At 35.7% G+C, this 120,981-nt stretch overlaps 2 protein-coding genes across 3 annotated transcripts; both read left to right on the top strand.

Annotated features, from left to right (window-relative positions):
* The first annotated feature begins 2,734 nt into the window (after window positions 1–2,734).
* On the top strand, window positions 2,735–50,445 carry LOC145683493 (uncharacterized). 2 transcript variants are annotated; one of them, XM_081754831.1, is made up of 3 exons: window positions 2,735–2,966; window positions 8,206–8,569; window positions 50,131–50,445. In XM_081754831.1, the coding sequence occupies exons 2-3, from the start codon at window positions 8,214–8,216 to the stop codon at window positions 50,216–50,218; spliced, it is 444 nt and encodes a 147-aa protein (XP_081610957.1). In that variant the 5' UTR covers window positions 2,735–2,966; window positions 8,206–8,213; the 3' UTR covers window positions 50,219–50,445. The 2 variants fall into 2 exon arrangements, with proteins under 2 accessions (XP_081610957.1, XP_081610956.1); XM_081754830.1 differs by lacking the exon at window positions 2,735–2,966 and adding an exon at window positions 3,456–3,595 and having other exon boundaries at window positions 50,131–50,443.
* A 10,513-nt stretch (window positions 50,446–60,958) lies between these two features.
* Window positions 60,959–96,101, top strand: LOC145684028 (uncharacterized). Its single transcript, XM_081755845.1, has 3 exons — window positions 60,959–61,113; window positions 73,647–73,968; window positions 91,624–96,101. The coding sequence occupies exons 2-3, from the start codon at window positions 73,658–73,660 to the stop codon at window positions 91,709–91,711; spliced, it is 399 nt and encodes a 132-aa protein (XP_081611971.1). The 5' UTR covers window positions 60,959–61,113; window positions 73,647–73,657; the 3' UTR covers window positions 91,712–96,101.
* Window positions 96,102–120,981: the final 24,880 nt, after the last annotated feature.

Here is a 120,981-nt window from a genome sequence, read left to right as displayed (position 1 = left end):
AACGCGTTAAATACATTATTAGCAAACAAATATTGACATGATGGTTTGAACTTGCTACTGCTTGATCACTGGGATCCATTCGCCGACAAATTGGCCATTGCCGACAAGTTGAATGACGGATGGCAAAGATGTAATGATTGAGAATATACCAAAGAACTCCACACGATTTGTACAACCATTTGATGTGTTTGGATTCAGACCAATCAAAGATTATAGCAGGAGATTGGTACATAATATGAAACTTCTTCATCCGGACGTTATCGACCAACGAATCAAATACAGTTTGTATCCATGCTAATGAATATGTTACAATCACCACGATACATTGGATTCTTTCAGTTTGCGTTCCACAAGGCATGTTACTGAACAAATTACATACCTTTTGAATGATCTGTTGAGTTTGCTTTTCGCGTTGGTTATGAAAACTGTTCCCTTGACGGATGCAACGCAATTGCACACACAAAATGTTTATGGTACAAGGAAGTCTTTTGCCTGCGTCATTTCTTCATAGAAAGAAGAACAACAGTGATCAATTTTCATATCTGATCTATTATTATTGTGGACAGTATAATTACTATTTTAACTAACAAACCTGTTAGTTATTGCAAAACAGTTTTTTCTGTTATCTCCGATAGATTTCAATTCGTATGTCAATAGTGTTGTACTTAAGGCGTTTAAATGCACATATACTCATTTTTTCATATAAACTTCCAAGTTGAATCTCACGAACAGTTCTCAACCGTATAGGAATTTTATTAGTTTGTTGTAATCAGCATGAAATGTTCCTTCAAATGGCATGCTTAGTTTCTCTTTAGGCGAGTTTTTTTTTTTATCCCAAACTTCCCTTGCCAAGTCTACTTGCATCTCAAGGTACAAGCTATGAGTCTGAATTTAACAAGTTCTTGTAATTTCTGTTGAAAATTTGATCTACGTCGAAAATTTGATCAAGATCGGTCAGATTTTATTTACTTTTATATATGTTTCCTTTCCCCTTCCCCAACCATAAGTTCTACCGCCATACTGATATGATGAAAACCACCCCAAGTCCAAACCTCATCTATGTTGAAAATTTGATTAAGATCGGTCCGGTGGTTTAAGCGTGATGAAGTCACAAAGAGAGTCACTTTAATTTTTATTTTTTTAAACTTATATCTTAAACCTACCCCTCACCTACGTTGCTCCGTCAAAGTGAAACGACGAAAATATCCCAAGCCCGATCTTTATCTATGTTGAAAGTTTGATCGAGATTGGTCAGATGGTTCAAGAGTTATTAAGTTTTATTCATTTTCATATATTTCCCCTCCTCCCCTCCCCCAACCTCTAAGATCTACAGTCAAAGTGAAATGATAAAAAGTTTTCCAGGTTCGAACCTCATTTATGTTGAAAATTTTATTCAAATCGATCGGGTGGTTCAGGAGTTATTAGCCCACGAACATAGTCACTTTTATTTTCATTTATATTGATTTTTGTATATCTCCCCCTCCACTCCCTCCTCTACATTGCTCTGTCAAAATGAAATGGTTAAAAAAAAACACTCCGTTGCCAGAATCCCATCTGTGTTGGAAATTTGATCGAGATCGGTAGGGTAGTTCCAGAGATTAAGAGTCACAAACATAATCACTTTCAATTATATAATATAGATTTATTTATTGTAAGCTTATCTTGCTTGCTTGTGAACAAGCATATATAGACTGAATCACATATAACCGTACAGAGAAAGTTTATACACTATTTCAATTGTAAAGACACATCCTCGACGTCAATAATTTTGAACTTGATGAAGAAGTGAAATACGAAAGGGACAATTGAAACCTTCAGGGAGAGTAGAAGTGGTCAAAGAAATACTGTAACAACATCTGCAAATATCGAACGGGTAATGCAAGATGTTTACGTTGCCCTCGGAAATGCAGCTGGCATAAATCAGCATGCTTGAGGATCCCTGGGATCTCAATGATCATGATCCTGCATAAAGATTTAAACCTTTTTTCTTTCACAGAATTCAGGTTCTGCAGAAATTATCGTATCATAAGAATAAGCGGGGGGAATTTTGTGCAGAGCGGTCAAAAGAGAGAGAGCTCTCTACCATAATAATACATATATTTGAGCGGCTCGGACTATGAAATTAAGTTCGTAGATAGAATGGGTTGGGATCGAACCACAAGAAAGTGTATAGAAAGTTTAATTTCCGAAATGTACCTGAGCAGATACACTAAGAAAAAAATTGTATGTGGCGTACGTAAAATCGTATGTTACATTTTTAAATCCTGTAGTTTTTGGACTTAACGTACAGCAAACGTATAATTGAAAACGCATGTTTTATAATACTTTCTGTTACACAGAGAAAAAAAATGTAGGTGGCGTACTTAAAAAAGATAGGTTACATGCGTAATTCCTGTAGTTTTTGGACTTGACGTTCAGCAGACGTATAACTGAAACCATGACGTACAGCAGACGCATGTTTTATAATACTTTCTGTATAAGTGTTCCATCTATACGTATTTTCCGTATGAAACAATATAGGCAGTCAGGATCTCACTTACAAATGGGCGTATATAACATATAGCTGACGAAGGTAACATACATATATGTATGTAATATAAGGAAGACTGTTAGATATCAGACATTGTACAACGGCATGATGTAACACGTAAGGGCAGTACCTATGTAACATACGGATAACGTATGCTCCATACTGATTTCTGTAGTAAGCAAGAGAATTCCATATATTTGTATATACAATAAACCACTGTCTGGAGAACGGATTTTTCTCAGTGTGGTAGAGGAAGCTAGTTTCGTATGTGTCATTGCGTTGCATTGTGTGGAAATGTTCAAACTTCTTTTCTAGTTTACGTGAAAGTTAGAAAATGTTGCATACAATTGTCTTCCCCCAAGCTTCTCATTTTTGCCGGGGCAAAACACTTGATTTGTATTCCGGAGTTGTTTGCTAATTGGAGGTGTCCGTGAAGGTAGGTTTTACCGGTATGTTCTCATAAAATGCAATAAAGAAGAAGAAAATAATTTCTTCGTGGGATAAAATGAAATATTAAAACCACTGAATGTTATTGTATTTTAGAGAATCACATCTCAAATATTCTTAAAAAAAACTTTTTAGTCCTCAACGTTAGGAAGACCACCCAATTTTATCAATTTATCACATAAAAATATAACTTATTAATTTAAATTTATTTTCTAAAAGATTAAATTTTTTTACAGTAATAATTTTACTAAGAATACTATACATAAGAAATCAAGAAACGTTAAGACCCATTTTTTAGAAAGGTTTTTGAAGTAGGCTAAATAAGTAATTGTAGTGCCAAACTGTATAAAAAACACTCTCTTTTATATAAAATAATTTAACAAAATGTTAACTCATCTTCTCGTCACTCTTTTGCGCTGTGAAACTAATACCAACATTCCACGATTTAAAGTTCAAGGTTTCGCTGCAACGTATCCATTTTTAACACATCCCCTAACACGGAGCAGAGGGTTGCATTCCTTTCTTTTCAGTGAATAGTTAGTTTCGACCTTTCTCCCCTTGAGTTGTGTTCCACCAGTTTTTTCATCCACCAGAGGAATAACGTAATTCTCAACACAGGTAAGTATAGTTTTTCAGAAAAGTTAAGCAACTTCTAGTTCTGTACCAGGTCAGAATCTACGAAGATAATTCAGTGCATACGCAACATACAGTATGTATTTAAGTTCTTACAGCTAAACTTTAATTTAATTACACCTTTTTTTCTTTGGGTAAAAAATAAATGAAATTAAAGCTCTTTAGTGTGAAGGAAACGGGTGATTAATAAAAAAATAAACGTTTATGAAATATTTGGTGGGATGAGAATATGGGAGGAGACGAGAAAACATCTACAAAACCCACGGACACAATGCTGTCCATTTTGAACTTGTGTGATTCGGAATCGAACTAAGAACCCTCACAACAGAACTGAGGTAAGAACACATTCAACCACTCTTTAAGGAATTCGGTTCACTAAAACAAATTTCTTCATACATTTACTCTGTTCGTGTGTTCGTTCGGGGAGGAGACAAAAAATGTCAAGAGCTGTTAGATAGATTATGAAACTGTTTTCTGTAGAATGTAGAATGTCGAATGTTAGGAATCGAGTTTACTCATTGAGATGATCTATTTCCATTTTGCGCCGACGCCTTGTATTAAATTAGACGCCGTGGTGCAGGGTATAAAACCCACACAAATTATTAAAAAAAAAGTAAGTCATTATAATGGAATTTGGGTGAGTGCGTTAGAAACACAAAAACGTGGTGACGATAGAGATATCAAAATTTTAATGTAATTTTGCACAAGTATCACTAAATCAATTAGTACACTAAAACGTAGAATGATTTTATTCATAAATCACACTAGAATATAGAATATTGTAGTAACTCATACAGCAAATTCTGATTATATAATCCATCGATGAATCATGGTAATTGCTGTTAAATGTTCCCTTGAATCATTCGTAGCAATATCTTTTTCCACGTATTAAAAGTTCATTCAGATAATACTTTTGGAAAATTAGTAAAAATCTTCACTATCACTAGTATTATTACATAGTCAGTCAAAATAGGAATATAAATTGCAAACTTCACTCGTAGATATTATAACACAAAAAAAATGCTTCGTAAGAGTATTCAGATTAGACTCCTATTCAACTTCAACAGATTTTACTGGTCACTTTCAAGAAAATAGTATAAATACTTATCCAGATTATGTCGAATATATCACAATTCACCAAATTATAAAGACGTTGATGACAAAGTTCTGAACTTTCTATATAAATAGCACCATTTCGACGATTAACAAGAGCATGTGCTCCCCGTCTGTATTCAATTTTCCAATGACCACAAAGTGGTCAGTTAACTACGTCCAGAACAATGCTAGTTCATATTTTCACCACCCATTAGAAGTGGCGCTAGTTTTAAATGACCTTTTTTTTTTATAATCTTACATGCTACAATTTTCAACGCTGATCAATAGGGCCTATAAAGCAGAAATAGCAACAGACAACAAGAAGAGATTTCCTGGAATCAAATAAGTGTTCCAAGAATTCATTTCATCTTCAACCCTAATTCTCAAGTTTGTCTCTGGTTTGATCCCAAGTGGGTATTGTGGTGGACAAACACCATGTGCATTTGTTTTCTCGGGGTTCTCCCGTTTCCTTCCACTTTCTTCATTCCACCATTTCATATTCATTTTTCATCATCACCGTCTCCTTTAGCCTACACTGTATAACTATTGGACGTAAAAACTGAAAGACTTCATTTTTCTTAATTCTCCAGTAATCCCAGCAATAATGGGAATCTACTAAAACTTCTAATCTCAATATTGATATACGTAAGGTGTTAAAACGATAAGAGATAACGAGAACTAGTTTTATTCGTATCGCTTTAGCGTTCTAAAAAGATGTAAATTATTTTTTATTGACCCTTTGTTGAAACTCTAACTTGTAGAAATCATTCACTTCCAGCTTTAACGTTGATTTGGGTAGGGCACATACTGGTTTCTAAGTGAAATCTTTACACAACTACGTTAGGTCCCATAGTTTTGGAGCTATGGACCTCTAAATTTCATTTTTTTGATGTTTTCAGCAGCCTATAGCACCGAAGAGAAGCATTTGTGCAGCCATATAGGTCTATACTTTTTGTCTTATCTTGGTGTCAGGAATCACCTCCCAAACGTTGTCGGTGTTGTTTTGAAACACCCTGTATATATTTACATTATACTTTATTTTTGTTGTTGTTGTTGTGGTTGATCCGCATGTACGGGAATCTCGTTACACTCGTAGGCCAAACCGCCACTTTAGGTTGACACCTCTGAAGCTAGAAATTCAGTGGCTATGACTTTTATTGAAATTATACACTGTCGTTTGGTTAATTCATTGACTATAGGTTTTCATTGGAATTAAAGACTGGTATTTGACTAAATACATTGACTAAATTTTTCATTGGAATTGTACATTGTCTATTAAATAAATCCATTGACTACGGTTTCTCATTAGAATTAAACACTGCCATTTGAATACATTAATTGACTAAGCTTTCTTTTTTTAAAAAAAATAGAATTATACAGTGTCATTTCAACAGATTTATTGACATTAACTAACGACATTTCACTGTCATTGTATATATTGTCGGCAACTTATGAGTTAGCTGGAGTTTTCATGTGTATATTTTTCAGTTTCAAAGTAAACAAATGTTATACATAAATACATTGCTCTTCTTCTTCTTCTTCTTCTTTTTTTTTTTTTTTTTATAATTCACCATTTAGTACAATTGCTGGCATTCTTGATGCAAAACTTAATTTAAATGTAAAGTTATTAAGATAATTATTGTGATCATGATCATCATCATTATCCACTAACGAGTTCCTCCCAATTTTTGATTGGGTTGGCCACTGTACTAAGTTGAGGTTCCTGTAAGACTATAATTGCGTATACCAATTAAAAATCAGGTCGTGATTGAAAAGAAAGGGGAAAAACAGAAAGGAATGTTATTCACAAAGGGAAAACTGCTGTAAATGACTAAGGTATACGTAGATTTGATAAGTTGATTCCAGAATATTATATATATATATATATATATATATATATATATATATATATATATATATATATATATATATATATATATATATATATATATATATATGATGAGACATTTTCGAAATATTTATGATATTTATGGAGTTTACATGAATGGGAGTATGAGCAACTGAAGTTGGGTTTCTGAGATCTTTAGAGATGCCAACTTCTAGTTATTTAATGTAGTTAGTAGTCAGATCAGTGACTTGGAGAGACTCTCGACCCGGATAGATCCAGTGTTGACTCGAAGATATGAAGACATCGTCATTCAAAAACATGATTATTTCATCCCCTCTCTAAATTCTCACTAAATTAAAATTTTCTTTCTGTCTCATTCAGTGTCAATCAAAACATTACACTGAAAGATAATTACAAGATCTATTTGAGTTTAAATACCGTACGCAAGAGTCAAACAGGGAAGACTACATTATTTTCCAAGAGGAATCATCAAAATTTAGTTCAGTGAGCCTGTAACACTTGACGTGTAGAATATAAAAGATGCAGTTCAGCACAAAGTGCTTTGTTAAACCTTTTTGCATAGTCTGCCTTCAAAACCATTGCGTTATTTTTCAGTATGGGAAGACGAAAAAGGCATTAAATTATATTCTAAATAGAAAAGTCATAATATCTGGTTAAGAAATGCCACACCAGAAGTCAAACATGGTAATATTTTATCTCAATTTGGTTAATTCTTGTTTAGTTGAATTTTAGCGTCATTTTTCAGCACCGAGATTATATGAGACGTGAAACTACTATTTATGGTGGAATTTGAACCCCCACACAATGCGTCCTTATTGTAAGGCTTTTCCACCGGGATTTGAACCCGTGTTCCTATGCACCAAAGACATGCACGCCATAGCAACTAGACTAGTAATGCGCATCATTAATCCACTATAAAATTGGCATTAGTGGTGTAGAATCGATATTTTACCTGTTTCCCTGTCTCCAGAACTGTCTGTATATCATGTGATTGGTCAATTTTCCTGACTTTATCATTCTGGTTTAAACTTAATGATAGAACGTACAACCCTCTGTTCTGCTGGAAGGGTTTTTCGGAAGGACTTCTGTACACGAGCCGCCGTCCAGGACGGCGGCTGTCAGCAGGATGCATTTCCTCAATGGAAAGAACGTAAGTTTGTCCTTCCGGAAGGATGGAAGCCTTCCAGCAGAACGCTTTTTAAAATATACAATAAACAGTATAAGAGTAGGTTTTATGCTTCCCAGTTATCACCGAAAGTCGCGTCTACTCCACACATTAATGGTGTTTGATGGATCAGCACAGGGATCGTAAACGTACACACCATCACCTTTACAAAACATACCACCATTACTGAACTAACAGTCGTGCCAACATGATTCGTTTTTGCGCTAAAACTAGAGTTTATGCTCTTCCCACCAGGAGACCTTTCCATCCTGCTGGACGTATACGAAGTATTCTATTTTAACAAAGTACTATCGAAGTGTTCTAAATGATAGATAAACATGATAGAACTTTCAGGACTTTAAGTCCAGCCGGAAGGGCGTTGTACGTTCTCGCATTAACATCTTTATATGGTATTACTTGTAGAACGTACACTAACAACGTGCTTCTTTTGTTATTTCTTTCCAGATAAGAAAATGGAGCATACATTGCCTCTCTTGGTCGTCATTTTTCTGCTAGCAGTGGCGTCAGTGAGCACAGAAGACAAACAGCTAGTACGGAAAGAGATTGACCTTATCCCCTTAGCGTTTTACATACATGTAACGGCTGGTTTAGCAAGCATTATTTTACTGCTTGTAGACTTTATCGTGAAAAGTGGCTTCATATTCGTTCCTATTCTTGCCGGTGTGCTTGCAGCTTTTGTTGTACCTGCGTTTACTTCAAAAAGTTTTTATCAGTTCGACAGAAATGAGCAGCCTTTAATTACCTTTGATGGCACCAAAACTTTTAACCAAGGAGAACACTATTCGAACAGCACTGTTTACCACGAGAAGTAAGTAAATCTATTTGGAAGGATAATTTACTTATAATACAAAATCATCTTAGTCTGGGAGTAAAGCTAATTCCTAATTGTTAACAATTCCCGCTAACAAGCAACGTACAGAACAAGGCAGGATCAGATACGACTCAAACTTCGCCCAGAGGACACATAATAAAAAAGAAGAAGAAATGCCAAATTTTAGCTGCCCATATCCAGAAACACCGGAGATATGCTCCGCAATATAACGCACCACGCGACAATATGATATAAGGTAAACGTCGCAAGATACCTATTTATGTATAAAACGAAAAGGATGGGCAGCACCAAAATGATATTAAGATATTTGATATGCTATAACACTGACTAGGCAGCCATTTTGAATACCGCGATCTTGGATATAGCGTAAGGTATTGAAATGAGAAGCGGGATGTGTGATATATCAATGTAAGATAAAATGCAAAAGAAAAACCCATGATGTAACCGCGAAAAACATATGTATAGTGATGTGGACGGGATGATGTGTGGAAGACTCGGGTAAAACAAACGTGTATTCGAAGGACAGAATAATTTAGGGCAAGACCCCACGACATTGGTACGCGATAAGTAACTGCAACAGTGTCTGTGCGTGAAAGTGCATCCGCCTTGACAGATTATGCTTTCCGAGGATTGGGATTCGGTTTGGGATGGTGGAAACCACAGGCACAATTCGAGTCGTCTCATTGTGTGGTAAACTAGCCTTCTAGTGGGAGACTGCAACAACTCATGGAACTCATCGAGTCAATGCAGAACGCTGCCTTTCCCTGATATTGTGACTGTTTGGGACTGTCGTGAAACAGTGTAGCAAACCGCGCAAACAAAAAAGAAATATTCGTAAAGAAATGTAAGCTAGAACATGGCTGGGCTTTCTCATTCGTACACACTTTGCTTCAGGTAGTGTTGTTTAAACATATGTGGGCCGAAATGTTTAAACGAAACAGCAAGAAAATTGAACAAGAAACGAACAAAACGTTGTCTAGGAATGGGCTTCAATCACAGGTAGGTCGTGCTTTTGATCACCAATCCAAGATGATATCTTCTACACTTTGGAGCGAGCTGCCGAATTACTGTTCCATAAGAGATAATCCTTTGTAGTTTATGTTGTTTCCAAACGAGCGCTCGTATCGCGGGTTGTAACTGTGGATTTCACTGTCCCAAAATAAATCCTAATATCCTCGAAAAGCATAATCTGTCAAGGTGGATGCACTTTCATGCACAGACACTTGCAGTTACTTGTCGCGTACCATTTATCGTGGGGTCTTGCCCTATTATTCTGTCCTTCGAATACACGTTTGTTTTACCCGAGTCTTCCACACTTCGTCCCGTCCACACAATTACACATATGTTTTTCACGGTTACATCATTGGTTTTCCTTTTGCATTTTACCTTACATTGATATATCACACATCAAGTTTCTCATTTCAATACCTTACGCTATATCCAAGATCGCGGTATTCAAGATGGCTGCCAAGTCAGTGTTATAGCATATCAAATATCTTGATCCTTTCCGTTTTCGACATAAATAGGTATCTTGCGACGTTTACCTTATATCATATTGTCGCGTGGTGCGTTATATTGCGGAGCATATCTCCGGTGTTTGTGGATATGGGCAGCTAAAATTTGTCATTTGTTCTTCCTTTTTCTTATGTGTCCTCTGGGCGAAGTTTGAGTCGGATCTGATCCTGCCTCGTTCTATACCTTGCTTATAAGCTACGTTCAGTAAAAACTTCGGGGCCAGCTAGAACCTAGACTATGATAGGTATATCATGAGTTTACTATAAACTTTCAAAAGTATGTAAATAATAGCTTAAATTATTTTTCTCACTCAAAAAAAAATGGGAGGCCCCCCGGCTCCAGACTAAATCCGCCACTGGCTACGTTCGCTGCTTATCTTTATTTGAACATTGGTAATGATGATGATGATCATATACATGCTTTGCTCTTTATTATTAAGACAAAGATTTTATTAAAAATAAATAAGGTTGTAATTACTTGTATGAAATCCACAAATATTTATTGCATGTCAAGAACAATATAACTTAGTAATTAAACTTAGTAAACATAGTGTTTAAACCTCAGACAGTTGTTGCCGTTTACCTTCAGGACGGTACAATATTTAACGAGCTTTACGGCCAACCCACATTAAGGAATACTACATAAACAAGACGTAATCATATTTAAATTTCAACATTAATGTTTGTATATCAGTAAGTTAATTAGACGATGAACTTTTAATTCATCACAATTTTAACCTACAGCATACAGCTGACCGAAGGTTTGGGGGAAACAGCTAGTTATAATAACATCCAAAGTTATTTAAGCATTTATGGAAATCGAACTAATGCGTGGGACAAACTTCATGACGTGTGGTCTAATCGAATAAAACGGAGACTATGACTCAAAATTGCCATGAGTTAAACGGGTATATAACCTCCAGCGAACCGAAGGATTGGGAGAAGTAGCTAGTTATAATAACATCCGAAGTTATTTAAGCATTTATGGAAGTCGGACTAAAGCGTGGGGCAAACTTGATGACGTGTGGTCTAATCGAATAAAACGGAGACTATGACTCAAAATTGCCATGAGTTAAACGGATTTATAACCTCCAGCGAACCGAAGGATTGGGAGAAGTAGCTAGTTATAATAACATCCGAAGTTATTTAAGCATTTATGGAAATCGAACTAAAGCGTGGGACAAACTTGATGACGTGTGGTTTAAGCGAATGAAACGGAAACTGTGGTTACCATGTTTTAAAGAGGTGTAACTGAGCAGAGTCACTACAGCGCAAGAGAATAAGCAGGCAACAGATAGAGTTGAGTTGGTTTTGAGTTTAATGTTCCTTTCGGCAGCGAGGTTATATGAGACGGGACGTACTGATTAACGTGGGACCCGAACCACATGAGCTTTGAGGCAGCAGATAGACTGACGTAAATATAAATACTATCTGTAAGACGTACAGCAACATCGCAGCTCTCTCATTTGCTAACAGAATTTAAAGAAAATTCAAAGCTCCGCAATGTAACGGTGTCTTCCCACTTTGCCTAATTCCCATTTTGCCTAACACTTTATTAGCTGTCAATCCAGATAAAAATCACATCCGCATATTAGGTGAAATGTCAATTCCCATTTGGCACAATTCCCATTTGGCATAATTCCCATTTGGTATAATTCCCATTACGCCTAACGATCTTATCAGGAAGGAAATACTCCCTATATAGAAGATCTGACAGTGTTTCCATACTTATACTAGTAAACATCTATTTCATACCAAAAAAAACTTATTCATACATGAAATAAATTACTACAACCTCTAGAAGAAATTACTACGAAATTACTAGAACAACTTACTGGGGACACTAATTTATTTCATGAATTGTTCTTATTCCTTTCCTTCTTTTTTTTTTTAATTTTTGGCTTTGCGGCATACAAATAATGTAGTAATTATACTGAATAAATTAAAAATCCTTTGAATTTTTAATTTTTATCCCGTGGGCTTTTATCCGAGATTCGTTATGAGTAGATTCCGGATTGACCTAAGTTGCAAGGATCATGAAACATATCTTCGATTTTTACTTTCTTCAGCATTACAAGACTTCATTCACATCTACACTTATTAGTAGTTTGTGTCAAGCATATTAAATGCAAAAATGAGTACTTTAATTGTATACGTCCGCGGCCTTCTTGTGATATGTTAGGCTTTTTGCCTTATATTTTATATTCTAACCCAACTGGGTTATTTGTTTGGATTGCAGCCAATGAACAAACACTGAAATCAACATCAGTGAATAAATAATAAAAGAAAAAGAACTAAATAAGAGAATAACTGGGAAAGTCTATATTGTGTGTATTTTGTTGAAATAAATAAATTCAGAATTGACATATTATTCTGATGGCAATTGATTATCAGTAATAAGAACTGATCAGTCACTACCACTAACCAATCAATAGCCATAATTTGTTTAACTTCTGAAATGTGAACAAAAGAGAGTCCTTGATTATAGTTATTTGAAATAAATTTTGGTATTGTATGTAAGTTTGTCACTTATTTATATATGTAAGCATTGAAACACTGTCAGATCTTTTATATAAGGGATATTTTCTTCCTGATAAGATCGTTAGGCATAATGGGAATTAGACCAAATGGGAATTGACATTTCACCTAAAATGGCGGATTTGATTTTTATCTGTGATTGACTGCTGATAAAGAGTTAGGCAAAATGGGAATTAGGACAAACGACGAGTAAATCGTAAGTACATGTAATACCTTCATGCTTGTCTTAAGTTTTACAAGAAATTTAGATAAAACGACGAATTTTGTGACAAGAAAACCGAAGAAGCGGCAAGACTATACTTTATAAGAACAACGTGTTGATTTTGGAGAATTAGTAATATGAAAATTTTAATTTAACATCCTACACTTATGTTCTTTAGATTGAAGGGGACGGATAATTAATGAAAAATAAATGATTATGAAGAAACTATCGGAATAAGAATGTGGAAGTAGCACACAGAGAAACATCATGGAGATGATGGTCTACCAATCGAGCGACTAAACCCTAGAACAAAAGATGAACGTTCTTATAAAACCAAGCCACCGTACTACCTCTATTATATGAATTGAGTTTTACGTCCCACAGTTATGCCGGTTAGGCTAAAGGAGACGGTGATGATGAGGAATGAATGAAATGGTGGAATGAAGAAAGTGGGAGGAAACGGGAGAACCCCGAGAAAACCTACGCACATGGTGTTTGTCCACCACAAAGTTCACTTGGCGGGGGCTGGGACCCCAAGCACCAGAGATGAACGCTCTACCACTGAGCCACCGCGGCCCCCTGTATGAATTGGAGTTTAACGTTCCTTTTCAGAAGTGAGTCTATATGAGACGTGTGGACCTGAAGTTTAACATGGCGTCCGAATCACATGATCGTCCACCTGAAATTCAACAATAATATCCCGTGTTGAAATAGTGTATGCTATATGTATAGCCTCGAGGAAGCATAATCCTAATAACATAAATAGTTTAGATGATGTGAACTGTGTTAATAAACAATACTTAAATAATGAGGAAATGGCAGAAGTGGTACTAATTCGCGAACTTTTTCATATCGCAAATGTTATGGATTTCTATAATATTATTAGCGTTTAACTTTTTAAATAAATGCCCAAAGATGAGGCATAAACGAATCGATAAATTTTGCTACGCTGAACGAAATGTTATATGGCGCGTTCAGTGCACAAAGGAATCAAGTCCACTTTCTTTCAGTTACTTTGGATATAAATTATTTCCTTTTCATCAGAAAGATCTCTATCTGAAGCTCCTTTCTGAGCTTAAAGGATTAATGTCCAGATATTATAAATAACTTTTATAATGTTAAAAGAAAGCGATAACTTTTCCATTTACTTAAATGTATCATACGAATTTTATGACTTTTTCAGAACTTGTTGGTAAATTAGATTTGATTCCGTTTTTGTGATCTGAACGTTCCCATATGTCGGTACTAGGGATGGCCAATATTTTCCATAATCGGAAATTCCACTTTCCAGATTTTGAAAAAATCCGGAAATTAGAAAATTCCGAAATCGGAATTTTCTAAATTCCAGATTTTTTCCGACATTTCCAACATTTTTTTCGGAATTTTTCTGACATCGAAACTTTTCCGAAATCCGGAATTGTTCTTAAATCGGATTTCTTCCAAAATTCGGAATTTTTACGCTTATATTTTTCAGATTCCGGAAAGTAACAAATTCCGGAATTGGCCATCCCTAGTCGGTACAAAACCTTATCCGTACTTTTTGAGAGAAAATAAAAAGATGAGAGCCTTTAAAAAAAGGATGTAGCAAAACCATACTACTTATGGAAGTAAAACTGATACTGAAATACTTACATTAACTTTATGCCAATATCTGATGAGACTCATTAAACAGATAGATGATACCGAAATGGACAGAATGACATGCCTAAGCGTAAATTCTGATAAAAAGTTATAGACAAAAAATAATTTTTATAATGCCGAGATGTATGCCATTAATTGCAGTAATAACTAATAGGTTTTATTCTGTTGATATGATTGTTTATTTACTTACAGTAGATGTAAAAAAAAAGATACAATGCTAAATATCAACTTGTATACATTATTATTAGTCTTTTCCTAATGGAGATACATTCTTTGAACCTGTCACTGTACTATGTATTACATCCTATTTCAAAAACATTGACCACATTGGCTAGAATCGTTTAGAGCTAAAGGAATTTCTAAGTCCAACTTCGGGTGTCTTCGGAAACAATAAACCAAATATTCCAGGTTCAAGACGCCAAACCAACCTTCGCAATCGGAAAAAAAAATATTCAGATGCGTATTTCTACTTTTAAGTGTAATAAGATATGTTGAAATATTATTAAGTCTAGCAAAAAGTAACATTTATTGAAATATATAATAATATAGTACTTGGAAACTATGTATGCATGTGAGCACGCGCTGGTTTTGTCATTTACGTTTCCGTATGTAAAAGAACATTTCCAAAGAAAGAAAAGACAACGAACATAGTTCTCTCATCCATAGTTGAGTGAAAAAGACAAAGGAGAGAAAAATACATTAATGGATTTTAATATCGTTGTCTTCAAAATTCTGTTTTATATCTTCAGAAGGAGCCAGGCAGGAGTGTTCACGTTAGCTTTATGGTTAAGCACGAGTCTGCAAATCATAAAATTTAATACATTTTCAACGGATATAAGTATCATTATCATCGAACACAGGGAATTCAAATTCATCTTTCTTTAGAATGGGTATGTATGTGTGTTTATGTTAGCTCACTGGTGTAGAGCAGAATTCCCAATTGTTAGGTCTAGTGTTCAAATTCCACAGAGACTTTTCTTTATTACTAGGATTGGACAAAATATGATACAAACAGTGGTTGGTACGAGAAATATTTTCAGAAAAGTTCAGTAAAACAAAAAAGGAACGTTCACTAATATTATGTCCAAGACTCTTCACAATTTATTACACATTTCATTCTTCCGCGAATGGAATGTATTAGATCTCCTTCCCTTACCTCCAGCCAGCCATGTCTCGGAAACAAGACCCAACAGGTCACACCGAATTCTTTGTGAATCTGCCTCAGGTCAACTGTCTTTTAGAGTACACCACACATTTTCCATGGGTTTGAGATCTGCTCTAGTAGGCGCCCAATCAACTAAATCAATCTCAGGTTGCACTGCGAACCATACCTGAACCACACGAGAACTATGCATTGGGGACTGGTCTTGCTGGTATTGAATTAAACCATGAAGCTAAAGTACTCGTCTTGATGGCACTATGATGTTACGCATGTGTGTAAGTACTGAGCACAGTACAAATGCCCTTCAATTCTGTGAAGCTTTCCTGCACCATGACTGGAATTCCAATCTCAACATGAAATAGTTACATGAGCACTGCGATTACAAGCAGCCAAATCTAGGTTCAAATCGGGTGCCTGTCGGACGATACACAAAACGTCGCCCCTCATTCGATGTTCTGAATACAGATTCATCAGAAAAAATACATTTTCTCAGTTCGATCCACATTCGCGTGCAAATTCAAGATTGTAAATTTTGTGTTTGTCTGAGAGTTTTCCCTTCATGACAGCAATACGATCACGTAATCCAGTATGATGTTGCCTTCGGAACGCAGTTTACGTACTACCAGGAAAGTGGGAAGCTTCCATTAACTGTGTAGACGTCCTTCGTTGACGTTTGACTAAGGTTATCTTACTAGTCTAGCATCTTCTGCTTCGGCAGACACATGAGGATGACCAGGAGAACAAAAAAATACCAGTCTGAACTGTAGTACGATATTGATGAATCCATAACCTGGCTGTAACTGTAGGGACTGGAAACCACAGTCGCAGTATAGCCCTTCAACTTCCATAAGGTAATTACATCTGAATGTATGTCTATGATCAGCATATGATCTTGGTTGTGAGCAGCAAAGAAACAAACTGGCATGCGGTTGTTTACTTGTAGGGCACGTCCCTTATAGGGAACAATTTGGAGTAGAGATATGCGTGTATCGGACCTCATGTTAAACATATAGGATAAAAAAAAGGGGGGAGGGGTAATCAAAACAAAAGGAAGACAATATTCGCTATATAGACGAATGCAGAGTAGTGGGGGGAAGTGTGGAATAACATCCTGTGATATAAGGTAACAGGATGTGAAAAACAACCGCAGGTGTACTAGATTCAATTGAATTGAAGAGGAAATGTGGGAGGGGATGGTGTATTGAAAAATTGAGTGTAATATGAGAGGGAGAGAGTAGAGAGAGAGAGAGAGAGAGAGAGAGAGAGAGAAAGAGAACCCTTATACTCTGTATGATTGATAATTGCTGTTTAGTGAAGCATGTATGAGATGTTTTGGCTCTAAGAGAGTTCCAATTATATTCTTATATATTAACCTATAGAAACATGTAATGATGCATGAAAAGAGAGCTCCTGTTTACAAGACCCAAGAGAGTATATATATATATATATATATGTGTGTGTGTGTGTGTGTGTTGAAAAACCATGAGAAAAAAATAGACTACCCGTGTTTACGTGAATGAGAGGCAAAATGTGAATGAATGCATGCTATATATTTTTTCTACTTTTAGAAGAGACAATTCTTTTTTTTTTCTTTTATGCTTTGTTAATATGTTGTTGTTATTGTAAAAGTTTTGGTAACTTGACCATGGGAACGATTTGTAGCAGCTGGGGATTACACAATCCACAGGGCTTTAACTTGAAAAAAAAAAAAGTATGAGGGAAGACAGGTGATGGAACTTCCATGTTTAAAAACGCAATGTAGATTATATATGTATCTCATTATCTGATTAGGTGTGTGTGTGTTGCGTAGTTGGTGTTTGTTCTGTGATTAAAGTTATTTCTTGTACAATTAAAAGGTAAGAATTCTTATACGTTTTATTGATATGATTTGTGATCATAGCGTGGGGAGGCGTTTTCCCTTAATATGCTTTTTGTATTAGCGCGATTGGAATTTGATTGAGTGAGAGACACGGTTTGGATTTTAGGTGGGATGGTTTGGATTTCACGATAATGAGTAGGTCAGCAATGATTTAGCTTTAATGATTGTTAGAATAATAAACTTAACATGATTTGAGTTAAATTTTTAACAGCGGTGGAAATACTAGTAAATATAATGATCGTGTATGTAAATGTGAATGAAGTTTGAACGTGTAGCCCTTATACAAGTTATGTGAGAGAAGATGGGAGAACCCCGAGGAAGATCACGCACATGTTGATTGTGCAGCACAAAGGCCACACGGTGCGAACTGGGATCGAACCTGGGACCCCATCCAGTAGAGCTTTATGAAATATTTTAGTTTAACGTCCAACAATTATACGCTATAAGCTAAGGAAGACTGATGATTAAGACAAGTGGCTCTCTTATATTGCTTCGCTGTACACCGAAAGCTAAGAAAGTGGGAGAAAACGAAATCATAAGTTTTACGTCCCACAATTATGCTTCATAGGTTAAATGAGAGACGTTGTTCTCATGAAATGATGGAATAAAGAAAGTGGGAGGAAGCTCACATACATCTTGAATGGTGGGGGACCGGGATCAAACCCGGGACCTGAAACAGTAAAACTACAATGAAATCATAAGTTTTACGTCCCACAATTATGCTTCATAGGTTAAATGAGAGACGTTGTTTTCATGAAATGGTAGAATAAAGAAAGTGGGAGGAAGCTCACATACATCTTGAATGGTGGGGGACCGGGATCAAACCCGGGACCTGAAACAGTAAAACTACAATGAAATCATAAGTTTTACGTCCCACAATTATGCTTCATAGGTTAAATGAGAGACGTTGTTTTCATGAAATGGTAGAATAAAGAAAGTGGGAGGAAGCTCACATATATCTTGAATGGTGGGTGACCGGGATCAAACCCGGGACCTGAAACAGTAAAACTACAATGAAATCATAAGTTTTACGTCCCACAATTATGCTGGCTAGGGTAAAGGAGAAACGTTGCTCTCATAAAATAAAGAAAAGGGAAAACATTACAATGAGCAATAGAAATGAACGGTTTACCAGTGAGCATGCCTGCCTTATCAATAATTTATTGACGTTCCATGTGTATGTATGTATGTATATTTGTATGTGTGAGAGAGGGATGGGAAAAAAGCGTGAATATGCATACTTGCTATCCATGCTTGAACCGGTCTTTAATGAACGTTGAATGGGATGGAAGTTAAGACAATTCAAACGATTTGAGAACAGTGGCGTATACGAAATATGATTATACGGATGGATTATAGAGAATAAATTAAGATTGTAAGTGAATATGTAAATGCATTTGAGTGATTATTTTTTTTAACAATTTAGCATTATTTTAAAGATATGTGTACCATTTGAAACATTACAAATGGAATTAGCAGATATGTTTATGTAGAGCACATGCAAATTTAAAATGTTCATACATACCTAACATAAAATTGCCGTCTTCTTCTTCTTCTTCCATGTTTGAAGCACATACGAAAACTGTATACGAACAAGTAAAATATGGTGGGGAAATGATTTGTCGGTAAACGTATGAGGTATTGCCGTTTCTACAAATATCAGTAGACCGAAAAGTTTTTTGGTGTTGACCGCACAAAAACATGCATGGTACTGACAATTATAACTATATAGGTGACGCTAATGGTAAAAAAGTACGATTTTTGCCGTATAATAACTTTAAATATTCATAAATCGTTAACTAATCATTGTAGAACAAAACGGACTAGAAAAATGGATTTGTCAGGTCAAAATGTATATAGAAAGACACCCTACACGATAAAATTGAACAATTTTTATTTTTTTAGATTTTTTACAAGGGAAGGGAGCGGACTGGTATTACGTTTTACGGTAAACTATTGTTCGTACAAACAAAAGAAAAGTATTTTCTTGAAGGATAGGACCTAAGAAACACTACAATTTCAGTTAGAACAATGTAACTTGAAAATAATTTTAAATGGGCGTAGCTCCTAAACCATTGATTGTACGACAAAATGGACTACAGAAATCGATTTGTCAGGTCAAAATCTATATAGAAAGACACCCTACATGATAAACTTGAACAATTTTTTGGAAAGCTAACAGTGGCGGTTCATTATGTAGGGGGTGTCACATTACATTTTTGGCTTTTTAAGGCAAACTATTGGTCGTAGAAAGAAAAGAAAAGTATTTTCTTGATCGTTAGGACCTAAGGAACAGTACTATACAGCTTAGAACAATGTAACTTGAAAATAATTTTAAATGGGCGTAGCTCCTAAACCATTGATTGTACGACAAAATGGATTACAGAAATCGATTTGTCAGGTCAAAATCTATATAGAAAGACACCTTACACGATAAACTTGAACAATTTTTTGGAAGGCTAACAGTGGCGGATCGTTATGTAGGGGGTGTCCCATTACATTTTTGGCTTTTTACGCCAAACTATTGGTCGTAGAAAAAAAAGAAAAGTATTTTCTTGATTGTTAGGACCTAAGGAACACTACTATGCAGCTTAGAAAAATTTAATGAATTTGCATAAACAATATGGCGTCGATTTTTTTGAAACTTTGCAAATATGCTTATTACAGGTTATATTTTTATATTAATAGATAAAATGAATGATATTACTAAAATAAATACCATTTTCGCGCCTTTTTACCGCGACCGGTGCGCGCCGCGCGGTATTTGCGCCCGGAAAAAGGTTTCGCGACGCGGGACGCGTAAAATATTGCCGGCCGGAAACTGCGCGGGGTATTGCCGGTTATAAAAACAAACAACACTCGGTAACTTGGTATGGTACATGTACACACACGCACAGTCTTATACACACTAATGTGAATGTTATGTGTACAGATGGCATTGTTTAAAGAAACAAACATGGCGGATGGATTTTAATGTATTTTCTTTACATTAATGATATGCAGTATATGTAATAAGGTTTATAATATAATATTATTATCTTATTATAAAACAACAATAATTGAAAATTTGAACAAGTTAACACGAAGATTTCCGAAGTTTTACGAACATTACCGAACATAAGCATAAGCGTTTATACACAATGCCTATACATGTTGGTAATTGTACCACACGAATGGTTCCGAAAATTACCGAACCTAACCGAACTTCCCGAAGTTTTACAAAATTTACCAAAGTTTAATAACTTAACCGAACATAAGCATGAGAATGTATTAACTATTTTTGTACACGTTTGGTAAATGTAACTTTAAACATTAGTAAAGGTATACGCATAATTTGCATTAATTGTAATTTTATAACGAAATTAATTATATTATTTACACTAAGTATAACAATACTACCTGTATAGGATGTAACACGGTTTGTGGCGTGAAATATAATCTCGTACCCAAAGGCATTTAGTTTTGTAATCTCGTACCCAAAACCATTTAGTTTTGTAGTCTCGTACGCAGGTGCTTTTACATATTTTAAATTAGTAACAGTAATATTACATAACGTGTTGTAATTTGTAATTGTGGTATTATTTTTTATTAATTTGCTTCCGATGCAAACTCCTTATTTATTTATTTATGTAACCTTTCGTATCTTTTATTCTATCGTAATTAATTATTTATATTCTCCTAATAAATTACTCGTAAGAGCAAATTTCATTTGTGAACTTGTGTTACGGGTTTAAAAATTCCTTTCTTAGTAAGGCTAGGAATTTTTTTTTGTGCGTTGTGAGCAGTATAGTATATATAACGCATGAATGAAGAAACGTTATTAAATGTTTGCTGGTAACCATACCTTCAACACGATATTTACTTACTGAATAAATTTAATGAAACATATATTTAAAGAAATACTAAAATATTATATTTAGAAAAGAGTATTAATATTAACTATATTGTTGCAGTTGTACATATATAAAGAAGATTTAAGAATAGCAGAGAGCGCAAGAGACAGCATAAAAAACGCTAAAGGGAAAAAGAACTGTTGTGAGACTTTCACCAGAGTTAGCAGATTAAATTAGAAGAAAATCGTAAGTCCATTTTTATTATACATACTTGATTATTTAAGATTGAATTTGATGCTTTTGAAAGAAATATTAAATGTTAATGAAACTTATACTTAATAGGTTATATATATATATATGCGTGTATTTGAATAAAGCAATACAATTATTTAAACGTATTACATTTGTGTATAACGATTTTAGCGATCACATGTATTTATTATTTTTAGATCATATTTTTAAATATTTTTCGGTTTACACTCATTAAGTGTTTTATTAAAAATTTTAATATTTTCACAGTATAACAGTTTTGATGAAAATTCTATTGTATATGCTGTATGTATTTGTTTGTTTATAAAATACTGAAAATTATTTTACATGTATTTTCAGATGGAATTCCTCGGCACATCCTCGGTAAACGAGTTCAATGAAGTTGATGAAATTTACTTGGCGGGAGTGATTGAAGGACTCAATACAAAGGAACGCGTGTTGGAGACCTGGTGGAGAATTATGGATAAGCAGAGGCAGGGACTACGCGGCAGCGAAAGGTATGATACCTTGCTATCTGCTCTTTTTAATTTTTACCATGATAATCAAGCAGTTATATTACAATACACGATGTCTAGCGCTGACATCGTTGAATTGTTCGCACACGGATTTTTCCGTGAACAAATCATGTACCAGTGGGCACATGATAAATTCGTCCATTTTAATTATTTTAATTGCACCCAAGGTGATAGGATAAATGCCGTAGAGGTAGCCGAATTTTGTAATTATGGAACTCGTTTTATTTTGGTTAATAATAATGTGATGCCATCTGTTGAAAATTCCGTAACCTCGGTCCACCAAGAAAATGTAACCTTGGAAAATACACTTCAAGAAGAAGATTTCAATTTAATCGATGAGATTATTAATGATCATTTAGATAGTGAAGCAGATGGTACGCATATGATTCAAAATTCCGCAGTTATAGTTAATCGAGACGAATTTGGAACATCTGATTATATGGAGACCTTATTGAATGAACTATGTGAAAATGGTCAAAATCCTGTGGATGTTGTAACTGAAGAAGAAATACAATCATCAAGTGTACAATGTTCACGGGATATTCGGGGTTACGGGATGCGGTCTCCACAGCCTAGCACATCCGGCTACGTTCCTATGGTTGATCGTAGTGATCAAAGAAATGTTCATAATACAGGGGAAGGTAACTTCGAAGTTGCACAGGAAAGCAGAAAGAGTTTCACTAAGTTTAACTTAGTGGGACATGAAATTGCGGTAAGGCCAAGGGGAAATGAAGAAATCAGAAATCCTGCGGCCTATATTGAAAACTTAATGAACTTTGCATTAAATAATGTTCTTAATAATGCAAGACCTAATGATTTTGTTGGAATGTACATTGATTCCTCGAATAGTAAGGATAACAAAGCAGTGTATGTTCCATGGAGACGCCGCAAAGATATTTCTGCCAAGTCCATTTTATCTTCCATTACTAGAGTTTTAAATAGTAATGAAGACTTTCTTTTAGGTGATAATATCCTATTTCGTTTCCATATAGTAAATTCGATGTTTGGTGCTGGAAGAAGTCGAAGTAACAATTCCTCACTAAACAAATATTTACCCTTGAATGAATTTTTGGTACAACATTTGGTAGATCTTCCTGGAAGCGATACTGACAAACTTTGTTTACCTAAAAGTATCGCTTGGGGCATAGCAAAGCATACCGATACACTTCGAAATTTGAGTCATTTAACAGATCCAAACCGTCATGAATTAAAGAGTAGAGCTATTGCCCTCTGTACACGTGCAGGTGTTAGCTTTAAAGGAAAAAATGGAATGGATTTTAATGATGTTGAACTTTTTCAAAATCATTTGAGTCCAAATTATCAAATTATTATATATGAAAAAGTTCCCGAAACAAAGCGTGAATTTAGAGTACGTTACCCAGAAACAGGAGTACAACAACCAGATTTAAATGAAGCAAAACCAATTTATATCTATTATGATGAGAGGGGTAGTATTGGACATTTTCGTCCTATTAGAACGATTACTTCATTTCTAAGAAAGAGGAAGTATTGTTTAAATTGTTTAATGCCTTTTAATGGTCCAAATCGATCACATAAGTGTGAGTTAATGTGTTCATCTTGCGAACATGTGCATAAAGTGGACATTAACATGTATAAAATGAAATGTAATGCATGCAACAGATATTTTACTAGGGGTGAATGTTTTGACAATCACTTGAAAGGTAATAAAATTGGCAAGAGTGTGTGCGAATATGTTAAGGTCTGCACCAAGTGTAATGCAATCTATGATTTAAGAAGTCGGAAATCGGATCATGCATGTGGTGAATACTTTTGCAGTACTTGTCGTGAACATGTACAGGAAGGTCACTCATGTTATGTGAAGAAACTGAAAGCAACTCATATCAAGAGGTTTCTTTATATTGTTTATGATGTAGAGACCATGCTGAAACCTGAAAATGAACGTGGGGAACGGGAACATGTTGTATGCTTAGTGTGTCTTAGACACGTATGCCATGATTGTATAAACAAGGGCATTGATGAGCCATGCAGTACATGTGGCGATAAAAACGGTAACCGCTCGTTTTCTTTTAAAACCATAGACGAGTATATTTCACACATATTACTAGATAGACCCAAATTTAATAAGGTTTGTGTAATTGCACATAATGCTTCACGCTTTGACAGCATTTTCTGTTTGAGATCTCTCATTGAGTCTCAGCATATTATTCCAAAAACCTTAATTCAGGGTCAGAAGATTTTTAGTATTTCTGTTGATAAGAAAATCATTTTCAGGGATTCTTATCTTTTCCTCGGGGTCAAGTTGGCAAGACTCCCGAAGACATTAGGCCTTTCTGAAAATTTAAAGAAGGGAGATTTCCCATACCTGTTTAACACAGTAGAAAATCAAAATTATGTAGGACCCTATCCGAGAATAGAATACTATGACCCTGAATCGCGAAGTACTGAAGAAAGACAACGGTTGGAGGTATGGCACCAAGAACGTGTGCAACTGGGAGAGCAATTTAATTTGCAAAAGGATATGCTTGAGTACTGTGAAAACGATGTGAGAATTCTCACAGAAGGTGTTATCAAATTTAGTAATATTATAGAAGAGAAAACGGGTGGTTTACAATGTTTTCTTGTTTCGTCAACAATTGCAAGTTTAGCCATGCAAACATATCGAACATCATATCTTCCAGAAGAAAGTATCTCTATTATACCACCTTTGGGGTTCCATCATAAAACAAAAACAACTAAGAAAGCAATGAAATGGCTAAAATATATGGAGCACCAGATGGGTATAGAAATTCAGCATGCTGGACGAAATGGAGAACAATCTTTTGGCAGGTATAATGTTGATGGTTACCATGCAGAGCTCAATGCTGTCTTTGAATTTATGGGCTGTTACTGGCATGCTTGTAAGACCTGTTTCCCGAATAATCGTAACGCGATAATAGATAACGCGCATGGTCCGTACAACACATTTGAAAAAAGGTATGAACACACGGAAATTCGTCGGAAATATTTCACAGAAATTCTCAAAATGAATTTGTATGAAATATGGGAGTGCTCTTGGGATGACAAAGTACGCACAGATGTAGACTTGCAAAAGTTCCTTAAAGAACATTGCAGTACTACCGACGACTTTCTTATTCCTAAGAGTTGCTACAACGGCGGACGAACAGAAGTTTTCCGTTCATATGTGAATTGTGCGGACGATGAAGAAATAAAATATTTTGATATCACATCGTTATATCCATGGGTAATGGCAAGGAAACCTCTTCCGGTGGGACCGCCTATGATACATAAGGGGCCGGTTTTCCCAGATGTGGGAAAAATTCATGGTATTGTAAAATGTACCGTATTGGCTCCAAAACAACTCTTTTTTCCTGTTTTGCCGTACGTAGCGCAAGACCGTTTACTTTTCGGGCTTTGCACGCTATGTATGGACGAAGAACAAACTAATGACAATTGCACACATAGTGATTCTGAACGTGCATTAACTGGAACATTTTGTACACCAGAGCTTCACCGTGCTCTTGCAAACGGTTATAAGATCGTCAAAATTTATGAAATTTGGGAATTCGAACTAATGGGATCTGAAGATCGGAATTCACCTAGTTTATTCCGGGACTATGTGAATACGTTTCTTCAAATGAAGCAGGAAGCCTCAGGCTATCCTGCTTGGTGTAAAACTGAAGAAGACAAGCAAAAATACATTGACGATTATTATGCTCATGAAGGCATAAAATTAAATAAAGATAATATTAGGTCGAACCCTGGACTTAGACAATGCGCGAAGTTGTACCTCAATTCCTTATACGGAAAATGGGGGCAGCGCACAGATATGACGCAGTGTGTGATTGTTGATAGTGGGACAGAGTTTCATAGGTACCTTACAACACCGCGGTATGAGGTTCATAGTGTTATTCCAATTGGTGAAGATCATCTCATTCTCACATATAAAGACCTGGAAACTGAGAATGTACCTCTGGAATTTTCCAACGTCATACTTGCTGGTTTTATTACCTCATGGGCCAGGCTACAATTATTTGATTTACTTGTGACTGTAGGACCTAATGACGTAATTTATTGTGATACAGACAGTATTATGTTTACGTGTAAAAAAGATAGTGAACCTCCGTTGAAGCTTGGTAACTATTTGGGTGATCTGACTAATGAAATAGAACAAGGGTGGGAGTTTGTGACGTTTATAGGGTTAGGGCCAAAAAATTATAGTATGAGGCTTAAAAATGCCTCAGGGGAATTTCGTTATATTCACAAAATTCGGGGAATTTCACTAAATGATAGGACCTCTCAAAGAATAAACTTTGAGAGTTTCTATGGATTAGTAACAGGAGAAATTAATTCAACCATCATAGATAATCCAAATAGTATCGTGCGAAAACATGGTTTCAAAATCTTTTCACGTAATGAGACAAAAACACACCAAGAGGTAAACAAAACACGAAAACGAATTGACGATATACAAAATAACGGACCGATACCAAAAACTCGAAGTTTACCTCATGGTTTTGTAGAATAATTTTAGCTTGGCTTATAAGTGATTGATTTTATTTATTTTTAACAGAGCAATAGTAGACTATCACTATTTATTTATTTATTCCATCGTTTGCTGTGCAAACTCATAAATTCTAGACCAAAGTATACTCATAACAACAGCTAAGCTGTGATTCTAGTCATTTCAAGTTTTAATATTTATTTTTTCACTTATTCTTAATTTATTTTTAATTTATTTTGTTAATTGTATGAGTGAGTGTGTGAATGATTGTATATATAAAGTATGGTATCTGTTGTGTGCATTCATTTTAATACAAGATGTTAAAGTTTCAACATCCATCAACCATTTTAATTGCTGGTCCTTCACGTGCAGGTAAAACATGTTTTGTAAATCGTTTATTAAATGAACGCGATCAAATGTTTACTATGAAATTTAATGAAATTGTATGGTGTTACAGTGCAGTCATTCCAAATTTGGATGCAACTGCACAAATTCGTTACGTAGAGGGAATTCCAGACATGAATAATTTTGAAATACAAGAAAATTCATTATTAATATTAGATGACTTAATGTCTGAAACCAATGGTGATGTTGCAAACTTATTTACAAAATATGCACATCATAAATAATTAACAGTAATATTTATTGTTCAAAATTTATTTCCAAAAGGAAAACATGCTCGTGATATAAGTTTAAATGCACATTATATCATAGTATTTAAAAATCCTCGTGATAAATTACAAATACAATATTTAGCTAGACAAATTATGCCACGATATAGTAAACAAGTTGTAAATGTGTTCGAAGATGTAACACGTGAACCTCACACTTATTTGTTATTTGACTTAACTCAAAAAACAAATGATGCATTACGATTACGTACAAATATTTTTCCTAATGAAACATTGCATGTATATGCAAATGTAAAAGACAGTAATTCAGTCGTTTACGTTTAGTTTAGTTCAAGATGTTGAAGGTGAAACAACACATTGATACTCTCCGCGCTTTATGCAAATGCAAAAGCGCAAAGCGAAAACAAATTATACGACATGCATCCGGTGATTTAATACGTACTATTTCACAAGTTGCTAAAAACACAATAAAAGGAAATATTCCATTGAATTCGCGTCAGAAGCAGCGTTTACGTAGACATAAAAAGATCTTGCGAGCTTTATCTGCACAACGTACAGCAATTAATAAGAAAAGGAAAATTTTATTATAAAAAGGTGGGGCATTTTTACCATTAATTTTAGGACCATTACTTGGTGCAGTAGCAAGTAGTTTGTTTGGAAGATAACTATGTCTGAATTTCGTAAAATGATATTAGTTCCTGATAATGCAATGCATCAAATGCATGCAAATATAAAATCAATAGATTCACATCAATCACGTTTAGATGAAGAAATGAATAATATTTTACAACGTCGTAATCTTAGTATTGATGAAAAATGGAAATTGTATCAGCAAGCATTACAACAGTATTTAAATTATACTTCATCTGTTTCACAAAATCCTATCACATTACTTATTATTGAAAAAGATGTTGGTGAAACATCATCAGCTGAAGAAAAGAATAATTCTATTTTACCCTTTGTATCGGACATTTTACATTCAGTACCGAAAACACAACGAAGGAAAACAGATCTATTATTAAAACAGTTAACAAGTTCTGATAAAATTCATTGGGATCAAACGGGAACAGTACGTATTCAAGGAAAAATAATACCAGGATCTAATATTATCGATTTAGTAAATGATGTTGTTCGTACACGTAAATATTCTAGAAATCCAATAGGTATTCATGAATTTAAAAGTTTATTAGATGATATTAATGTACCACGGGAATTTATTTCCACACCTATAGTTAAATCACATAGCAAAGTTAAAAAATCAAAATGTCCAACAATCGTAGCAAATATATTTAAAAATTGGAAAGATTATAAAATGTAAAAATGGTAAAATTGTCAAAATTATATTATGATTATACGAATCCTGCTTCCTTATCAAGTATTAAAACACTACAAAGAAAAACAAATTTATCGAAAAAGAAAATTAAAGATTGGTTAGCATCTGAAGATGCGTATACATTACATGCACCAGCACGTAAAGTGTTTCAACGTAAACAATATTATGTTAGTGCACCAAATGAAACATTACAAATGGATTTAGCAGATATGCAAAATATTGCAAAGTATAACAAAAATTATAAGTATATATTATGTTGTATAGATATTTTTTCTCGGTACGCGTATTGTGTTCCCTTAAAAACAAAAACAGGTCCTGAAATGGCAAAAGCAATCAGAAAAATTTTTAAAAATTTTAAACTTCCTGTGTTTAATGTACAAACTGATTTAGGTACAGAATTTTATAATCGTTATGTAAAACGAATATTTAAAGAATATGAAATTAATCATTATAGTGTACATTCAGAAATTAAATGTGCATTAGCAGAACGATTTATAAGAACACTAAAAGAAAAATTGTATCGTTATTTTACTGCTAAGAATACATATCGTTATATAGATGTGTTAGAGCAAATTGTAAAAAATTATAATCATACGTATCATAGTAGTATTAAAATGGCACCTGCAGATGTAACTCATTCTAATGTTGATCAAGTTTGGAATACATTGTACGGTGATAAAATGAATAAAAAGAAAATAACATGTAAATTTCACCCGGGTGATTATGTACGTGTTAGTAAATATAAGCATAAGTTAGAAAAGGGATATTTACCAAAATGGTCTCAAGAAATATTTATCGTTGATAAATGTATTCCGACAAATCCTATTACATATAAATTAAAAGATTGGAATGATGAAGAAATTAAAGGTATATTTTATACACAAGAATTACAAAAAATAAATGTGAATTCAAACAAGACATATTTAATCGAAAAAGTATTAAAACGAAAGAAAGGTATGATGTATGTAAAATGGTTAGGATATCCGTCAAGTATGAATTCATGGATTAAAACAATTTCTGTTCAGTCTTCAAAATGAGTTCAATGATAAAACATGATTTCTATGTTATTCTTCCTTCAAATGCAAGTACTGAAATTTTTAGTAATAATACAACTTCTTCATTTATAGTAAAGCTAGCAGAACCTATTCACTTAAGTGAGGGAGAATGGTATGTTGCATTAACACAGCTTAATGTACCTTTTAGTTTTTATAATGTTCGTCAAAATGAAAAAATTGAAATAGAAGCCGTAATTAATGATGAAGTTCAAATTGCAACCATTAATATTACACCAGGATACTATACTTCTATTACATCCATTTTAGATATGATTCCTGAACACTTGCGCTTGTTAAAATATTATAAAAATAAAAATCAGGTTGGAATTAAACATTCTTTAAAATTAAAAGATTTTTTGTCATTCGAATGACACAGGGATTACAACATTTACTTGGATATATAAATGAAAATACAACTGCGTTTACAGATATTGTTTTTCTAAAACCTGCTAATGTAGAAGTACCACAAATAACACGTGCAAACTTTTTATGCAATTTAGATTACAATATACCAAACATTCTTAATGTTTGTGTTGATATTGTAAAGCAACAAGAAGATATTGGACCATTACTTCGTAAAGTTAGTGCATATAATATTGAGCATGGAAATGTAAAATGTTTTCTATTTCACACACCACAATACGCTAAAGTTGTAAAATCTTATTTTAACACAATTGAAGTAAACTTAAAAGATGAGCACGGTTTAAAATTGCCATTTGAATTTGGAACTTCAAACTTGACACTTCACTTTAAACGAAAATGATTTCTGAAAGTATAGATGATAGTTTTTACATTACACTTGCATCAAACGCTAGTACTGATGTATATCCTACAAATAGTCCATCACATTTCATAAATCAACTAAAAAATAATATTCAATTATCAGAAACCGATTGGTATGTAGGATTAAGTGAATTGCATGTTCCTTTAACATGCTATAATGTTAACGATGGGGAAAATGTGATATGGTATAAAATAAAAAATGAAGAAGCACAAAAAAGTAAAATTGTCAGTGGATATTACCACTCCGCACATCATATCGTTGATGAATTAAATAAAATAACAAAAGAGATAAAATTTTCTGTATCAAATATTGTACAAGTAGATTGTACTAATCGTGTTGAAGGAGCATTATTATCACCAACATTAGCATTACAATTAGGACTTCGTAAACATAAAGATCTTGTTTTCTATAGACGTGGAATTAAACAACCATATGTTGATATTGGTTACCCACATCAAATATTTATTTACACTGATATCATACAATATCAGTTTTTAGGTGATACAAAAGCCCCATTATTACGTATTGCAACAATATCAGATGTTAAATATGGTAAAGTGGAAACAATAACATTTCAAGATATTCATTATCTACCACTTGCAAAGTTTTCATTTAACAGTATTGAAATACTATTAAAAGATCATGCAGGACGAAATTTGCCATTTCGTTCTGGGACACTAAGTGTTACACTTCATTTTAAGCGCTCTCCTAATAAAAATTAATTAATTTTATTCAGAATGAAATTTAGAAGACATTACGGACATGGTATCCCATACTTTTCAGGACCTGTATATCAACGGGGACATGGTATAGGTAGTTTCTTCCAAGGATTATTTCGTTTTGCATTACCATTTCTTAAACAGGGTGCAAAAACTTTAGGTCGACAGGCATTACAAACGGGAATACAAGTAGCGGGTGATGTATTAGAAGATAAACCATTTAAACAATCTGTTCGTGCACGTGTAAAAGAAGCTGGTGAAACATTAAAGACAAAAGCTGTTAACAAAGTTGGTCAGTTATTAACTGGAAGTGGTAAGAGACGGCCACGCAGGCGTAAAGCTCCAGCAATCGTTCGTTTTGGGCCTCCAACTAAACGTAAGCGTACTAACAAAAGCAAAAGCAAAAGAAAAGTAAAAAGAAAAATAAGTCGTGTTACAGATATATTTTCATAATGGCACTACTTAATTCAAGCAGTGTGGAATGCTGTACCAACGATTTCGATTTATTTAGTACTCCAATGACGCAAACTGCAATTGAATCTTGCTTTAATGCTGAATATCGACCAATTTCAACATTAAGTTCTGATGGACCTATTGAATTTTTTATTCCCGGTGAAACAGGAGAATTTATTCATACTGCATATCTTTATCTTTACGTACGTTGTAAAATTACAAAACCTGATGGCACAGCATTAGCTGACACCGATGTTGTAGCACCAACAAATAATTTCCTACATTCATTATTTAGTCAAATTGACATTTCATTAAATGATAAATTAATTACTTCTTCATCAGGATTTTATCCTTATCGTGCATACCTTGAAACATTATTAAATTATTCCCGTGATGCTTCTGATACACATTTAAAATTAGGTATGTGGTATAAAGATACCGCTAAACAATTTGATACCATTGGTAATGCTAATGTAGGTTTTCAACAACGTGCTAATTATATTAAAAATAGTAAATCGTTTGAAATGTATGGGCGTCTGTATACAGATATTGCTGGATTACCAAGAGCACTTGTAAATAAAGTAGGTCTTCGTATAAAATTACATCGCAGTAAAGATGCTTTTTGTTTAATGTCACCTGTAAATACTTTTTATAAAGTTAAACTTGAAGATGTTACTCTACATATACGCCGCATTGATGTTGCACCTCATTTGGCAATGGAAATCAATACTAATATGAATCATGAAACAACAAAATATCCCCTTACAAGAGTTCAAACAAGATCGTATACTATTCCTGCAAACGTTAATTCATACAATCTTGATAATATTTTTCTGGGTAACGTACCTAAAGGTCTCGTTATCGGATTTGTTTCCAATTCGGCATTTAATGGAAAATCTGAACTAAATCCATTTCATTTTCAACACTTTAACGTTAACAAACTGCAACTACAGGTTGGATCGAAATCTTTTCCTCCCAGTCCCCTCACCCCCAATTTTGAAAACAATTTGTACCTTCTAAGTTACCATTCTCTGTTTTCCGGTACTGGTTTATATTATAAAGATAATGCACATACTATTACTCCTGAAGAATATCCACACGGCTATACTCTTTATGCATTTATTCTATCACCTACAGCAACATTAGATGATTGTACGTGGGACCTTGTGCGTGATGCACCTGTAAATGTTAAAATTTCCTTTTCTGAAAATTTAACTGAACCTATAACATGTATTGTATACGCCCAGTTCGATTCTTTAATTCAAATTGATAAAGATAGAAATATATATACTGATAATACTTTTTAAAAGTATCATTTTAATAAAAGAAGTATAGGAGGTCACTTCTAAGCATATGAATTACATGTGCCCTTCTGGTACAAACATTGTATATTGTAATATTTTTGCTTGATTATTCAAAGAGTTGCAAGGTATCATACTATGAAGTGTCTTAAAAGTATTTTTTATGCGTTAGCACCATTTATCGTTATTGGAAAAGTTATAAAAAAATCTGTCAATAATATTATGAGCATGCTATTTCGTTTTATGAGAATATTCCATATACCCCACTAGGTCTTCCAACATATACGCGTATAAAGTAATGTAAAGTGAAGTGAAGTGATGTGAATTTAAAAAACAAAAGTTATGTACACGGATGATTTAATAAAAGTGTTACTTCGTGATAAACTTACTGGTGCAAATGTGCATGGTATTTATTCTATTGATAGAATACCAAAAACTGTACAACCACCGGCTGGACTTATTATAAATTTAAGCAATTCATCTTCAGGTGGCACGCATTGGGTGTGCGTATTCATTGATGAAAATCAAAGAGGGTACTATTTCGATAGCCTAGCTTTACCATTTCCAAAAGAAATAAAAACTTTTTTAAATAAAAATTGTAAAATATATTTTACAAATAGTTCCGCATATCAAGATGATAATTCAATCTTGTGTGGGCAATTTGTGTTGTACTTTCTGCATCATATTGTACGAAAGAAAAGCTTTCAAGAATGTTTAAATTTATTCAGAAAAAATAATCTTAAACAAAACGATAAAATTGTATTCAATCATGTAACCAATATAATGAAAAAAGAAAAACAAGTAGAATAGTTTAATAAAATTTTTTATTTACAATTTAAAAATCTTGTATTTTTATTTACAAGAACATATCATTTCCTTTTTACAACTTTGCAAATGCATTAGTTAATGTTATAGTACGTTGAAACTTCAACCAATAACATAATTGTTGTGCATTACGAAATGCACATCCTGATTTTTTGTCAAGTTTAATATTTTGTTCATGAAAAGTACAATAATCATTAAATACGTTTGCATGCAATATGTTTAATGGTGGACACTGTTTACTTTCCAAATCAATAACATTAGCTAGTGCAAAAATATTTTTAATCCAAAGTGTTTTTTCTGCACCTTTACAATAAAAGGTTGCATCGTGTTTACAAAGTTGATATATAAGGTTACGTATGTGTGATACAGTATAACCGCATTTATCATTCCAAGTTAATCCGTGTAAGTTTAATGTTAACCATTCAATTTGTTTCTGACAACCTAACGGAAGTACATTGTATTCTACTGGCGATTTTATTAAACAATGTAAATTTACTGTATCATCACATGCAGTTAAACAAAATTCACGTATAATAAATTCATGATTTGAAATCTTAAAACCTTGTATGTCAATAATATATTCATTAACACATGGTGAAATTTTATGTTTACGTTCTAAGAAAAACGGTATAATTTGTCCAACAAATTCAGTGTTCTTTAAACAATCACGCGCTTTGCGTATAAAGTTTATACTTGAAATTTCACTATGGTGTTCTTCAAACACTTCAAATAAATCAATAAGAGTTATATCGTTGGATAAATATTCTACAGCAAAAGTTCCTACATCATGAAGAAATAAACATTCATGTTCAAGATGCAGCAAGCATTGTTCACAAAAAATATTGTTTAAACGTAAGTATAAACTTATAGTTTTTAAAACACAAACTTCACTAATATTTTCTTCACTACATAATACACATACACTAATATTGGAAAACATTTTGCACAGTATGTTTTCTTAACACATTTCACTATACGCATTCGATCTGTCTTTTTCAAGTAAAATACGCAAAAGATCTTCTCTTGCATTCACATCAATTGTTAGTTCCCCATATGTAATATTAAAATAGTCTCTTGTTAATGGTCCAATAGTGTGTGTTTCTCCATAAATGTTAAACAGTTCGTCCTGTACACGTGGACTCGTCAGCACATACCAAACACGTAATCGTAAAATATCGTCATCACAATAAAAACATTCATGAGTCCAATGAAAAGTATCATTCCAATAACATGCATAGCATATTAAATAATCATTTGGATTCCATTTCACAATACTGTCTCTAATACAGTTCACATCCACGTAGTTAACACAACATTCACACTTCCACCCTAATTCTGCTGAAGCAGGTGAAGGTGGCGGCGTACCCACATTTGTTACCAGGTCTTCCTCTGATTCCGCCTCAGAATCCACGTTATCCTCCGAAAACTCGTACACCTCGTCATCGGGTAAATCATTTGTCTCTTCACTATCAGATGATAAACATGGGTAAACTTCTACATTATCATTTTCATATCTTTCTAATTGTGTTTCGTTAAATGATGAATCGGGAGAATTTGGATAGTCCTCTATTTTTACTTTCTTTTTACAAAAAGTATCATTCTCATCGTCTAACTTACGCTACTCAACATTGTCTTCAACAAACTGATTGTTCTCCATCGCTAACAAAACTATACATATAATTTTTAAAAATCAATATTTAAATAAAAAAAATCGAATGACGTCACGCGCTCGCGCCCGCACACGCGGGTCTTTTCCGGTCGCGCACGCCTCCGCGCACCTTCCCGCGCCCGCCCCGCGCCGCGCCGCGTTTCCGCCATCGGCTGCTGGTTCTAACATTTTTCTTAAAATTATTATTATTTTTCATAAACATCCCAACTGTAAAACCGTCGTATACATATTATCTTACCACGCTATCATCATCTGGTACTATTCTTTCTTTCTTTCTTATTTACAATTCATCTTTCGCAACAAACCTCTTCCCACACCACCCTACAAAATCTTTTTAAATACATACAGCTGCATAGCCTTGTATATACAATTTCTCTTTTGTTTACTATTTAACATATGTACAACAAACCTTTTTTTTCCACACAACCCCTCCAAATCTTTTAAAAACATACAGCTGCATAGCGTTCTATGCTTCATTTCTCTTTTATCCTTCTCACCAATTATTCTTTTTAAAAACATACACCTGCATAGCGTTGTATATACAATTTCTCTTTTATCCTCTATTAACCTTTTGTTTTCTTTTGTATTTCTTTAAACATGTTGTATGCTTCATTTCTCTTTTATCCTTTTGTTTACATGCCGTCAAAGAATTCTATACACATTCTCATCACACCCCACCTCCAAACCATGTTTTTCTATCGTCTCATATTGTAGCCCCTCCCCCTACTACCACCATTCTCTTTTGTTCTCTTTTGTTTACGTTCTATTATGTTTACCTCCCCTTTTCTCCTATAAGTTTAACATGAGGTCCGATACACGCATATCTCTACTATTTGGTTAAAATTGGCGAAAGGAATCATAAAATTCTTTACACGTATAGATATACATCCTGAATTTAGGCCTAGAAAAATAATCCACAGGATTGTTCTGTTACGAAAACAACAGACAAAGATTAATATAATTCCTTACGCAAACAGCAAGTTTGTTTCATTATTACTAACCTAATGCAATCTAATCTTCCTTATCTAAAATCACTAATGTATTTTAACAAAATGGTCCACTTAGCGTGACTTCAAAAGAAAAATCTTGACCATATTTGTTTGGTTGTAAAAGAAGTTAATCGTTGAAACCATTATTTTTTTAAAAATAATAATACTACAGGCTTGAGTTCAGGTTCGGTTAAGTAGTTTTTCTTAGTCAATAAGACAATAGTAACTGCTCTTCAACAAATGACAGGAGTATAAAATCTGCAAGCAGTAACCAAGGTGCCTTACATATGTCTTCAAATCGAGCATGATGTTCGGAAAACTTCTAAAAGACATACAAACTAGTGAAGAATTGAAATCACTGAATAAGACCTACAGACACACTAGCATGAAGTTCCTTTTCTTTTATGCTGACGGGCACAATTATATTGCGATCTTCGCAATCCGTTAACTTGCTGAAGTTTGAATCTGTACATCGAGGGTCGATCTCAGCTAATCTACGATTCATTTTCTTTAAGTTATACTTGTATCAGAATAATAGCCTGGCTATGAAATGCAAGTTGTTGGACAATTAAGAGATTAATAAGTAGATGTGTTATCGTACCAGGGAAGCAAGAAAGTTCTTGCCCTTTTATACTATTTAAGAAAACTGTCAATTACAGGGTTTTAACGGTTTGTTTATTCGGCAAAATAGCCTCCATTTGCTTCTACAACCTTCTCCCAGCGCTCAACAAGCTTGTAAATGCCAGTTTTGTAGAATATTTGTTCCCGAGACTCGGAAAACTCAGCAACTGCTTTTTGACGTCTTGTTCAGTCTTGAACTGCCTGCCACGCATAAAGTTGTCTATGGCCAAGAATAAATGGCAATCCGAAGGGGCGACATCTTGGGAGTAGGGAGGATGAGATACAAGCTCCCAACCAAGTTCTGAGATTACTTCCAGCGCCTGTTTTGCGGTGTGAGGGCGCGCGTTGTCCTGGTTATAGAGCACACCTCTTTTGTTCACTAGTGCTGTCTGTTTCTGGGTCAGTTTGGTGGCTACCGTTCTCAGTTGTGATGAGTACACATCTTTGGTAATTGTCTTACCACGTTCCAAGAATTTGTAGTGCACGATACCGTTTGTAGTCCACCAAACACAGAGCAAAACCTAGTGTTGATGGATGTTCGGTTTTGCAGTCAAAGGCCTCGGATCATTCGGTGATAGCCAATGGTATGACCGTTTTTTATTGTCATACATGACCCACTTCTCGTCACAAGTTATTATACGGTCCAAAATTGGACAAATTTTGTGTCTCGTCAACAAAAATGAACAGATATTCAGTCTTAGAACTTGGCTCATAGCGGTCAGCTCGTGAGAGACCCACTGACCCAGTTTTCAGGTCTTCCCCAACTGATGCAGACTTACCCGAATAATTTTCCTGCTTACCTCGAATCGGTGAGCAAGTTCCTCACATGTTTGACTGGAATTATCTTCAATAGAGGCCTTCAGGTGGTCCATATCCACTGTTTTAGGCCTCCCAGAGCGAGGCTTATCTTGAAAGGTCTCGTCACCAGTTGAAAAGGTCTGGAACCATTTTTGTGCTGTACATTTACTTATTACACCCTCTCCGAGCGCAACACATATTTTTCTAGCTGCATCTGCACCATTTGTCCCCAATTTAAACTCGTAAAGCAAACAAGCTCTAAAAACTTCATTTGACACTGACATGATCACGAGCGATTTTTACACCCTACACTGACAAATGCGTAGTTATATTCACCGTGGCTGATGCGTCAATGAATAAGCTTTCCCAAACAGTCAAAACTTTCATGCTACGGGGACAGATGTCGCCTCAGCAGCCAAATGGAAGCGGGAGTGATTCAAAAGCGCACGAAATTTCTTGCTTCCCTGGTAATATATCAATGAAATTATTCCATAGTTAATCTACTGATTTTCACTTTCCTTCACACTCTAGCTTTCTTACATCTTCTCGTGATTATTTCTTCTTTTAATTGTCCTTCTCTCTGTTTTTATTCGCTTTGAGTTCAGGTTACTTAATAAAGCTGATTAGAGATCAGATCATTCATTAACAGCTCAGGATCAACCAGTTACAACTCAATGAAAGCAGTTAGAGAGAAACTATTTCAGATCTTGTTTCAATGATTCCACTTATTGGTAAGTTTCGTTCGAGATAAATAAAGGAATAACCTTGAAACAGTGGAGAGGGACTCTAGGTTACCCGAATTAAACAACTCTTGCACTATTTTACAGTGAGCGTGAACCCCAGTTCTGATCTCATAGAGGCCATAATTTTAACACAGTGGGTCGGAGACATTTAGAGGTATCAATTAATATTAACAGGTGTTTTCTAATGTGGCATTCATTAATCCGTGAACCTTACCCATTACACGGGGCCGCTAAGCGACAGCAGTAAGGTGTATACATAACTTATCTGCATCAGAATCTAATTCTAATATGGTTATTGGTGGATGCCCACAGGCAGGGTGAGAATTACCGGGGGGATGAGGGGGATTTTCCCCCTCAATCACATTTTGTTCCCCCCCAAAGAAGTCAGCTGAAGTATCCCCACCGGGGATGCTCGCTTTCCCCCTCAAACTATGCTTAGTATAACTCCAAATTTCACTGATTTTTGTTATTTCTTGTAAATTTAATCTTCTAGCTATATTTCGAAATGATCGATGTAAACTGTTTAGTTTTGGTCATTTCTACTTACAACCTAATTACCCACTATTTTCAACGTTGTTTAGTAGAACTATATTATTATGACTACGGTTGTTACTTGCAACTGTACCTTCGTACCCTTCAGTTTGTCATCGTTTGTGACTTTGAATGTACTAATTGCGTATAACAAAGCTACATATAGATTTATAAATGTTCTTAGCGGTTGGCCAAGAAGTAAACAAATAGCTTCTTCTACCATACTTGGCGAAGTTCGGATATGTCATATTCATCCTCTATATTTGTATCGATGATCATCTTATTTTAATTTTTGTTATAACATGTTATTTCATTTTCCAGTGTACTCTTTGTTAGCACATGGTCTTCATTCCCTAGTAGGTTGTGTGTATGCAACTCAAAAGTTGCATTTAATTTGTGATAATTAGCATAGTAATCACTGCTTTTACAGTTTACAGAAATGAACTTTTGAAACTGTACTCAAAATCTGAGATATAGGTATTCTCTCGTAAATATATGTTAACGTACACGCTGGGGGATACGCTCCTAGTGAGCAGACATATTAATGAAGGTGATTTTTAGGTGAATAAGCGAATAATTCAAGATTTGTTTCAGCATTTGTTAATATGACTGGTTCTCTGTGTCATTGTCCGTGTCTGTATAAGCATTTCAACTGGAGCGGGTTTTTTTTAAAGTTAACCCTTCATTTTTCCATCTTTTCGCTGTACAGTTTGCTGTCCACGCAATTAATGTTCTCTGAAAAACTTCAGTGTAATGTTTTACTTTATTTGAATAACGTAGCCCATAGTGAATCAACTCATCTTCAACCTAACAGTAAAGTAAGTTTTAAGTGTTGACTTTCTGTGCCCATCACGGAATCGATATTTGGAGAGAAAAAAAAAAGTCGTGATGAGCACAGCTTTAGCGGGAAGTAGAAGCACAAGCTGGAAATTTGAATTGAGATATTTTAAATATTTGGCCTTCGATTTGACCTTGATGTGAGAAATCGGGACCAGCAACAATCCATTTTTTATTTAATAGGCTAATATCTAGATTTTCTTACCAAAAAAAAAAAAAAAAAAAAGATATGTCCGGTTTAACTGATAATTTTAGTGGTTTTCACAAGACTGAAGTAGGTTTCTTTTCGCAACCTGTATGTATTAATGCAAAGTGGAAGCTTTCAATATGAGTGGAAAAATTAACATATGCTTGTGATCATGGCTATTGCTCGAGCCGAATTATTAACTAAATAAACCTTAGAGAGCTACGGGGACAAGAGTGAGTACAAATTAAAACACGTTCAGAAAGGTTTAGTGGGGTGTGTGTATGTCAGACAATATATATGTGCATATTTATTGTCGGTATATTTATTAAATTAATAAATCTCTTATTTATTACAGTCACACACACACACACACACACACACACACACACACACACACACAGATATATATATATATATATATATATATATATATATATATATATATATATATATGGGAGGTAAGGCATTTATTGTCTCATTTTGAAATTTGAACCTTCAGACTATGTCCTTTGGCCTAATTTTATCCCCCCCAATATAGATTATTTAATTCGCACACTGCCCACAGGTTTATTTGAGCAATGCTGTGTCACCGGAACGAAATTTCACAAACTAACGGTGAATCATACGTTCATTCACCATTCTTGACTCAGATGCATTGTTAATGCTTTCAGCGACTCTATCTGCAGAGTATCCCAGTTTCTAAAGAAAAATCTTTCGTAATTGTGTCTTCCCCATGGTGTATTTTCACACGATCCTATTCAACAATGCACTGCCTCTTGACTGTCTGAATACATTAGTTTGTTTGCTGGACGTGTACTGGATGGTTTTCTATGAATCTTACCGTTTATACTCTGACAGCCCTTGAGATTTCTTTCAGTCTATCGTTTTGATACAAAGAGAAGTGCAAGAAATATCTAATTTGCCCGGAATTACTTTAGCAGAATTGATGTTTTGCTTGTGTATGACAAACATTCGTGTTTTGCGAGTCGTGCTGTCTTGGGAAGTAACGTAACGCAAGTAACGCGCTACTTTTTCAGTAACGTTTCCTAGTAACTGTAACGGTAGCGCGTTACAAATTTTTAAGTAACGTACCTAGTTTACGTTACTTTTTTGTCGTTACATTTCAGATGAGTAACTACAATATACGTATATTTTTGTCGGAAACAAATGTTTCTTTCCTGTAAGTGAGTGTTTCAGAATGGATCAACGAAGAATGACCTACGTATGTCAGTGACCGACAGTCAGTCACCAACACACAGGGAAACAGATAAGACCATAGTGCCACTTGCTGTTTTTGGAAGATGAGGACAGCCTCAGGGAAATAACGTGTACTGATTGCAAGCACCTGGAAGATTTTGTCTTAGATTTTGACAGCTCCAAATCAATACATTCAGTGAATGAACTATGTGTGCGATGGTACCAGTAGTTTATTTTACTTCGATTGGTGTTTTTATAAAGATGGGAAACGAAAATATTTTATCGTTCGAACATTTGAAAGAATACTTTTTCTTAAAAGCTGAAGATGATGGTGGACAGAAATTGAAAGTAAAGTGGTGCCCCGGTGAGAAATATTTATCAACAACTAGGGTGCCATAATTAACGATATACGTACAGTAAGGGATTAATATGATAAACTGTGTTCTGATGAACAGGCCTACTTTATTGATGTAACGTTGATGGTATGTAATATTAGAGTTCTTTTAGATCAGTTTGCGTCTCCTAAAGTCCCGTTGATTATAGAGTTTGGAACAACTAGCTTTAAAAAGCATGTATCGAGTTTAGAGTTACTGGCAAGTTTTGATTCACTCCCAGTTCATGTGTTCTCATTTTATTAGTTGTAGTGTAATCTTTCTCTATATTCTGTATTTTTAATTTTACATAACAACATTGTAATTATTATATAATTAGTTTAGCAGAATAATAATAAGCAAGCATTTTTTCTAACGCATAGGGATGGGCACAAGTGAAACTAAAACTCGACTCGACTCGAATTCAAGTCGAGTTTCGAGTCGAGACTAAGGTAATATTCTCGAATCGAATTCCGAGCCGATTCACTGTTTTTGGCGTCGAGTTTGATAAATGGCTCACTCGTTTTAACTCGTTTTGAAATCATGGCCTGATTACACTGGAAAGAGAAAGCCATGAGAAATGTAAGGAGTAATATGAAATACGTACTTTTAGTGTTGCTCACAAAAGGAGACACTGCTCGCATCTCGTCTCGTCTGGACTCAACTGAGCCGATGGCTCTAGCCGGCTCTCTTGGGTTGCCCGACTCGAGCTGGATTAGTTGGGATGAGCCATCTGCTCGGTTCGGCTCAACTGAGCTAAGGGCTCTAGCCAACTAGGTTGGATGAGCTGTTGGCTTGGCTCATTTCTCGGTTCTGGTCGATAGTGAATGAGCTGTGAGCCACGCTGCTCGAGTCGTTGACAATTCTAAACCTGAACAGAGCAGTTTTGAAGACATTTGGCCAGTTCCCTATAACATTTAACACTGTTTGGCTCGAGCCCGAATACTCAACCTAGACCCTTAACCCAAATTCAGAAGCTCGTGAACAATGTCCTTGACTCGTAGACTTCACTACTAACAAGATTGGCAATCAACTAGTTTTTTAGTATTCAAATACAAACCGCCTATCTTTCATGTTTATACACAAATGTTGTTAATAATAATAATAATAATAATAATAATAATAATAATAATAATAATAATAATAATAATAGTGGTAGTAGTAGTAGAACGGAAAATTGAAGTAATAAGATTTTTTTCACATATTCAAAGTTTCGGACCTAAAAGTAACGCGTTAGTAAGGCGTTGCTTTCGAAGTAAAGTAACAGTTACTTTTTTGGATCTAGTAACGTGTTAGTAACGAGTTACATTTTAAGACAAAGTAAAGTAACTTGTAACGCGTTACATTTTTACAAGTAACTTACCCAACACTGGAGTCGTGACTAGGCCAGACTGAGTCACGGGCCAGACCGAGTCTGATGGGTCAGGGTCTGACTGTCCACCAGTGGCGAATCATGAAGTTTATGGAAAGTTCTATTACTGGTTGCAAAAAGAACTCAATTTGGATATTTGACTGTGGCTACGAAGGTTCACTCTGTTTACAAGTGCTTTTTATAAATCAGAGTCACTTAGATTGAAGTGACAAAACTGCTGTAGTTCGATTGTCGTTTAACCGGGAGTAAAATGACGAACGTAGTGTGTTGCTGTGTGGTGTAGCAATACTGTCGATGTATTCGTATTCCCACATTAATTTAATGTTAAAGTGAAGATCATGTGCCATACCGTCATAAACAATGTTTATCTGCCCAGAACAGCGTGTTCCTGGCATGAGGTAAAATAATGCAGGTCAGATCCATAAGTGATTACTAGACTTCGGAATTTTAGGCACCAAAAAGTTTAATTTTAGGCGCCTAAAATAGGTACTAAAAATAGGAAAATAGGCGCTAAAAATTAAAAATAGGCTCTAAAAATAATAGTATAAATTATTACATACCCCTTTTTATTAACATCTTTTGTTTTCAGTGAATCAGGTGATTCATTCAGTACACAACTTGCTCATTCGTAATTTTGGAAACAGTAAATTACCAACAGTTTCTCAAAGTTTTCGACTGTCAATCTCTCTCTTTTGTCTGTAAGGATCATCTTTGCTGCCGAAAACGATCTTTCCACTGAGACAGATGTTACAGGAGCATACTTAAATTTCGATACATTTTTCATTTCCACTTCGTCGGGGATGGTTTCATCCTCTCCCATCAAAACTTTCCCTATACGAACCAACACAAGAAATCCCTCATTCTTCTTCACTACACTTTCCCACTTACACTGCACTTTTTCCCCAACTTTCCCCGTAGCACTTTGGATTTTCTTTTCGGCTTCGTTAACTACTGACACCTGTTCACTAAGTGGCTTTCCCGTAGCTTCCAACTTAGTGATCGTCGTAGGTAAGAATGAAAAATTTGACTTGATATATACAAGATCTCTTTTGAGAATGGGATCTTTGAAAAGTTCCTTCAAAACTGAAACACTTGCAATGTTTTCCACACCAGGAAGTTCGCCAACAACACCAGCAATAGCGTCCAAGTTCTCTGCGTAATACAAAGCTGCTTCAAGCCATGTTCCCCAGCGCGTTAGGACAGGTTGTGGAGGAAGAGAAATGCCAGGCAGTTTTTCTTTAAAGACAGCGATTCTCGATGGGGCTTTGCAAAAAGTTTTTTTCATGTTAGAAATGAGGGCATTGACTTGAGGAAATTCGTTCCTGATTGTTTCAGAAATTCTATGAAAAGCATGTGCTACACAGGTAACATGGATGAGGTTGGGGTAGAAAGGTTTTAGGTTCTTAAACGCAGCAATCATGTAAGAAGCTGCATCTGTGCAAAGAAGAAGAATTTTAGAATCATCCACACCACTAGGATACAGAAGTTGCAAACTTTTGTTCACGGTGTAAGCAATTGTCTGGGCACTCACTTTCTTAATTTCCTTGCTACTTAACAAGTGAGGAGTTGAAGGTCCATCTTCATCAAGTTTTCCTACAACAACATTCACTATGTATCTATTGCATGCATCAGTAGTCTCATCGACGCCTACCCAAATGCTGGAATCGCCAATATCCTTTCTGATTGTATCAAGTGTATTGTTGTATTCAGAATCCAAACACGTTTTCCTGAGTGTTGACTCACACGGTATCGATTGCTGGCACCACTTCTGTAAAAACTGTCGGAATGTTTCATTTTGAAGTGTGTTCCATGGGATGTTGGCAGCGACAAGGGCTCTAGCAAGATCCGCATTAAATGTGTTCGCAGTTCCAGATTCAGATCCAGATCCAAAAGGCTGAGTTAACTGTGTCTGTTTCTGTTGTTTCTTCGCTTTAGATTTGGCAAGATGTCCAGCACCATCAATGTGTTGCTTTAAGTGGCACTTCTTTTCCTGAGAAACCTTAAAAAAAAAAAAAAAACGCTTAGAAATATATTTTCAAATGCTTCTTACAAAACTAGTGAAGATGGTGGCGTTTTAACTTTAATTTCGGTTTCAAATTCTCTAATTTTCTTCGTGTACATTGCGACTAGTATTTTCAAACGGGTCAGTTCGGGTCAGCTTATTGTTGGACACCCTCAGTAACGGGTCGGGTCAGGTCAGCCTAACTCGGGTCACGAGTCTGGTATCGTTAGACCAACTCAGTTCACCAGTCGGGTCGGGTCAAACTATCTCGGGTGACCCGACTCGACCGGTGAACTGAGTTGGTCTAACGCTACCCGACCCGTGACCCGAGTTAGGCTGACCTGACCCGACCCGTTACTCGAGGGTGTCCAACCAAAAGTCGACCCGAACTGACCCGATTGAGAGCACTAATTGCGACAACTACCATCACTGTTTGCTTGCCTTTCTGGTCGTAATGTGCTTTTTTTTTTTTTAATCGGTGAACGTTACATTATTGATTTAAAGTTGACAAAAAGGCAAACTTGTTGGTCTACCTCGTTAAAGACCAATATACCCCAGTCCCATTTCGAATCAGAACAGATCAAATAAAAGACTAATCGATGAGCATTTTACTTCAGAATAATCCCCAATTTACAGACAGAAGCAATAAAATTGTATATCAATATCTGAGAAATAATATTTAATTTTAAGCACTGTAACTAATTTAATTTTAAGCACTATATTTTATTTAATTTCGAATGCTGACACACTCCAACTTGGCAAAAATTAAAACATAATTTGGCAATATTTTGTTTGAGATTTGGATGCCAAAATAATTGCATGAAAAATTTCAAAATATCGTCCCTTTAAAATTTTCTTTAAAACTGTAATTTACAAAATTTTTAACTGATTTGAACCAAATTTTCCCCAAAATATGATTAAAATGTTTCAGTGTGAAAATCAGTGACCTGTCAAAAATTTAAAATAAGGGCCGTTTTAAAATTTCAAAAATTCAAAATTTTTGCAACTATCAACTGACAGAAACCAAAGTTAGAACGAAAATAAAGTATTAGCAATGCCTTAGTTGAGCGTGAACATCAGCATGATACAATAAATAAAATTGGCGTTTTTTAATTTTTTTTTTTTTTTGGAAATTAGTTGTCTCTTGCGGCCCTGCGACAAAAGGTGTATGGATATTCTTCATCAGGAGAGAGAGAGAGAGAGAGCAATCGATTAGAATTCCTTTTTTTTTTTTTTTTTGGCTTTGGGGAGAGAACATCAGAGACAAATTCTTCCTTTCTTAAGATCTGTCCTAAAATAAAATTATCCGCAATTGTAATTCTTGTTAGACGAGTGTCAGACTGTTCTTTTCTTGCCCCTGTGTGGAATTTATTTGTCTGTAACTATCGATGGAAATCAATAGCATCTTAAGACAATAGACAGTAGCACCTCGAGCAAAATTGATAAATAAAAAAACAAAGAGACAAACAAGTTTCTGCTTCGTAAAACAAGTTCTGAGACAATCTATGAACCTCAAACGCCGTTATTTAACTATTAACAGATCTTTTCTTTCTTTTTCGAGAAAAATAACAAAAAAAAAAAAAATGGCCTTTAAACATTTTTCCTATCTTTTATGCTTTTCAAGATATTGACATTTCTAGTTTTTCTTTCAAACTGAAATCCTCGTTTTTAGATATTTTCGGGATGAAAGGATATATCCAGTTTCCTTAACTTTTTAAAGATAATCAATATTGGCATTGCACATTTCTTCTTTCAAACTTTTGGAACTGTTGGCATTTAAAAAAAATTGAATCCCGCCTTTCTTAACTTCTTTCGTATTTTTTTTTTCTTTTGAAAAACGAGATAGCAAAAATATGTTTTCTTAAGCTCCTGAAACTGTCGAGTAATTGCTGGCATTAAACATTTTTCTCCGAAAAGAGGACCCCTTTTGGAGTTACTGACACAATATGTCAACTTTAACTTACATTGTTTTTAACCTTTACCGCTTTTTTTCGGGGGGGGGGGAGTCCTTCGGAAAGAACCGAGAATGCCATGTCCGCTTTTCTCAAGATCCCCGAGAATCCCTAAAACTGTTGAATGTGTAAGTCTAGACACTTTCTTCCATTAGCACTTTCAAAACCATCGTTCATATATTTCATTTAAGCAGGCTGCTAGAAGTCTTTACATTTTAAAGATTTTCCTGTGTTACAGGATTATTTTTATGTTTTTTCTTAACTGATCTAAATTCCATGTAAATTAGATTTTCACGAGTTCAGCAGCTCAGTAACGTTGTCTCTTAAAATAGTTAACCTCCCATTGATAAAGGTTTTACTTTAGCTAGCTATACAGAAACAAGGAGGGGGTGGTGTACAATTGATTTAATTAAATTTATAAATTCTGTAAATAAAAATAGCTTTTCTTACCTGCTTGCTGCACAATGGACAAAAGATTATTCTTCCATCGTATGTTAGATCTGGAAATTCTTGCAACCACTGGCGAATCAAGGTACTTTTTGAAGACTTCTCCTTTGGCATTGTTGCGTATGATACAAAACTTCTTTTTAAGAATCCTCAAGATCTGTGACTGGGCTGTAAGCCGTTGAGTCCAATTGTTCATGCGTTGTAGAGACGATGTATCGTTCTTGAACTACGTGTTTAAGATAAATCACTGCACTGACCCGAAAATGATACATGGATGGATACTCCAGTCAACTGAACCGCGTCACTTCATGAATCGTTTCTGTTCGTGGACTTTGGTTTTTCCCAAATATTGAAAGCGAAGACCCGAAGAGATTCTTGCTTCAATAGAGCTGTGTGTTGATTTGTGAATGTGTGTGTGTAAACTATTGTCCAAATTCCAGAGAGCTGAACGGATCACAGAAGAGCTGAAGTGAGCCGCTACAGAAGAGAAAAGGTGGAATAGTTCCAAGAATGCAGAACGGCAGGGAGGGGAATATTGGTTACTGCGATATGCACTTAGCAATAGCTTTGGTTTTGCCCCTGGGGAAAGAGAGACAGACAGAAAGAGATAGAGATCTTTCAGTACAGTGTCTGCAGGATGCAAAGGGATGGTTTGTCTTTGTCTTTCACAAATGGGCTTGACCTTGAGCAGAAATAGCTCAACTTTTAGAAACAATTTTTTACATACAACCACCCTCTGCGTTTCACTTCTTCATACGAGTTAGACTAAAATTAGCCTCGACAAACACACTCACTCTGCCTTCAGATTTGTCAATTAAATTTCACTCAACACTAAAAAAAAAAGTTTATTTAAAAAATACAGGAATTTTGTATTTTTTGCAGTTTTAGGCATTTTTAGGCCAAAACGGCCAAAATAGGCGCTAAACTCCATTTTAGGCATTTTTAGGGCACTTATAAAGTGTTTTAATAGGCTTAATTCCTCATGATTCGTAAAGATCCGAAGTATTTTTTACTTCCTATAAAGGGAACAAAATAGGCATTTGCCTTAAAATCCGAAGTCTAGTGATTACATGGAGGAGGCGTGTGGGGATAGTGTTCTGCTTTGTCGGATGGTTAACAGATCGGCCAACATGATTCGAGACGGGACGCTAATCAGCAGACAAAAAAAAAAAAAAAAAAAAATGATGGGATACATCGACTAAGGATCAATATTATGTGGAAACACTGTGAATATTGCTCGAAAATAACCATCGATGGACATGTAGTGAACTGGCTAGTGAACTAAATACTTAAACAGCGTCAGTATACGACATGCGTAAAAGGGCCTTTTCACGCTACAAGAACTTGTAGCTGTCATAAAAAGAATCTTGAAACCCTACTATATTTCACCACGTGAACATAGCTTTGAAAGGGACACACAACATTTTTTTCCATCTTGCAAGGCCTTGAAGAATGTGCAACTTTCTGGGACGTCCCGCTTGCTACCTGCTATCGCTCTCCCACTGATATAAAGGAAAAACCAGTCTCGCCGCTTGCGAAACAACGGATTCTTTTGGACAGGGAGGGAAAGTGCCCTAAAATACACATTTTAATGAGGAAGTTCACTGTTTGTTCACTAGAGTGCAGTGCTACATGGGTGGAGATACCTTTCTTGCTTTCAAGAAGTTGTAACATGCAAACAGTAAATAGAAAGATTGGGTTACAAGTTTTTTTTTTATGACAGGTACAAGTTCTTGTAGAGTGACAATGCGCCTTAAGATTGTAGCCGCATGGGTACAGCATGTCCTGACAGAAGTACACAAGTAGTACCGATGGGAATGTGCACACTTAAACCTTTAACATTACGAGCATGGAGGTTGTGGTTTTCTGCACTGCATTATTGCGATTGATGAAACATGGGATAAATTGTTTGAACCAAAATTGAAACAACAGTCCAGTAAAATGGCGCCACCCGGCATTTCCACGACCGACAAGAGTCAAATAAGAGCCAGCGATCGTCAAAGTTATGATACTAATATTTTGTCGCTATTAAGGCATTAATCTCTCATATCAAATACCATCCTGGATTACCATAAATGCTGCATATTAAGCCTTGTACCTGGGTCACCTTGTACCTGGGCACCTGGGTCACCGAGCATTGCGACACAAATGACCATTTGTCCTGCAGTATGAAGAAATTCTGCTTCACAATAATGGCAGATGTTATATCGCCCACGCGGTACAAACTGTTTTATAACAATTAGGTTTGGAGATACTGGACAACCCGTCATATTCACCAAATATGAGCCCCTGTGATTTTGATTTGTTTCTTAAAATGAGATAACATTCCGAGACAACGTTTCTGTGATGTTTCCAGGATTGTTTCTGCCTTAGCACACTCTCTGGAAACCCTTTCGTGAACGGCGCCTCTCAACGATATCCAATGTGTGCCAGATAACATGAACATATGTTCACCAGACAGGCGGGGACTATATCGAGTAAATTTAAGCGTGTTCATGTGAGTAACACTTCTTCTTTTTCCCAAATATGTTGCCACTTCAATATAAATGATTCTCCTACAGTAAATTAAAAGTGCAAATAATTTGAATTTATAGCGTGATTTATTTTGCGTCGTACTTTAATTGCGGTATTAAGTTAGTTTACAAGTATTTTCTAAAGCATAAATTTCTTATCTTCTTTCAGATCAGTGAACAACATAACGACAGTTCTGGAGTGGATAGCAGAAGCGAATGAAAAATATGCATTCAAGAAAGAAAATACGAAATTGTAATTCAGTAGGTAAATGTGAATTTCCGTGTTTTACATGTTTAGAGTGCATGTACTTCAAAGTGACTTGCAAAACCTTGTTTCTGTTGTCTAATTACATACAAGAGTTTTTTAAATTAAAATTTGAAGTGTAATACTAATAAAACTTTATGCTTATACATAATTCTATTATATTTATACTTTGTAAAAAATATACTATTTTGAATACTGTATTTTTTCTAAATAAACAAAATGTTTAGTTAAATAATTTTATTAATTTTGAATTCTATTACATTATACTGAAAAATCTCCAAGGATGAAACATAAAAATGAATAGATCCTCCTTCGTTATTTTGTACCCATTATGGTGTCTGTTCGTGAATTTAGTGGATTTTTGGTGAAATGGAGAATGTTATCGTGACCCTAAAATAACGTGAATTTCGTGTTTTTCTTTCTTGAAAGAAAAATAGTATCGTGATTTTTGCCCTAAAAACTAGGCTTCAAGGGTACAAAATCAATCACAAGAGAATGAGTAGTTACACTTTCTAATACATAATATTAATTATTACTTCATTTAAATATTGTACTGTTAATCGGGACTCGAGATGAAGAGCGATGTCCCTCATGGGAAAGTGATGTCCCTAATTTTAAATCTTCAATTTGATAATTTAGTAAATATAAGTGATTTCGGAATTTTGCTTTATATGTATATTTTTTTATTGGTTACTTTATATCGGACTTCCGAAGAGAAACATCGAATGAATTTATTGACCGTGTTTATAGCGACAACTCCCAGTCACGACCCCTCTTCAGTTTTATTAGAAATAGGAAAAGGAAATGTGAGAAAGTCAAGAAGTAGGTGGGAGGAAAGAAGGGAAAGAAGAAGAAGAAAAGAAGCAAGGAAGAAGGAACTAGAGATGACGAATTACTGGATAATGACGGGAATATGGTAAAGAAGCTTGAATAGTTATTGAAAAGGTGATTGGTACCCAAATGTTATTACTTGAGAATCAATTCTGAATTGACCCTGAAGAAACACATGTTCCCTCATACTACCCTGACCTGAATCCAGGTAACTGCACAAGTGGGAGTTACCCTGCCCCAGCCCAGGTGATGAGAAGTATTAATTTAATCGTTTGTCTGTTATTTCCAAAGTTGAATAACCTTTATCCAGTAGCTGCATTTCGATAGTGGAGATCGAATACACGGTTGAGTAAGCCAAGGAAAACATCAAAGTGATTTACATATTTTCCACAAAACAGAGTTCCTGAATTTCTTGAAGGGACTGTCGTTATCTGAGCTCATTCTGTTGTTTCGGCTTTCCTTTCAGAGCCGATTTTGATTAAGTTAGAGTTAATTATCTTTCATGACCGCGGCCATGAAGTAATACACACATAATATAATATACACACATATAGTAAGTACTATTATCGTAAATCAAGATTAAAGATTACCACTTAAAGCTAATGTCCTCATTTATTCACACACACACGCATACATACAGGACAATGTATTGATATAGATAAGTCAGCTTAAAGGAAACTATCATCTAACTACAGTTGGTCAACATTTATAACATCTATTAAGAGATTAAACACACACACACACACACAAAATGTTTATGACATGCAACTGAGTAAACATATAGATATGTCATTATACATAAAATGTTAAATTACATCAGTATACAGCTAACGTTAAGAGGAGAATAACAGAAAGAAAAAAATTAAAATATTATGTAGATTCAAAATTTAGTCGCATCTCGTATGAGTTTTTTTAAAAAATATAATTGTTAAACAAGTCTTTTCTCGTACTTTCAGATGACATTTTATGTTATGTATCCGTAAGGCACCCTTTCGGCGTCCATGCACTTAATTTCACTTTATTTAGCTATACTCACATGAAATAATATTTATAAACTTGTGAATAACACGTATTCAGGGATTTAGGATTTAGATTTCTGGGCTTTCAGCATCTATGGCCATTTAGCTCGTCACGATTGGAAGGATGACGTCCCTTGGCGAGCACACTATCCGGGGAAAGGGGTAGAAGAAAGGATTGGGGAAGGAAGGAAACGGCCTGGAACCTATAAGTTAGGTACCACCCCAACATTTGCCTGGTGTGAATGAGGAAAACCCAGGAAAACCTCATTCAAGGTGGCTGGCCTGAAAAAGCGTGTTACACTTTTTCGACCGAGTGACCCCACCGGGAATCGAACCCGATAACACGTATTCAGTTCGTAGACTTATTCGTTTATACATTTTCCCAATTCCGAGATTAAGAAAGCAAAGTTTTTGCCACTAATTTCAAAGTCACTCAATTTGTCATTCCATTTGTTATCTCGTTCATTTACTAGCTTTAAAATCTCTACCATCTTATATCATATTGGGTGCAAACATTGGCAGTTATATTAGCACAATATTAAAAAAAGGAAACGAGAATTTCCTGGTTCAGAGAGATTTTACTTTCGTATCAAGATCACAATTACTGAAGCGGAAAACACTATTCAGGTTCGAAGATTCGTCGTGTATGATGAATGAAATGGAAATGTAACTGTACAGGGAGATTTCAGGTTTATGGACTTGAGGATAAATTTAATGATAGATTAGGGTTCCGACAACCTGCCTTAATTACATGCCACATGCAGTTAGTATAACAACAGAAGATGTTAATATTTACATATATTAGTTTACCACATTACAAGGATTAAAGATAAAGTCTAACATGGGGCGGTAAGTCTAAATTCACATTTTATATTTGTCGAATTTTCCGAAACTACGGCAACCAACAACCATTCGGGGTAGGTAACAAAACCCTTTACACATATTTATCTACGAAATTCAACGTTATACATTTTATTTCAATATCACATTTATATTCAACACGTATTTATATTTCAACATACATATATAAAACTATCATTTAATCTTTCAAATCAATGACCCCACTCAGTAAAATTCTAAGGTTCCAACACTTCGTAGAAAGAAAAATTCGACTATATAACAACTTATTAACCGCGCATAATGATAAAATTCACATTATCAAACAATTTGAAAAGAGTGGATATTTAAAGTGGAAGGCAAGCACGTAAACATAGAAATTATATATATATTTACTATTTACTATCTGGATAATGAAATCTTAAAAATGTTAATAATACTTACGGGCCAAACATCTACACAGAATTCATGTTTATGGTGCTAAATAGAAACAAAAAAATGGGAAAAACGAATAGTACCATGGAGGATTTCAAACTGATAATAATAAAAGAGACAAAAGCAAAAGTTGGATTGTATACGGGACTATCGCTCGCTACTGCGGTGGGTCAAATTGTGATGGAAAAGATCCCTTGATATTTGACATAAGTAAATACCTCCACGAATTATGTCTCGCAACATCTCAATTGGAAATTCAGGTTCAAATGGTGTATGTTAAATGGTAAAAATTTGTGAAGTTAAAACTGGGGGGAGGTTGAGAATCAAAAAATTCTTAGAGAAGAGAAATAGAAGGATAGCTAGAGAAGAGAAACAGCGGCGCGCCAAAAGAAATAAGCAAGGACACTAAAAGTACAAAGATAAGTGGTCGAATTTAGACACATAGCAATCGTCAACTTTAGAGCCAAATGTACTCTTCAAAAGTCCAAATCGACGGCTAACCAAATGCGTAGCCGGGAATAAATAAATATATCTACAAGTACGTGACTAGTCCGGGCCCCGAGTAAGATTTTCGCAAAGACAATGGCTTTATGGAAATCTTACTACACTCTGTATCCGGTCAACGCCATTGGAGACCCCGAAAACTTCCAAAAAGTCAGTGTGATTTCTTAATTTAGGTATTAAAAAAAAAAAAATTGTCCGACCCCTCAGAAGCTGAGCAGAGTTCCGAGTAAAGTATGGAAAACTAGAGTAAAGTCGATAAATATAGAAAAAATCCTAACACGGATTTGCCAAAATTTAAAAAGAAATAAATAAGATAAATTTTGTACTTGTAAGTTGCTTGCCAAATTCTTACTAGTTGCTACCAGTTCACAAGGGCGCTATCCTTGAGGTGTCAACTAATTTCAAACATTATATCTTTAAAATAAAAGACGTGAAAATTCAAGGACATAAGGATTTCTGGACGCTCTGGTACGGGATAATGAGATTCTACTGCAATAAATTTACCATGTTATTTACTCCAATCCATCTCGTCATCTCTGCGGATAGTAGTGAACTCATTTTAGTCAGGTGACGTGGAAAAAATTCAAAGTTACAGAGTACTATCGCAAGTGTAAAGCAGGACGCGTCTATTTAAACTGTACCAATGAGAAAAACGGTTATTTGTTCTGTAATTACTTAGAAACTATCCGGAATCATTTGATACACGAACACTATTCATATCGTCAGACCAGATGATCAGTTAGTACGCACTATTACGATTGAATGTTAAGCCACGAAGTGCAAATATAGTCCGTCATTTTCACAAAACACACTTCCTCACACGAAATTCTGACGTAATGGTCAGAGCTCGAAACATTCATCCTTACACATAAATAAATCAATATCTTGTGGCAAAGTACACTACTGGCCGAATAAATTTACAGGTGTCCTCTCATTTAATCACACTTGCTATAATATATATCATTACTATTCTTATTCATTTATACTTATTCACATTTATAACGTATATACCTTTTGACACCCTGCTCTACAATTATGCCCAAGACTGTTCAAAGCAGTCTTATTCTACATATATTAAAATCAATAAGCCACTACATAAACTATCGGACACTGATCAATACGTGCGAATCCACATGCATCAACACTCAATTTTTCCTACACAAATCACCACCTCATACACTAAATTACAAATATGCATGCTATATCACACATCAACTAAAACTACATATATCCCTATACATATTAATTACTATATATATAGTCCAAACACATCACTAATATTACGCATTCTAAACCGGCTCTGATGTTATAAAGGAGAGAAGATGGCCTTGATTATCAAAATTAACCCATTTTTTTCGTTACAAAACTGGTATTTATAGTCCCAGAAGGACATATCGAAACTAGTAAAAGAAGAAAGGTCCCTCTCCTGAGGGGAAAAGAACCTTTGTGAAATTATTCAACCCATTATACGTTAGAAGCTGTAGTCAATTGAGGAGTAAATAGAGTCCCTGTGAGAACTTACGCTGACATAATGAAATTTAACTCACCTACAAAAGAAATTACATACGCCGCCATGTTAAAAACGCATATACTACATATACAGAACTAAACGTGGACAGGCTATCGTACCCTAAATGAATTTGGAAGGTCGAAGAGGAATATCCGAAACGTTTTAAAAATCACCAGATATTCGTTTAAGGAGATCACACAGTTCAGCAGTTAAATCACTAGCATTGTCAATCTATCCTTGAAGTCAAACATGACGATCCTGATATTTGACTTGGATATCCATATTTTGCTGATTTTAGTCTGTTTTCAAATGAAATTTCAATATCCTTGGAACTCTGAATGCTTCCAACGGATTTATTTAACTGTTTAACTTAAAATTACCTGGATTATACGGCTTTTCCTAGCGAAAATCCACTTTTTTGAGGAGCAAAATTAACTCACTCCTTCCCTGAATTCTACACCTGAAGAACAAAGTGAAAGCGCGCTAGAATACTATGGCAGAAGGTAGTTCCCAATTAGAGCAAGGAATTTTCGTGGCGAAGAATACAAGGCGAAGTAAAAATAGTCAAAACTGGATGAAACTGGATTTTAGGAAGATATGGACATCTCAGAGGGACGAAGGGGGTCTAAATTATTCTAACAAATATCAGATTGGTGGACAATTTCAGAAAAATTTGTCCAATTACTGACCTATGTTTTTATAGTGCAATAAGATGTAGAATTCTAGTAATCATCCATTTGAGGTGTTCATATACAGAAATTTACAATGAAATAATATATAAAGAAATTATTCCCCAAAATATAATTTTTGCTAGGTTATTCTGAAGCTCCTGCGTTAATTGGGTTTAATAGATAAACCGAAAATTATGTGTTAAAAATTTACAATGCACGGTATGTTCGGAAAGTATTGGCCCCCCCAAAAAAAATTATATTACCTAAACTGTAATGACACATCACATTACGCTTTGAAGCTAAATTACTGCAATGACACAACAATTTGTTACACATTGGAATTTGAAATTACCAAATTGCTCGTTATAATTCTGTGAATTTTTCTAACATTATTTAGGAAAAAGTAACTATGATAGATACAAAAGTATCAAGAAAATTTGAAATGAAATGAAATGAAATTTTTGAGTTTTACGTCCCACGGTTATGCCGGTTAGGCTAAAGGAGACGGTGATTATGAGAGATGAGTGAAATGGTGGAATGAAGAAAGTGGGAGGAAACGGGAGAACCCCGAGAAAACCCACGAGCACGGTGTTTGTCCACCACAAAGTTCACTTGGCGGGGGCTGGGATCGAACCCAGGACCCCAAGCACCAGAGGTGAACGCTCTACCACTGAGCCACCGCGCCCCCCTCAAGAAAATTTATTGAAAAGTTACAGAATAATTAGCAGGATACATGATAAAGGGCACACTTGAAAGAAATGCTTGATTGTGATGGTCTAAACTGGAAAATGTGAACAAACCCTTGTCTCTCATTGGTCGAACACCTGTCTACGATATTTAAGTTGACCTTCCAAAAATCAGAGTAGGTGCCTCCCATCTTCGGATAGGAATAAAATTAGACACACATACACACTTTTAAAAAAATCTTATTGGTTTTCCAAAAACTAATTTTCAGTAGTTACACAAAATTAAAATACAATTATTCTTTCTTCTTTGAGGATGACATTGAGGTATTTGTAATTAAGGATTATGGAATTAAACTTGCTAGAGTTAGAGTTTGACACAAAATCACTCTTTCCGATCACACTTTTGCATTATTGTGAGCAATTCTGGGAAGTTTCAGCTAGCGTTTGGACGTATGTTAACATCGCTCCAGAAGCCAGTCATCCATGACAAGATGGGAGTAGAAACCTCAACTTGGAGAACTCGGATAGGGTATTTTTGTTGTAAGAGCTAACAAGAAACGGATATGAACGTGTCATCCGGACTTCCGAATCAAACCTAGTCCATTCGATAAACACAACAAAGATATATTCATGCACAAAAATTAGGCGCCATGGACAACGGAGTAAGTCCCTGGGGCACATTAACCCTACTAGTATAAAGAAAATCGTAGACTCGCAGTGAAATGGCTATTGCATCAACACTGTTCATTGGAAAGTCATGCTTTATAGTTCATTCTCTTCAGCATGAAACAAGCTTTCGAGAGGTTGCTATGTATTGGGGCCCATAATGTACTTAAACAGCGAAAATTTGGAGAATGTTGAGAAAATTCCCTCCAGAAACCCCTCCCATAAACTTTGAACCCCTCTGGAGTTTCCCTGGGTAAAAGTACTCAATCGAAAAATACTACGGAGAATAAAAAATGGCTCTGCCAAGTTTCGTGTTGATAGACGGAATAGATATGGGCAAAAACCTTGTATACCAGACACGCTTTCCCCTCATACCTATTCTGTCTGTCAATACAAAACATGGTATATATATTTCTTATCCACTGGAGGATTTTTCGAGATACATGTAGATTGTGCGGTTTAAACCGGGACCACTCCAGAAGGGTCCAAAATTGATGGGAGGGATTTCTGGAGAGAATTTTCTCAACATTCTCCCAATTTTCCTAGTTCAAGTTTATTATAGGGCCCAATATATAGCAACTGTGGAGAGCTTGTTTTATGCTGAAGAGAATGAACTATAAGCCATGACTTTCCAATGAACAGTGTTGATGCAATAGCTATTTCACTGCGAGTCTACGATTTTCTTTATACTAACAGGCTTAATGGGCACCAGGGATTTGCTCCGTTGTTCATGGCTCCTAAAATTTTTTGTGCATGAACATATTTATGTTATGTTTATCGAATGGACTAGGTTTGATTCGGATGTCCGGATGACACGTTCATGTCCGTTTCTTGTAAGTTCCAGTGTTTCAAACGTCGTGCAAATTTTGAAATGCTATTTGTAATTGGTGAAGTTGAAGTAAATTCCATTTTCTCTAGTCATTAGATGTAAATCCAGGTCTCAAGACATTATATGGTTTATACAAAAAAACTAGAAAAAGTGGACTCGAAGATAAATGGAATTTACAGTGTGACTAATGACCTAAATAATTAGGTGCAAGTAATGGTGAAAGAACTCAATGTTGTGAAAAAGTAGAATGAAGAACTGAAAATTAATTTGGCTGCTAACAGTGAACTCTTGGACAAATTAGAAAATAATTCAAGAAGAAATAATCAAATATTCCGAAACATTGGCGAGTAAGAAGGTGCAGAAACTTCGAGGAATCGGGGAAACGTGTTCTAAAGTTTGTCACAGAGCAACTGAAGGTGGATTTGAACGCGAGTAAAATAGAAAGAGCCCATCGTCTAGACCGCAAACATAACAGACCCATCATTGAAAAGTTCTCTTCCTAGAAGAAGAATAATCTAATATTAAGGAATGAGTTTCATGCCAAGGAATCTCTGTCTCAATTATCGAAGATTTCTCTGCCTCAGTTCGTCATATTTGTAACGAACTAACTATCTACATGTGGGATGCACGTTCTAAAAATGATCATGCAAAGCTTCATTATATTATAACGAGCTAATTATAAATAACAAGGCATTCACTCTTGAAGATCTATAACAATTTTAGGAAATATTTGTGTCAGATCTGATATGGATTGTGCACAAATTTCACATGAATTAAAATTACATACAACAACAATAGAGGGATTTGTCACACATAAACAAGACAAAAAAGTATTAAAACTGGAATAAAATTTTCTGACAGATGCGTAAAAAATACAATAAAAGAACTCTTTCCGTTGTCGACGAACGAAACACGACCAGAAAGGTAAAAATCGAACGATATAGCTGTTGATGCTTCACATAAACTTTATTTCCTTTAACATGCCAAACCTTCCTATTTAATGTCAGATATTTAATGTCCACAATGAAAATTCTGAACGCACATCTGCAACTAATCATAAGCTCGGATGGATCCCTGTATATTCCAAACCCACAATATATTCCACCCAAGTCAAGGACGGAAAGGAAGGAAAAGCTAAGACCAGCAGCAACGGGATGAGTGGAAAGAGGAAGATGTCCAAATTGCATGCTTAAAGAAATAACTACTACTTAAAGGGTATCTCACTAATCATCAAACTTGCCCACCAAACTGTATACAGACAGCTAACAATTCAGATAAATTCACACCCAACTTTTTAACTTACAAGGAACGGACATGAACGTGTCATCCGGACATCCAAATCAAACCTAGTCTATTCAATAAACATAACAAAAATATGTTCATGCACAAACAATTAAGTGCCATGGACAACGAAATCAGTCTCTTGAGGCCAATTAACCCTGTTAGTATAAATAAAATTATATGCTTGCAGTGAAATAGCTATTACATCAACACTGTTCATTGGAAAGTCATGGTTTATGGTTCACTCTCTTCAGCATGAAATAAGCTTTCCAGAAGTACTATGTATTGGGGCCAATAACGTACTTGAACAAGGAAGATTGGAAGAATATCGGGAAAATTCCTCCAGAAACCCATTTCATCAACTTTGGCCCCTTCTGGAGTGGCCCCGGGTGAAATCATGCAATCCAGATGTATCTCGAGATACTATAGGGAGATAAGAAATGAGACTACCAAGTTTTGTTTTGAAAGACGGAATAGATATGAGAGAAAAAGTTGTATACTAATACGGTTTGTAATACAAAACCGAACCTATGACCTGGCCTATAGAGAGAAGATAATGTGAAAAGTATAAACGCAATACTATTTATCCTGATATCAAGAATTATGCCAAATTCTCTGTAAAATGAAGCAAGAGTTTCAATAGTTATCACGATATTGTTCTATGACATGTGCAGAGGAAAATTGGGGAGTCGCAAAAATGTCTTCCAAAATAGCTCTAATGTGAAGTTGTGCGTCCTCTGAAGCGACATCCGGTGCCGGTAGGAGTCAGTGTTCGGATTAAAGGACATTCTAAGGGGTTGGATGAAGTGCACATCCAAGAAATTTAAAATGAGGAGTTCAAAACTTATGGGAGACATCTAATTGTGCAGTGGGGGATTTCCCCTTTAGCCTCCCTGGTAGGAGTACACAATTAAAATATACCTTGAAAAATACTAATGAGAGTAATAATAAAATACATAGAACAATTAGTATAAAGCCTGTAGAAGTTGGTAAGAAAAATTAATTCTTCTGAATTTTGTTCTGGTTTTGTTCTTTTGTTCTTCTGAATGCTCTTGCAACACTATCAACTGTTTATTATTATTATTATTATTATTATTACTATTATTATTATTATTATTATTATTATTATTATTATTATTATTATTATTATTATTATTTTCTTTAAATATTTTTCATTACTACTTACGTATATAACAGCTAATCAGAATCAACTGGTTTCCTTGTAATCATCAATACACTCTTTGACATTTCAAAAAATGAAAATAAAATAAAATGCTCCCCCGTTTTCCTACCATCCCTTTTGTCGCTGAAAAAAAAGTTACCTGTCAAAATGTACTGTTATGCACTTTCCATCCCCTATCGCACACCTACAGAATAGGTTGCATTCCTTTCGCCTTTTTTTTATGTTATATTTTATTTTTTCGTTTTCTCATTGGTCCTTTTACGGGACCAGGAAGTGTATAGGAGGGAAGTTTTGGGAGAAGTTCGTAAATACCAAGAAAAGGAAGAAGAAAAATGACTTAAAGGCAAGTCAGTGCCGACTTTACCCTTCAGAAGTGGGGTTGATCGCTGTTTTTAGTCCAACAGAGAGAGAGAGAGAAAAAAGTTATCAAAACAGGTGAGCAAAAAGTGACTCGATATAATCTATTTCTAGTTTTGTAATAACTCAAAATCAGTAGAGTAGATGATTTTTGTTTACTCTACCAGCTAGCATATTTTGGGTGTTTCGTTATATTTTTTTAAAGAGCTACGTATTTTAGTTGAAGATTGAAGGAAAATTAAAATAATTTCTTTAATTAAAAAAACATGTTTTTTTTAAAAGTTAACAAAACAAGATAAAATAACTCATACTAAAATATAATAATAATAATAATAATAATAATAATAATAATAATAATAATAATAATAATAATAATAATAATTATTATTATTATTATTATTATTATTATTATTATTATTATTATTATTATTATTATTATTATTATTATTATTATTATTATTATAAACTCCATGGCCTATGGAGCCCGGAGGTTCAATGCCGCGTTCACAAAAGCTGTCCATTGACTTCTATCCTTAACCAACTGAACCCAGTTTCTACTTTGTATTCCTGTTTCTGCGAGATCCATCTTAATATTGTCCTCCCATCTGCGCCTAGGTCTTCCTAATGGTCGTTTTCTGATTGGATTTCCAGTTAAGAGTTTGAAAGCGTTAGTACTTTCTTCCATTCTGACTACACGACCTGCCCACCTGAGCTTCCTAGATTTGATGACCCTAACAATGTTTGGTGAACGGTATAAACTATGGAGTTCCTCGTGATGAAGTTTCCGCCATTCTCCATTTCGGCTTCTCTTGGGTCCGAATATTCGTCTTAGGATCTTGTTCTCAAACACTTCCAGTCTGCGTTCTTCTCTCAGAGTAAGAGACCATGTTTAGCAACCATATAGAACAACAGGCATGATTATCGTTTTGTATATTTTAAGCTTCAGATTCCTCGACAGAATTCGCGACGACAAAAGGTTTTGAACTGAATAATAACACAAATTCCCTGGTTAATAATAATTGTGTTTCTAAGAAAATTGCTTTTTAAAAATATTTTCTATTTTTGCATGATTAGAAAGCAAAGTATGAAGAGCATTCTAATATAAGATAACTCAATAAATTATTCAAGTGGTCCCTTGTAGCGTCGTTACTAATATTCTCGCTTTTGATGCTAGCGGTCCCCGGTTCGATCCCCGGTAGGATCGAAAAAATGTAAAAGCTGTTTTAAAAACCAGTCATCGTGACTGAGGTTTTCCTGGGTTTTCGTCATTCATATAAGGCAAATGCTGGAATAGTACCTATCATAATGATAATAGGTCGCTTCGTTGACAGGTTAATGTGGTTATAGATGCTGAAATCCCAAAAATCTCTAATTCCTAATCCATACGTCCTCTTCAAATCTGAAGCAATATTGTAAGTCTATTACATAACATTCTTTTCTATTATTGATACAAATGTATGTATACTTATATATAATATTACATAAGAATTGAAGAATTGATTGTATCTAGGTATATGAGAGCATTTCCCATGCTTTTTTAAGAGTCGCGAATATATAGATTTTTTAAAAAAAAAAAGTCTTGAAAACATTATCCAACGATTTGAATACGATTTGCTTTACTTTATTTTTAATCTTTTTAAAGAAAACATGTTTTTTTTTAATATTTTATTTTATTTTTCACTTCTTTAGTCATAATTAAATACTGTATACTTTGTATCGTTTTAGAATTTTGTTTACTTCCTTTCCTATACGAGGTGCGTTCAAAAATACATTTATTGATTTGAAAATGCGAAACACTAATTCCTTTCAAAGTAGTCTCCTTGGTAAAGTAACACACTTCTCCCAGCTCTTCCGCCATTGTTGGAAGCACTTCTGGAACGCAGTATATGGAATGGTGAGTAACCATGTCGTCACATTCCTCATCATGTTTCCTCTTGACTCAAATTAGATTCCTTTTAGTGGCATTTGCAGCCTGAAAATAACCAAAAGTCACACGAATCCATGTCAGGCGAGCAGGGACCCTAACGCAAGGTGACCAGACCTCCCGTTTTAGCCGGGACAGTCCCTTATTTTCAACCGTTGTCCCGTTTTTTTCTGATTCTCAAACGGGATGCCTAAATGTCCCGTTTTTAAGCAAAAATGACCCATATGTCCCGTAATTATTATTCAAAATATAAATGGTCAATGCAAATTCTGCGCTCTTTCGTACCGACACTCATTGGGAAGGTTTAGCCGTGCCTAGAACTTCTGAATGTTCAAATGGAAATTGAGTGTTCTGTGGTTCAAGTGTAAATTGAGTTGGAATTCTGAGTGTTCAAGTAGTTAAATGTATTGTTGGGTTGTACTTAAGTTAGAAACGCTGTGTTATCATTCTTACTTATGTATTTTGTAAATTGAGAACACTGCTAAGTCCGAAAATGCAATGTGAAGTGACTCCCCATCTCCCCCCCCCCGGCGCCGATTCGTATGCCCCCGTTTTTGAAAGTAAAAGTTCTGGTCACCTTGCCCTAACGACACATGGGAATGTTGTATTTGGCCAGAAAGCCAGAATCAAATTTCGCGAATACCCTCCTCATGTCCAAATTCTAGTTCAAAATTGAATGTACCGGTCTGATTGAATAGTTCTGCATGGGTATTGCCAAGCTTTTGGCAAAATTTTAGTACCATATCGCTGCTCAAGTTTTTCTGTCATTTTACCAAAAAAGAAAAAAAAATGAAATCCGATGACTGCTCACTACACGTCTTCAGTTGTTGACCGATTGCCACCGACTGGCGCATTCTGCATGCGGGAAAAAAAGAAATCAAGACGGCGCATGAGTGTCCCCTCTATACTTACACTGAAGAAAGTTTTCCGTGTTTCATTGCTTTGCGTGGAAAAAAAAAATAAGGTTCGATACTTTACGAACACACTTCGTATGTTTGACACAACAATCCATCTGAAGAAAAACTTTATTCTTCGCTTAAAGAATAAAACTTCGAGTTATAGAGGTTGAATGAATAAAACTTCGAGTTATAGAGGTTGAATGAATAAATTTCCAGTTATAGAGGTTGAATGAATAAAACTTCGAGTTATAGAGGTTGAATGAATAAAACTTCGAGTTATAGAGGTTGAATGAATAAAACTTCGAGTTATAGAGGTTGAATGAATAAAACTTCGAGCTATAGAAGTTGAATAAAAAGACTTCGAGTTATAGAGGTTGAATTAATAAAAATTCGAGCTATAGAGGTTGAATTAATAAAACTTCGAGTTATAGAGGTTAACTGAATAAAACTTCGAGTTATAGAGGTTGACTGAATAAAACTTCGAGTTATAGAGGTTGAATGAATAAAACTTCGAGTTAGGTAGGTTGAATTAAAACTTCGAGTTATAGAGGTTGAATGAATAAAACTTCGAGTTATAGAAGTTGAATGAATAAAACTTCGAGTTATAGAGGTTGAATGAATAAAACTTCGAGTTATAGAGGTTGAATGAATAAAACTTCTAGTTATACAGGATGGGCACAAAGTCCCGTTATCCTGAAAATAAGTAACAAAAACCACTAAACGTATGTAAATAACTACACGAAAAGAACTGAATGAGACGAAAAGCAATGCTTACGAGAAGTTTTATTGAGATATTAAACATTAAGTGTCCAAAGGATCAGTTTGTCGACAGTCCTTATGACAAAAGGATAATATGCCGCCAGGTTCTGTGTGACATTTTGCGGAGCATTGCAGGTGTAACTTGAGTGAAAGCTTGTTTCACAGCTTCTCCCAGTTCGGCAGTGGTATTGTAACGGTTTTGTGCAACGATGTCCTTTATGAACCCCCATAGCGCATTATCACAGGTAGTGAGGTCTGGGCTTCGTGGTGGCCAGGCAAGTGGTGCGGATGCGGACAGATCTTCAATACTGTAGCTGGAAGTATTAGTCATCGTTTACACAATCTGAAACAATGGAAAACCTTACATTGACATTTATAAAGGAATAATGGAAAAACTTACATTAGCATTTATAAAGTGGTAATGGAAGAAAACTTACACTAGCATTTATGAAGAGGTAACGGGAAAACTTACAATAGCATTTATGAAGGGGTAATGGGAAAACTTAACATTAGCATTTATCAAGGGGTAACGTGACTTTGTGGCCACCCTGTAGTCACTTTTCACGAGGATTGTGAAACCACGCTAACTCAAATTTTTGTCGTGGCCACCTTGATAGTTTGAACATTGATAATTCGGAAAACCTCGATAAATCGAAATCATATCTATTTTCTTCAGCTTCGAATTATAATGGTCTCACTACTATATTGAATCCGATTTATGTTACTGTGCAAAATTTCATCATTGTATGACATTGGGAAATGAATAGTTAAATAACGGTTGAAAGATTTGAGAACACCGTTGAAAATTCTACGTTAAAGAAAAGCATGTAAAATACTGTATTTTTCTTTTGGCTTTTTTTTTTTTTTTTTTAAGTACTTCCAAACTATGCTATACATGTGTTGGTAGCCTTATAGGACGAGCTTGCCTGTTCTTCAGTCTGTTGACAGGAATCGAGCAAAAACGCTTAAGAGATATCGGGAAGCGGTTTTCGTAATCCATTGACTCTCCAAAGAATAGGTACAATCTCTTCCGTTAATGCTCTATTCAAACCGGAAGTTGTCCAAATTAGTCATATCCGGTTTCAACATTTATCGCTATAGAGTGAACACGTAACAGACAGCGAGACTTTTTTTTTTTTTTTTTTTTTTTTTTTTTTGCAAACAACTTATTACTATCCACAACTTTCTACTTTCCGTCTACTTTTGCTTATATGTTTATTCTTGCTTCTTAAAGTAAACAACAACATAAAAGGGACGTAAAACTCAAAATTTCATTTCATTTCAACAACATAAAACTACTATGTATACATGCACATAAATTCAATTCTAAACAGTGTTTGAAATACAGCTAAGAAAGTTCTTTAAAATAAATAGATTTGGTAGTTTTGTGTATAATTCAATAAGGAAAATAGAATTCTCACTGTAATTTTAAATATTTTATGATACATTAAATATTGTGTTATTACTTCTCGGGACTACCCTACTTGTGGGATTACGCTTCGCCTGTAAACGATAGCTTAGGAAACACAATTTCTGGACGGGTCGAGATTGAAGAAATGTTTTTAGGGTTTTCACATGTAAGAAATCAAACTGCATTCGGACTTGCAACTCCAGTGTTAAATTATTTGAAAAAATTGGGATTGACTGTGAAAAAAATGCATAGTTCAGGGATATAATGGCATTGCTGTGATGAGTAGTACTTACTTAGGTGTTCAGAAGAGACTTAAAGAAATTGAGGAACGAGTTATATACATTCACTGCGCTATACATAACCTAAACCTAGTAGTTAATTATGGGCACCCGAAGGGGAGAGCAGTGTGGCCTCCCTGGCTCACGAAAATGTATTAAATTTATTAAGATTTTCTTATACCGCTGACCTCTCATTTGCTAGCAGCATTTAAAAGGAACTTGGAGCGCCGCCTTCAAATGCTAAGATGTTTGTCACGCCGTTTAGCCCTTTCAGGCACCTGGTTTTTTGGGCTATTTTTTAGGCTTTCAGTCAAACAGCTACTGCATCGTCACTATTTATCCTAGGATCATGGTTCATACCTCATTCCCTTCAGAATGGAGCTGGCTTTCAAATGATACCACTTGCATGCTCATACCATATACCAGAAGCGGGAAAAATGATGTCAAAAGGAAAATTTCCGAGGAAAATTTTTTTTTCTCGCACTTTGGGCCCCTCTGGAGCGGCCCTGTGTGAACGTAGCCATATAAAAAAATCTGATAAATAGTATTCGGTATACTGAATGTGTGTGCCAAATTTCAAGTTTCTATCTTGAGTACCAAGGGCTGGAGAAATTTTATCAGGAATTCCCACCATGCCCCAAATTACCGTAAAACACAATGATCTCAGGTAAAAAATTTCCTGAGACATCCCTAATTACCCTAGGGTCATGTTTCGCCCATCATTCTCTTCAGCTTAGAACTGCCTTTCAGGCGGTATGACTCACGTGTCTCCATCATGTATCTAAGGCGGAAAAATGAGTAAAAACGGGATATTTTGAGTCTAAATATCCTTTTTTCAACTTTTAGCCCCCCTGGACCCGCCTGTTTTAACGCAGAGATCTGAAAAAATCTGATAAATACTACTCGGTGGGCTGAATGTTTATGCACAATTCCAATTTTCCAGGTGCAAAAGTAAGCCCGCCAAAAAAAGAAATATATATATATACCAACAATGTCCCATATTCCCGTATACAGAGGGAAATTTTTAAACATTCCCTGAGACATCCCTAATTACCCTAGGGTCATGTTTTGCCCATCATTCTCTTCAGAATAGAATGCCTTTCAGGCAATACCATTCACTTGTCCCCATCATGTATCTAAGGCGGGAAAATCCCGTGAAAGGGATTTTTTGGAAAGGCATTCCCTTTTTCAAGGTTTAGCCCCTCTGTACCTCCTGTTTTAACGCAGAAATATAAAAAATATCTGCTAGATACTACTCGGTGGACTGAATGTTTGTGCACAGTTTCAATCTTCTACGTGCAAAAATAAGCCCGCAAAAAATAATACCGAAAATGTCCAAAATTCCCCTATACAGAAGTATATTTTGGTAAAAATTCCCTGACACTTCCCTAATTACCCTAGGGCCATGTGTCGCACATCATTCTCTTCAGAATAGAACTGCCTTTCAGGCGGTACCATTCACTTGTCTCCATCATATATCTAAGGCGGGAAAATGAGGAGAAACGGGATTTTTTGGGTAAAAATATCCCTTTTTTCAACTTTTTGACCCTCTGGATCCCCCCTGTTTTAAAGCAGAAATCTGAAAAAATCTGGTAAATACTACTTGGTGGACTGCATGTTTGTGCAAAATTTCAATCTTCTACGTGCAAAAATAAGCCCGCCAAAAATACTTTACATAACCCCCCCAAAAATTATTACACGAAAATATAAATTTTAGACTTATGACGTCATCACATCCTATGTCTCGACGCAGGAAGGTGTGAAACCATACGTAATGTCTTCTACAATGCCTCTGGACTTGAAAAACAAACAAACAAACAAAAAAAAAAAAAAACCGGACGAAAAAGCTCAAATAGGAGAGTTATAACGCAATGTACCATGAAACACCCCGTATGGTACAAATTGTACCATAAGATCCCCAAAGGGTTAGTACCGAAAATAAACTTGTTTTAGTTGTACGTCGCTATACCTTTGCAGAAAGATGTTGCTTACGAAAGACCAATCATAAAATAAGATTTCAATTTTAAAACCTTATCCTTCTGCCTACAAGGATATTACAGGTAAATTGAGGGGAAATAGGGATTTAATAAACACTAAATATATACGTAAATGAAGGGCAGTAGCGGATTTAGATATTTTGCGGTCCTAGGGAATTTAGATCGGATGCCCCTCGAAGCTGTCCACTTAATGAAAATTATCCAAATGTTGATGTATTCAGATTCCACCTTAAACTATATGTCCATGTCTCATATAGTCTCGAAGCTGAAAAGGGACGCTAAACTTCAACAAAATAACCAACTAATGAAAGAACAAAATTAACGAAACTTTTTAAAAAGTCACTTTCGTTTTTCTTATTAATATTCCTTTGACTGTTAGTAGTAATTTGACATAGTACAGGCCCTTCGTGTTTCAATATTAGCGAAAATGGTAAGAAATATCGAATTTTTTCCCTTATATATGGATTTAGCATCTCAAAAATTCATTCCATCTCCAACCTTACTTGTTAGGGTAGGCCAAAAAATCATATCTTGTTTCAAGTCGTAATACCACGGAAAACTTGCGAGTTACGGACACTAAAAAGGAATAACAAAAATAAATGAAATCGGTTTACAATATTTCCGGCACGCAAATACACTAATGCTTGCTGAAAACGGAAAAATTCACATTTTTACCATATTATTATATTTTTTTTTTTAACATTTTTAAATTAGCCTCTTCTCGAATATAATAGCTCAAATTCTTACGCATTAAACCCACAAAAATAATGTTTAAATATTCATTGAATCCATTAACATCTTCCGGTCGCGCATTGCCTTCAAAATTAATGAAACTTTGAAAACAAAATTTACAAATAAAGGTAGATCATAGTTCAAGGAAAAACAATGTTAAAAATTTACATATTTTGTTTTGGTTTTCTTTATTGAATACAAGTTTAAACATTTGAAAACAAATTATTTTAGATCATTAGTAATATTTATAAACATTTTTTATTGAAAAAAAAAAGAGTTTTTATGTGAAGAGTCATAAGTGCAAGAAACTCATGTTGAACAATTAAATATGTCCATTTTCAGTATTTTTAGCTGAAGGTCTTGGAATCTAATTTATGGGCAAAGTTAGACATAGTTGACCTTCACAGTAGAGTCGTTGAGTTGATTTTAAGTTTAACGACCATTTCAGCAGCGAGGCTATATGAGACGTGGACCTACTGATTAACGTGAAATCCGAACCACATGAACTCCCGACGGGAATCGATCCCGGGTCTCCCACGCCAGAGGTGCGTACGCTAACCGTTTAGCCACGAAGGAGCTCATTCACACCAGAGTCATTCTGATTGACCCAAGTAAGTTACAACGAGCACCTGAATTTCTTAGAATTGGCAGCCGTTGCGCGAGCGGAATATCTTGACCGATTTGAGCAATTCTTTTTCAAATCATTACAACCCTACCCGAGCTTTCCCGACTGACCCGACTCGACAACCCGACCTGAGCTGACCCGACCCGACAACCCGACCCGAGTTGATCCGACCCAACCCGTAACCCGACCCGTTTGAGAGCACTACGTAAAATAATTTGAGTCTTACTATGATTTAATCTAATAGTTATCGGTCTAATATAATCGGTTTAAGTACGATTTAACTTGAGTTATTACATTTAAATATTGATAAGTTAAGTAAGATAAAAAAAATCATAGAAATGAGATTTTCTCCAAATTTCGGCAAATTTTAGAGCACATGCGCGCCCGGAAGATGTAAACCGATTTCATTACTTCTTTACTCCTATTTTTAGTCTCCCCAATACGCAGCTTTTCCGTGGTATTACGACTTGAAAAGTTTGCACCCGGAAGATGTAAACCGATTTCATTACTTCTTTACTCCTATTTTTAGTCTCCCCAATACGCAGCTTTTCCGTGGTATTACGACTTGAAAAGTTTGCATTTTTTGGCCCGCCTTACTACCTGTCCACTGAAACCAGAAATTTTAGAGATTTATAATTTCCAAATTCAATATTGAATCTTAATAGTTTAGAAACCTACCGTGGTGTTAAACAGGCCAAAGTTTCTGTTGTATTTCCTCCGACTACTTGAAAATTGTATTAAAAATGGAAACTACTCACAAAAAAATAAATATTACAAAGAGTAGTGTAGCAGTACTGAACAATACGAAAATGAGTAGGAAAAAGATATTAATACTTCACTGAAAACATTCTATCCTTGCTGCTATTGTAGAAGAAATTAAATAAAAGCATCCAAAGCATAATTAAGTACATTGTATATTATCTATGAACAACTAAAGTGAGAAACAATGGTTGGCTGAGGATATCCGGAAATAATTTTTGAAAGAGTATTTGGTGTAAAAAGTTAAATAAAATCACGATTGAAGCTAGTCACACAACACAAGTTTCAAGTTACAGTTCTTTGATTTATTGACTAGCATTTGAACGCCCCTTTCCAACCTCTAGCTTTTGTTTTCTGTCAAATACGATTGAGTTTGTGGTGATTTATCTTCAGTCGAATATAACTTACGTAAAATAATTTGAGTTTTTCTATGATTCAATCTCATAATCATGAATCTCAGAATCAGTAATTAGAACTTTCAGATTATCTAATTACTTTTCTTTCTCTGCATTACCCCAAACTCAAGGTTTTAATTTTTATTGCTAACAAGTATGTAATTCATAACTTAATCTATCTAATAAAATTAGAAAAGGATTTATTACACGCGTAAAGTTTCTAGACATCTCGGTGGAACAGAGAAAGATCCGGATTCATATCTTCTTTTCCCCGACTACTGTGAAACTTAGACAATCTGAAAGTGGAACTATTTAACGTAGGATCCTTTTAATTGTGTTCATGCATTTTCCTATGGCGTTTTAAAATTAATTGATAGATTATTTGGACATTAAGGTTCCTTTTCTGTACAGATCCAACGTGTAAGAAATGACATCTATTGTCTAAACTGGGGAACTCGTTCATGTTCAGCGTTGCCAGATCTAGCATAATGATGCTAGATCTAGCATAATTTGCATGTCTTTAGCATCTAGCATCTTGCTTTTAGCATCCTGCCCAAATCTAGCATAATTTCAGCAAGTTTATCAAAAAGCCGCAAAACCTGGAGACGAGAAAGAAGTTTGTCGTGGGAAGAAAATGAACGGCAGAAATGTGTCCTCTCCCATTGATTCACACAGTCGGTAAACCATACAGGCAGTCTTATTTTCCGAAGTAAGTTAGAAACGACTTTGGGCTTTTTTTTTTTTTTTTTTTTTTTGTGGCTTCGCCCAGGGTTTTCTAATTCTTTAACTGCGAGGCATGGGAGGAGCTATTGGGGCCATTCTCCCCCCAGCTTTTTGACAACTTCACCACCACCTTTATTCTTGAAATGAAAGGTCCGAGACCGACCAAAAATCTGCCCCCCAGCAGACAATTTCCAACTCCTCTTAAGATGCGAGGTAATTTTCTTTCAAAATATGTAAACAAACACTTCGCATTCATTTATACGATACATACGCCATTGAGTCTGGCAACGACTGCACTAGTTTAGTTGATTTAAAGCTTTGGTGCGTGAAGTATTGAGTTCTATCCACGCATTCTTGCGCTCTGCGTATTTTAAGTTACGTTATCGTATCTCAACTTCGTTTTTTTTTTCTTTTAAAACTCCTGAATTAGTAACTATGAGGATCTAGCATAATTTGACCGAATCTAGCATAATTTCGATCAGGTTTTGGAATAATTCGGAGCTGTGAGTCTGGCAACGCTGTTCATGTTCAGGTCTGTGTCAGAGGTAAACACTTCCACCAGAGATCGTACCAGGTAGCACGAAGGAAGAAAACACGCGTGTTGCCTACTTTGGCCAATATAAAGAGTTCTCCGAGCAGGGCCGGATTTAGCATTTTGGCGCCCCTAGGCCCAATAATATTTCCCGCCCCCTAGTCTGGTTAAAGTTATTTTCCTAAAAACCTTTATTAAAAAATTACAGCCAGTTCTCCCGTGTTTGAGATCAATGTTGTAACGAAGTTGATGCATAATGTTGAAAAATAGTTTAACTTGACCAACAATTATTTGTTCCAATGAACTTCAAAATAGAATGCTTTATTAGCCTGATTTTTTAAATCAATTCAAAAACTATGTTAAGTTGTGGCTATTTATTTTTATTTCTAGATATTTTTTTAATTTTTTTCTCTCGGCCGCGCGCCCCCTGGGAGCTTGCGCCCATAGGCCCGGGCCTACCGGGCCTATTGGGAAATCCGGCTCTGTCTCCGAGTCTTCGTGAAGCCCGCGGAGGGAATCGACCTCGAAACCACACGTGGAGAAGGCACTCATGAGATGAAGTGAAACTATTAATTGTACAAGTCAAGATTATGCTCTAGTAGATTAAAGTACTTTAGTAGGATTACTAACGAACATAAACTCTGGTAAACAATAGAAATGATCACACGCTAGAAGTTTCTATTTCGTTCGGTAGATGTCAATAGCTGGACTATGCTTGGTATCATCTAAAGGTGTCATTAGTAACTTCTAGTAAGAAATGAATAGTCACCGTTAGTCATGAAGATGTTAATGGATCGACCCCATTAACGAGTTCGGCCAGGATAATTCACTAAAAAATTATTGCGAGAAAAAGAGTACAATTTAAAAATTCGCTTTCGTTCAACAGTTATCGTGTGGAGTAACTCACGGACGGGCGGACCAGCATAATAATCTTATAAGCCCCGCTTGGTGGTCGTAATAAATGATTCAGGACATAGTAAGTAAAATTATAATGTAGAAGAAAACGAGAGGGTGTCGAGGAAACCAACACATACGATGTTGTTAATAACAAACTAACTTCATCTTAGATCGAACCATGAAGTTGAATCAGACAGAGGTGAGCTCTCCACCCTTTCGGATGACTTTAGAAAAAAATATATTTAGGTAGGTGAAGAAGAATATGTGAATGATATATTCAACAGATACGAATCTTAGACAAGAACTCTCTTGCTGCTATAGCCTATGATTAGTGTAGTCGTCCTGGGCGTGGCAGAACTGAGTTCGATTCCCCGTGGAAGCTAATGTAGTTCGTATTAAGCTGTGTGTCTACGTCTAGTATGGCTTTGCTACTGAACGGTACACTAAAGTTCAACTCAAAAAAATCTTAGTTCAACAGTTGGTAACTTGATTGGATTACCTCGGATAGGTCCAATGGAATTCTTTTACCTCTGCGACGAAAAACCTTCGATTGTTTAAAGGCATGTATTAATCAAGTAAAAAACAAAATCTAAAAATATGTCAGAATAATATTCACGTTGCACTTTTAACTGTCTTCTTGTTTATTTACAACATCAAGTTTTCACATTATTTTCTTACAGTTAAGCACATAATGAAGAACTTAGCACTGTTTGCCACAGTTTTTCTGGTTGGTGTTGCATCAGCAAGTACAGAAGACACTTTCCAAATCCAGAACGCCCTCGACCGTTCTGAATCCTTGGCAACTGTCTTGGATCTTGGTATCCTGCTGCTTACACAGTTAGTAGCTGGAGGATTGTCTTTTGCGGTCGTCAGTATTATCTTGTTGGTTCGTTGGATCTGGAAGAAAGTAGCTGTGCACGACGAGTCATCAAGTGATGTCGAGGAATACCGAACTTTCAATCAAGGAGGAGCTTACACCTTTGGCATTCTCAACGACAGTAGGTAAGTCAAAATACCTTTAACTCTGATCAGAATGTTAAAATGTATGGTATATTCTTAGACATCTTTTCTTTGCTGTGTGTTCGCACAACAATATACTGTATATATCAACGTCAGTGATCAACACTTTTGATCATAAACCCAAGCAGGGTTCAGCGTACTTTTAATACACTGAAAGAATCCCGAGCAGGATTTGGGGTACCTTTTAATATAGCAGAACGAAGACCGAGCAGGATTTGGATTATCTTTAATACAACTGAACGAAGTCCAAGCAGGACTCACGATATCTTCTAAGTTTTATTACAAGCTAAGGAAGCCCGGGCAGGATTCCGGGTACCTTTTAATACACTGAACGAACCTCGAGCAGGATTCGGTGTACCTTTTAATATAACTGATAGAAGCCTAAATAGGAGTTCAGGAAGTTAGATGGGAAGGAAATGGGTCTGAGAATTCCGGAAATTTTACGTTCTTTTACGGGGAAGGAAATAAAAATCACCAGTTAGGAACAGGGTTTTTCGTTCACAAACGAATATTACCAGCAATTAAATGGGTTGAATTTGTTACTGACAGACTTTCTTTTATTACTCTCAAGGGACGGTGGTGTGATATTATTGTTTTAAATGTACATGCTCCAACTGAAGATAAGGGTGACGATATAAAAGATAGTTTTTACGAAGAAGTGGAACGGATATTTGACCAACTCCCGCGATACCATATGAAGATTCTATTAGGGGATTTCAATGCGAAGGTAGGACGAGAGGATATTTTCAAACCGATCATAGGGAACGAAAGTTTGCATAAGGAAAGTAATGACAACGGTGTTAGACTCGTGAACTTTGCAACATCCAAAAACCTAATTGTAAAAAGTACAAAATTCCCACATCGCGACGTTCATAAATACACTTGGACATCACCAGACGGAAGAACACATAATCAAATTGATCACGTTTTAGTAGATAGAAGAAGGCAATCTAGCATAATTGACGTCCGGTCGTTTAGAGGGGCTGATTGTGACACTGATCACTACCTGGTAGTAGCGATAATACGGGAGAGGTTATCGTTCAATAAAGGTAATATTCAATGTCCGAAAACGGAGAGATTTAATTTAAAGAAATTAGAAGCGAGCCATGTAAGAAAGGAATACCAGATTGAAGTTTCGAATAGATTCTCGGTTTTAGAAGACTCGGAGTGCACTAGTGTTGAGGATACTTGGATTGAAATTAGAGATAGCATTAAAAGTTCAGCAGTAGAAAAATTGGGACACGCGGAAATACGTAGAAACAAACCATGGTTCGACCGAGAATGCATTAAACTAGCAGAGAAGAGAAAACAGGCAAACTTACGGTGGCTACAGAATCCGAATGAAATAACTACACAAAATTTCGCAGATATCAGGCGGGAAACTTCCAAAACTTTTAGAACAAAGAAACGCGATTTTTTGAAAGCTAAAATTAAGGAACTTGAAGATAATAGTAAAAATAAAAATATTCGGGACATGTATAAGGGGATTAACGAATTTAAGAAAGGCTATCAACCTCGTGCTTATATATTAAAGAAAGCTGACGGAACAGTTCTCACCGATACGGATAGCCTCTTAAATAGATGGAAAGATTTCTTTGACGATTTGCTGAACACGCAGCCAAAAACTAATGCGCGTGGAGAAAAGGAGATACACACCGCAGAACCGTATATTCCAGAACCCAATCGAATAGAAGTAGAAGCCGCTATAAAGAAATTAAAGAAACACAAATCTCCGGGTGTGGATGAAATTCCGGCTGAGTTAATTTTAGCTGGAGGCGAAAAATTGTGGAACAAGATACACAAACTCATTCTCCTTATCTGGAACAAGGAAGAATTGCCACAAGAATGGAAAGAATCAATCATTGTTCCAATTCACAAGAAAGGCGACATAACTGACTGTAATAATTATCGAGGCATTTCTCTTCTGTCAACATCCTATAAAATCCTTTCAAATATTCTATTAGCAAGACTGACCCCATACGCAGATGAAATTATTGGAGATTATCAGTGCGGATTTAGACGAAATCGATCAACTATTGACCAAATATTTACCATTCGCCAAATACTCGAAAAGAAGTGGGAATACAATACGCCGGTACATCAACTATTTATTGATTTTAGAAAGGCTTACGATTCGGTTAGGAGAGAAACATTGTACAACGTTCTTACAGAACTTGGAATACCGAGAAAGCTAATTGGATTAATTAAGTTATGCTTAAGTGAATCCCAAAGTAAAGTCCGGGTAGGAAAATTTTTGTCCACGAGCTTTCACGTCGAAAATGGCCTGAAACAAGGAGATGCGTTGTCGCCATTATTATTTAACTTTGTGCTGGAATACGCTATAAGGAAAATCAAAGATAGCAACCAGGGCCTAGAGTTGAACGGCATTCATCAGGTGATGGCATATGCTGATGATGTAAATTTAATAGGGGATGATAGGAGAACAGTAGAAATAAATGCAGAGATCTTATTAAATGCTTGCAGGGACATGGGTTTAGAAGTAAATGCAGAGAAAACTAAATACATGGAAGTGCGTCGGGACCGTAATACTGCAAATTGTGGAGGCGTTAAAATATTAAATAATACTTTTGATAAAGTGGATACTTTCAAATATTTAGGATCAATATTAACAGACGAAAATCATATTCACGAAGAAATTAAATGCCGACTAAAAGCAGGGAATTCGTGTTACTATTCGATTCAAAATCTCTTGTCGTCGCGAATTCTGTCGAAGAATTTGAAGCTTAAAATATATAAAACGATAATCATGCCTGTTGTTCTGTATGGTTGCGAAACATGGTCACTTACTCTGAGGGAAGAACATAGACTGAAAGTATTTGAGAACAAGATCCTGAGAAGAATATTCGGACCCAAGAGGAACGAGAATGGGGAATGGCGGAAACTTCATAACGAGGAACTACATAGTTTATACGGTTTACCCAACATTGTTAGGGTCGTCAAGTCTAGGAGGCTTAGGTGGGTAGGCCATGTAGCTAGAATGGAAGAAAGTAGAAACGCTTTCAAAGTCTTGACTGGAAGACCCATAGGAAAACGACCATTAGGAAGACCTAGGCGCAGATGGGAGGATAATATTAAGATGGATCTCGCAGAGATAGGAATACAAAGTAGAAACTGGATGCAGTTAGCTAAGGATAGAAGTCAGTGGAGAGCTTTTGTGAACGCGGCATTGAACCTCCGGGTTCCATAGGCCATAGAGTTAGTTAGTTAGTTAGTTAGTTAGATAGAAGCCTAAATAGGATTCCGTGTACCTTTTAATAGAACTGATCGAAGCCTAAATAGGATTCCGTGTACCTTTTAATAGAACTGAACGATGCTCGAGCAGGATTCCGGGTACCTTTTAATACACTGAACGAACCTCGAGCAGGATTCGGTGTACCTTTTAATATAACTGATAGAAGCCTAAATAGGATTCCGTGTACCTTTTAATAGAACTGAACGAAGCTCGAGCAGGATTCGGTGTATCTTTTAATGTAAATCATCGAAGCCTAAGCAGGATTCAGCTTACCTTTTAATACAACTGAACGATGCTCGAGCAGGATTCGGTGTACCTTTTAATATAACTGATCGAAGCCTAAATAGGATTCCGTGTACCTTTTAATAGAACTGAACGATGCTCGAGCAGGATTCCGGGTACCTTTTAATACACTGAACGAACCTCGAGCAGGATTCGGTGTACCTTTTAATATAACTGATAGAAGCCTAAATAGGATTCCGTGTACCTTTTAATAGAACTGAACGAAGCTCGAGCAGGATTCGGTGTATCTTTTAATGTAAATCATCGAAGCCTAAGCAGGATTCAGCTTACCTTTTAATACAACTGAACGATGCTCGAGCAGGATTCGGTGTACCTTTTAATATAACTGATAGAAGCCTAAATAGGATTCCGTGTACCTTTTAATAGAACTGAACGAAGCCCGAGCAGGATTCGGTGTATCTTTTAATGTAAATCATCGAAGCCTAAGCAGGATTCAGCTTACCTTTTAATACAACTGAACGATGCTCGAGCAGGATTCGGTGAACCTTTTAATATAACTGATAGAAGCCTAAATAGGATTCCGTGTACCTTTTAATAGAACTGAACGAAGCTCGAGCAGGATTCGGTGTATCTTTTAATGTAAATCATCGAAGCCTAAGCAGGATTCAGCTTACCTTTTAATACAACTGAACGATGCTCGAGCAGGATTCGGTGTACCTTTTAATATAACTGATAGAAGCCTAAATAGGATTCCGTGTACCTTTTAATAGAACTGAACGAAGCCCGAGCAGGATTCGGTGTACTTTTTAATATAACTGAGCGAAGCCTAATTAGGATTCTGTGTATCTTTTAATACAACTGAACAAAGCTCGGGGAGGATTCGGTGTACCTTTTAATATAACTGATATAAGCCAAAGCAGGATTCCGTGTACCATTTAATACAACTGAACGAAGCTCGGGGAGGATTCGGTGTACCTTTTAATATAACTGATATAAGCCTAAGCAGGATTCCGTGTACCATTTAGTACAACTGAACGAAGCTCGGGGAGGATTCGGTGTACCTTTTAATATAACTGATATAAGCCTAAGCAAGATTCGATGTACCTTTTAATTTGACAGAACGAAGCCCAAGTCTAGTTCGGGGGCAGTATGTATGTACCTCTTAGAAATTTTCCATGGGTGTGACCGGTTGTTAGTTATGTAGAATGTTCAGATGCATTTGCAGAACATCTAGCAATGAAATTGTCATCATCTTATAAGCTGAGAGCTATTGTCAGTCGTTTTTTCCCCCGATACTTCACTGATGAACATGGAATATATCGCTGAATGTTTTGTGTTAAAATCGTGTAGTAATATGTGAATAAATCAAATTGGATGGGAATCAATTAACAAATGTTCTGAATGAGTTAATTTTTGATTCTGCTTTCGACGGCGAAGTTGATAATTCATAGGAATAATAATTTACGAACCTCGGAATCTTTATCTAGATATTCTCAAAACATAATCAGAAGAATTAGTTAAAAGAAATAATACAGAATTACATGTTCAAAATTCATTCAATACAAGTTTGAACGTACAGTACATTTTTGTTTATTTACATACTTGTCGTGTTACTCTCTGCTTACAAGTCTGTTAAATTGGACTATACAAAAGCGAACTACGTTTAAAGTGTTTTTCATACTTTTTCCATGTTGGTGTTTTTATATGACGCAAAAAGCTTTTATTTCATGTAACTTTATAGTTCCAAGTAGCAAGAAATCTTTTGGCCAATTGGCGCGTGCTAGACTTTTGGCTTTCTACTCTTGCCCTTTGAACGCGTGCTTTCACACAATCTGCTTTTTGTTGTACTTGTAAGCGATACTTTAGATCCTTCACAGAGCGTCATAGCATCACTGGCTATTCATTGGCTATTGACTTGCAGCCAGCGTAAAACGCTTGCATCTAGGTTGAATAGAACACTGAAGGCAAGGTTGCCCCCATGTAACTTCGTTACTGGAATCCAGCTTGAATCATGCTTGTATGCCTTCCAATCAAGTCGGATGGAAGCTTGCCGACTTCCAATGCAAGCTTACGGCAAGCGATTTGCACGTTTTCTCTGTTACTAAGGATAGTTTTATCGAATTACAATAATAATAAGCAACTGCACCTTATCTACGTACTTCTATTGTATATTTATTATGACTTTCTGGTTCCTCGCGCATTCATAAAACTAAGAATATTATTCTTTTCTTATGTAGTCCTTGACAGTTCAAGTGATACAAGAATCATTTAAGTTAAACAGTTTTAAAAATTAAAAATACCTGAGGACAAGACTACTAGCTTTACTATTAGAATGCCTTACGCTTACTGCAAACAAACTGCTGTTAGAGACAGTCGAAGCAACCCGCGCTCCAGTTGAACTACTGCCAAAAATATTGAATTACTATAGCACCACCGATGATAGGCTGGTTACTTTCTGACGGCTTCATCTGGCAGCTTGCAAGTACAAGCTTGCTCGTCATAGGTAATTACTAGCTCGGCCAGAATCCGCTTAGAAGCCAAAAATCAGTACTGCAAATTCAATTTTGTTAACATCAGCTCGAGTAGTTCAAGCGGAGTGGACGCCTTCAATGAATGTTCGGAACAAAAATGACTTCGTACGGTCAAATATTCCGCAAGAATCAAATCTTGGACCTTTGTTATTTCTCATAACTATTAATGACATAACCGAGCATATTGAGAATTCACATACCGTACTTTACTCTTTGCAGATTACTTAAAATAATATGCTTCAATTAAATCACTAGAAGACTGTAAAAACTTCCAGGCAGATTTGGAAAATGTAAAAGACTGGTGCCACTTGAATAAATTTAGTCTAAACATAACTAAATGCAAAACTATCATATTTACTAGAAAATAAAAATATATAAATTATGATTCTACTATTGATGGGGTAAATCTTTGTAGGCTGGAAACTATTAAAGACCTTGGTGTCACCTTTGAAAAAGAAATGAGTTTCGGAAATCACATCGAATCTGTTGCAAATGATGCATATAAGAATCTTTGATTCAATTATAGTGTAAGTAAAGACTTCCGTAGCCACATGACAATTTTGAAATTACATTATTTCTATACCCCAACTGGAAAACACTTCTGTTATTTGGACTCCCCATAATGTAAAATATATCCAAATAATTGGAAGAATACAGTGCAAGTTTTTGAAACTATTAATGTATTTAAAAAAAAACTGAATTGTACCCTGCATACATATCATACCTAGAACTAGCAAACAACTTTAATATACTGGCATTAAAGCAACATAGTTTTTTTAATAATTTAGTTTTTCTGTATAAAATAATAAATAATAAAATTCATTGCATAGAACTAACTTATAATATATTTCTGCAAGTTTCAATGTCTAAATCGAGGTTGAACAATAGTAGTGTCCTATACTGTAATAAAGCACGTACTGACATCCTATATGAATCCCCTTTATGGAGAATGAGCTCTTACTACACCAATAATATGAAGAAAAGTGTGGAGTGATAGATGCATTCAATATGTCTGAAAGAGTGTTTAGGAATACAATTTGTAATCTGATAAGCTGAATTAGTTAGTGAAACAGTAAAAATTTCTGTAAAAAAATAATGTCGTTTATCATATATGTAAACAAACACTTTAAATGGGCAGAATTCCTGTTATGTTGTTACAATAAATAAATAAACAAAAACAGTGTGAGATTAAATGTATAGGATACAAAAAATCAAATCAACTTCATTCAACTTGATTTCTGAGGCCGGTATTATCGAAACAGGTAATTTATTTTTCTTTTCTCATTTAATACGCTCAGCTACATTAAATTATCCAAGAAAATTTAACATCGAACTATATTATTCAACTTATTTTGCGAACAAATATTATAAGTTGGAAAAAGAGAGGAAAGAACCATTCTTTGTAAGTTAAGTAAAATGACTTACATAAATTAGCAATACATGTCTTGTAAGGGTTTTACATAGTTGTAAAATCTTTCTTTTAGGAACAAAAATCTTTGGATAGGCAAAAAAGGTGAGAAAATAGAATTTAATAATATAATATAGAATATTATATTATAGAATATTAGTGTGAAATTCGCATAAGGAAGGGAAGATAATTCCGGGATATCCATGGGACTTCCTAATTTTACCAGTGAATGTCCTGTGGAAATTCAAATTTCCGTTATGTCCCAGAAATAAGACCTCCTGCGGGGCATTTCTAGACGCTTTGCAGATAATCAGAGGAGACTTCCGAACACATAAAATATTTCCACGTAAAGACATGATATTGGAGTTCGAAGCATGGATAAATTTCCATTCTTCTTAGATTTTTTTTCTGAGAGCCTGAATGTTCCGGACCAGGTATGGGAATTGCGAGATGTTCCAAGGGCATACTTGTTGTATTTGTGGAAAATGTTAAAAATGATTGTCCTTTTCCTTTGCTTTATAACATTAGACCAATAGCTTTTAGTAGTTGTTACAAGTTCTTGTATTATTTGTACTTAATTTTAAGTACTGCAAACTTTATGAATGTTTATTATATCTCGGGATATTAAATTGCTGTAAACGTAGAAAATGATTTGTTTATCTAACAGAATCTATATGTACTTAGATATGCTACTTATCTAAGCACAGTTTCGAAACAAGACCTTTCGATAAAGGTCAAATTGTCAATCTCTTGTAACTTCGTTTCCATTTTATTCGAAATACGTCTATACCATGACCGTGATATGTAACACTAGGGTATTTAGTATGTTCACTGCCTTGTCTGTCCCATGGTCAATAGTGTTAAGTTTGTAATACTGTAGAGCATTAGTTTGCAACACTGAGTAATATTTTTTGTGGCATTGTAATTTTCGTTTAACATGTAAATTCAGGCCGTATCCACGGGGGGCTGTCCCCTCTAAATTTTTACTGCTCCCTCTAAACGTTTCAATGTAGGCTTGCAAATGAACTATAATAGGTGATGAACTATAATATTGTTGCCTCGGGGCCCCCTTAACTTCTACTGAGGCCCCGCTACATTTTTGGGCTGACTACAGGTCTGTGTAGATTTGAAATATGTAATAAACCGACGTAAAGCCGTTTGACAAAATATAACTTTATTTCGAGCTAGAAACACTGTTCAATTATTGGTAGTATAGAATGTAAAACTCGATTTTCCCCTTTTTATTTTGTACCAAACTTCAGAGCTTTTCTATCGATTAATTTAAGAGTTACGTGATTGACTGGCGTTAAATAATAGTTTTGGTATATATAAAAATGGAAATGAAATCTTGAAAGTCTCACGATTATGTCCTTTAGACTAAGGAAGGTGATAATTAAAGCAAGCAAATGATGATAGAAAGATTAGTAGAATGATAATGTTGGAGGAAACTGGAGTACCCAGAGTAAACCCCACGGGCACTATGTTTACCACAAACTTACTCCTCCAAGGACCCCACACATTAGAGGTAAGCGCTCTAGAACTCACTATTATATACAGGGTGTTAATGAACTATACCTCCAAACTGTAAGAGATGACTCCTTACATAAGAGAAAAAGTTCATATGGACCTGTGGGGAAAAGTGCATAGTTTCAGAGCTAGAGCTGTCCAAAATCGCGAAAGAGCCAAATTTCAAAAGGTCTTATTTCGAATTCGAGAGACTGGATGGTGGTCTTTATCAGCGTAAAGGAAGTCACGAATACGCAATCCAAAAATACATATTTCATTAATGTTCACTTGGTGTACAGAGTATTCCCTGCAGGGTGAAATTCCCAGACATGCCATCAACCGAATTTTGAAATATGCTCTGACTTTATAATTGGTCCAAAGTATCCAAATGATAAGCCTTGATAGCAGTGAACACGGAATCATTTGGCATAATATCGAAAGTGTTAAGGATCAGCAGCAGCACGGTCTCTCATACTCGGGAAAACGCATGCTGCGATGTTTTCTTTCACACTTATAAGTGAAGAAAACGTTAAATATACGATGACGAAATACATCCTATCACACGTTATTTCGATCACAAAAAGCATGGAGCATTCCTAACACTTCCGATTTCCGTCCGAAGCATTGGATGTCCAATGTTGTCAAGGCTTACCTCCTACCTACTTTGGACCACCTTGAAATCAGGGTATATCTGAAAATTCTATTGAGAGCATATCTGAGAATTACACCCTGTAGGGAATACCCTGTACATCTCTTAAAAATTGATGAAATATGCACTTTTCGATTGTGTATGTGTGGCTTTCTTTACGCTGATAAGGACCACCATTCACAGTTTCTGGAATTTGAAATAGGGCCTGTTGAAATTTAGCTCTTTTGCGATTTTGGACAGCCCTAGCTCTGAAACTATGCACTTTTCGTCATAGGTCCATATAAAATTTTTCTCTTATTTTGATGTGAGGAATCACATCGTGCAGTTTGTCGGTATAGTTCATTAACACTTTGTATAAAACATATATCGCAAAATCATAATGTAGCATAAAGATAGTGTAAACAAGAAGGTAATGTAGCGAAATAAGGAAACACAACTGCGAAATTGGAAACATTTGTGAAAGTCATTTCCAAAACCTGCCAAATCCGTTTTGAGTAAAAATCGAAGTGGCGATTGTGGTTCTAAGCTCTTCGCACTTCCTGCTACCTGAAACGAGATAAAAACGTGTACATAGAGCTTTTCCCACACATTTTATCTCGTTTCAGACAGCGGGAAATGCGAAGAACTTAAAACAAGCGCTATCTCAAATTTTGTTCAAAATCGATTTGCCAGGCTTTGAAAATGACCTTTACAATTGTAGACTGAACTTCAAGGAAAATTATTAAATTTCTAAAACTAAACAAAAACATGTGTATCTGTTCATGTTAGAGTTACCTATAATATATTCTGGTTTATTATTATTTATCAATCTTATATAATAATTATATGTATCAAAACATAACATATACCGTAAAGTTGCATATACTTGCTTACAAACGGAATTATTTTCTGGAATGGACTTGGTAACCAAAAGGATAAGAAAATATTTTTAGAATTAAAAGTCAATTCTCGATTGAAATGTATTGTGATGGCCAGTCAATCTTCCTTTATGTGTTGATTTAAAAATGAACAGATTATCGCGGGCACAACGAAACATATTTATGGCCCGTCGTTCGGTTATCATCACCACAAGAATTCTACCATTGCTGGCAGATGACTTACCGAACCTGAGAATTTTCCATGCTCTACAGTCTTCAACTAACACCTTTGTCTTCACGAACTAATTTTATGTTTTGATATTGTCCATCAACTGTAGCCTCCTTCATCTCTTCCTCTCTTTCCTGTCACCATACCTTGTAGCACGTCTCCCATGATATAGTTCGCTCTCAGTCAATATCCCAACCAGTTTCTCTTTCTCATTTCCTGTCACCACACCTTGTAGCACGTCTCCCATGATATAGTTCGCTCTCAGTTAATATCCCAACCAGTTTCTCTTTCTCATTTCCTGTCACCATGCCTTGTAGCACGTCTCCCATGATATAGTTCGCTCTCAGTCAATATCCCAAGCAGTTTCTCTTTCTCATTTCCTGTCACCATACCTTGTAGCACGTCTCCCATGATATAGTTCGCTCTCAGTCAATATCCCAACCAGTTTCTGTTTCTCATTTCCTGTCACCATACCTTGTAGCACGTCTCCCATGATATAGTTCGCTCTCAGTCAATATCCCAACCAGTTTCTCTTTCTCATTTCCTGTCACCATACCTTGTAGCACGTCTCCCATGATATAGTTCGCTCTCAGTCAATATCCCAACCAGTTTCTCTTTCTCATTTCCTGTCACCATACCTTGTAGCACCTCTCTCATGATATAGTTCGCTCTCAGTCAATATCCCAACCAGTTTCTCTTTCTCATTTCCTGTCACCATACCTTGTAGCACGTCTCCCATAATATAGTTCGCTCTCAGTTAATATCCCAACCAGTTTCTGTTTCTCATTTCCTGTCACCATACCTTGTAGCACGTCTCCCATGATATAGTTCGCTCTCAGTCAATATCCCAACAAGTTTCTCTTTCTCATTTCCTGTCACCATACCTTGTAGCACGTCTCCCATGATATAGTTCGCTCTCAGTTAATATCCCAACCAGTTTCTCTTTCTCATTTCCTGTCACCATACCTTGTAGCACGTCTCCCATGATATAGTTCGCTCTCAGTTAGTATCCCAACCAGTTTCTCTTTCTCATTTCCTGTCACCATACCTTGTAGCACGTCTCCCATGATATAGTTCGCTCTCAGTTAATATCCCAACCAGTTTCTCTTTCTCATTTCCTGTCACCATACCTTGTAGCACGTCTCCCATGATATAGTTCGCTCTCAGTCAATATCCCAACCAGTTTCTCTTTCTCATTTCCTGTCACCATGCCTTGTAGCACGTCTCCCATGATATAGTTCGCTCTCAGTCAATATCCCAAGCAGTTTCTCTTTCTCATTTCCTGTCACCATACCTTGTAGCACGTCTCCCATGATATAGTTCGCTCTCAGTCAATATCCAAACCAGTTTCTCTTTCTCTTTTCAATTACACAAAATTGGTCTTTACTCCCTCATTATTCCGAACACCCTCTCATTCCTTTTCCATTCGACCCCAGCTAATTCTCTGCACTAACATTTCGAAAGCTTCCAGTCATTTTTAATCACCTTCATTTAATGTTCATGTTTCTGCTCCATACAGTACCAAACTCGGCATGAAGCATTTTATGTCTTTTTTTTTTAACTCTGTATTCAAGGACCCACAAAATAGCCTTTTCTTCCTCCCTAAATACTTCATTTTCCATTCCTACCCTTGTTTTTATTTCACGTTCGCATTTCATATCACTAATAACACTAGTTTCAAAAACTAGCACCTGTTCTATTTTTCTCCTCATACTTCTCTTTATTTCGTTAGCATTGCTTCATAAAATCATGGCCTTTACCAATTTTTATTCCTACAAGGGGATATCCATTAGGATCTGTAGGACCCAGGCTTTTTTTAAAAAAATAATTTTACCAGAATATGATGGGTGAGACCTAATATAAATTCAGTTCCCAGCTTCAACTTCCCAAAATATCCATAATTTCAATATGTTAAATATTTTCAAATCTACGCTGTAATATTGAGAGGGGCAAGTCATCTCATATATTTGTCTTCTGCAGTGTAGTTGATTATTCGAATTTGGCCTCCAATAATAGGTCTTCTTTGCGATCTTCTACGTTAGAAATTTATATGACTGATCTAAAAAAAAGTGCATATTTATTATCTTTCTACATTATGACTACCTTGCCTTCTACTACAGTTCTTGGGAATACAAGACTTCGACCTCCTTCAAGATAGATTTTTCATTCTTCTCTGTTCTTTGCTTTACTTCTCCATGTCGTTGTTCCTATCTTCTTTTTATGTGGTCATTCAGGACATGGTGCAACCATCTAAGTCTCTATCTCCCGATGCTTCCCCTTACTTCAAGAGTTCCCTTGTAGATTTATTTCACTCCTCTATGATCTTTCATGCGTTCTAGGTGTCCCAATCATCCAAAATCTACAAGGTATCTTTCTTTATTTCTGTTACTATATCACTATAGTCGGTTCAATTTAGCGAAAAAGAAACGTTAACCTAAAACAAATTCCAACAAAAAGTATGTGAACGGTTTTTGTCTCTACCGGGTGCACTGATTGACAGAAAAAAAAGTTTATCAAAATCTGGCAACCGGAAGTGGCTTTTTTAAAAGATGGCCGCCGCTAATCTAACCTCTCATTTTGAAGGTAATGAGTTATTTTATTCTGGGCTGTTTGTGACAATGTGGATCACAATTCTATGACAGTAGACGGGAAAGAAACATTTCATGAGATTGGCATGATTGCTGCATTGACACCAGAAGTAAAGCGGACATACTTTGTGAATAGGAAAAAATGTCGAAAATTCATATAACACAAACGTCAAATATAGTGGAGTACAAAAAATGAAATGAAATCTTTAAGTTTTAGGTCCCACGGTTATGTTAGTTAGGCTAAAGGAAACGGTGATGATGAGAGATGAGTGAAATGAATGAAGTGGGAGGAAACGGGAGAACTCCAAGAAAACCCACGAGCACGGTGTTTGTCCACCACAAAGTCCACACGCCGTGAACTGGGATCGAACCAGGGACTCCAAGCACCAGAGGTGAACACTATACCACTGAGCCACCGCGGCCCGTAGTGAAGTACAGTTTTGCCAAAAATACATTACGAGAAACAAAGTTGAAAGATCCTGCATGCTATCAAGACTACTATTACACCTATTATTCATATTTTCTGGAGCTTTCGTTTCCAGCACCCTGTACCAAATTGGCAGGGAACGATGCATATAATTAACTAGGGAAATTATCATCCTGACCAGTCTTTTTTTTTTCCATGATTGATATTTCTTCCGGTGACAAACCGTACATTCTATCATTAGAATTTATCAACAAATTAGCCTGCAAACACCACATCCCTCCTATAATAACTTTTAATCAACCCCTCTAGGTAGTGAAATAACCAACGCTGCACCACAGGACTTCGCCTTAAAAAAATCGCACTTATGTTTGGCAGTTTTCACACTTTCATGAATTTGCTTGGAGCTATCGTATACTAATAATGGACAAGTCTGGAAACCTGATTAGAAATGGTGTATGGTAAAAATACTGAAGTAAAAATGTTAAATGATAAAGCAGTTCCAAGAGCTTTCAGAACCCATCTTCTAATGGATAGGTGTCTTCATCAACTGCTTGTGCAATCTATTCTTGATGACAATCTTGAATTCACTTCGCTTATAGATGAAACTGAGAATATGTATTCGTATATCTTAAGGGGTGAAACAGCTCTTGAAACAGCGAATTGTGAATAGCATATCGGCAAATGATAGATACTATACGAGCTCTGACAAGAGCAGATCTCACTGGCTCTTGGAACGATCATCTGCATGCGATTTACAATGCATTGCCGATATTTGCAGCAGCAGAACACCACAACTATCTGAAATCAGCATCTTTGTACCTTCATGAAATGAGTGAAATGAAGAACAATAAACCCATGTGAACAGGATATTTCAAAATGGGTTGTTTGTCATCCGTCGGACAAATCAGTTTTGAGCCAGTCTAGGTTGCGATCTCGTCGTTGAACAAAAACTTATGAGGTCATTTAAAACCTCAGGCGGTTTAACACATGGAAGCAAGATAACAGAGGTTCAGTGAGTATTGTGGACTATGTCAGCCCCATAATGTCTGATAACAGTGTTACTATGCAGAACTTTAATGAACTCTCTTACATCATTAGTGAGCAACACAAAGAGTCCATTTCCTCAAGAATTGAAAGAGATACTTCAGATTTTTCGAAAATACATGAAAAGATGTCGTCATGTTTACCTCTCTCTAGTGACTCCTCATTGAGAAATATTATCAAAAGTATTGTGGCAAAGGAAGACATCAAAGGTATGAGTACGTGTCAGTGGGGAGGAATGTTGTGCATAGTATGAATGGACAAAATGTATTTTCTTTTGCTTTTAAAAGGACCGACGAAGTAAAAATCCTGAGTATTCCATTTGAAGTCACAGTTACACAGAGCAAAAGCATTGATCTTCGCTTGCTCTTCCAGTAATTTCAGTAGTGTCTAAGACAGGACAATTAGATTTAGAAGAGGTGATGAGATATGAACTTAGTGCATATCCAACATCTGTTTTTGAGGACATCCACATTCTGAGAAAGACCGAAAAAACACAATTAATCCATGCCATTGATGAGCATTGTAACAGTCGAGCATCAATTGATTTTGATAAATGTACAGACAGTTGGCGGAGGCTACTTAATACACAAGCTGAGGTGGAAAAAGGAACAGACACATTGTCAAAGAGCCAGAGTATATGCAGACTTTACAATTAAACACTATGGTACGGCAACTGTTGCATTTGATGGGCATGACACAGATCCATCAATAAAAGCTAATACACAGGAAAATCAACGACAAATCCATAACCCAATAGTTCACTTTAGCGCTGATACTGAATTCAAAGATAGGAAAAATTCCTTTCCGTGGGACGTAATAAACAACAATGAGTACGGTTAGGGAAGTTAATTCTGTAAAATAGGGTTGAAAACTCAATGACGATGAACCTGTTCCAGTAATGTGTGATATTAATGTTGTACCAAACGCTCTATTGAAAATCATATACTGTAATTGCAAATCTAACTGCAGTTGTAACAGGTGCAGTTGCAGAACGAATAGACTTCCATGCTGTTCTGTGTGTGAAGTTACGCAGTGTGAGAACCCGGTGTCTGATGAACTACAGGACAGTGATGAGGAATAATATACAATGAAGTTGTGACTTTTTTTTACTCCCGAACTGCTGCATATTTTCATAATCAAATATAAAACGCATTTTGTAAAATAGATGTTTTTTATAGAAAATTGTAATGTGTAGTAATGAAAACTAGTAATGTAGTCAGGTCAATCTTGCAAAAGAGAAATTCTAACCTAAAACAAATCTCAACCACAGGTATGTGAACGGTTTTGTCTCTACCAGGTGTGCAGTAATGTATGCAGTATAGTCAAATTGTGTTAAAATGATAAAACATACAATTTAATATTAGGGGTCTATGTATCTACGAAACCTAATAACTGGTATTTACATATACTGATCATAATTGGTATCCATTTTTGATCCCATAGATATCATTTATTGGTAGAACTCGAATTAATTAAATATTAGAACACTAAGTTTGTTGGAAAAATAATTGCTCTGCGATTAAAAATAAGAAAGTAGAAATTTCTCTGATTTTCGAGCCTAGCGGTGGCCATCTTGAAAAAGCCACTTCTGGTTTCCAGATGATGCTGCAAATTATTTTTCAGTCGATAAGTACAGCTGGTAGAGATAAAAACCATAATTTGAATGCAGAAGTAATTGTTCTAAAATTCAAAATTAGGAACTTCAGAATTGTCACTGATTTTCACGGTTAGCATCGGCCATCATGAAAAAAGCCACTTCCGGGTTCCAGATTATGGTGTAGACTTTTCTTCTGTCACTCAGGACACATGGTAGAGATAAAATCAGCAAGATGGATTGAAAACTACTTTTTCTAGGATTATAAATAAAGGAAGTTATAGGAATATCGCTTATTTTTTAGGTTATCGGGGTCATCTTGGAAAACCCACTTCCAGTTGTCAAATTTTGGTAAACTTTTTTCTGTTGATCAGTGTATCTAGTAGAAACAAAAATCGTTCACAGACCTTTTGCTGGAATTTGTTTTAGGTCTGACGTTATATTGACCCGACTACTATTATTATATAGTAGTTCTAGCTCTGCATTTGTTATTATCCTTCACATTCCATTTTCGCATAAAGGCAGGGGCGCCCAAAGAAAACTTTCTAGAGGGAGCCCATGTCCATGGTTGCTATATTAGTCTGGTATTTCTGGTATTTAATATACATGATTTGCTGTATTACGTACATTTTCGTGAGCCAGAGGGGGGCCCGGGCCCCACCCTGCCCCAACCTTCGGGTGCCCATGCATAAAAGCCTATATACTTTACTTAATATTTTTCTTCCCCTTCTTTTTAATTGTTCTTCTTTCTGTTAGTGTCCATAGTTCTGACCCATACATTATGACTGGTCTAATAACTGTCTTGTACATTTTTAATTTTGGTATTTTTGACTACGGATTTGGCCTTTAGTTGGTTTGTCAATCAGTAGTAGCATTTGTTTCTTGCTGTTATTCTTGCTTTTATGACTAGAGAGGGGTAAAATATGAATTGTCATTTCTAAACAAGGGTGCCCATCAGGGGGGGCAAGGTGGGCCACTCGTCCCCCCTAAAAGAAAATCGTACTTGGGAATATCGAAAGCCCAATAGAATTTTTTACATTAGTTATAGCAAAATTTGAAAATATATTTGAAACCTCACTTATATTTGCCCCCCATGGAAACTACAACATGGGCGCCCTTGTTTCTAAACCATACTTTCGTAGAACAATGCGAACGCCGCTCTGAGTTTATAGCATGTCAAATCGAAATAGCATATAATCAAAATCTTAATAATTCTTCCTATTTTGTGTGTGTTGTGAAGGTAAAATTTCTAACGTTCCAGCAAACGTTAAACTCTACTGACAAAAATCTAATCTTCTTCTATTCCAGATCAGTGGAGGACATGAAGACTATTTTGGACTGGATTATAACAGCGTACCAGAAGTATTCCACCAAGAAAGAGGACCTGAAGTTATGAAATATAATAAATCACCATAATACATATTCTAAGTGTACAAGTATTTATATGACACTTTGTAAATTTACTTTTGCTATTAATATATAGATTATTGTATTACTTGTAATAAAACCTGGTTCTGTTGTTATTATTACACAACCACACATACACACACACACACACGCTGAAGGCGCGGTGGCTCAGTGGTAGAGCGTTCACCTCGGGAGCTTGGGGTCCCTGGTTCGATCCCAGCTCTCTCCGTTTGGACTTTGTGGTGAACAAACACCGTGCTCGTGGGTTTTCCCGGGGTTCTCCCGTTTCCTCCCACTTTGTTCATTCCACCATTTCATTCATTTCTAATCATCACCGTCTTCTTTAGCCTAACCGGCATAACTGTGGGACGTAGGCCTAACATACACGCAAATAAAAGTCGTGTGCACCGGACACCAGGGGATGGATTCAATATATTTCGTTACAGAAAATTCAAATTTCGAAACCCCAGGACGATCGACCGTGTCATTTTCTTTGATGGGCGTAAAACTTGAGCGATTTTTGGATGGATTAGATACACGTAACACAACCATACAAAGAAAAGTTCAGTGCAGCGTGCCCCAAGGTATTGATTCGATGTATTTTGTTACACAGAATCCAAATTTCGAAACCCCAAGACAATTGATCGTGTCAATTTTGTTTTGTGGGTGAAAAACGTGTTTCCTGTCTTATGTGTATTCTCCCTATCAAAAATTGTTAGAGTTTTTCGCCCATAAAAAAATTGACACGGTTGGTCATCTTGGGGTTTCGAAATTTGGATTCTGTGTAACGAAATACATCGAATCCATATCCTCAAATTTTTTGCCCATAATAAAAAAAATTGACACGTTCGATCTTTCTGGGGCTTCGAACTTTGGATTCTGTGTAATAAAATACATCGAATTGATACCCTGAAGTTCGCTATACAGAACTTTTATTTTTTTGTATCGCTTAAATTTTTTGCCCATAACAAAAATAATTGACACGTTCGATCTTTCTGGGGCTTCGAACTTTGGATTCTGTGTAACAAAATACATTGAATTGATACCCTGAAGTTCGCTGTACAGAACTTTTATTTTTTTGTATCTCTCAAATTTTTTGCCCATAAAAAAAATTGACACATTCGATCTTTCTGGGGTTTCGAAATTTGGATTCTGTGTAACAAAATACATCGAATAGATACCCTGGTGTCCGATCCACAGAACTTTTATTTTTTTGTATCGCTCAAATTTTTTGCCCACAATAAAAAAATTAACACGTTCGATCATTCTGGGGTTTCGAAATTTGGATTCTGTGTAACAAAATAAATCAAATTCATACCCTGAAGTTCGCTGTACAGAACTTTTATTTTTGTATCGCTCAAATTTTTTGCGCATAACAAAAAAATTGACACGTTCAATCTTTCTGGGGTTTAAAAATTTGGATTCTGTGTAACAAAATACATCGAATCCATACCCTGGGGTCCGCTGTACAGAACTTTTATTTTTTTATATCGCTCAAATTTTTTGCCCATAACAAAAAATGACACGTTCGATCTTTCTGGGGTTTCGAAATTTGGATTCTGTGTAACAAAATACATCGAATTCATACCCTGGGGTCCGCTGTACAGAACTTTAATTTTTTTATATCGCTCAAATTTTTTGCCCATAAAAAAATTAACACGTTCGATCATTCTGGGGTTTCGAAATTTGGATTCTGTGTAACAAAATACATCGAATCCATACCCTGGGGTCCGCTGTACAGAATTTTATTTTTTTATATCGCTCAAATTTTTAGCCCATAAAAAAATTGACACGTTCGATCATTCTGGGGTTTCGAAATTTGGATTCTGTGTAACAAAATACATCGAATCCATACCCTGAAGTTCGCTGTACAGAACTTTTATTTTTTTTATATCGCTCAAATTTTTAGCCCATAACAAAAATGACACGTTCGATCTTTCTGGGGTTTCGAATTTGGATTCTGTGTAACAAAATACATCGAATTCATACCCTGAAGTTCGCTGTACATAACTTATTTTTTTATATCGCTCAATTTTTTTGCCCATAAAAAAATTGACACCTTCGATCTTTCTGGGGTTTCGAAATTTGGATTCTGTGTAACAAAATACATCGAATCCATACCGTCAAGTTCGATGTACAGAACTTTTATTTTTTTATATCGCTCAAATTGTTTGCCCATAACAAAAAAAATTGACACGTTCGATCTTTCTTGGGTTTCGAAATTTGGATTCTGTGCAACAAAATACATCGAATAGATACCCTGGTGTCCGATGCACAGAACTTTTATTTTTTTGTATCGCTCAAATTTTTTACCCACAATAAAAAAATTGACACGTTCGACATTTCTGGGGTTTCGAAATTTGGATTCTGTGTAACAAAATAAATCGAATCCATACTCTGGGGTCCGTTGCACAGAACTTTTATTTTTTTGTATTGCTCAAATTGTTTGTCCATAACAAAAAGATTGACACGTTCGATCTTTCTGTGATTTCGAAATTTGGATTCTGTGTAACAAAATACATCGAATTCCTACCCGGAGGTCCGTTGCACAGAACTTTTATTTTTTTTTGTATCGCTCACAATTTTAGCCCATAATAAAAAATTGACACGTTCGATCTTTCTGTGGTTTCGAAATTTAGATTCTGTGTAACAAAATACATCGAATTCCTATTATGAGGTCCGTTGCACAGAACTTTTATTTTTTTGTATCGCTCAAAATTTTAGCCCATAATAAAAAAATGACACGTTCGATCTTTCTAGGGTTTCGAAATTTGGATTCTGTGTAACAAAATAAATCGAATCCATACCCTGCGGTCCGTTGCACAGAACTTTTATTTTTTTGTATTGCTCAAATTTTTTGCCCATAATAAAAAATTGACACGTTCGATTTTTCTGGGGTCTTGAAATTTAGATTCTGTGTAACAAAATACATCGAATCCATACCCTGAAGTTCGCTGTACAGAACTTTTATTTTTTTATATCGCTCAAATTTTTTGCCCATAACAAAAAAAATTGACACGTTCGATCTTTCTGGGGTTTCGAAATTTGGATTCTGTGCAACAAAATACATCGAATAGATACCCTGGTGTACGATGCACAGAACTTTTATTTTTTTGTATCACTCAAATTTTTTGCCCACAATAAAAAAATTGACACGTTCGATCATTCTGGGGTTTCGAAATTTGGATTCTGTGTAACAAAATACATCGAATTCATACCCTGAAGTTCGCTGTACAGAACTTTTATTTTTTTATATCGCTCAAATTTTTTGCCCACAATAAAAAAAATGACACGTTCGATCTTTCTGGGGTTTCGAAATTTGAATTCTGTGTAACAAAATACATCGAATTCATGCCCTGGGGTCCGTTGCACAGAACTTTTATTTTTTGTATCGCTCAAATTTTTTACCCACAATAAAAAAATTGACACGTTCGATCATTCTGGGGTTTCGAAATTTGGATTCTGTGTAACAAAATACATCGAATTCGTACCCTGGGGTCCGTTGCACAGAACTTTTATTTTTTGTATTGCTCAAATTTTTTACCCACAATAAAAAAAATGACACGTTCGATCATTCTGGGGTTTCGAAATTTGGAATCTGTGTAGCAAAATACATAGAATTCATACCCTGAAGTTCGCTGTACAGAACTTTTATTTTTTTTATATCGCTCAAATTTTTTGCCCATAACAAAAACAATTGACACGTTCGATCTTTCTGGGGTTTCGAAATTTGGATTCTGTGTAACAAAATGCATCGAATCCACACTCTGGGGTCCGCTGCACAGAACTTTTATTTTTTGTATCGCTGAAATTTTTAGCCCATAATAAAAAATTGACACGTTCGATCTTTCTGGGGTTTCGAAATTTGGATTTTGTGTAACAAAATACGTCGAATCCATACCCTGGGGTCCGATGCACAGAACTTTAATTTTTTTTTTGTATCGCTCAAATGTTTAGCCCATAATAAATAATTGACACGTTCGATCTTTCTGGGGTTTCGAAATTTGGATTCTGTGTAACAAAATACATCGAATCCATATCCTGGGATCCGCTGCACAGAACTTCTATTTTTTTGTATCGCTCAATTTTTTTGCCCATACCAAAAAATTAACACGTTCGATCTTTCTGGGGTTTCGAAATTTGGATTCTGTGTAACAAAATGCATCGAATCCACACTCTTGGGTCCGCTGGACAGAACTTTTATTTTTTTGTATCGCTCAAATTTTTTGCCCATAACAAAAAAAATATGACACGTTCGATCTTTCTGGGGTTTCGTAATTTGGATTCTGTGTAACAAAATACATCGAATCCATATCCGTGGGTCTGCTGCACGGAACTTTTATTTTTGTGTGTGTGACTGTGTTATTATTAATTATTTATCAACGATTTATTGAATAAATAAATATAAATAATTGACATATATTACTGCTTATTTAGCTTATTTCAGTGCAATAAGCATGATGCCGAATTATAGTGTTGCGTATAACATATGATTATTATATGGTGATCGCAGTAATCAATCATCGTCCAAAAAAAAAAAAAAATCCCGACCCACAAAGTAACTGCAGAACCCACAAATGGACATTTTCTCTCATATAATAATAATAGATTAAGATGCAACCTTAGTGATCCTTACGAGAGAAAACTAAGTGAAAGATAAATCAACTGAGCAACATTGTTTATTATGAGTACTTTTACTTTCTTCTGCCTTCTTCTTATGCTGTTTGTCATGTCTTGCTCTACAAACCATCCGAACAAAGAACGGAGTCTTAAGATGATGCTAACAATACTGCTATAAGAAAGTGAGAGACCGCTGCATATATATAAAAAAAAGTGAATAACAAATTAGTTCCAGATGTAGGCAACAGAAAGCAACAGTTGATTTATCATTTATTATGCTTGGAAGACCTTGAATTCAGTGGTGGTTCTAGAGGAAAAAACCTGGGGGATCTAGCTCTCAACGTTGCATATTATATGTTGTCTTGCTGTCCATAATCTACATTCTCTTTCTTTCCTCTTTTGCCTTCCCCTGCCCCCGCCAAGTGAACTTTGTGGTGGACAAACACCGTGTGCGTGGGTTTTCTCGGGGTTCTCCCGTTTCCTCCCACTTTCTTCATTCCACGATTTCATTCGTTACTCATCATCACCGTCTCCTTTAGCCTAACCGGCATAACTGTGGGACGTAAAACTCAAAGATTTCATTTTTCTTTTGCCTTCCCACCAGGGGAAGGGGAAATTCCCCCTCACATATTAGATTTTTTTCCCTGGGGTGGAATACTATAAGAAAGGAAACGTTGTTTCATTATGAAAGTCTATTTTACATCTATTATTTTTGAACCGAAGTCTAGCGCCCTAACCATCAAGCTACAGAAAAGCTCATCAGTGCATGGAATTTATGGAATTTACAGAGGGAAACTTGTAAACTGCCAAATTTACACTGGATAAAATGACTTGATTGGATTTTGCACTACATAAAACGGCATTAAGATTCCCTTCCTCCACACACACATAGTTAAAAATCTATAAATACCACATTGGATATAATAGTATAATTCAACACCAAATTAAACCTAAATAAGATAATTAAAAAAGCAAAGACTTCTACTTTTTATTTGTAGGTCCGACTAGAATTTCCAATATAATTTTTATAGTAAGAAGTATGTGGGATAACGATTAGCATTTTGTCATTTTCGGTATAAGCTACTACTGGTAAAATTTCACCGGATTGTCTACAAGCAATAAATTAAATTTTTAGATGATGTGATCTTCCCTTTGTTATAACGTTGTTGGTACTGAAGACTTCTAAAACGTTTTAAAAACAAAAAATATTGTTACAAAACAAAACAAAAATAACTACTTGAAACTTGTTCTAAGAAATTAAAAAAAAATGTTTAACACTCGACAAAATAGAGTTTCCAACGTACACTGTGACTACTTCCCCCACCCCTGTTTATAGAAGAAGCTTCTCGTGGTATATTTCATTTCAAATTCAAGAATCAATAACATTTAACTTCTTGCAAAATAAATATTAATTATACTAAATATTTCAAGTTAATTTAAATATTAGTTTATCTTCACTGCAAAAAGCTTGAGGGTCTTGGACCCCCGGCCCCGGCCTAGAACCGCCACTGCTTGAATTCATCTTTAAATTTTCCTATTTTTTTCTGAAGAACTACTAAGCACATCTAAATTTCTAACTTGAGACGCCACACTAAAAATCTGATTATCATTACAATTGGGAGTAAAGCTAAGTGTATAATGGTGAGAAAAACTAAACGTAACAGAAATAAACACATTTACGAGGCCTGTCTAAAAAGTATCCGACCTTAATTTTTTACACGCAAAGTAGTGATTCTCAGGCGGCGCCACCGTGCACGGTGGAAGGAGGAACCTTAATGCGCATGCTTGAATTTTTTCACCGCGTTTGCGTATGCCAGTCGTGAGCTGGTGGTCGCGAAGTGAGGTGCTGTTGGTAGTGTTCGTCGGATTTAGTGTTTCTCGCAAGATGACTGAACGAATTGAGCAAAGATACTGCATCAAATTCTGTCAAAGGCTGGGTGATTCTCAAAGCCAAACAATTCGTAAGATTCAGCAGGTGTTTGGAGAAGATGCGATGGGTGTAACACAAATTAAACAATGGTTCAACCGATTCAAAGATGGCCGCACTTCAGTCGAGAGTGAGCAGCGTAGCGGAAGGCCCCAAACAGCTCGGAATGCAGCTGTTGTTGAGCGGGTGCGAAATTTGGTGATGGCAGATCGCCGTTTGACAGTGCGGGAGATTGCAGAAGATGTTGGAGTGAGTAAAGATTCTGCACATGCAATTTTGCGTGACGATTTGAACATGAAACGAGTGGCTGCTAAATTTGTACCCAAGTTGTTGTCTCAGGAACAAAAAGACACCCGTTTTGACGTTGCACAGGACCTTCTGGACAACACCAACACTGATCCTGGGTATCTGAATTCCGTGATAACTGGAGATGAGTCATGGGTGTACGGGTACGACCCCGAAACAAAACAACAATCGTCTCAATGGAAGCATCCCGATTCTCCAAGGCCGAAGAAAGCGCGGCAGGTGCGAAGCAAAATCAAGGTGTTGCTGACTGTTTTCTTCGATGCCCGTGGAATTGTGCATCACGAGTACGCACCGAAAGGACAAACAGTGACAAAGGAGTACTATCAAGATGTTCTCAGGCGACTCCGTGACGCAGTCCGGCGCAAAAGACTAGACATGTGGACAGCGAAGAACTGGCACGTCCATCATGACAACGCCCCAGCACATTTATCCCAATTGATCCACACGTTCTTAGCCAAACATGAAATTACAACCGTTCGCCAACCTCCCTACTCTCCAGACCTGGCTCCTTGTGACTTCTGGTTGTTTCCAAAATTGAAGACGCCTCTGAAGGGATCCCGTTTTGAGAGTAGAGAAAACATAATGCGGAACACGACGACGGAGCTGAACAACATTCCAAAAGAAGACTTCCAGCGGTGTTTCCAGCAGTGGAAGGATCGGTGGGCTAAGTGTGTGGAAGCACAAGGGGCCTACTTTGAAGGGGATTAGGGTCCCAAATCTGTCAGGTATTCGCAACTATTTTTCTGGCCAAAGGTCGGATACTTTTTAGACAGCCCTCGTAGCTTATTTGTGAGTGAAAGTTTGAGCAGCCAGAAGTGGATTCCATTCTTTTTCTTCACAGCAATCGACAATGATTGCCTTGAGGACTATCTGAGTGACTTCAGTACACTGTACACATCCATTTGCATAATAATTTGCACACACTGACATTTTGTTTCAAATATTTGAAGTATTCATGTTTCCATTTCATGAGAATTTATATAAATGAAATGAAATGAAATATTTAGTTTAACGTCCCACGGTAATGTACAATCCGCGGCAAAAAAACCTGCAACATGAGCATATAAGTTTATTGTGAAATGACGAAGTCCTTTGCTCCAAAATAAGTGTGCACGGGAGGAGGCCGAGGTTTATCCTGGTGTGATTCGTTCCACTTAGACGTTATGTTCATTCCCTGTGCTGTTAGGCGTAGTTTCACAATAAACTTACATCCTCATGTTGCAGGTTTTTTGCCGCGGATTGTACCAAGGCTAAGAGAGACAGAATTTATATAAATAACCATATTAAATGATAACCCTTATTGCGTTATTTTTTTCTGAATCATGTAAGCTTTCAAACTGCAAAGTTGTAAGTAAAAATACAATTTTGCGTTAATTATTAAGTTTCTGTCATTCCGGCTTATTTCGGGCTCATTTGATTATTATCACACAAACTCGGGCCGGGCTCAGGCAAGAGCGCCGATCTCAGGGGGCAGGGGGCCCGCCCCCCCAGGCTCATGTGAACCCCTGCATTGTATATATGAATATACAGTATTTCACATAATTTAAATGCAATTTGTCTTAAAAATCCTCATATATGCCTCCTGCATCTGAATGGACCCCCCAAATTTCAAGAGAAATCGTCGCCCTTGGGCTCAGGCCTAAAGGGTAAAACATTTCGGACTCGGGTCGGGCCTCACATTATAAATGCACTGGCTAGGCCGGGCCCATGCAGACAGGGGCGTACGCAGGGGATGGATCCTGGGGGTCCGGACCCCCGAAATCCCGACATTTTTGTAAATGTAGTCTACTTTTAGCGGCAATTTTAGAAATTTTCATATGATTTTGCCTCAAATTGTATTTGGACCCCTCCCGAAACGCTTTAAACCAGTCCCGAAATAAATTCCTGCGTACGTCCCTGCGATGCAGACCTTTACAGTTTTGTTAGTGCAAATTTACTAATATCCCAAAATGTTACAGTGGGTCATATTTTCGCCTTCTCCAAACCTTCTACCTTTTTATGCAAGAATGAAGAAATGTAAACCATCTGAGGCCGAAGATTTAACTTACTGGAAAAAAGTATAAGAATTATTCGAGACAATTTTTGTAACTACCCCCCCCTCCCCCATCCTTGACAGTAAAATGAATGAATGACACCTTTCCAGACTGTCAGAGATACATATTTAAAAGTAGAAGGCAACGATTTCAAATTGAATTATTTTAGTAAAGTGTAGAACGGAAGTAATAAGTACGTTAAGGTTAAATATATATATATATAAGTTACCTCCTTTCAAAATTTCCGGGGCTGCCCCTGTTTCAGCAGGCACATGTAGCTAACAACACTGCCTGTAAGCAGATGAACATGCTTTCTTCCAGAAAATTTTGGCCGAGAGCGAGGAGATTGCACTGAGACATTAGTTTGCTAAAAGACATATCCTATACAATATAATGACATATAATCGCAGTTTAATTTACCTTAGGTCCGGCGAGGGAGGGGGGAGATTTAGGTTGTGTACTTGGAAGAAATACTGCAACTCAACAATTTAATGCTTAACCAGTTCTTTTTTTTATTATTCTTCATTCGATTTCTATTCTGACATTGGTTTTACCGAACTAGGAAGAAATCAATATCAGAAGGACAGTAGGCCTATATATTGTACAGGGTCGATAGAACTCATCCGATTTTGACCAAGATTGGGATAGTGATAGAGCTTCACGAATTTAGTACACATGTAAAATATTATGGTATGTAGATCTTTGACTCCTGAGTTACTGATAATCAAATTTGGGATGGAATTTAGTGAAAGGATATTTTACATGGCATGCTATCGACCATACTATTCCGATCTTTAACAAACTTAGCATGGTGATAGAGCTTGACAGCTCATTAGGAGTATGATATATTATGATGTATAGACCATTAGTTCTCGTATTGTTGACCATCAAAATTGGATTTGAACTCAGTGAAATCAAGAAATTTCAATGAATTACGATTGATAAAACTCATCCGAGGTTGACCAAACTCGATGCTTTGGTAGATCTCGACAATCTTGGTGCACCTTTTAGCTCAGTGTAAAATATTATTGTGTATAATCTTTCGACTCCTGAGTTAACGGCCATCAAAATTATGTTTTGACTCAATGAAATCAAGAAATTTCGATTGATAAAAATCATTCAATTTTGATCAAATTTGGCGTGCTGGTAGACCTTTATGAGCTATAATTCAAATATCCACCAAGTTTATCAAACACTACCACCAGTTCACATATGGTAAAAAAGGATGCTTCGGTTCTCAAGTTATTTGCTATCAACGTTGTGATTTGCATTTTGCAAAAAAATATTTACTAGACTCAATGAGTGGAACTCATCTGACCTTGGCCAATTTTCGCATGTGCAAATCTTTAGTTCTCGAGTTATTGGCCATCAAAGTTGGAGTTATTTGAATCCAAACAACAATTTTAATAGCCAATAACTCAAAAATCAAAGACCATACGCATGCGCATGTTAAGCTTGTTAAGATCTACCAACATTTGAAATTCGGTCAAGTAAGGGCCTTTGATTCCCAAATTGTTTACCACCAAATTTATAGGTGGAATTTAACAAGCCTGTTAAGAGAAATAAGTGTGTATTTATTGTATAATCAAGATATCTTAAAAGTAAAAGGACGACGATTTCTTTCGCTATAGGGAAATTTACTAGTATTTATTATAAATGTTTGACTTACGAACCTACTTACCAAAATGCCTTATTATATTTTATCTACTTATATACCAGTAATATTGATTGGATTCTATTTCTATGATATGTAAGTGTTAGAATAGGCGAGGGAAAGATAGAAGGAAGTGCAATTGGAAGGGGAGTTCGACTGGGATGCTGTCTGTCGTCTACATTATTTAATATTTATTTAGAAGAGACAGTGGAAAAGAACCTACATAATGAAAACGGTATTTCAGTAGGAGGTAGAATGATTAGGTGTATACGGTTTCCAGATGATATGGCGCTTGTTGCGAAATCTAAAGAGAAAGTCAATAAGATGTTAGGAAACGTGAGGAAGGACTGTGAAGAATATGAGATTAAAACAAATGTTAGAAAGATAAAACCTTGGTGATTGGAACGAAGAGGTCGGTGTCAAACATAGAAGTAGAAGGGGAGAAAACAGAACAGGTAACTAGTTTGCGACACCTGGATAATATTATTAGTGGTGATATGAAGTGTGAATGTGAAATAGAAACAAGGATAGGAATGGGGAAAGAAGCCCTTAGGAGGAAGAAAATGCTATTTTGTAGGACCTTGAATAAAGAGTTGAGAAAAGGACTTATAAAATGTTTCGTGTGGAGTATTATGCTGTATGGGTCAGAAACATGGATATTATGCAAAAATGAAGAAAAACGACTGGAAGATTTCGAAATGTGTGTAGAGAAGAATGGAAAAAATTAGCTGGTTCGAGAGGAAAACGAATCAGAGGGTGTTAGAAGTGGTGGAAAAGGAAAGAATAATTTTAGCTATTATTAAGAAGAGGAAGAGAAACTGGTTAGAACATTGGCTAAGAAGGAACTGTATGAAGAGAGACGTCCCAGACTGTGTGGTGGCAGAAAAGAGAGGAGGGGCGAAGGAGGCTACAATAAAAATCTGGACATCAAAACAGAGAAATCGTACGTCATAAAATTACCATTGAACTATAATTTTGTATTAGACATTAATTTCTTTGGTTTGGTACTGACTTAAACATGTTCATATTAGTTATTAAAACCTAATCAATTATACTTAAGTATACAGGTAAATAAAATATAACATAGGCATTTAGGCAGTTACGCTCATAAAGTTGCTTTCCTTTTCAGGATAGGTGAATTATGTTATTTTTAGAACTGTTTTGGCGTGTCTGTTTTACCTGTAAGTTTCTAGAGAACATAAAACATTACTTAGTAAACTAACCAATGTATTTCAGATAGTTTTCGTTCTTGTTTACTTCGCCATGTAAGGCAATGATCGAGTAGAAGACTTATTCTTTCAGAATGAAGTACATATTGTCAAGACAAACAATTCACTAAGTGGTATTTTCCAAGTACAGAAAAAAAATACGCAGAGAACCTTGAGGATTAATTTCTACTGCAGCAATATTTTGAAAAATAGGCAAAAGAAGAGAGGCCATGAATGAGCATCCAAACTTTAAAATTTCACAAGTTATAAAAAGTTGTTGATCGCAAAATCGGACAGCTCAAACTCGCACAAAAATATTGCTCTATAAACTGTTCGCTGTCTTGTCTGAGTGTCAGTTGCTTGTTGCTTGCTCTATTTGAGTTAATATGTGGAATTCCACTTGGAGGTGTGCACCCGCCCTAAAAGCCTCTTCTGAATAGGAAAATGAAATGAAATCTTTGAGTTTTACGTCCCACGGTAATGCCGGTTAGGCTAAAGGAGACGGTGATGATGAGTAATGAATGAAATGGTGGAATGAAGAAAGTGGGAGGAAACGGGAGAACCCCGAGAAAGCCCACGCACACGGTGTTTGTCCACCACAAAGTTTACTTAGCGGGGACTGGGATCGAACCCGGGATCCCAAGCACCAGAGGTGAACGCTCTACCACTAAGCCACCGCGGCCCCCTTTTCTGAATAGGGTTCAAAATATATTTATCCTATGTGAACGACATTCTCGCAATAGGCAACCTACCGGCTTGTTCCTATCACAACAGCTGACCTATTTCATATTTGCTGTTGTATATAGGGCAATTTGAGATTATGTAATGTACCTAAGTAGTCAACAGAGAAGGTACTTGAATAAAATAGTGTGTACATAAAAGACAGTATACTGAAACAAATTACTTGTGTTAGTTCCTCCCAATTTGACAGACCAGTTTAAATTAATTTTAATGAATAACGACATTATTCATTATCGTGTATGTTATTGTTCACTTACTGATGGTTTAGGTCAGTGATGGGCAAACTACCACCGGCAGCAGGATGTTGCCATTTCAAAAGTTCCATAAAAATAAGTCAAACGTATTGCAGGCCCAGAGGCCAGCTCCGGTCCAGATGCGAGTGTATGTGTGTCAATAATTGCTCCAGAATCTGTGTAATGTGCGTTTCCTGTAAATAATTGTCATATGCGATGAATAGTGGCTGTTTTTTTCTTTTCCGAAATCCGAATGTGCACAAACAATCTTTTAGCAAAGATCAACTTTCAGAATCGGTCGTCAAACAGGGTCATTTCGAGCACTAAATCATGTTCTGTGTGTGGTGAATCTACGACAGAGTAATTCATTTCGAGTTTGTTTTTGATGGTCGTATAATCAATAACGACATTTGTTCCGAAAAGTTGGAGTGGATGTGAGCTGCACTAAGACAAAAAATACCCTACATTTGTAAACCGGAAGGGCGCTTTGCCTGCAACAGGATAACGAAAACCAGGCTCGGTTCAAAAAACGCAACAAAAAATTTAGAAACTTGACGGCATCGATCTGACGCCACACCCAGCATATAGTCTTGATCTTGCTCCTGTTTCAGTCTATACTATACATTCCCTCATACCATGATGCTTCAGGAACCAGCAGGAGGTGGTTAAAACAGTGACTGACTTCTTTGCCTCTAAGGTCAAGACGTGGCTTCAACATGAAATCGAGGAATTGTGTGTGAAGGTGGTTGCAGGCAGTCTAACACGTGGGGCTATACTTTGAATTTTAACCTGCTTGCATTGTACTGTAATAAATACAGATATACGATTGTGTCCCAGAACATTGCAAGATTTATGACTAACCCTTGTATCCGGCCCCGGAAATCATTCCTGACCTAATAAATGAAAAGAAGATAAGAGTTACTTAGAAAAAGTTGGATTAGAAACTGATTGAGAGATTAGCATTACATTTCACTTCGGAGAATCGCTACATACCAGTTCAAACCAGATTATGAAAAACTTCAATCATTAACAGGACTAAGTTTTACCAAAATTACTACAAATGTGCTGATATTATTTTAATAAATTGTGTTGCCCAGCTTATGGTTTTGCTTTCCCCTTGGTCCTCTCTTAAATAGCATGCTCATCATTGGTTTAAGCAAGGCTAAGATATTGTATAAGGGGGGGAGGGAATTGTGTTATAACAAGCCACTTACAGGATAAATAAAACTAACTAACTAACTCTATGGCCTATGGAACCCGGAGGTTCAGTGCCGCGTTCACAAAAGCTCTCCACTGACTTCTATCCTTAGCTAATTGGATCCAGTTTTTACTTTGTATTCCTATCTCTGCGAGATCCATCTTAATATTATCCTCCCATCTGCGCCTAGGTCTTCCTAATGGTCGTTTTCCTATGGGTCTACCAGTCAAGACTTTGAAAGCGTTTCTACTTTCTTCCATTCTAGCTACATGACCTGCCCACCTAAGCCTCCTAGACTTGACGACCCTAACAATGTTGGGTAAACCGTATAAACTATGTAGTTCCTCGTTATGAAGCTTCCGCCATTCCCCATTCTCATTCCTCTTGGGTCCGAATATTCTTCTCAGGATCCTGTTCTCAAATACTTTCAGTCTATGTTCTTCCCTCAGAGTAAGCGACCATGTTTCGCAACCATACAGAACAACAGGCATGATTATCGTTTTATATATTTTAAGCTTCAAATTCCGCGACAGAATTCGCGACGACAAGAGATTTTGAACCGAATAGTAACACGAATTCCCTGCTTTTAGTCGACATTTAATTTCTTCGTGAATATGATTTTCGTCTGTTAATATTGATACAGGATAAATACGAAATACAATAATATAGGCTTCCGTTTTAATTCTTTAAACTTCAAATTAGTGCAAAATTTTCTGTTATTGACTGTAAATGACAATACGTGATCATTATAAATGATATTATTTACATGGCACGATCCTAGAGGCCAAGACAGAGACAAATTCGGTAGACATGTGAGTTGAATTACTCTATACAGAAAAGTTTTTATTTTTTAAAAAATAAAATTTCTAGAAAGGGAGAGGAATAAAACTCAACACTCCAGTTAACAATGTTGTATTATACGTAATCATGCACGCAGGAATTTATTTCAGGGTCTCCAAAGCTTCTCGGGAAGGATTCAAATTCAATATGAGAGTAAAATTGATTCAAATTCGTAAAATCACCTCTAAAATTACATTACATTTACAAAAAAAAGTTGGGTTTTCAGTGAGGTCCGCATTCCCAGTCTCACCCCTTGTGCGTGTTCCTGATTATGTGTAATTATACTAATGGTATGATAATTTTATCAACATTCCTATTGAATTTATCGTGTTTAGTCTCAAAACTGATCTACTGTAAGTCACTAGCCGGCTGTCAATTTTCCAATGTGGTGAACGTAAAAACCATATATAATTTCTTAAAAGTACATTTTTATACGACATATACATATATATATCTTTATTGGATCAAAAGATCCAGTATATTTCAATCAAAAAAATTTCTTGTACGCCTTATATCTGGAAAACTACATTAACTCACTATGATATGCTTATTCCGTAAAAAAAAAAAAAAAAAAAAAAAAAAAACTCGATTCAATGGCCGTTCAAAAATTTTGTGTCCCCTGATCCAAAAACTAATTATTGGTAAGATCGCAGTCTTTTTATGCATTTTTTTTATCATTCCTAAAACTCTTGTTTGTGTAATATTTTATGTCTCGTTAGTCTGATAATGTTATCAGCTTCTTAGCTTTTGATGTATTATTAGCGCTAAGTCACCTGTTCCGAGAATACCAGAAAAACCATAAGGATTCCATAGAAAGTAACTTCAGATCTTCATTTCTGCTTTCTCAATAATTGAACTGTCCCAAGGTCTTTTTTTTTTTTTTTTTTTTTTTTTAATCTCAACCTAGCAGGTATAATAATGACGATAACAAACCAACCATATTTTCACATTACGTTCATTAAACCATCATAACTCTCTTTATGTTAAGCATTTGCAAATTGCTTAGTAAGTAACGGTTGAACATTGAGCAGATATGTAACATTTTTTTTCTTGTACATTGCAAATGGCATCTTTTCGGCCATTGTCTCAACACTTTTTTTTTTTTCTTTGAAGAAGTTTCGCTCTGCGAGCAGAAACAACAAATACATGGTGGGTGACACGCAACAGGCAAAACTCTTCCAAATTATTCCTTTTTCTCTGTCAACTGACTGTTCTTTGTTGTTGAGGGAAAAAAAGAGAAAAAAAAAACAAACTGAAAAAGAAAAAATGTATTCATTGTCTCTTTATTGAAAACTGAAAGTTCAAGAAAATAAATTTATTAAATAAAAAAAAAAAAACAATCTTTGTTCTCCGAGTTTATAATAAGGGAGCATCTGCATAGATGGTTGCAATCGTATTCAAGTTCATACCACGTTCATTTCATTATTTGAATTTTGGTTTGCTTGTTTGTTTATCGAGTGTGTTGTATGCAAAAGCATTACATATATGTATTTGTGTTTCAAGATTTACTAAGAAGGAAACAAGGAAGATTTTATTTCATAGAAGCATCTACCGGATCAATAACAAAGTAAGTGTGCTAGGGTCATTACGTTTTGTTTTATTGTTTAGACATTTTAGGATCCAACAATTGCAGTATAGTTAATATTTTCGGATATCTTCTGTTGTTAAGACTATTCTTTTTTGGACCTGTTTTGTTAACCCTTTAATTGGCAAGCATTGATAGCATTACCATTAAAATATTTAGTTTGCTTTTGTGGTTGAACCATGTCTTCCTGATCATAATTTCGTAAGTTTTAAAGTATTCTTGTACTTTGGTTATAAAATACAGCATGTTTATTTAAAAACAACATTGCCGTAACTAGCTACCGACCACCATTGCCCTATTACGGTAAAATATCATAAGAATACTCTCAGTAATTAGTAGCAGTTTCGTTGAAACATTTTCCTACAGAGCAAGAAGCCACAAATTAAAAAAAATTAAAAAAAGAACTTTCGCGGAACGTAGGAGATAAAGCTTCTAAAATGCTAAATTTGACTGTTCCCTGTTGACGAAGATTAGAAATATCTAAAGAAACGACCCGTGTATGAAACCAATAATGACAATTAAATGATTACTGATATAATTCGTGCGGATAACGCAATAGAATGCGTTGTTGCTTGTAAGCAACACTGCTAAATAAAGGGTTAAAGGACAACTCCTTTGGATCTCTTTCGTTATAGCATGACTCTATTATTAGATCTCTTTCGTTATAGGACTATTCTTTTTTCGAACGTTTTCGTTATAGGACAACTCTATATTTTAGATCTCTTTCGTTATAGGGCTATTCTTTTTGAATACTTTTTGTAATAGAACAATTCTTTTACGTTCTTTCTTGTAGAACAACTTTTTGGATCTCTTTCGTTGTAGGACAATTTTTTAGATCTCTTTCCTTATAGCATGACTTTTTTTTTTTTTTTAGATATCTTCCGTTACAGAACAACTTTTTCTTTTTAATCTTTCCAGTTATACAGCAACTTTTAAATCTCTCCCATTAAAGAACAACTCTTTATAGATTTCTTCCATTATAGGGCAACTCTCTTTGGATTTCTTCCGTTATAGGTCAACAAGTATTTTGGTTGTCTCTCCTTATAGAACAACCATTTGGATCTCTTCTGTTATAGGGCAATTCTTTTTGGGTTTCTTCCACTATAGGACAACACGCAACAAAGAATTTCCTATGGAGATATATCAGCAATTTTAGTGTAACGTCCCATGATTATGCACCGAAGTTAAGGAAGACGGTGATAATGAGATGGATGATAATGGTGGAATGACCAAGTAAAAGGAAGGGAGAGAATCCCGAAAAATACCCACACAGAGTATTTGTTCACCACGAGGTCCACCTGGTGGAGTCTGGAATCAAACCAGAGACCCGATGCGCCAAAGATGAATGCTCTAGCACTGAGCAATTGTGGACATCTTAAGTGATCGTGAATAATTTTGACCCCAAAAGTAGGTATACAGTACCATACTTATCAGTTCATTGTATTTTATATCATTTCTTATTATTATCCGTTAGGTAGACTTAGTTTCTTTATTATTTGGTCTTAATGTGTTTTTACTTATTTTTTAAGCTCGGAACAGCCGAAACAAATAAACCCATGAACTAGTATGTTATACTTGATCAATGCAGGGTATGTATCTACTTTTGGATCACCCTGTATAAAAACAAATTCTTTTCTTGTTATTAGGAAAAGTTATGTTATTATGATTTGGAGTTCTAAGCTAATCTAGCCCAACCTACTAGAGACAAACTTGATAAATATGTGTGCAGGGGATTGAATGGGTAATTCGTTGGTTTTCGTTTCTTTTCTCAAGATAAATATAACCAATGTAAGTTAGTATTCTTGAAAATATATTGTCCTATAAAGGAATATGTGTATTTTGTCATGTTTCAATCCAGTAGCGTAGCGTGATATTCCGGAATGGGAGTGCCTAAGTCAGTCACTTGTGTGACACAACACTACTGCAATCAGCAAAACAAGGCTTTACACAAAGAAAATGTAGGGATATAAATTCCCGAATTCTAAAAACCAAACAAAATAGCATTCCAAGTCATCTTTAGGTTTCTCTAATAAGGACTGTTATTTTTTAGACATATTTTCTTTTTCTCCTTTATTTTTCTAACTATGGCCTTGAAACAAAGCAAATGTTTAGAAGTTCTCCATTTAAAATTAATTTTGATAAATGTCATAAAAGAAAGGTAGATATGGAGTTTAGCGGCCCGTTCAGCACCAAGGATATTTGGGACGTTGTGCTACAGCTTAATCTGGAATCCGAACTACAGACTCCCACCAGAAATCGAACCTGGTCTCGTGCTGCGAAGGTACCTACTATAGCCATATAACCAAGAAGAAGTTCATGTAAGACTTTAAAAGTACACTAAATGAATTCATATACAATTGCGTGTGATCAGTGGCTTAGGCAAAGGAGTTTTCTAAATTTTACCCCCTGAACAAGATATGAAATGATAAGAAATAGATTTTAAGCGATTCTAGAATTTATACAACGATATGAATTTGGAAGTCCTTTTGATGAAATCTTGTATATGCTACAACTGTGTTAAGGCTGATGAAGAGAGAATGAAGATTCCTAATTGCTCTAAAACATTAGATTGTAAAACGTAACATTCAAAAGACATATTATCTTAATTATATTACGTAAATTGTCTTCAGTGATTATAACAAGACTTTGAATTTCATTATGTCATGAATTATTAACTACGATAAGATAGAGCAACTTATAAATATCTCCCGTTATAGAACAAATCGTTACGGATCTTTTCCGTTATAGTATAACATTTTTTTATCTCTTCCGTTATAGAAGAACTCTTTTTTGATCTCCTCTGTTATAGGACAACTATATTGCATGTCTCTTGTTATAGAACAACCTTTTTAAATCTCATCCATTATAGGACTCTTTTGGATCTCATCCGATATCCACTTGTGTATATGTTTTGTTTGTTTGTTTAAGGCCTCATGCTTATTATCTCTAGGCTAAAGAGAGGGTGTTCAATGAAAATGAATGAATATGAAATAATTAGTGAATAATAATGTGGGAAGGAACGAGAGAATAAGGAGAAAACGTGTTGTGCACAAAGTAACGTGACCTGGAATCGAAGCAGGAACCCCTCGTACAAGTAAGCTACAAACCTGTTTAGTATTTCTTTTTACACAATAACACAGAGTAACAAATATCACGTTATGTTGACTTTTGCATGAAACGCCTAAGGTTCTATCAGTTTCAATAAATATAAAAAGAACCACAGTCCTGAATTTCGGATTTAATATTTTCTTTAAAGACAGTTTTTATATTTCGATTAAATAATTTTGAATATTCGGATATGTTCCTTTAAATACAGAAGAAGGCGAGTTTTCCTAAACAAATGAAAAGATTCATTATATAGTAAATATTGTTTTGATGATTCGCTTTTGGTTTTTACAGCTTTCTTTATGAGATTGCTCAAATCAGAAAATACTGCTTGAACACCACTCTGGCTTCTTTGCTCCAAACATAATCCAGATTAAAGAAAACATTACAAAGCACCCAGAAAGTCAACATCATGCAAGGAAGACTGAAATGTATATGAGTAATTACAAGTTGTCGTTTTTTGGAAATATTTGGTGCTAGTAGTCTCTTTCTTAGAGCATCATTTCTCGTAAGTATACCAAGATACAGGAATTATTAAAAGTCCATCAAGTTTCTGCCTGGAAATAACGATTTCAGATGATTTTCTACGGGGACAAGGGAAATTTCAATGTACGGAACGTGAAAAGTGCTGTAAAGAGGCTGGTAATCCACATTGACCACGATGGGAAACATGGGTTTGGGGGATTCTTAGCTCCGGGGGAGATTCCCTCCGGGTCAAGCTGAAATCATTGCCAATGTTTGGTACTGTTTTCTTTGCCATCGTTCGGTAGAATATTTACATAGAAATAAGATTACGATACCTTGTTGTCGAACACTTTACATAACCTATATTTCTACTCATAATTGTACACATTCTTTACATCACACTAAAACAATAAAACATACTTCATGCAAAAAAAAAAAAAAAGTAACACAAGCACAAAATATATAGAACGTGTATACCACCAATACTTGTCCTCTTATGATCAGTATTGTTAATCAAAAGCAAAAACATAATAAAGTTACACGAGGTATCTGCAATAGTTCGTCCTTAATTACGATTAAAGCATAACAACAAACCACTTTTGTACTGCCATTTAAGCAAGGAAGGTGCTTCAAAAAGACCTTGAAACGGTCACTTCTGTTTTTTTTTTTTTTTTTTTTTCGTTACTGCTCTTAGGTTTTGAGTAGGTAACTTCAGTTTGCCTCAAAATCGTAGAGTTGGTAATATTGAAATACGCTATCTTCTGTCGAAGGCAAACTAAAGGTTGCAAGGGATAAGGAGGGGTAGAAAAAACAATTGTTTGGACACACGCATCCTAAACTTAGCAGAAAATGTTTGCCAGAAATTCTGATGTTGCAGCAACACTAGGGCACCCGAAGAACCTAGCAATCCTTGTATACGACAAGTGGAAAGAAAGAAGACATGTATCTGAGGGATACGCATGTGCAGTGCTTCTGCTGCCCAGGTGAGGTGAGAGGCCCTTACATTCAAAAGAAGAATTTTCAATAGAAATAATTGCGATAAGTGTAAACGAACAATTTATGTATGTAACGAAATTTGTATCTTTTCTTGTGAACAGGAGATGGCGGGTATTCCGGCGTTCCCTTACTCTACGTCACTGGTTTAATCCCTCTTGTCAATACTTAACTATAAGAGACGTGAACGTACACCTTAACGTGATATTTGAAGTACATAAGTTCCTACCGGCATTTACACTCGAGTCCACCATGTTAAGCATATACCCACGAGGAAGCTCAACTATTTTTTGGTGATAAGTCAAATAAACAACATTTCAAACAAAACGCTACAGCATTGATATACCAGGATTCATTTTTACATGTTGCTCCTTCCCATCCCAGTCTCGGATGCTAGAGATATCTTACCTTACAATATTTGTTTCGAAATTGTAAGCTATATATGCACCAAGTTTAGGAAAGTTTACTCTAGGCATTTCAGAGTTATACCAGAATATATGCCAGAATATAAAATGCACATACAGTAGAACTCCAATTATCCGAACTCCGACTATCCGAATCGCTTTCAGAATTTCAGAAAAAAATAATAAGACGGAATAGTACTGCAATTCGCAAAATAATTGTGTCTACGCGCGCTATTGTCCTTCCCTTCGTGCGCAGAGCGAACATTATTGGGATGGTGAGTCACTGTCTCATAGTGCAGTTCTATTATTGGCTGTCGTTCATTATTGGATGGCCGGCCCGGCCCACCTGTCACTGTTCGTTTTGATTAGTCAGTCAGTGTGTCATTGACCTGCTACTGTGACGGTACTCTTTCGTATCGGTGCATTGTTTTGTTTGTGAGTGCGTTCCGTCGATCACCATAACTTCTGAAAGAAAACATGTTGTGTTACTGTTAGAGGAAAAACTAAAAGTTATATAGCAATCAGGTAACGGAGTTAGGGGAAAACAGTTGGCTAAGATGTATGGTGTTGGACAATCAACGATTTCAGGCATTGAAAAGAGCAAGCCTACACTTTTAAACTTCGTGTCAGTGCTTGAAAACGAAGATGGAAGTTCTTCAATAAAATCGAAAGATCTTTTTCTTTAAAAATAGTTTTTTTCTCCCATTTTGAATATATATACAGTAATTAATTAAATTGATTCTTTTTTCGGAAAAATCAATTATCCGAATTTTTGATTATCTGAATGGAGTCCGGTCCCAATTGATTCGGATAATTGGAGTTTTACTGTATATATATGCATTTTATATACATAGACATAAAAGGATTCGTGAGATACCAAATTTCTTGCATGAATTATGACCCCTACTCTCCCTTAGAATACGCATTTCAATCAAATCATTTCAATCGGTTCATCTGTTTTCCGGCGATTTGTTCACAGACAAGATAACTTTCATTTTTGTATAATAGAGATCATGGTTCATCTCCGTACGGTCCAATTAAAACTTGCCCTTAGTTAAAATACGAGTAGGTAAATATACTGAAATATACGAATACAGCATTGATATGAGGATCACTAAATAAGTCCTTAGAGAAAGATTAAAAAATACATTTTAGGTAGATTTTTAAAAAATTAACATTATCTTCTTTCAGCTCGACACTTTTTTCTGTTTCTCTACTTGTTTAAGTCGTCCCCCCCAAAAAAAAATCATTTCGGAAGGTCGTTAAAATAGGGATCTGTTTGGCGATGATCTCCTTGTTCGACGTGAATCGTATTCTGACGAGCCATTTTTTAAAAGTTTGGAAATAAAAGAGTCACTGGAACAAATCTAATGAATACGGTGGATGTTGTAATAATTCTAATTTTAATTCCATAATTTTCTGCATGGAACCTTGTCTTGATGGAAGGGATTTCTTTCTTTGGCAAATGACGACGTTTATTCTTGATTTCTTCTCACAAACAGTGCAATAACGACGCATAGTACTTTCCATTTATCGTTTGTCCTTTTTCCAAGTAATCGAAGTAGATGATTTCGTGTGCATCTGAAAACACTGTGTTCATCACCTTGTAGGCCAATTTCACTGTCTTCGCCTACTTCGGACTGGAAAGCCTTTAGAAACCCACTGTTTCGACTGTTTTGTTTGTCGAATGTAGTAGTGTATCAATGTCTCGTCCACTGTTATGTGTTAACGCAGAAACTTCTCAGGATTGCGACGAGAAAGAGCCAAACCGGCCTCCGAATCGATCACACGAATGCATTTATTCTCCACTGACACCCATCTTGCTGAGATCTTTTTCAAACCCAGTTTTTTGGGTGCAAAATTGAAAATACTGTACCTTGCGATATGCCTGTGTCCTCAACTATTTTGCGTAATTTGATTCTTCGACTTCTCAAAATCTATCTTGGATTTTGTCAATCATTTCGGAAGGAAGTCACTTTCACTAGACGTCCCGAAGGATGTCCATCATTTGTTTGAACTCATTTACCCAATTGTGAATAACCATAAACACAGGAGCAGATGTGCTATGAACTTCATTCCAACTCGGCTTTGATCTCTTTCGGTGTTAAGCATTTTAAATAGGAGTGTTTAATAACCACACAAAACACATTTCTTTCCATTTTTCTAAATAACCAAAACTTTGTTTCTTCAATCGACTATGACAATGAAACCACGTGACAGATTTAGCTGAAGCTTTAACAACAGTCTAGTGAGGAATGACGTTACTAAAAGCAAACTATTTTTTTGACACTACGATTGTCATCTTTCGGATTTTCTAAGAACTTATTGACTGACCCTCGTATGTTGTATTGTCACCTGACTTCCGTCTGTGTGAAAATTTTCATTGCATGACGTCGGAAAATGATATATAAATTAAGATAGCAAGATTTAATCTCTCTGTTGAAGCATTTTGATTTAAAGAAAAAAATGTACAAAAATATAATGAATATATAGTCATTCAGGGGATGACCGACAGTTGGGGAATACCGATAATTCTAAGCTTAAAGCGCTGTCAATTCTACCTGGAAGTGAAGGAGTTGGCGTAATCAGTACTAAGTGAAACTGTGGGGTGTATGGAATGTATATCTGTAAAAGTTTATGTATATCTGTAATAAGTAGAATAATTTGACTAAATAGTTCTAAATTTATGAGGTGAGGTGTGAGAAATACGTAAGAAGTTAAGAGTCATTGTAAAATTTGAGTATGGTTTGTTAAGCTCTTGTTTGGAAGTAAAGGTTGTATTGTCCAGTACTCATGGTGGACAGCATACAGCTAAAAGTTGTGCAGTCACAGGTAGTTGGTTCATCAGTGTACAGTGTTTCTAACTAGCAAAAAATATAGTTAAGTGCAACATATATATTCGGGGTAGTTTCGACACTCACATTTGGGGCACGTTCGACAGATGCTTTTCCCCCTTTCGTCGTGATTTTTAATAACTATATATCAAAAATACTACATTAGTATTAACATTTAGAAAATAGAATGTCTGCATCCTTTTTCCATTGCATGAGATGCTCCTGAAATTTGAACAAAATGTCAGTAGCCATAGGAGCCGTAAGGAAATGCTATTTGCTACTGCTTCAAGAGCTTTTGAATTCCCTCGAATACATTACGTAGCAGGTTATTCAAAATTAACTGAAAGAATCATTTTGGTGAACATACATTTGCTGAAGAAGACGAGCACGCACTAGAAGAAAAGTTAATTATGTTAGAAGGTGTGGGTTCATCCAAGAAAATAAGATGTGGTGCTATACACCGAAAGACAATAGTGCCAGACTTTTAACATCTTCACAGAAAAATAGTAAAATAGAAAAATGAAAAGGTAGTGACACATAAAAGAATGTACAGACATAAAAATGTTGCAAAACACAGTACAAAAATGAGAAAAGTCAAAAAGAAACTTATTGTGATATCTGCCGAGGTTAGTTTACGGCAAAAACAATTCCGCTGGTTGAGTTCAATGTACAAAATATTTTCATCGGTTTAACGAGGACTGTGTTCTTCATCCACTATCCCTTCTTTGTGTTCAGCAATGTGAAATATAAGTATAAAATGTTTCCTCTTTCCTGTATATGAATCTAACACTAAAATTTTAATCTATAACCATACTTTTGATAACATATGAATGGCATAATTTAACAAATACTTTTTCATGAAGTACAGAATTTTTGTGCTCTCTGCACTAGCTCACATTTAGCATATTATTATTATTATTATTATTATTATTATTATTATTATTATTATTATTATTATTATTATTATTATTATTAAGAAATTCTTGTTTCATTTCTTGTAACAACAAATTTTGTGATTATTCTTTCCCTCATTTGTAACTCAGTGACATTTTTTAATATTCTCTGTAGCTATAAATCAGCGTTTCCCAACCGGTGTGCCGCGGCACACTGGTGTGCCGCGAATGGGTCGCTGGTGTGCCGCGAGGAAATCGAAACAAATTATTAATTCTATAGAAACCAAAATGCAAGACATAGTGGAAAATGTATATTTGTATTTCACATTACTATGAACCTCTACTATAAAACTACAATTTTAAGTTTCATACTGTGTTACTTTTCTGTACATTTTTAATGTTGAGAAACGTATTTATCATTGTCATTACCATTATTGCTTCTTTATTGTTGTAGACTATTTAGTAACTTGAAATTTTAACATATCATTCACTAAATTCAACAAAGCAAACATGTATACAAATTACCTACATTTGTGTTTTAAAGGAACAGGAGATTTGTTTATTTGTTCATTATTTAGTGATCTTCCTTTTTAGTGAAAGATTAGATACAGTTTTCGAAAGAGAAAGTGGATTTTTTAAAAACCCGAGTCCTATATTTCATTGCAATTGTTTTCTATTTTAAAATTAGAATGAAAAATAAGCATAATGATTTACCACGGGAGAAAACCAGTGATCGAGCTTTCTTCTCTCTAAGAAGGAGATCAGTATTCACAGAAAAATACCAAGGTATTTTATATTTACAAATAATAATAGTAATATATATATATATATATATATATATATATATATATATATATATATATATATATATATATATATATGTGTGTGTGTGTGTGTGTGTGTGTGTGTGTATAATAGGGTGTGCCGCGAGATATCAAATTACACCTGTAGTGTGCCGCAAGTTGAAAAAGGTTGGGAAACGCTGCTATAAATAAAGGTATTCTACATTTCTACTTATAAATTCCTGTGTTTAAAACCCATGAACTATTTTATGAACAGTAATGTGCGTTGTAGAATTATTAGTGACACTGTCATATTACTTAAGGTTTTAATGTTGGTGTCGGTATTACTCCAACAACCTGTCGGTCTTTTTCATAGAGTTATGGAAGTCCGATCATCGTTCATTTCAACTGTGACTCCATAGCCACACATTGCTTTTGTGTAACATATATTGTATCTGTCAACTAGTTGAAATAGTATACTTAACCATGGGCTGTAATTCCTTCCTTTAATAATCCATTACAATCTTGTAGTAGTGCTACTGTCCATAGGGCGTCGGTATTGCCCCAAATGACCATATTCATTTTTAAATGCAACTCTGTGCCATATTCCCTAAACTATTTTTGGTGTTTTATTTTGCTGCATTGTAAGGTGTTAAATATTGCAATTTTTGTTGATAAAGTTATGCACAGGAATAGGAATATTGACTTGTTGTTGGTGGTGTAATACACGTTGCATTTGGAAGGGAAAGGAATAATACTGCTGGCGTTGATGAATTTGTATTGGTCACTATTAATAAATATATTATTAGGATTAGGATGCTGAAAACCGCGTCTATCAACCATGCAATGTTTTGTTCGGTAGAGCTTAATAAATGTAAGGGATATAAAGCCCTTCGCCTATTTAATTTACAAAATACATCTCTGTGACAGTTTTACAAAATGTCTTTGTAAATCACTAAATGTTTTCAGAGTTTAGTAAGTTCTTGGAACTCACAATAGTGGCTTCGGAAATGAAAGGTTCAATATGACTTTAGGTTATGACGAAAACTCCTTCACTTATTGCAACATCCGGAGTAGGTAATTAAAGGGAGTCTCCTTCGCTCAATGCTGTCTCGGGAGACTAATATAGGATTTCTCCGTAGCTCATGGAATCCCCAGAAGAAATGTGATTATAGGATATCTTCTTCGCCCATTGCAACATCCAGAGATAGGTTTAAAGGAACTCTATAGCCCACTGCGACAGACCCCGGGAGAAAGGTGTTATTACGTTATTGATCAGCTGTTGACTGTTGCCTCGTCCTCTTGAAGTATTCTTTTATAGACGCCCTCTTGCAAGAGATGTCGGTTCCTTCGGCTTTCTTCCGATCCTTCTTCGTATCCGTCTTCCATAATCTGCTGATGTTTATGTTTTGAACACAATAACACGTGTTCGTGATTGAAGCATGTGTTTATAGTACTTGGTTACGCGTGAGAGTATGGAACCTTACAATATAATCTCCTCTGTTGATCTGCACTATTTTACAAATTCGAGGTAGTAGTTATAGCTGTTGGTGAGATTTATTTCGAATATCTCGGCTATAGACCGCTCTACAAGGCGTAGCAAGGATGACATATATGAATAATTAAACGGCGTGACAAATATCTTGGCATTTGAAGGCGGCGCTCCAAGTTCCCTTTAAATGCTGCTATCAAATGAGAGGCCAGCGGTATTGCCACATTTATTTTGTACACATCCACGTCTATCCTCTGCCACCTGATTGCGCTGTAGTTCGTCCGCTTAACCATAGCCACTCCCCTTAGCACTCGGCAACATCGCGCCAGAGCTTCCATTTTATTCGTTTAGCTGAAATGCCAAGATGTTTGTCACAGGATTTAGTACTTTAGATGGGTTCCGTCAACCATGAAACTGAGTAAAAAAAACAGACTCACGTCTGACGAGGAAATCAGCTGGGTTACTGAACTTCTCACGTGACAAAGAGCGTTACAGTTTCTTCTTCATTATTGGTGACTAAACCTAACTTCTATGGATGGCTCCCTGAGAGTTCAATAGCGATCAATCTCAGGACCTCGCACTGAATCCACCTCTTCTTCTATAACGAATAAACGATCGCTAAGAGTCCGATGACTTCTCCAACATGAACGAATGTCTTTACCCGTCATGCAGGCATCCGACACTGCTGAATCATTACCATATGCTTGCAGCAACCCTTCAAAACACTTATTACATTTCTGATATGAGCCACTTTGTATCCAAGGACATTGTTAAAGTATCGTAAATTTGCTTTAAGATACCTCACACGAAACTGGCCACTTCAAACAGAAACAGCACAACTACCCACTTTACGGACTATTTCTGGTACTGTACACCTCGACTTTGGTTCGAACTAACTAACTAACTAACTCTATGGCCTATGGAACCCGGAGGTTCAGTGCCGCGTTCACAAAAGCTCTCCACTGACTTCTATCCTTAGCTAATTGGATCCAGTTTCTACTTTGTATTCCTATCTCTGCGAGATCCATCTTAATATTATCCTCCCATCTGCGCCTAGGTCTTCCTAATGGTCGTTTTCCTATGGGTCTACCAGTCAAGACTTTGAAAGCGTTTCTACTTTCTTCCATTCTAGCTACATGACCTGCCCACCTAAGCCTCCTAGACTTGACGACCCTAACAATGTTGGGTAAACCGTATAAACTATGTTTGGTTCGAACTAGTGTTGTTAAAATTATTCGAATATCAGGACATTCGTTTTCAACATTCGAAAAATTACTCGAATAACGATCACTGGTATACTCGCTTCACGACAGTGTTGTCAGTACCTAAAATTATCGTATCTATCCGAAATTTGAGGAAGTAATTTTATAAAACTTAACTACAATTAACAACAGGTGGTGGCTGCCAAGACAACCTGACAAGTAAAGGGTCCAAATGGATGAATCGAGTTGCGGGATGAGACTTAGTGCGCCTGATAGAGGATGTGAAAATATGTATATGTGCAAAGTTATAGCGGCTGAGCGCCATATGAAACGGAGGGGGAGGGGGTCAAAGTTGGGGGGAGAAGGGCTATACTATGTTATTGAAATATATCAAATAAGCTGTTGAATCGTGAAAATAGTGAAAAATATACAACGTAAACGGTGGTAGTTTCACATATTGGCAAAAGAAGAATAAGCAGAGTAGATCACGAACCTCCGCCGCCATATTGAAATCCGCCATCTTGAAATATGTGATATTTTTTTGAAATGGAAATGTAGTCATGTGGCATATCAATTAGGGCCAACATGTTCTTAAAAAGTCAATTATGAACTTTACTGATCATTATCTGCACTTATTTGGAAGATTTAGGATCATCTGTACAGTTATTTATGAAGATCTAGGAGACTGATACTCTTATACTGAAAGTTTGGATTATCACGAAAACACGCGTAAGTTATACATAT

This window comes from Thermobia domestica, chromosome 4, assembly GCF_964235325.1.
Source record: "Thermobia domestica chromosome 4, izTheDome1.hap1.1, whole genome shotgun sequence".
Lineage (NCBI taxonomy): Eukaryota > Metazoa > Arthropoda > Insecta > Zygentoma > Lepismatidae > Thermobia > Thermobia domestica.
The sequence above is the reverse complement of the archived record's forward strand: the minus strand, read 5'-3'. Positions and strand labels throughout refer to the sequence as shown.

Bases quoted from the DNA above. Each gene is read 5' to 3' on its own strand.
- LOC145683493 (XM_081754831.1), top strand. From the start codon at position 8,214: ATGGAGCATACATTGCCTCTCTTGGTCGTCATTTTTCTGCTAGCAGTG. The intron at 8,570-50,130 runs GTAAGTAAATCT...ATCTTCTTTCAG, and splicing joins AGCACTGTTTACCACGAGAA to ATCAGTGAACAACATAACGA.
- LOC145684028 (XM_081755845.1), top strand. From the start codon at position 73,658: ATGAAGAACTTAGCACTGTTTGCCACAGTTTTTCTGGTTGGTGTTGCA. The intron at 73,969-91,623 runs GTAAGTCAAAAT...CTTCTATTCCAG, and splicing joins GGCATTCTCAACGACAGTAG to ATCAGTGGAGGACATGAAGA.